The sequence below is a fragment of the Dermacentor variabilis genome, chromosome 10 (genome assembly GCF_050947875.1).
Source record: "Dermacentor variabilis isolate Ectoservices chromosome 10, ASM5094787v1, whole genome shotgun sequence".
Lineage (NCBI taxonomy): Eukaryota > Metazoa > Arthropoda > Arachnida > Ixodida > Ixodidae > Dermacentor > Dermacentor variabilis.
Genome location: NC_134577.1, coordinates 89,112,854 through 89,247,685, shown reverse-complemented (window position 1 = coordinate 89,247,685; position 134,832 = coordinate 89,112,854). Strand labels below are relative to the sequence as shown.

The 134,832-nt window shown below is 47.5% G+C and overlaps 1 long non-coding RNA gene across 1 annotated transcript; it reads left to right on the top strand.

The window, feature by feature from the left end:
- The first annotated feature begins 59,047 nt into the window (after positions 1-59,047).
- LOC142559658 (uncharacterized) lies at positions 59,048-105,546 on the top strand. Its single transcript, XR_012823188.1, has 4 exons — positions 59,048-59,145; positions 78,258-78,362; positions 85,341-85,440; positions 105,452-105,546. It is a non-coding gene; the product is annotated as an uncharacterized LOC142559658 (long non-coding RNA).
- Positions 105,547-134,832: the final 29,286 nt, after the last annotated feature.

Here is a 134,832-nt window from a genome sequence, read left to right as displayed (position 1 = left end):
TCGAAGAAACCTCTGGTATATCAAAACTTCACTGCGACCATGGGCACATGTATGTCCAAATGTTTACGCTGCTCCCCAGTAAGCGCTACAATTTTATGGTTTGCACCACAGTAAAGACTACAAATCATACCCAATACGGAAAAGTAGTTGCAACTCACTGAAAAGTTATTCGACATTACAAGTTAGAATATTTGCAGCGATATGGATGTAGTTTGTGAGCCCGAGCCGATCGTGTAAGCCAGGTAATAAAATAGTAGCGCTGGTTGATCCATATAGCGCCAAATAATCGCAATCCCCACGATATATCCGATAGCCTCTTTTGTTAGGTTGGATTCACTCATACATCTGTGCCGGGAGATCAAAAGGTCAAAGAACAACCATGTCGTTGTGTTAGAAGAGTTCAGAGTGCGGACCTTTGCGTATTGGTATTTGATTAGACGTCAGAAATTCCGTAAGTGAACTTTTATGAAACCAGAGAGAATATTTAACGACGACCATATTGTGAAGGTCAAATGATACCGTTTTTGAAAGGGCGTTCGATGTCGAACTTTCCTTTGCGCATTTTCCGGTACGTACACCCCTGCCTTGAATTTGACTTGCAAGCGGCATTTCAGCAGTGCTCACTGTTCAGAGGGCAATAGAAACCATCGCATTTACACGTACATTATAAGATGAAGCAGTGCCATTATCATTTGGCTAGGCCAAAGACAAATAAATCAACGTTATCTGGCGATGTAAAACCTAAGCGCGATATAAACATGGCAACTGCACAAAGTACGTGTATCTTTATACCATTACATTGCATTCACATTATTGTAACACCACACAGCGTAATCTCACTGGACGCTTCAGTTTAAGGTTCTTTTCTGTTACCTAATAAAGAAACGACAAACTTAAGCTTAACTTATGCGGTGGAAGGCCCCAACATAAAGAACTGTCGGCCGACTTCCTAACTCTTTCTAAATGGTAACAAAATTGATAAGGTCCCGAGTGCTGGAAACCCTTCAGCATGTCATGTGTACATTCGACCATACCTGATAAGACAGGGAGCCAATATAAATAAACATATACCAAAATTAATTCCAAGAGTGCGCCTATAAAAATGAGCTAGGTTCCAGAAATGGTAATAACATTGAAAGTACTGCAAGTTGTTGAAAACCTATGTTTAGCATACCACGTGTACTTTCTACAATACTCGACAAAAAACAGAGAGAGAACAGGGGCGAAATACAAATAAACACATATCAAAATTTATTCCAAAAAGTTTACTATAAAGATGAGATCTGATTCAGAAAGGGTAATATTTTAGGAAATACCGCAGGTTGTTAAAAAGTGACGTTTAGCAAGCACTATGTATATTTTATAATATCTATAAACACAGGGAGCGAATGCAAATAAACATAATCCAAAAGTTATTGCAAAAGTGCAACATTAAACACGAGTTATGATTCAGAAATCATTACCGTAGTTACAGTAGGTGTTAGCAATATATAACCAATATATAAGTGCAAGATCCAAAATCCCCAAATAAGCTAAAAGAACATGATTATGAAGCTGCTCAAAATTTCCAATTAAATAATAGCATAGTGGCTCCGAGTGACACGATGCCGTCTCATTTCTTTTCCTAAATGCATTCCCCACCATTTTGCCAGCAACAACACCTAAGGCATTCAATTAGCACTTTGCTTTTCAGTATACAATCTCTACGAGTTCTAAATACTCTGCTTCGTGTGACAGAAAACCATATTTCTCTTTTACCCGCCAAGTTTGCTTAGTGCGTATAGTGTTGGGCTGCAAAGCTATGGATCTCATCACGGCCACGGTGGCCGCATTTCGATGAGGCCGAAAAGCGAAAGCGCCGGAGTACATACCTTAAGGTGCACGTTAAAAAACCCTAGTTTTCCAAGTTTCGAGAGTCCACCACTAATGTGTGCTTCATTATCAGACCTTAGTTTTAGAATGTAAAACCCTACAATTTAACTTGAATGAACATTTCTTCTTTGACGCACCAATTTTGAAAAGGGCAATTATCATCGTCCACGACTAAAACCTGCTTGCCCTAGCTTGGATCAAACTTCTACGCAGCACATACCAATATTGAGATCAAATTCCGGTTTGCGTTATCTACAGATAACACTTTCGCATGCTAAACACATATGACATAATATAATGATATTATACCTAATGAAGAAAATAAAGTTCGAGTTCAAGTATAACCTCCATGATTACATGGCGCTCGGTATTTTGCATTTCTCCGAGCGTTATATTTTTCTTACCAAAGTATTCGGTTTTTATGGCTATGGTATTGCTGCTCACGCTCTATTATTAGTGAAGAGTTAACGTAAAATTGACATCAGCTCACTTTTAATACTGACCTCTCCCGTCAGTTGTCTCGTATTGTCATAGTGTTCTGAAGGGATCAGTACTGGGCTGCCCATTGTTTATAACGACATCAATTACTTTGCTTCTGTCGATTTCACTCTACATTGCTTCCAGACGGGACACAAGGGAAGAACTACGCAATCTGCGCTCTCTGTATGTGGTTCTTGCCTTGTTTCCTGTCTTGAAGCGCTGCTTTTTCTGTTATAATGAACCAACTAGCACTCAGTCATCATTGGAACCGATAGTTTTTCCCATTTGTTATGATTCACGTCTGAACAATGAGAGATAAAAAGAGACATACCAACTTGAATTTAATGCTTCAGATGAGAGCTTGCCTAATTGGCTGCCAGTGGCTCGCAGGTTTTATTACAATATACGCACTATGTTATACAATACTAATATATGCTATAAATACTGTAATGTATCGTATGGGCTAATTGGATGGTGCCGGATGGTTAGTGTCATGAAAGAGAGTGCAAGACAAACGAGCAGCGAAGAGCTCATCTTACGGCATTCCACTTTTTCTTATTGCACTTCCATAGTGCAGCGTGACAGCTGCTCCAGGTGAAGACGAAGCTCTGCGAGCAAATAACGCAGCCCGACGGCTACGAACTCGACCCCGGTAGGCGCAATAGGAGGGGAAATGGTTAAATTCATGCGGACCAACAACATAGATAGATAGATAGATAGATAGATAGATAGATAGATAGATAGATAGATAGATAGATAGATAGATAGATAGATAGATAGATAGATAGATAGATAGATAGATAGAAAGATAGATAGATAGATAGATAGATAGATACATAGATAGATAGATACATAGATAGATACATACATAGATAGATAGATAGATAGATAGATAGATAGATAGATAGATAGATAGATAGATAGATAGATAGATAGATAGATAGATAGATAGATAGATAGATAACAGAATGTGCGTGAAATACTCAAAGAATGCCAGCGCAATACGATTCGCCAGAACTCATCTCACGATAGTTGTCGACAATAAGGCGTTTAACATTAAATCCATACCGTAACACAAGGTATTGCCACCTTCGAAACGAGTAATAGAGTGCTTTAGAATAGACGGCCTAAACATGTTGCACTATTGTGACACCAGCATGGCACCAACATTTTGCACCAGCATGAGTGAGACGCAAAATGCGTTTGGGTTTTGCGTCAGGGACGGTACTTCGCTGCTTTAGGAGCAGCCCCAAAAGCGGCCCCAAATGTTTTGCGTCAGCAAAAATGGCAGCACGCATCGAAACGACGGCTCTAAAAAAATTAAATTATGGGGTTTTACGTGCCGAAACCACGATCTGATTATGAGGCACGCCGTAGTGGGGGACTCCGGAAATTTAGACCACCTGAGGTTCTTTAACGTGCACCTAAATCTAAGTACACGGGTGTTTTCGCATTTCGCCCCCAGCGAAATGCGAAATGCGCCCCCAGCGAAATGGCCGCCGTGGCCGGGATTCGATCCCGCGACCTCGTGCTTAGCAGCCCAACACCATAGCCACTAAGCAACCGCGGCGGGTGACGGCTCCAACGTAGCGCCAAACTATGCTCGGTCCATGGTTACGCGTGAAGTTTGTAATCTAGTAGAACTAATGGGGCTATGGCTTCCTCGCATCTAGAGTGCCCAATGAAGATTGATTCATTAGACCGAGCTGATTCCGAAATCGATTGTAGATTTCAAAAGCATACCAGGTGTTTCGCAAGAACACGTGGCTTACCGGAAGATCAGGAACATGTAGGTAAAAAAATTTCGTTTGCTACAGACCAACACCTACGTACACGGAATAATCATGCACGGACTGTATCCTACGCAGTACTCGAACACATGCCCCCATTGCGACGTTCCGGACACCCTGCAACACATGGTCCAGGATTGCCCACTGCGTGACACATCCGCAGACCCTACCTCAGAAGCTCCAAAAGACGACTCCAAAGAAAGCCTGCCCCATAGAAGCACGAAAAGAGCGCCCCAACTCACCGCAGATCCCTACGACAACTGAAACGTGGGAGGCCAAGCTTTCCTCTGATGACCTGGATGACCAACGCAGTCTCGTCGCCCGGGCCAAGGAGCAGCCCAAGCCAGAGGGTTCTTGGAATAAGGAATCCTCCCACCTAGGGTGAACCGGGTCCTGACACGGTTTACCGTTTCGGAAAATAAAAGTTTAGTTCTTTCTCTCTCTGCACTGCCACTGAGATGGGCACATAGTAAAGATAATTAACTAGAACCGATACGGAAAGGTGGTCGCATTTCGTTGAGAATGAATTTCACTTTAAAAGTTAGAATATTTGCAAGGATGTTGATGTGGTATGTAAAGGCGAAGCGATCGCGCAAGCAAGGCAATCGAATGTGAGTGTGGGCTGATCTACACAGTGCCACCTCATTACAGTGCCCTGGATATACACTATTGATTTCGCTTCTGTACCTCTTTCTCCCACTTGGCTTCGCTCATAGGTCTGTGCCGCGGCGAGCATAAGGACAAAGATAAACTGTGTCATTGGTTTAGAAGAGTTTACTGTGTGAACATTTGCTTAGTGCCGCTTGTTTATACGTGAGAAGTTGCATAAGCTTAGTTTAGTGTGACCTGAAGGAATATTTACCAAAGACCATATTGCGTAGTTCACATTATTGTTTTACTAAAAGGGCATTCGACGTCACCCGTTACGGTTAGCATAAGGATATAACCTGCAATATGACCTGCAGCGGCATTTCAGCAGCGCCTCATCGTTCATAGGGCCATGGAAGACATCGCATGTACATGTATAGTAAAATATGAAGTAGCCGCACTATCTGGCTTGGGCAAGGATTGATAAGTTCAATGCTATCTCGTGCTTTCCTTCTACGTAAGCTATGTAAAAAGCATGCGCGGTATCACCATAGCAACTACTGAACGTTCATGGCATCTACAAACCGTTACCTACCATTTATATTATTGTAACATCACAAAGCATGTGTGATGTTACAATGGCGTGTAATTTATGAAAAATAATTTGTAGAAGCCGGAACTGGAATTTAGCGCACTCTTGCAAGTACATCATGTCATGATAATCTTATGTATATTGATCACTGAAACGGCTGCGGGAACATCAGTACTATATCTTTTAAAGATTTTTTTTTTTCATTTTGTCAAGTACCTATAGTTTTTGAGACGTGCTTGAAATTATTAAACACTGTTTTATTGATTGTAAAGATGCCATTTTATTCTTGGATATCCTCAATAAAAATTTGAAAAAAATATTTGGATTGAATTCGAACAGTATCCGATATGTTGATGTTTCATGGGACGACGTACCGTACGATATATTTTACTACCAGGCCTGAATAGCTTATGGAAAACAAACATGCAATACCGAAATGCAAAAAGAAGAATTTCCTAAAGATCGCATTTCGCTCCAATGATTCCGCCCTGAAAGAACATTTACGATCAAAAAGAACGTCAGCCGGATTGGTATTAACTTTTGATTAGGTGTTTACTGGTGTCTAGGTGTCATACCGGCAAGACTTGATGTTTTGATTAGGTGTTTAACTTCTTTCAAGTTTTTTGTTGTGATAGAAGATGTTGCTTTGTATGACGTTTATTTTTTTCTATGTACGGGGTCCACATATCTGCGATCGCTTATGACCACCTGTTGCTCATATTATTGTTAATAGCTCAAGTACATACATCATTTCATTTGTTGCAGTTAAAACTATGTCCAAAAATAAAGGTCTGACGTGGCTCAGTGGTAGAGAAGCTTACCCCCACGCAGCGGGCCCGGGTTCGATACCAGCGGGAACTATCGTTTTTTTTTTCATTTTTGGCGAGAGGTACTACGACTCGTGTAGTGGGAGGTATAAGTATCTTCATGCAATAATAAAAATTGGCTCTCGGGACAGAGACATTCGCCCGAGTATCAAACAAAGCTCTGACAGGGACGCTGTCCACGTGGACTTCAGGAACGTTCCGGTGGGCACATCAGGGCAGCGGAGGATTTTCGGTAAAGGTTGACAGTGCAGTTTCAGCTGCAGAAATTTCGCAGTCTAGTTTTTCAGCGAAAAGCGACGGCTAAATGACGGCGAAGAGTGGCGGCGAGTCGGTGAACGAGATGGACGGCGATGTAGCGGGGGCGACTGGGCATAGCGGGTACCTTCCTCAGGGACATTGGGTATTGAAGATTCGGTGCTTGGCGCATAGCAGCTAGCATTACGCAACGGATCAGAGTAAGTATCAAATGGGCTAGGGGACTGAGAGGCAGTAGGAAGCGTTCTGACCAGGTCGGCTGCAGGGAAAACAAATAGGTTTATTATCAGCGGTATCCATTCCTGTGGGTTTCCGGAAGGGTGAAGGTTGTACGGTCTGCGACAAAGTTTGTCCGAGGAGACTAAGGTGGCGTCAGGAGTGTTTCTGATGCAGACAGTAGAGCAGAAGCCAAGGTTCGCAAATTCCTGGCGAACAACGGTCTAGTTCAAGCAAACCGCCGGGGTCGAGGGGTCGGATACCGTGGGTTCATAACAAGCCCTGATAGACCGCCTGGATTTCTCGGTGGACAATACGCGTCACGTCGTCAGATGTGTATGGCTGAAAACTAGTTGCTTCGCAGGACCACGTTGCAGCGGTATTCGGCAGACGCTCGAACTGAGGCGAGATGCACAGACATTTAGCTTTCTCTAGAGGATGGCACTCCTTGACGACACTGCCATGGTGGTCATGTTGCTGAAGACAAGCCGATAGATTGCGTCGTCCACAATACCCTTAAAATGTGGACAGTTTTGTCAGCCTCGGATATCTTGTGGTCAGCTTATAGACACAAGGCCAGCAAGTCCTGAATGTACAAGTACGGCGCAGTTGACGTCTGGGTACGTAACACCAGTTGCTCCTTGGAGGCAAGGCGTAGACCGAACGGGTTGTCGAAAAGATCACGGAGCTTCTGCTTGAACGTGTCCCAGCTGGTGAAGTCGTCCTCGCGGTTCCGAAACCAGACACGAGGGGTTACGCAGAGTTAAAATATGACGTTTGCCAGCACTATAGTTGGATCGCAGCCATTCTGTTTGCTGGCTCCCCCGTACATGCTGAGCCAGTCAGCCACATCAACCATTTTCGCTCCGGAAAAGGTCCCGGGATCGCGGGGCTATGCGAGGGTGAAAACGTGGATAGCGGACGCGGGCGTAGCTGGTGGCGACGTGTCATCACCAGGAGCAATGGCGGTAGATTTGAGGTGCCATCCGCTGCGAAGCTCAGTCGTCAGAAGTACCCAGCACCTTCACCAAACAACTGTCACATCAAAGGACAGTATATAAACTGTTTACGGGTATTTACGAGGGTAGAAAACACTGGTCAACATGGAAGCCAGTCAAAACAAGCAAGGCCAAACAAACAAACATCGTCATAAGATGAGCAGTTACCGCTTCAGGTTACGTCCCACTAAATCCAAGGGTCAACATCATTGTGTTCTAGTAACACGTAGCAATAGATCGATAGATAGATAGATAGATAGATAGATGGATAGATAGATAGATAGATAGATAGATAGATAGATAGATAGATAGATAGATAGATAGATAGATAGATAGATAGATAGATAGATAGATAGATAGATAGATAGATAGATAGATAGATATAGCCTCCTGAAAGTCTCTGAAGTGCCCACAGAATGAGTATGATTTCAAATATTGCAGTGTGTTTGTTTCCACAAGCCAATTATTCTTCCATTTTTTAGAATTACATGGCAGGCTGTGAAGTGCGGACGCACTTTGAAGGAAACGATTTATTAATGCGTAATCATTCTTTGGTGAGCTCCCCACTCCTGTCACGCGCAAAGTGTAATGTCTTGTATCTGCAAGTAAATGCGTAATTTGTAAAATTAACACATTTCGTGGTTCTGATTCTGTAAATTTAGATAATGGGTAGCTTTAGGTAATAAGCAACAAGTTAAAGTAAAAGAAAAATGATAAAAAGAGAAAATGAATGGGGAAGCTTATAGTAGGTGGGTCTATTGAAATTTGACTGACCCAAATAAAATTTCGTGGCGAACCAACTTAAACTTGTGGGTGGGTCAACTTGAAATGTAGGATGGGCCAACTTGGATTAGGGGGTAGGGCAACTTAAATTTCGTGGTGGGCCAACTTAAATTTGTGGGTAGGGCAACCTGAAATGTAGGGTGGGCCAACTTTAATTAGGGGGTAGGCCAACTTAAAATTTAGAGGTGGGCCCACCTAAAATTTTGACAAGGGCCAAAATAAATTTGGGGGAGGCCCAATTTGAAGTTTGAACGTGGGCCACTCGTGGGAAATTTGCGGGTGGGGCAAACTGAAGTCTGGGAATGGGCCAAGTGAAATTTGGGGGCACGCCAACCTAATTAAGGGGTGGGTCGACTTGAAAATTGAGGGGGTCCATCATCAATTTGGGGGTGGACCAAGGTGATATTGGGACGTGGGCCAACTGGATTTTGGGGGTGGGCAAACTTGAATTTTGAGGGTGGGGCAACACAAATTTGGGGATGGGCTTAATGAAAATCGGCAGGGGGGGGGGTTCGGGCAAAGTGATTTTGCGACTAGGCGAAATTGAAATCTGGGGTTGCGCCAACATGAAATTTTCGTGTGGGCGAACTTGAGATCTTGGGATGGCCTAATCACCCCATGAATGCTGCTGAGCGTCCTTCGAGTTATGAACAAATCGCGGGCAAGTGAGAGCGTTGAGGCACTTGGCGCGTTTTAATTGGGCGCAGTAAGAACGCAAGCGATCGCTTGCCTGGACAGGCAATACGCGCAAAATACAGGCTTGCTTGAGCAGCAGCGAGACTTAAATGGCTATCGTGGCGATGCGCTCTCACAGCACGTGCTGCTGCGAAAGCTGATGCCTCATTTGGGCCACTTTGCTCCATTGAGGCGCCTTCGTGTCTGACGCTCCGGCTCAATTCATACGATTACAGTGAAGAGGCCGGACGCAGCGAGAAAATCTGATAATTTTCCACTAAAGCTTAAGTATCCTTTGCCACCGGAACTGCCATAGTTATTGTTGATATTAGTTTTACGTACGTAGTCGAGGCTGTAAAGCCTTCGTCTAAGGCTGGTGTGCGAGGTTGCCAGTGTGCCGACTTCACTTTTACTTTTCTGGGCGTTGTCCCCGATTGAACAGGAGAAACCACGTTAGGCTTGGGATCGCTAGCCCGAGTATGTACGCCATTCGACCATAGGGAAAATTTCCCTTTATACGAATGTGACATCAAATGAAAGTCTTTCAGTTTATCAGATATGTTTTTGCCATCTTTCGAAGGCTTTATATTTTATATTCGAAGAAGATTCGTGACACGAAAATATGAACATGAACTGGCCCAGGTCTTATTATGTGCGTTAATATAGCGCTAAATGCGTGGACATTGAGTGTTCGTCAACAAGTATTCCCATCTCGAGAAATCGAAACCTGAGGCGGGTTTCATGTAGACGACAGTCAAGGTAAACGATGAGATGCCGTCATTTTCCGCGGACAAACACGTTCATTCTGATCATGTGGGGTTAAGTCAGTAACGGAGGACGCTGTTTCGAAATCCAAGAAAAAATAGGCTTATTTCATTTTTCGCAGTCAGTGACTAAAGCATTCACTCTTCTAAACGGCTCATCGCAGTTTGGGTCTGAAATCACTTAAAAGGCAATCGTTATACTTGGTCGAGATACTTGTAGTTCGCTAACTGCGAGCCCAAGCTTCGGGCGTTCAACTGGAATATATAAACATAGCGGAGGTGCTTGTATATGGAGACTGCTGGCGAGACGATTGTTGGCGAAACCATCGTTACTACCCTGAAGTTAAACAAGTTTCCAGCGGTTCTAGAGCAAGGATAGCCTCGACGTCAGAAATGCTTTTTAAGGGAAGAATTGGCATGAGCTTGATTGCTGCAAACATCATAGGAATCAGCATACATGATAGCCAAATTACATTGCTCCCATCTGACTGCTTTATTGTGTTAGGATTCTTTGGGTACTTTCACGCAAATTCCTGAGGCTATCTGTCTATATGTGTTTGTATGTTCATAGCTAACCATTGTACTGCCTACCTTACCCACTTCGTAGTCCGTGGCCGAATGTATAGCGCATCGCGCTGCTCCCATGAAGGAACAAGGTTAGAAACAAACCACCGGAACAACTTGGGTGATTCAGCATGTGACAATGTTTAGATACGTGCCTCTCTTCATCGAACCACATTCCCGCCGACATTGGTATTGTATAGTTGCCACTGTCCGAAGAAACACTTTGACACTGACATGGAGCACAGTGTATTTGCCGCTTCAACTGTCCTGGTCTTCAGCAAACTTTGTTTCCAACTTGGGCCCAATGCATGTGCCAGTACGTGTGTGCTGCTCTTCAATGAACGCCTTTCCCTCCAACTTCGGTAACTAGTTATGTGCCACTGGGAATTAAGGCACTCGAACCCACTACCTTTGGTAGGAATCTAATTTACGACCATTAGTGGGAGTCGACGCAGAATGTTTGGCGGAAGTCGAGCCCTCGTCCTTTTGGGGGGGGGGGGGGGTAGAACAAACGACGTTTGGTGTTAAGGCGCGTTAAGGTACAGTTAAAATGGCGTAAATTAATCGAACCATAAACCTTTGGCGGTAGTCGAACCCACGACCTATGGTGTTAATTAAGACACAGTTAAATAAGGTAAATATAATTAAGCAATGGTTAATTAAATCACTCGAATTAACGATTTGTTGGGAGTCAAATGCACGACGTTTCGTTGTGGCATAATGTTTAAGCATTGCGTGGAAGTCGCAATGCTTTCGCATTCATTTACGTAAGGACAAGTTAGAGCCCATTTAATGTTTCTGCTTCTTTTTTACTCTCTTTCTCAAGATGTCTCTTGTTTACCTTAAGTGCTGGACATTTAATGCTTCACGCACTGATCAAAGTGCTTCTGAAATGTGGACGTTAGCTGTGGGCCTCTCTAGTACCTTTGCATACCTTCGCATACAATTAGTGTGTCCCAATAGCATACCATCAGCAGCATAAATCGGCGTCATTTCGTTACGAATCTTTGTTTTCACTACCGTATCTTTTTGTCCCCAGGTAGCCAGCTCACACCTCAAATGGCGAGGCACAACCTTATTTCTTATAGTACTGACTTTCCGTTGTGTATTATTTTTGACGTGTTTCTAAACATCCGGTTGGCTGTGGGAATGTGTGCGAACGTTTACACCGATAAGGACTGTGGCGACTTTGTTGTGTACGTATTGCGGTTGCCACGAGGCATTACAGCGCAAGTCACTATAGTGAGGCACTATCACTTCATTCATCTGCGGCGTACGAAGCGCAGCGAGTGTTTCGATCCCAGGGGTTGTGCGACTCGACGCGATCAGGCGCATCACGCTCTCCTTACTTTTCTCAAAAAGCTAACTTATGTTCAAGTTTGTAGTCAACTTCTGTTTTCGGGTGACCGGATCTCAAACACTATTTATTCAATTTAGAGATTTTTCAACAGCGTGATCTACATGCAGTGACCGGTCCTGCTGTACGTGACCGGTCCTTTGTGTGTTCTACTTAATTGTTTGGTATATGTTACCTTACTCTTTCTTTCCATTCTCCTCGCGTTCTTCCTATATGGCGTTTCGGTGTTACCGTCTCCTACTTTCCGAAGAGTAGGCATGCGTTGTGCCCCTTCGGGTGGCAGTGGGCAGCCTGCTTCTCGCTTTCTCTTTTTTGACTAGTGTGTATGCTGGTAAGTTTTCTAAGCAAATTGTTACATAATAATAATAATAATAATAATAATAATAATAATAATAATAATAATAATAATAATAATAATAATAATAATAATAATAATAATAATATTTATACGGGGTGAAAATATACGCTGAAGGACGTCTACCCATTACCACGCATCGATCATGCTCTGGACTGTTTGCAGGTAGCCGAGTTCCTTTCTTCGCTGGATTTGCGGTCAGGCTATTGGCAGGTTTTGATAGCAGAGGCCGATCGCCTGAATACTGCCTTTGCTACACCAGACGGCTTGTATGAATTCACCGTCATGCCTTTCGTACTTTGCAACGCACCTGTTACGTTCGAGAGAATGACGGATAATGTTCTGTGTGGCCTCAAATGGAATATCTGTCTTTGCTATCTTGACGACATTGTGGTGATCGCCCCTGATTTCGCAACGCACCTGTTCCGCCTCCAGCACGTACTCATTTGCTTGAACAACGCCGGGTTGCAACTTAACCTTAAGAAGTGTCGATTTGCTGTTCGTCAGCTCACAATTTTAGGCCATGTCGTGTCAAAGGAGGGCATTCGCCTAGATCCCGAGAAGTTACGTGCTGTTACTGCGTTTCCGAAACCTGCCACTATGAAAGAGGTACGCAGTTTCATCGGCCTCTGCTCTTACTTCCGGCGATTCGTTCGAAACTTTGCATCAATTATATCGCCTCTCACGCAGCTCCTTGGTGGTGCTAGAGATCTCTCACCATGTTTTACCGAGGGTGACGACGCCTTCACAACCTTGCGCCGTCTTCTCACGACGCCACCCATTCTTCGCCATTTTGACCCTCAAGCGCCAACCGAAATCCATAACGATGCAAGTGGTGTAGGACTTGGTGCTGTGTTGGCACAGCGTCAACTTGGCCGCACAGAATACGTCGTCGCATACGCGAGTCGCACGTTAACCAAGGCGGAGACAAATTACAGCGTTACAGAAAAGTTGTGTTTGACCATTGTGTGGGCGCTTCGCAAGTTTCGCCCATATTTATACGGCCGATCTTTTCACGTAGTGACCGACCACCACTCACTATGTTGGCTGTGGACGCTCAAATACCCATCGGACCGCCTTGCCCACTGGACATTGCGAATCTAAGAATACGACATCCGCGTGGTTTACCATTCCGGGCGAAAGCACTCCGACGCTAACGCGCTATCCCGATCGCCGCTTCCCCCGAAGGCCAGTCACGACTCCTCCTGCGAGTGCACATTGTCCTCTCTGGACTTTGACACTGTCGCTGCTGCACAGCGTAATAATCCCTGGACTGCATCTCTGCTCGACCTTCTCTCGGATACGTCGAAAGTTCCGGCGTCACGTGTGCTTCGGCGCTAAGTTCCTCATTTTGCGATTCGAGACCAGCTACTGTATTGACGCAACTGTGCCCCAGAGGGACGCACCTGGTTACTCGCCATTCCGAGAATCTTGCCATCAGAGCTATTCTCCTCGTTCCACGTCGACCCTCAGTGTGGCCACGCGGGAGTTTTCAAGACCTACGAAAGACTTCGACACCACTATTACTGGCGGGACATGTACAATTTCGTTCGAAACTTTGTCCGCCCTTGTCACGAGTGCCAACGCCGCAAAGCGCCACCGCAAAACTCCGCCGGTGCACTCCGGCCTCTACAATGCCCATCCCGGCCCTTTGATCGCGTGAGCATAGATACCTACGGGCCACATCCGTTGACTCTTACCGGCAACAGGTGGATAATCGTTGCGGTAGACCACTTCACCCGTTAAGCAGAAACTGCTACTCTACCAAGTGCTACAGCGCAGGAGGTCGCCAATTTCATACTTCGCCGTTTTCTCCTTCGTCATGGAGGTCCACGTGAACATTTACGTGACAGAGACCTTGCCTTCTTATCCAAATTCATCGAACAACTGCTTGCTGATTACGCTATTGTTCATCGTAAATGCACTGCTTATGACCCGCAGACTAACGGTGCCATGGAATGCTTTAATCGAACCCTTGGTGACATGCTCACCATGTTTTTCTCACCTCATCACTCTAATTGGGACCTAGTTCTTTCCTTTGTCCCGTACGCCTACAACGCCGCGACTCCGGTCACTACCGGATTCCTACCCTTTTACCTTCTTTACGGCCGTCATCCTTCGCTCACAATCGATACCGTTCAGCCCTACCAGCCGCCTCCATCCGAATGCCTGCCTATCTCGGAAGCCGCCAGACACGCCGAAGAATGTGGCCAGCTGGCTCGGAGATTCACCTCGGACGACCAGAACCATCAAAAAGCCGTTCATGACATCCAGAACTGGACACCCATTCTTCTCCCGGGCGCCCTCGTCTCGTTGTTAGTGTGGCATACCGCACGACCGGGCTCGATTCAAAACTCCTTCCGATGTACGACGGGCCATACTGTGTTCTCGAGAGAACATCAGCCGTTATTTCACCTGGTTGAGCCGCTAACACCGCCGTCCGACATACGACGTCGTAACCACGAAGTGGTTCATGTTCAGCGCCTCAAGCCGTATCACCATTCTACCGTCCTTCCAGAAAACTAAGTCGCCAGGATGGCTCCTTTATTTACGCGGGGCCATTGTAAGGAATATAGTGAATATGAGCGCAGAGTAAGCAGCATCAGCAGCATCAAGCGCGCAGCAGAGGCCCGAGCTAGGGGACTGTGCTCGGTGCATCCTACAACCGGCGTTCGCTACGAACTTCAATAAATCTCATTTATAGTATTTACAATATGTACAGTTACTAGGGTGTAGCGCAGTGGCCAGGGTAACACCATCAACCGATCTCCGAGACATTTCCACCTCCTCTTCATCTCCCAACGCCAATTGGTCATCAGCGGCACAAACTCGTATGTGACATTAACCCCCGGCGACAGAAGCGTGGTCTCGCTGCTTCTTAGGGTATCGAATCAGTGCGCGTGTTATAGGGCTTGAGTCGCGAAGCGTGCAAGATATCACTTCTTTGTTGATAGAAGATGTCGAAGTCACAGGTGATATCTCATATGTAAGGCTGGTGACTTGGTGGTCCGACACCAAGTCACCACTTGGTGACTCGGTATGGACCGACATATCACGGCAGCAGTTTTTCGCAGAGGCCGACGCCATGGAGGGTAACCAAAGCAGGACAAGTGACCAAGGGCTGAAATAAGCGTCGTGACGACGACTGTCATAACGGTGCTTTTGGATAGTCAGAGCCGCCAGAAGACGGTCAAGGCCAATCTGACGCGCTATGGCCGCGCGAGCAATGGCGTCGTGAGCATAGAACGTGGTAGTGTTGGCATCAGAAGGGAGTAGCGAGTCAAGAGGCTGGAGTGGGTCACGGCAATGTAGTAGATAGAACGGAGAATAACCAGAAATGTCATGACGCGACGAATTGTATGCAAACGTCACGAAGGGTAAGGTGCAGCCCCAATCTCGGTGATCATCAGACACGTTCCTGGAGAAAATGTCCGTGAATGGACGGTTGAGACACTCGGTAAGTCCGTTTGTCTGTTGGTGATAAGCCGTCGTGAACTTGCGGGATACTGAGCAAGAGCAGAAGGTCGTGCGCAACCTTAGAAAGGAAACAGTGGCCTCTATCAGTGAGTAGCTGACGTGGGGCACTACGATATAGGATCACTTAATGGATGAGAAAATCAGCCACGTCAGTTGCGCAGCTCGTAGGGAGGGCCCATGTTATGGCATAGCGCGCGGTGTAGTCCGTCGCAACGGCCATCAGCTTGTTGCCGGAAGATTAAGTTACAAATAAGCCAAATGGAAGTGTGGGTCGATGCGGAACAATGGCTCACTGGGGATATCTGTAGGCTGAAGGTACCCGAAGGTAAACAATGAAGGCCTCTTGCACCGTTGGCAAAGTTCGCAGGTAGCGACGTAGCTTCGAACAGAGCGATATAGCTCAGGCCAGACATATCCCCTGTGCACACGGTCGTACGTACGTGAGGCACCAAAATGGCGAGCGGTGGGCACATCATGTAACTGCGAGAGAATTGTCGAGCGCAGATGCTGGGGAACGACGAGAAACAGTTGAGCACCATGTGCATTCATATTGCATTGGCATAAGGTCCCGTCCTGGAGGAAAACATACGCAGGGAAACGTCCTGTTCCTCCGAGGTAAGCCGTTCAATGATGGATCGCGAACATGGGTCACGACGCTGTTCGTCGGCGATAAATAATAAGTCCGAGATCGACAAAACGCAGGTATATGTATCCGTTTCGGTGCCTTCGGGTAGGTCGGCAGGATAGCGGCAGAGGCAGTCGGCGTCTTTATGTTGCGGGCCAGATTTGCAGGACATGGAAAACGTGTACTCGGTCAGGCGTAAAGCCCAGTGGCCAAGACGGCCTCTCGGGTGTCTAGAGAGAGAGAGCGATAAGTTTAATGATACGAAATTCAGAGAGACCGGCTTGAGGTATATTCCTCTAGCCAGCTACTCGGCGTTGGGGGAAGGGGCAGAGGGAAACAGGGAGCGAAGAAAGAGGCGCATGATGGGTGACGATGACGAGAGAAGCAGGCTGTAAAGCATATGGGAAGCAATTTGGCATGCTCAAAGCCTACAGTCCAGGACCATACTTTTTAAAAAGTTCACTAACGCCTGAATGGCCTTGAAACTCGATTGAGCGTCAGGCCAAGGGCTTAAAATAACGTTCTCCGATAATGGTAGGCTGTCGCGACGCGTAAGCTCATTGTTAAACTTTTCACGCTCTTCCACGTACTTTGCGCAATCCCACAGTGTATCGGCGTTTAAGCTCAAACACGGTCGCCCATGAGGTATTCCGCGTACGCCGTAGTGTCGGCTGTCCCTACCTTGTGGCTAATTCTGTTTCTTTGGCGGGCTACAGACAGGTGGTGACGTCAGCGTTCTCTTAGACGCTAATGTGTTGCAGCATGGCGTCACATTTCGTCGTCGGGTTTCTTCCGTAAACCAGATTTACCTTCGTGGCCTGCGTTGCTTCTTGCGCCACCGTGTTGCAACCGAAAGTTATGTAGGGATAGACCACATCTTTGATCTTGTCTTTGTCGTCAACGTGATCGATGGTATGTCGGCAATGTTCTCATTCAGGCCCTCTATAGTGCCGTCCATCTGCCGCTGATAGACAGTTGTCGTTTGATAACTTCTCTGGCTGTATCGCGGGATGGCTTGAGCTAGCTTGTCAGTAAGATCAGTTCCTCTGTCGGTGATCAACACTTATGGTGCACTATATCGTAGCAGGATGTTGCCAACGAAGACTTTCACCACTTGGGCTGCGGTACTGATGGATATGGCTTTCGCTTCGGCCTAGCGGGTAAAGTAAAGCAATTGGTAGCCACGACGGTCTACTTATTCTCGTATGTTCACGTCGAAAATGCATCCAACAAGTCCATTCCAACCAACTGCAATGGCCGGTAAGGTGGCTCGATTTTTTCCTCTCGTTCCTGCGTGGATAATTGTCGGCTGAACAAGATCATGAAGAAGCACGTATACCTGCTCCCATGTATAGTCGATGCATTGAACCGGCTTTGCAATGCTAACCCGCCGTGGTTGCTCAGTGGCTATGGTGTTGGGCTGCTGAGCACGAGGTCGCGGGATCGAATCCCGGCCACGGCGGCCGCATTTCGATGGGGGCGAAATGCGAAAGCACCCGTGTGCTTAGATTTAGGTGCACGTTAAAGAACCCCAGGTGGTCAAAATTTCCGGAGTCCTCCACTACGGCATGCCTCATAATCAGAAAGTGGTTTTGGCACGTAAAACCCCAAATATTATATATTATTGCAATGCTAATATTTCGCATCGATGGATTTCATGACTGGCTACTGGCAAATAGAAGTGGACGAGAGGGATCGCGAAAACACCGCCTTCATACTGCCGTGTGCCCTCTACGAGTTGAAGGTCATGCCATTCGGACTGTGTTCGGCCCCTGCAATGTTCAAGCGCCTGATGGACACGGTGTTCTCAGGGTTGAAGTTGCAGCCCTGTCTCTCTTCTAGGAGGTCGCCGTTGTCTTTGCCTGGAATTTCGTAGATCACTTTATTGGCTTGAGACAGTACTACTGACCACCGAATCATAAGGCCTCACTCTCAATCCTGAAAATGCCGCTTCCCTTACGATAAGCTTCTGTTCCTGGGCCAAGTCATGAGTAAATCCAGAGTCCGTCCTGATCCGCAGAAGACACCTGCCATCCCTGACTTGCCACAGAACGCCGACTAAAAGGGATTGTACAGATTCCTTGGCCTGTGTGGCTGTTGGAGGCACTTCGTGCAAGGCTTTTCAAGCTTCGCTGAGCCATTATCATCCCTCAGAAAATTCAACGTCGAGTTCAAGCGTGAAATTCCGCTGAGCTTAAACGATGCCTACCAGTTGGCACGAGTACTCGCCCACTTCGATGAAGACGCCAACACAAAAATCTACACCAACACTAGTAGCCTAGGCCTCTGCGCCGTACTTGTCCATTGGCAGCAGAGCAGAGGGTGGTCGAGAGCGCACCATACGCCCTTCTTCTTCTTCCTTGGGACGTTTCGCGGGCTCAGGTGGCGAGCACAGCACTTCGGCAATCGTCAAAATTTTATCTGCGGGTCAAGCGCGTCAGCTTTCACACATAACTCGGCGAACGTTCCCCCATATTCGCTGGTACCCGCGTACCTTTATGAATGTACTAAACAATACACGTCCCGCAGACGTGCAGAACCATCGATAGCATTCAAGAGATTTCCTAGACATGCACGAGACATGCAGGCGCCTCCTGAACCGAGCTGTAACGTTGAACAGTTCTTAGCCGGGGAAAAGGTGCTACCGGAGAAAGATCAATAAGTACACATGTCAATATAAAGGCAGTAGTTTAAAAAATGCGCAGTGAGGAAAAGCTATTGAGAATATCTCCCTCGCTGCATCGATTGCGTTGCCGATGCTGCTTGCACCTGGATCATCCATGCGTTCTTCAATTAAAAGCAATAAATTTATCTAAAAAAGATGCAGTGGTGGCGTAGTGGTAGAACACCCGCCTCGCGTGCAAGAGGTCCGTGGTCCGAATCCCGGTGCCGCGCTATTTTCCACCGCATTTAATAAAAGGAAAGATAAAACCGCATGTTGATAAAATTGCATAAACAGGCCTGGAGTGTGGCCTGATCCCGGTCACCAGAACCGGTAACACACTCCCTCACCAGAGCGGGATTGGCCACCTTGGTGCAGTACTTCGACACAACCCCCTATATGAACACAACAATCAAACCCCAGCCCTCAGTCCCCAGCAGCGAAGCAACTTACCACGGCGGCGGTGAGACATGCTACGCTGCAGAGGGTGCTAAGAATCCCTGGCTCCGGAGAGGCCGCCATTGGGATATGAACCTGGCAACGTCTAACTCTAGAACGTGATCTAGTGATGCGAGTCTATCAGTGCTATTGGAAGAATTAGAGGGCAGGAAATCAGATATAATAGGGCTCAGTGAAGTTAGGAGGCCAAAACATATACACGCATATACAGTGCTAAAAGCGGGCACGTCCGGTGCTACGTGGGCTTAGCGGACAGACGAGAACTAGGAGTCTGATTCCTGATTAATAAGAACAGAACTGGTAACATATAGGAATTCTATAGCATTAACGAGAGGGTGGCAGGTCTTGTTATGAAACTTAATAAGAGGTACAAAATGAAGGTTGTACGCCCCTACATCCAGTCATGATGAGCAGGAAGTCGAAAGCTTCTATGAAGACCTGGAATCGGAGATGGGTAAAGGCAAAAGAAAATACACTATACTGATGGGCGACTTCCATGCCAAGGTAGGCAAGAAGCAGGCTGGAGACAAGGCAGTGGGGGAATATGGCATAGGCACTAGGAATAGCAGGGGATAGTTATTAGTAGAGTTTGCAGAACAGAATAATATGCGGATAATGAATACCTTCTTCCGCAAGCGAGATAGCCGGAAGTGGACGTGGAGGAGCCCGAACGGCGAGTCTAGAAATGAAATAGACCTCATACTCTGCGCTAACCCTGGCATCACACAAGATGTGGACGTGCTCGGCAAGGTGCGCTGCAGTAACCACAGGATGGTAAGAACTGGAATTAGACTAGACCTGAGGAGAAAACTGAAGCAACTGGTACATAAGAAGTCGATCAATGAGTTAGCGGTAAGAGGGAAAATAGAGGAATTCCAGATCAAGCTACAGAACAGGTATTCGGCTTTAACTCAGGAGGAGGACCTTAGTATTGAAGCAATGAACGACAATGTTGTGGGCATCATTAAGGAGTGTGCAATAGAAGTCGGTGGTAACTCTGTTAGACAGGATACCAGTAAGCTATCGCAGGAGACAAAAGATTTGATCAAAAAACGCCAATATATGAAAGCCTCTAACCCTACAGCTAGAATAGAACTGGGAGAACTTTCGAAGTTAATCAACAAGCGTAAGACAGCTGACATAAGGAAGTATAATATGGATAGATTTGAACATGCTCTCAGAAACGAAAGGGTAAAATCAGTGAAGAGGAAATTAGGAATTGGCAAGAATCAGATGTATGCGTTAAGAGACAAAGCTGGCAGTATCATTACTAATATGAATGAGATAGTTCAAGTGGCTGAGGAGTTCTATAGAGATATATACAGTACCAGTGGCACCCACGACGATAATGCAAGAGATAATAGTCTGGAGGAATTCGAAATCCTACAGGTAACGCCGGAAGAACTAAAGAAAGCCTTGGGAGCTTTGCATAGGTGGAAGGCAGCTGGGGCGGATCAGGTAACAGCAGATTTGTTGAAGGATGGTGGGCAGATTGTTCTAGAGAAATTGGCCACCCTGTATACGCAATGCCTCATGACTTCGAGCGTACCGGAATCTTGGAGAAATGCTAACATAATCCTAATCCATAAGAAAGGGGACGCCAAAGACTTGAAAAATTATAGACCGATCAGTTTACTGTCCGTTGCCTACAAATAATTTACTAAGGTAATGGCAAATAGAATCAGGAACACCTTAGACTTCCGTCCACCAAACGACCAGGAAGGATTCCGTAAAGGATACTCAACAATAGACCATATTGACACTATCATTCAGGTGATAGAAAAATGTGTGGAATATAATCAACCTTTATATATAGCTTTCATTGATTACGAGAAAGCGTTTGATTCAGTCGAAACCTCTGCAGTCATGGAGGCATTGCGGAATCAGGGTGTAGATGAGCCATGTGTAAAGATACTGGAAGATATCTATAGCGGCTCCACAGAGCCACCGTAGTCCTCCACAAAGAAAGCAACAAAATCCCAATAAAGAAAGGTGTATGGCAGGGAGGTACGATCTCTCCAATGCTCTTCACAGCGTGTTTACAGGAGGTATTCAGAGACCTGGATTGGGAAGAATTGGGGATAAGAGTTAACGGAGAATACCTTAGTAACTTGCGATTCGCTGATGATATTACCTTGCTTAGTAACTCAGGGGACCAACTGCAATGCATGCTCACTGTCCTGGAGAGGCAAAGCCGAAGGGTGGGTCTAAAAATTAATCTGTAGAAAAATAATGTAGTGTTTAACAGTCTCGGAAGAGAACAGCAGTTTACAATAGGTAGTAAGGCACTGGAAGTGGTAAGGGAATACATCTACTTAGGACAGGTATTGGCTGCGGATCAAGATCATGAGACGGAAATATTCAGAAGAATAAGAATGGGCTGGGGTGCGTTTGGCAGGCATTTTCAGTTCATGAACAGCAGGTTGCCATTATCCCCCAAGAGAAAAGTTGATAACAACTGTGTCTTACCAGTACTCACGTACTGGGCAGAAACCTGGAGGCTTACGAAAAGGGTTCTACTTAAATTGAGGACGACGCAACGAGCTATGGAAAGAAGAATTATAGGTGTAACGTTAAGGGATAAGAAAAGAGCAGATATGGTGAGGGAACAAACGCGAGTTAATGATATCTTAGTTGAAATCAAGAAAAAGAAATCGGCATGGGCAGGACACGTAATGAGGAGGGAAGATAACGGATGGTCATTAAGAGTTACGGAAGGGATCCCAAGGTAAGGGAAGCGTAGCAGAGGTCGGCAGAAAGTTAGGTGGGCGGATGAGATTAAGAAGTTTGCAGGGACAACATGGCCACAATCAGTACATGACCGGGGTAGTTGCAGAAGTATGAGGGAGGCCTTAGCCTTGCAGTGGGCATAACCAGGCTGATGATGATGATGATGATGATGATGATTATGATAATGAAACTTATCTAAACGCATGACCAGATGAATATGCGCGCTTCAAAATAGTCAAGAGGCATTACTTGTGGCAATTTTAGCCTCGTATAAGGCTATTACGTTATTATTAGGTTAAAGGTCCTGCTTTGGGGGTCATATATACGGGTTATCCTGTATGAAGTAATTCGTGAGATGGTGGTAAGATGTAAGGTGCTTGGTTGAGCGAACTTTATTTATTTTGTGAATTAGGGACAGACTAGCGATGCGACGGTGGCAGGAAGGAGGGCCAGACGTGCTGATGCCTTTATAAGGATACAGACACGTGTAGTAATTTTTTTTTGCTCTGATCGTGTAGAAATCCGTGCTGCGGGGACAAGTTTTGAAGCCTGCGGCTTGCTCGGTTGTACGAGGCGACGTTGGCGCCGTCTTTCGTCTTCGGGCTTGGATCGCGGTTTTTCGGGGGCGTTCGGTGCGTGAAGGGACCCAGAACCTGTCACGTATAGAGGTGACGATGAAGAAAGTCGCAAAAGTTTGGGTGACGAAACTAGTGTTTTATTGGGCGAACATGTGCCTTCAAAAACAGGTTAAACTCTAGGGACTACGATAGCGGCAAACACAGTGGGCGATCGGCGAAATTCATAGTTGCCGGTTAATCGTGTCTGCTTTTATACGTGAGTCATCGAAGTTTTCAGAGCAATCGGTGCTGCCCACGTCTCTTCCAGAAAGTATCGCGTCGCGTATACGGTCAGATTACACAAGCTCTGGTGACAACAGACAATGCATATAACCATCCATAACGTTCTAGTAAGTTACGATCAGACAGGCGCGTCTTGCGCTTCTGTATAACTTCAAGTTGTTGGTGGGGTGTAATAAACACCGCCTAAATAGCACAAGGCCTGTTCATTACATGTTCACTACAGGCCTAGAATTTTTATTGCCAAGACTGGCGTGGCGAAAGCGGTGACGTCAAAGTCACTGTTGCCTACTAGGGAGCATCCCCATTAGATTCTATGGCAGTCGTGCCCCTAGCATGCCATCAAGGTTCGTAGTGACAAGGTCTTGTGTTAGGTAGGTGGTGTTGGTGAAATGCAGGCCCCGAGAAAAGAATTACGAAGTACACACGCCAGTATTCTTATGCTGTATGAATAGGATGAGACGATTTCACGTCATCTGTAGTGCATTTGTAGGAGAAATTTTATTAGGGTTCCAAATTGCTGACGCATATTCAAGTTTAAGGCGAATTAGAGACTTGTATGCAGTGGCTTTAGCAGGAGTAGGAAAGTTTTGTAAATGAGTTCTGTGGAAAACTTCGGTTTGCCACTAGATGAGATAACGTTAGACAGATTCGGGAGCCAACTAAGATCTTGAGAGTTAGTGACACCTAGATATTTGAGGTAATTAACTGTCGGAATGCGAGTGTTACCAATTGCGTAATGAAAAAGAGAGGATTACGAGAACGAGCGAAGGACATTGCTTTACATTTAGTGGGATTTAGAACCTTTAGCCAATGATCGTCGCGCTTAACGATAATATTTACGCTGCTCTTTAGTGCTACCTGGTCATTAGTGTTAGTTATTGATTGGGAAATAACACAATCGTCTTCAACCATACTGAGCGTGCAAGAGACTTGCAATGATTCATTAATGTATATGAGAAACGATAGGGGGGCCCAGTATGGAGTCCTAGGGGACGCTTCAGAATACGTGAACAAGGTTATAGGCAGTTTTATTTGTGCACACAAAGTGTGAGCGGTTATTAAGCAATTATTCAACCAGTCGTAAAAGAGCTGGATGCAAGCTTCAATGAGAAACATTTAATAGGACGCGTTGACAGAGTACTTTTTCAAACTTTTAGAAAAGTTAAGCAAGATTGATTCATTCAGTTTGTCAGTATCTAAGATTAAGTGTTGGTCATGAACGAAAAGACGGAACTGAATTTACTAGATAGTCCCTTGCAAAAACAATGCCGTGATGCATGAAAAAAGCAATTGCAATTTAGGAAGTTCATTATATGAGCGCAAATGATGTGTGTGGGGAGTGCTTGAAGCCAGCTTCACCTTCCGCCGCGGGTCGGCCCGGTAGTCCACCATTGTCACGTGGTAGTAGAAGTAGCCAAGCAAACAGTACAAATAGCCAATGAGTGTTGGTGTACGCAGCTACTCGGAAACTCCTCAGTCAGTGAGGTACGACAAATTGAAGAGCACCCACTGCGAACTACATTTGGATGACACACGGGGTGAGGGACGTGCACGTTTAAGGTGATAGCAGCGGTAGCTGGCGATGTCTGCACGCAGCTGTGTCGCCGACGCATCAGCAGCCGCTGCCGCCGCCGCCAATTCCTTGACCGCATTCTTGTCGAAGCTCTCGCTGGCGTTCGGAACACTCGGGACGAGCGGATTCCGTCTTAATAAACGGCGCACCGCACAGAAACACCTGCCCATCACCTCTCCTCCTCGCGCCAAGCCAGGCCTCTCATTGGTCGCCTACTCCTCCGCCTCTTCCTCCTTTACCGTGGCTTCTCTTTTTCGGTAGAGAGCACCTTCTTAGGTCTGCCCATCCTATCGTCGGATCGGACATTGACCCCGCTTTCGCACGCCGTGTCTCTCAAATAGGAGTGCACGTCCATGTCAGAGCAGAGGTGATCGGTTGGCATAGCCAATCTTTCGCGGAGTGCCTCCTTACCCAAACACCTGCGTTCCTGGCTGTTTTCTGTCTGTGTCTCGCCTAGCGTTTACTCCTTTTCACCGCCCTTTGCATAGCTGCTTTGAGCGGTCGCCCGGCACGGCTGAAACTGAAGCTCAAACAGCTCCCCTGTTAAAAAGAGCGCATACGTTGGCGAAGAGCTGTCAGATATGCTTGCTCAGCTTGATTGTAACGGTGCCGCGAGTCGGCATATGGCTTTAACTCCAGAACGAAAGAGCTATTTTCTTTTGTTCTTAAGGTTTTCAAAGTTTCGGTGAAGCATGGTGTGTAGCTGTTAGTAGGAACAGAGAGTAGGAAGAAACAGGTGTGATACGGTTATCTGCTAAAGAATTCATTATATTCTGAAATAATAACCAGTTGGTCGTGCCTAGACAAATTTCCAAATGTGGACTTGTATCATTGAGAAAATTTCTGCAGTTTGTCGTTTATAACAGAGTAGTTACGTTTCTCGTAATGGCGTCTTTTTTTTTCTTGTGTGAATGGTGCACAGGCGGTTTGAAGGAGAATGGGGTGTGAATTATTTTGCGGCCATTCAATTTATAAACGTGAGTAATGAATGATAAATATTCGCTGTGCGTATTTAGCATAAAATCAAGAGTGTCCGCTCTATCTTGCATGGCACTGGTTAGTTCATTTATCAAATGTGCCATATTATGGTTAAGACAGAAATCAAGAAATTGGGCTGTCTCCGAGTTACCTGTAGCTGACTGTGTACAATGAATGCTGAGGTAAATAAAGTCACCGAAGTGCACGATACGCGCATTACGATTCCTCTGGGTTAGTTCAGTCAGAATACTGGTACGTTTCCCGAAGAAATCAGGATTATGGTTAGGCGGTCTATATCGTTTTCCAAGAATAATTAGTTGGGAACCTAAACGGCAGAGAAGCCAGAGAATTCCAAGGTCAAATTACATAATAACTGGTAAGCGGGACTGGTTATTGTTTACGGCGATTAGAACGCTACCTCTTCTTGCAGCGTGGCTGCCCTTTCGAATGATATCAAATTTAGGTAAGTCATTCAAAATTTCGGCATGAGAAATGTCCCGGGTAAGCCACGTTTCCGTTAGTACGACTACATTGCTTTCTGATGCTGATAGGAAATACGACACCATTGGAGGTTTCGGAATATAGCTGCACATGTTGATAGAGATAACTGAAAGTGAGAAGGTGGTATGGGGCGCGGGAGTGGGTTCACAATGTGAGAGACAGCTGTGATGAGGTAACCATGAGTGTTTTTGTACACTTTGTGAAGCTACATTAAAGAAGAAACGTTGTGACTCGATGTGCAGTGTTTTGTATCTTATTGAACAGGACATAGACTTGCTTTATGTAAATGCGTTGAGCTATTTACCCAGGAGAAAATCTTCTCCCAATACTGTAAGGTTTTTTTTTTCAGTCTATGAGCGTTAGTAACCATCGCCGCTTTCGTCGCAAAAGCACAAAATCCGACAATGATAGGAAAATTTCGCCCAGGGCTATGGCGACCCAAGCGACGTACTTTCTCTTTCTTTTGAGTCAAGTGTTATGTTTAGGCGTGTGGAGCAAAGTTTAATTATTGTTTCTTCAGGGTAAGAACGCGATTCTGGTTAAGAATCGGGCATTGCATAAAATATTAGGTGCTCCTCCTGGAACGATTCTCGGCCTCTTAAACACGGCTATCTAGATTAGACTAAGGACACAAACTTTCGGTGCTATCGGTGTCTACGGCTGCAACCATGTGTCCCAAGTGTCCACTATGCTTCGACAGATATCATATGAGTGGCCAGGTTGATGATGATATTATTTTTGATGACAAGATGTGCCTTAAAGTCTTTCATTTCTGCAATTACTCTGCACTGAGCGGCCTTTACCTTGCGCAACTCGGCAACCATAGTCGGATCGTCTGGCCCAGGATTCGACTCGATATTTCCCGCGATTAGCAGCAAGCACTGCATGACCGCACCTACAATTACAACTAGCAAACAAACGCTGTGGGCTCGGCAGCTCTAGCTTTCCTAACTGACCACTGTCGTTTGTGTCAGTGCTATTGATCTGATGTATAAGTAGAAAAGACACAACTTCTTCGTTTTCTTTTAATCCTGCCGTAGCAGCATTTGGATAGATATCTGCAATGTCACGTTGAACATGAGAATTCTTCAAAGATTTGGCGTTTCTTGGTCTGCTGGAAGGGGGTACAATGGGTTGCTCTTATTTTCTGAGTATATAGCCTGCAGATGTTTGACGAAGTAAACTGTTAGGAGTTTAGCGCCACCCTGTATCCTCTTTCCTTCTGTCATGCTGAGTTTCGCTAATTCAAGACAACGTTTGTGAACATCAACTCGCCCGAACTGCTCCCCACTTTATATTCGTTTAGGTAATTTCACTTTGGTGGGGTTTTAAAGGTGAAGGCCCATAATTGCAATGACTCCGTAAACAAGAATCGTTGATAAGAAAAATGTTCCCTCAATGCTCACGCTGTCGGCCCTTGAAAATCCGAGTGAGGGAGTGTGATTTTCGTGCCGGACCGTACCCACATCCGCAGCAGGTCTCCAAGGTCAACAGCCTCTAGTCGATAGACCAATGTAGGTAAGGGAAGTCGGCAAAACGGATCCGTAACCTTGGGAAAAGGATTGGCTCTGAGGGCTGAGCCGGTCGGGCTGGGGTCCAGAAGCAGGAACGGCACTGAAGACGGCCAGCCAATGAAGTAGAGCGATTACAAAATTATTTTCCCCATTGAGCATTAGGCGCAAAGCATGTTGGGAGCCAATCATAGGGTATCAGCGCATCACAGCTTTTCTAGTGGAATATTTTGTTTCTGCCAGAGCATCAGCAAAGGTGGAATATTATGCCATGTAATGATTGCACTGACTAGTACAGTACGAGAATGAACGCACAATCGCAAGTGCGCACGAAGCAATAGCCTGGCGAGCAGCATCTAACATTATTCACAGTAAATTATATGTCACAGTTCAAACGTTAAAGGTGATTTTCATTCAACTTGTTCACCTGAGCACTTGTGTACGGATGAGCTGGAGAGTGGAGAAGGTCACTCATAGCAGCTGGCGCCGTGTCTTCGCTTTCCAGGTGCTCTCTGGTGGCACGACGCTTGACTGCCTGAGAGGTGCAACCCCCATCTGGATTCGATAGATTGGGCGCGCGGCTTAGTGATAGCTTTGCGAAGTACTTAGGGGTTCCCGCCGTGGTTGGTGGCCCTGAAGGCGGGTATCAAGATCATTGCGAAAATGAACCTATGTCAATTAACTCTGTAAAAAACTGCATTCTGAATAATTGAAAAATGTTTGAATCATTTATATGCCTACCCAAGAACAAATTCCTGCGTCCGTCACGTGAGACGAATACAATGGCTTATACCCACGTAAGGAAAAGGCTACACCCACTCGGCAAAGTGCATCGGATAGAGCATACATTCATTGAAATCGCCCATACTACACTCAGGACAGCATACGCCTCAATGCAGAAAGATATCAAGTATCCTAGCTGTTCAATAAAGGATTGTATCCCCCCTATCAGCAATTGTGGTGGTTATTTTACAAAAGCTTCGCTGTACATCCAATATGATAAGGAGCGATACAAGTGGATAAGAGTCGAAGCATGTTCAATAAAGTTGATAATGACCGATAAGGGTTGATAGGGGTTAATCCTGTTAAGTTCAAGTTTTAAGCGATGATAATGATCCAAGCCTGCATGGAGATGAGCAAGTTGCAGAATGTTTATGCCTGCTTAAACAACTTAGCAATGATCATTGTTGCTGGAGGATGTGTGCCTCATCCTAATAATTACAATTTTCAACAATGCAGTGGCCTTGAGCTCATGCAATTTTTCATGTAAGCCCACAGTTATAAAGACGCTACAACGCACAGAGATATTCTGAAGGGAAGGAGACAAGATGGACTTCTACAACATTACCATGCTTCATAAAGCAGTATAAAGCGAGACATAAATAGCTTTGTTCTGGCAATGAAACCATGTTCTGTGGTTATACGTGCCAAAACAGCAAACTGATTATGAGGCATGCTGTGACGTAGGAATGAGGATTAAGTATGACCATCTAGGATTCTTCACTGTGCATGTCCGCAATGAAATGCGGTCGCCACGGCCGGCATTGAACCTTTGAGGTCGAGCTCAGCAGCACCGTTCCATTGACACTTGGTTACCGCGTCTGACAGACCTAGACCCTAACGCTTCCCAAGTATGTGCGCCAATTTTAAAAGGTCTGCCTTCGACTTTTTTAAGTTATGATGTTCGCTTTTCGATGTCGCTGAAATTAGTGCGCCTGTTAAATGACGAGAGAAGAAAGTAAAAAAGAACACTATTTTCTCATGTGAGATCGTGTACTTTGTGATTTCCGAACAGCTTACTGGAATAATTGTATTTTTTGACGTAAGCATTTCTGGCGATGAAACAATGTTTTTCAGTGTAATGCTGTGTTCTCTTCCAGCAGCAGCAGAACTGACAGGTGTGTGTTATGTGGACCCACACTGCAGTGAAGACGATACAAAAAGATTTTTGTGTTTAATACACAAAGGTCGTCCAAGCCAAGCCTCGTACAAGTGTGGCATGTGCCCTTCCAGCTCAAATATTATTATGCACGTTGCACACTTACATTTAGAACATGGGGGAGATATTGGCTAAAATAGGCCCATGTAATATATGGCAACACACAACAGAAAGAAAAAAAAACCGCGAGAAAACTATTTTAGATCACTCTGGCTTGAAATCTGTGACAGTGACTTTTGCGAATGCTCGAACGTCGAGCAGCGCAGTAAAAGCGGTGGTGTTGCATTCAGTAAAAAGCTTACAGTGCTATGTCCATCAATGTGGAGTGCACGTTTTTTTGCGTCTTTTTTTTTGTTGAAACAGTTTCGGAAAAGCCCTGAAGACGTTCTCTCTAATTACGTCACTGCAGATGAATTACTTCAACAAGCGGGCATCACTACAAAGATCACCAGATAAGTTCGCGAGCTTGTTAAACTGGTCTCTTTAATCTATTGTTTAGTGACAAAACGCCGCAGCAGACGTTTACATTGAAAACATTAAGGAACTGGTGGTGCAAGTCGTGTTCCGTCTTCTACTCTGCAAACTACAATCTGAATGGGAAGAACTGCTGTAAAATTACTAAATCAATTTGTTTGCATTATGCACGCTCTACTGCGCACCGCAATTCGTGGTGCAACTCCTGTGCGACGCATGAGGGCGTGTAAAGAAAGCTGCCGTCGCTCTTCCCTCTTTGCACAACCTAATGCCTCCTTCTGCCTTGCGTAGCTCTCATTTCAACGAATATATATTCAGGAGCAGGGGCAAAGATGGACTGCTCTCGCATGATATATCGAAGTTTCCCTGCCATGCCCATTGGGCATCGTTAGCCCGGTATCGATGGTTTGAAACGCCGCTTTCGAGATCTTTCGCGCCCCTTACGGACACACTGCCCTTTCGGACGTCATGGCGGATGCCTATAAATTTGTTTGCTAAGCTGTTCAATTTTAACGCGATAGCGTTAAGGAGCTCGTGTCGCAGAAAAGCCGGTGTCGTCGGCGTCGGCGTCCGCGGCGTTGGCCGTGAGCGATAAATCGCGGCAGGCACTTCATAAATAAAAAGCAACTTCCAAGATGGGCTGGGTGGGAATCGAACCAGGGTCTCCGGAGTGTGAGACGGAGACGTTACCACTGAGCCACGAGTTCGATGCTTCAAAGCGGTACAAAAGCGCCTCTAGTGAACGCGGTGTTGCCTTAGAAACTAGCTGTTTCTAAGGCTCAGGCGTGCGTCGCTTGCTCAGGCGCACATTTCGTTGTCGCGCCGAACGCTGCGTTGCTCGACGCTCACCGCGTCCGATGCGGGGCGCGTAGTCGCTGCGCCGTAGCCCATTGTCTTACACCCCTTGGCGGGTCGACGGGAACGCTGTAGCGTTCCACTCTTTAAGGCGAAGCTTAAGCGTCCTCCAATTTTTAACGCGATAGCGTTAAGGAGCTCGTGTCGCAGAAAAGGCGGTGTCGTCGGCGTCGGTGTCGGTGTCGGCGTCCGCGGCGTTGGCCGTGAGCGATAAATCACGGCAGGCACTTCATAAATAAAAAGCAACTTCCAAGATGGGCTGGGTGGGAATCGAACCAGGGTCTCCGGAGTGTGAGACGGAGACGTTACCACTGAGCCACGAGTTCGGTGCTTCAAAGCTGTACAAAAGCGCCTCTAGTGAACGCGGTGTTGCCTTAGAAACGAGCTGTTTCCAAGGCTCAGGCGTGCGTCGCTTGCTCAGGCGCACATTTCGTTGTCGCGCCGAACGCTGCGTTGCTCGACGCTCACCGCGTCCGATACGGGGCGCGTAGTCGCTGCGCCGTAGCCCATTGTCTTACACCCCTTGGCGGGTCGACGGGAACGCTGTCGCATTCCACTCTTGAAGGCGAAGCTTAAGCGTCCTCCAATTTTTTTTTCCTGCAAGTCGGTGAATTTTGAACGCGCTCCAACGTTTCGCGATCGTCAAAGTAGAAACAAAAAATGGCCGCCTCTGTAAGCGGTGCGCGCGCTTCGAAATGTCGCAGATCATGCGTTCCTGCCGCGCCTGCGGCTGATTTTTTCGATGGATTGAGATGCTGCCTTTTCGTCCGACTTTAACTAAGAGCGAAGACGACGGAAACCAGCGCGGAACATATTCGGCCGCAGGCCGAAAAGCCCAAGTTTAGTGCTTGCAGTTAATGTTTTGCATTGGAATACATTCTGAATGAAAAAGTTTCATTTTGTTGAAGATATAGCATATTAGACGTGTACATTTTGCATGCGTTCTATTTTCTGTTTCACTTTTACTCAGTGGATACAAGTGTGCCTCTACAGATATTGTTCAGTTTTATCCCACAATCTTGATTCTGGGAAGTTATATCTACTTGTTGACATAAATCTCATTATTAAAATATTTATGCCCGAAAAGTACACTGATTCTGTTACTTTCTATGTATTACATCAAATATTGAGTGAAGTGGTTGCGTCAGAAAAAAGACTGCGTAAACTACAGATCCTTTTTTCCCTTCTGGTAAAGAAATATGCAATTTATGTGCAGTGACGTATTCGAAGTTAATAACCTGTAGGTTGTTTTTTACAAATGTGCCTAAATTAAAAATACGCACTTTATTTCCCACCGTTAAGCCTGACTTCTTTTCTATATTTCGCTTTCCTCCTAGCTAAATTACGCTCGCTTACTTCTCTTAGGAGCTCAGTTTAGTGGAGGCAAGGAATACATACTTCCACAGCTTGAAAATGGAGAGTCGATCCATAACTTCGTTTAGCGCAAAACAACGCACACAAGAAAAGGCGCCAGGACAAGGCGCTACTCTCAACTGACATCATTTTATTGCGTCACTCCTTTATAGACAGCAGAAACTAGAGGAACATGCGCAGTGGGCACCGTGTGCAGGAACCACCAACATCAGATCACAAGAGCGCACTCATGCGACAGTATCTAAAAAATCATATTCAGCACTGTACAAGTTTAAAGAAGGCACACTAATGCACTGTGACCCTAATGACTGCATGAAGAATGCTTGCGGTAACTCTCGGGCGGTCGTATCGCGGCTCTTCTTCAAAATCGTTGACCACGAAACATGGGTTTGCATTTGCATATCTTACAATGTTGAGCCAAATGGGAACCTGTGCCTATTGGTATGGATCGCTCATGCTCTCTAAGGCGCTCGTTAACACACCGGCCTGACTGCCCTACATACACTTTGCCACATGACAACGGAATCCTATAAACCACACCAACACTGCAATCTACAAACTTCGCGTGGTTCTTTTCACAATCTGGTTTATTATTTGTTTTTGAAATACGGCTGCACAACAATGACAGTTTCTGAGGAGCAGAAAATACTATCGGAATTTGGTATCTAGGCAACGAACAGGGCTGTGCAGCAACTTGCTTGTTCGCAAATGCGGCGGTGGTATCAGCAGCACCGCCGCGGTGAGACTGTGAAGCCGAATGGTGGCGCCGAAGTTGGTCGTCAGTGTTGCGAGCCGTCGTCAGCTTCTCCAGTGCAAAGTTAGGGCGGTTGACTGTTTCCTCCAGGCATGACAGTCGGCCTCCTGGTCTGAGGCTCTCGCAGCAGCGATAGGTAGCCGGGCCACAGACGAGCAGTCGAACAACATTGCGCCACCAAATTCGGTGCCAAAGGCACAGCGCGGATCGGACAGTTTTGGGGCGCGGCAAACAGACTCCAATCTCTTGGGCACGCCAGCATCGTTGCACCGAGTGCAAGTCATAGCGAAGGATGAATGACGTTCATACAAACCCAGTTCCTGTCGGACGCTGAATCACACGACGGCTTTGCAAGTGTGTTATTTTATTGTCCTTGCTGGTTCTTGTCGTAGTGTTTATGGTGAGCAATTTTTTGCGACGTCTCTCCGCGAGTGTTTCTACAATTGCATACTTTTAAAGGTTTTCCACATTACGTGCGTTCACACAAGCTTGCGTAGAACATTTTATCCGCCTCCCCACCTTATTCGCCCCGTCCTATGCATCCTTGTCACCGTCGAACCATGTAGCGAATTTCCGCACCCCAACGCGAGCAAATTAGATGCGTTTCTCTTTGCGCGAGTCGCGACCTTTTACGGCTTGTCTACAGCCGACGCCGCCACCGCAAACCAGAAACTGTTCATGCACAGATTGTTTCTGACAGAGGGAAGAGGGAAGGGATAGTGTGCGTGTTAGACCCATGCGTGATGGCGACACTATCGTCCGCATATACTTATGGCTACGCTAGCAACGAAGGAGCAAAGCGTTCAGTTTTACGTATTTCGCGTAGAGTAAACCGTTTGGCAGTAACCTAGCCCCTCAGCCTTCCCTTCTTCTTTTCTGCTTCTTATAAATGCCATAAATTACTGCTACTGCTGCTGCTACCACAACTACCATATTACTACAAAGCGGAAAGAAGACGGAAAATCTGTGAAAAATGGCGCAAGACTTATGCAAGTCAAATAGCGTCAGTTTTTAAAGCGAAGCTTTCTTTGCCTCACCATTCTACTTTCCGACTACTGCTTCTGCTGTTGCCGCTGTCTGGCTCACTGTGTCGTGGGGTCCTTCAGAGCGCGTGTATACATGTCAGGAGCGCGGTGGAAAGTGAAGGAGAGGCAAGCAACTAGTTTGGACCTTTGCACCGTGTCTAATGTTCACAATGACCTCTCAAGCACACAAAAATGCCAAACGTAAATGTTGACGTCGAACGCACTCTTGGTAACATTATTTCACCTTCACAATATGGCCGTCGGTACATTCACTTCGTCGTTTCCTAGGAGAACACTTACGGAATTTCTGACGTGCAAGGAAGTTCACACTCTAAACTCTTCTAAAATTGCAGCACACATGTTCTTCAACTTTTTCTTCGCAGCAGCACAGATTTATGAGCAAAGCCAACCCAGCGAAAGAAGCGGAAAAGTGACATCAATAGGGCATATAGTGGGGACTGTAACGTCTCGGTGCTGCGTAGATCAAGCTATGCTCGTATTTGATTGCCTCGCTTACACAATTGGCTCGCGCTTGCAAACCACATTCACTTCCGTGACAATATGTTAACGTTTATTTTAGAATCCTTTCTCAGCGAGTTGAAACCACTTTTTGTCATCGCGTGTGATCTGTAGCGTTTACTGCGGTGCAACCACTGAAATTGTGGCCTTCACTCTGGTGCAACGTAAACATTTGGACATATATGTGCCCCTGATACCAGTAATGTTCCACCATATCAGGTGTTTCTAAGAAGACGAAGTAATTTGAATTAATTTCAAGTAATTTGAAGTAATTTTGAAACACTGGCTACGGCAGATAGCTCAATTCTAGTGCTTTAGCTGGCCTACTCCAAGAGGCGAACATCACTTTTTTTTTTCACAAACACACGCGCACACACGATATGGTTGCGTTCTCTAATGAAGCGTCCGTTTCCGTCGCGCGATCCATGACAGAGCACCAGGTCGTTCCCGGTCCCGAGCAAATAAAGGCAAGCTATGCCAGATTTTAGCTCACGCAGTTTACGATAACCCTATGCTCCGCAACACTCTATGCTGCTAATCTGGCTCGCAATAGAATTGGGGAGGTTCACAAAAAAAACAACAAAAAAAAGAATGCACATGTTCACGTGACGCCCAGCTACGCCAATAGCTGCGTGACGAAACCACGCAGAAAGCCGGCTGCAGCTGTGTTTAGCCAACAAGGATGACGCATATGCGTCGCTGTCGTCTCACTTTAAGTTCATCGGCACGGTATGACGTACGCCAGGCGAGGTCGTACGTCGAACATCAAATTCCTATGGCAGTTCCTCTGTTGTAAGCAGAATTAGCTCCTGTGTTCCGTTCTTCATATAGGGCTGCCTTCGGGTTCAACTTTTTCCAATAATGCCACCTCTCCCCTATTTTTTTAAACGTTATGGGTCATTTTCACTCGCGTCATCGATAGCCGTCATGTTCCGATGCTAGCAAGGGAAGAAGTTGAACAATTAGCCAGAAAAGCGGCAGTATGAGAAAAAAATAAAGCAACATAAATCGTAGCCTGACATTTAGTAAGCAAGGTTCCGCCAACTTTCTTGCTGCGTTTTCATCGAAACGTTAGATATATTAAGCAGTCTGTTGCCTCGAATGTTACATTCGCAGAGGGAAGTTTGACGACGCTTTGAACGACAGGACCAGAAGAGGTCAGGTGAGTTCAGGCCTTGATAGCTGAGAAAATTGCCTCCTTTACATTTAACAGTGCTCTCACAAGTGTTTTAGCCCTATTGTGATGCTCCTCTGATAGCATATGTTGTATATTTTGCCACCTACATGTAGTGCAACCTTCAAGACCAAAAGAAAAACCAGACGGAATGATGTTCGGTAAGTGTCGCTAGGTGCAAGCAGTTTTACAACATTTTTAACAAATATTTCTATCTTATATGTCCATCCTGACTGGCAAGGGCATCCCTCCAGCAGGGCGGTGAAATCGATATGCATGCTTATACACGAAGGAGAAGTGCTCAGTTGTAGTGCAGCAGCCGGAAAAATAACTTGTTGCTCTAAACGATATGTATCAAATATCATTATGGTGCCACGATGATTGTACATGAAGTTATAGAATCGTATTGTTACAGAGAGAAAATATGTGTATTTACAATATAGACAGTTACAATGTTGTAGCTCAGTAGCCAGGCTACTACCATCTATCGATCGTCGAGACACTTCACCGTCCTCTTTACCTCCCAAGGACCTTTAGTCCACAGCGGCACAAACTCGAACGTGGCATTACGCCCCGGTGCACAAGCATCGTCTCGATGCTTCTTAAGGCGATGAATCAGTGTGCGAGTTATAGGGCTTTAGTCGCGAAACGCACGATATCAGTTCTTGGTGGGATAGAAGACGTCAAAGTCACGGGTGGTATCTGATATGTGGCGCTGGTGACTTGGCGAAAAAATTGATATGGCCCGACGTATTGCGGCAGCAGTTTTTCGCAAAGGCCGACCCGACGGGAGGGTAAGCAAGGCAGGACAAGTGACCCAGGGCTGAAATGAACGTCCAGACGACGTCTCTCATAACGGTGCTTTTGGATAGTCTGGAACGCCACAGGACGGTCACCAGCAACGCGACGTGCTGTGACCGCGCGAACAATAGCGTAGTGAGCATAGAACTTGGTAGAGGTGGCATCGGAAGCGAGCAGTGAGTCTAGCGGGAGGAGTTGGTCACGGCCATATGGTAGATAGATCGGAGAATAACCAATCGTATCGGAATGCGACAAATCGCATGCAAACGTCACGAAATGCAAGGTGCAATCCCAATCCAAGTGATCACACGCGCACATCGAGAACATGCCCGTGAGTGTACGGTTGAGACGCTAAGTAAGTCCGTTTGTCTGTGGGTTGTTAGCCGTAATGAAGTTGTGGGACGTGGAGCAAGAGCGAAGAAGGTCGTCGACAACCGTGAAAGAAAATGGCAGCCTCTATCAGTCAGTAGCTGACGTGGGGCACCATGATGTAGGATCACTTCATCGAGGAGCAAATCAGCCGTATCAGTTGCGCTGCTCGTAGGGATGGCCCGCATTATGGCATAACGCGTGGTACATTCCGTCGCAACGGCAACCCACTTGTTGACCGAGGATGATGTTGGAAATGGGCCAAAGAGGTACAGGCTGACGCGGAAAATGGCTGACTGGTTATATCTATAGGCTTAAGGTGTCCAACGGGACACAAGGGAGGCTATTTGCTGTGTTGGCAATGCTCGCAGGCAGCGACCTAGCTTCAAACAGAGCAACAGAGTCCTGCAGGTTAGTTGCCTTTCTAAATTACCTTGTCGTAGCTTCAGATCAGATGATCCATTCGCTATCGGGATTCCGTGCCCTGAAGCCGTCTTATTGCCTTTTTGGTCCTTGCTGCTTCTTCTTTGTGGGGATGTTGAAAGCAACCCTGGCCCCGATAATCTTGCAGAAGTCCTGAAAACGATGAAGGACTTGAATGAGCGCACAAAGAGAACTGAATCAGCGCAAAAAACAATATTGGAAACAGTAGCTGAAGTAAAGCAACAGCAGCAGTCTGTTTCAGAAGCGATGTCCGAAATAAAGGACAGACTAGCGAAAGTCGAAACCCAAACTTCTGTTTTCGCGCAGTGCCAAAAAGATATGAAAGAGTTGCATGCCACGGTAGAGCGCCTCAAAAAAGACACGAGTGCGTTTCACTCACGTCTTGATGACGCAGAAGATCAATCTCGCAGAAATAATCTGATCTTTTATGGTATCCAGGACACCGCAGACGAAACTTCATCAGAATCAGAAAATAAGATACTAAACCTGCTGACTAATACATTGAAGGTTAACATAACTGGTTCTGACATATGCCGGGCGCACAGGATTGGTCGTTTTGATTCAGCGAAAACTCGAACATTAATAACTAAATTTGAAACCTATAAAACCAGGGAGCTAGTCTCTTCAAAGCGAGGTTTGTTAAAAAACACGGACACAGCAATGAGTGAAGATTTCTGCCAAGCAACTCGTAACATAAGGAAAAAATTAATAGAATATGGGAAATCGAAAAGCAAGTTTTTCAAACTAAGATATAAAAAACTAGTGTTGGATGGGAAATGCTACGCATATGACGAAGCCAGTGAAAGTATTTATGAAATGCGCAGAACGCATACACCTGGTACCACTCTTCGTTCTGGCCGTAAGTTACAGCCAAGTTAGTGCCACCCGAGGGGAGGTGTCTTAAAAGATTGCGGGTGTTCAGTTCTTTTTAGTAACATTCGTAGTTTTTTCCTAAGAAAGACGAATTATGGGCTGTTATTAAGGACTGTAATGCTGACAACATTGTACTCACAGAAACATGGTTAAATAGTAAAATAACAAACCCCGAACTGTTTCAGTGCGAGAACCAATACGTTGTTTACCGAAGTGACCGAACTGGTAGAATTGGTGGTGGCGTTCTGCTCGCCGTTAAAGAATGTATTAATTGTTTTTGTGACCATTGATACCAATTTAGAGCTAATTTGGTGCTGTATAACTATTAGTATTTAAAAAATAATACTAGGTCTGTGCTACCGATCCCCATCAAGCGACTCATCCTTTTGCGATGACTTATATGATTGTTTATCTAAGATTACCATGCGTTTCCCCGTAACTGAAATTATACTCTTAGGCGATTTTAATTTCCCTAACATTGTCTGGTCACATGTCAATGCCTTTTCTAACCCTTCGTCGGCCGAGGCCAATCGGTTCCTTTCCATTTGCTCTGACTTCGGCTTATCGCAGATCGTCAGACTTCCAACACGTATAGCACAAAACACATCTTCACTCCTGGACCTCATTCTAACGTCATCGCCCGATAACTTTTCTGCGGTTACACACATGTCCAGACTGAGCGATCATGACATCTTGCATTTTACACTTACAACAACACAACAAAAAACATACCGACAGCGGAAAAAGTTCCGAGATTATAAAAAAGCTAACTATCAAGCCATCAACAGAGAACTATGCATATTTCTAGACACTTTTCTACCACTTTATCTGCAACGCTCCGTAGAAACTAACTGGTCTATTTCAAAAATAAAATAAGTGAGCTTATCACCAAACACGTACCCCTTCGATCCGTCTATGCTAACAATAAAGCACCGTGGTACAGCACATATCTTAATCGGTTATCGAACAGGAACAAACGTTTATTCCGTACAGCGAAACATTCCTCAAAACAGACACATTGCCTAGCATATAAACACGCAGCAATTTCATATATTAAAGCCCTAAGGTCAGCCAAATTTTCATTCCTTAATTGTACACTTCCAAATTTATTGAAGACTAATCCAAAGCGCTTCTGGGAAGCCATACGAGGAAACAACCATAAAACTGGAATATCATTGCTAACAACTTCTGGGGACCCAGTACCTGACCTATTGTGTTCTACTGTGCTTAACAATACCTTCACTCAGTCATTCTCATCACCTCAGACCCCTGATCCGATGCCCGAGATAAAATCAACTAACTTCCATTTCATGGATCCCATCGTTTTCGACTCAACTGGTATCAAGGCCCATAGCACAAAACTTAAAACCTAAAGCATCGTGTGGAGTAGATGAAATTAACACTATATTCTTACAAAACACAGCGGAATACTGTTCAATCCTACTAGAATGCATTTACTCACAATCTTACAACTCTGGCACCTTACCGTATGATAGGAAAATTGGCAAAGTAATCCCCATTCACAAAACCGGACCAACCCATGATCCACGGAACTATAGACCTATTTCACTTACATCTGTACCATGCAAAGTTATGGAGCATATAATATAGACCCATCTGGTTAATTTTCTTGAAAATAGCAACTTCTTCACAGTTATGCAGCATGGATTCCGTAAAAACTTCTCCTGTGACACTCAGCTTATCCTCTTCACTAATGCCCTACATGCCAATTTAGATTCTGGTTTTTTAACAGATTGTATATTTCTCGACTTCTCTAAAGCGTTTGACAAAGTGAACCATGCATTGCTTTTTCATCAATTAGGCGTTCTAAACATAGACCCCTCCATAATTAATTGGATTCGCGCGTTTCTGACATCACGTGTTCAATTTGTAACCACTAATGACGCTAACTCACCTTTAGCCCCAGTTGACTCCTGCGTCCCGCAAGGGTCTGTGCTCGGTCCTTTATTATTCCTAATTTATATTAATGACTTGCCCACTCACGTTTCCTCGAACATTTGTCTATTTGTGGATGACTGCGTCTTGTATCGTAAAATAACTAATTCTTCAGATATTCTACTAATTCAGGAGGATCTCAATGACATAAATGAGTGGTGCCGTACGCGGCGCATGGAATTAAACATTAGAAAGTGTAAGACTATGAGGATTTCTCGTACTAATGTCATCTGCCCCACCTATACGCTAAGTAACATCCCAATAGAACGTGTAACGTCATATCGATACTTGGGGGTTCACATTGCCAGCAATCTATCCTGGAAAACTCACATTGATCACATAACATCTAAGGCCACTCGTACACTGGGATACTTTCATCGAAAATTTTCTCAAGCACCATCATCACTAAAACTCTTATTGTACATAACTTACATTCGTCCACAACTAGAGTACGCGTCATCAGTATGGGACCCTGGCCATGACACCCTCACACAGTCTCTAGAGGCAATACAGAATCGATCAGCCCGTTTCATTCTCACCAACTACCAAAGAACTGCGAGTGTCACTAACATGAAAGCTCTCCTTCACCTCCCGCTGTTATTAATCCGTAGAAAACTATCTCGCATATGTCTTTTCCATAAAATTTACTACCACAACACATATTTACGTTCTATCTTTGTCCAACCACCACCATACATTTCATCTCGCATAGACCACCACCAAAAGGTAACCATTCCGCACTGCAACACCGTCGGCTTTTCATATTCATTTCTCCCCCAAACGAGCAAGCATAATTGACAAGCATAATTGACACCAATAACTTTAAAAGCACACTTCAAAGCTTCATGTTATAAATTATTGTTGCGTTTGCTTGTTCTGTATAATAACTGCTTTTATGCCATTGTTTGACATTATGGTTTGTATTTTTATATCGTATGTTCTTTCCGTTCTTTATTTTGTTACGCCATGTATTTCTGCCACGCTTACAAGTTTCTATTTACCCTTCTTATTTTGTATACGATGTTTTTTGCCATGTTGTTTGCCTTCCTTCCTTTTTTTGTGATTTGCCTCTGTATTTACTTACTTCGCCCCTCCCCTCTGCAATGTACAACCGTACCTTGAGGGTATGATAAATAAATAAATAAATAAATAAATAAATAACTATAGCTCAGATCAGAAAAATCGCCTGCGCACACGGTCGTACATATAGGAGACGCCCAAATTACCCGCGGTTGGCACATCTTGTAACTGCGAGAGAAATGTCGAGAGCAGATGCTTGGGAACGACGTGAAGCAGTTCAGCACTATGTGGATGCATATTGCGTTGGTATAAGGTCACGTCCTGGAGAACAAACATATGGAGGGAAACGTCCTGTTTCTCCGAGGTAAAGCATTCGATGACGGATCGCGAATACAGGTCATGACGTTGCTCGTCGGCGATGCGTGAGAAGTCGGAGATCAGCAAAACGCAGGTATCTGTATCGGTTTCGGTGCCATCGGTAGGGTCCAGAGGATAACGGGAGAGGCAGCCGGCGTCTTTATGTAGCCTCCCAGATTTGTAGGACATGGAAAAGGTGTACTCTTGCAGGTGTAACTCCCAGTGGCCAAGACGGCCTGTCGGGTTTCGTAGGGCGGATAGCCAACATAAAGCATGATGATCTGTCACGACGGTGAACTGCCGGCCGAACAGGTGAGTACGGAAGCTAACAATGGACAAAGCAAAGGCTAAGCATTCCCGTTCTGTTGTGGAGTAGCTGCGCTCTGGTACTGAAAGTAGACGGCGAGAACACGCGAACATGCCATTGTTGTGCCGTTGTCGTTGGGACGAGATAGCACTAATGCTATGGCCGCTGGCACCAGTGCGAACTTCTGTGTAGGCATCCGGATCAAAAGGACCCAACATGGGTGTATTGACAAGGCGACTGATAAGCGTTTGAAATGCTGTAGCCTGGTCGGGTCCCCAACGAAAAGTGGTGTTCTTCTTGAAGTGGTCTGTTAGAGGATGAGTGATTTCGGCAAAGTTCTGGATAAGTCCGCGAAAATTGGAACACAGCCCTAGAAAACTTCGGACATCGGTAAGACGAGGAAGTGGAAACTCACCAACAGCTACAACTTTATCAGGAATAGGCTGGATGCCAGCCGCGTCAACCAAGTGGCAAAGTTCTCGTATTTGGCGGTGGCCGAAATGGCATTTTGCCGAATTGAGTTGTAGGCCAGCTCGTCGAAAAACAGCAAGGATAGCTGAGAGTCGGTGGAGGTGGCTCTCAAATGTCGGTGAAAAAACAATGGCGTTATCAAAGCAGCAGAGGCATGTGCTCCATTTGAATCCGCGCAGAAGAGATTCAGTCATGTGTTCGAAGGTAGCAGGGGCGTTACACAGTCCGAAAGGCATCGGTTTATGCTGTTAGAGACAATCTTTGGTGACGAAAGCGGGTTTTGCGATCTCGCTCATCCACTGCGACTTGACAATACCAAGAGCTCAAATCAATCGACGAAAAATAACTGACACCGTAGTCAAGTGCGTCATGAATAAGCGGTAGTGGATACACGTCTTTTTTGGTAATCTTATGAGGTGGCGGTAATTGATAGAAAATATCCAAGTATTGTTCTTCTTTTTAATGAAAACGACAGGTGACGGCCTCGGACTGCAGGAACGCTCGATAATATCTATGGAGAGCATTTCGTCCACCTTCTTTTTGATCACCTAGCGTTCAGCCGCTGACCCACGGTACGGCCGCCGGTGTATAGGAGGAGCGCCACCAGTGCGGCTTGGATTGGTGACGACACGGGTTCGACCTAGCGGGCGATTGCCAAAATCAAAGATGTATTAATAGGACATCAGAATGCGGCGAAGGGCTTCGGCGTAAGCAGGTCGTAAATCAGAAATTATCATTGGTGTAAACTTGTCGTTGCGTGAAGTTGGAGGGGCAGAAGCTACAGCAGTGTCGAATCGTAGTTCGGGCGACAGAGCAGCTACACCACAGTCTACCAAACAGGACAGCTCAGGGACAGATAGACCCTCAGGAAACACTTGCAGACATGAACCAAAGTTCAGAAGAGGAAGCCACGCTTGATTGTTGCCAAGAGTTACAATAGAGTTTGGAAATGCTATTTGACGAGCCAGCAGGATGTCGCAAAGTGGGGACACAATGCAAGGGCCGTCTCAATGTTTTGGAGAAGGCGACATGAGGACGTACGAGGCAGTATCAGGTTGCAGTCGAACAAATTCACTAGAACGAAGGCGCGATTGTGGTCGTCAGTCGGGTCGGAAAGTCAGAAAGTCGATTCCAAGAATCAGTTCACGGGGACACTCGGCCAATAAAGTGAACAGCACTAACAGTGGACGGCCGGCAATGGTAACACGGATGGCACATTCCCATCACGGCTGTTGTACAGGCATTAGATACTCGGACGGCAGGCGACTCGGCAGGTGCCAGGACTTTACGGAGATGGCGACGAAGGTCTGATCTCGTAACCGAAACCTGAGCCCCAATATCGATGAGGGCTTGAACGGGTACATCATCCACAAAAAATCAACAAGGTTCGGTCGAGGAGCAGGGTTTGCATTCCGAGTCTTCAATGCAGCCTCACCTCCGGGGCTGCATTGCTTAGTTTCCCAAGATGCGGTGCGCATAGGACGGCGACGAGGGACGTCAAGGTGTAGGCGAATGGGACTAATGGCGTTGCGGTGAGGGCGAGCGCCTAGTGGTGTGTGCCGAGAGGGAAGGCCATCATGGTATGGTTCAGAGAGGGGCCACAGAGGCCGAGGGTCTCGGTCGAAGCGGCGATCAGCATATGAGCAAGGCGAGGTGTACCAGAGGCTACTACGGCACTGGCGGGAGATGTGACCGAACCAGGAGGCAGCAAAGCAAATTGGCCTGTCATCCGATCTTCGCCACTCATAGGGCTACTGGTATGGATTCTGGAACGACTGTAGAGGTGCAGCAGAGGCAATGACAGGAGCGGTGGGGGTGGTACGTGGGCGGAAGGCAGACTGGACGTCCGTGTGCGCAATTTCTTGGCAGAGAACAGCTTGAATGAGCAAGCTGGTCATGATGTCATGCGTATGGGGGCAGCGAGAACTTGGAGCCAACTTAATTAGTGTTCTCAAGGGGCATGTGGTCCATTTCAATCATGCGCTCTAATGCGCTCTAATGCGCTCTAATGCGCTCAATCATGCGCTCTAATGTAGCAGGGGCAATACACAGTCCGAAAGACATAACTTTAAGCTGGTAGGAACCATTGGGGTGACGAAGGCGGTCTTTTCGCGGATGATATGCGTTAAGCTTGGCCTTGTAGGCTGATGTGATGCCTGAGGGTCATTGCAGGAGGAAGTGGCAGCCGTATTAGAAAGTCGGTTGAAGCGTTGTACAATGCGTTTGCTCTTCGCTTGCTCAAAATTCCTGCCTTCCTTAGTGATGGACTCAACCGTTGAGTAGTTCCGGCAAAGCAGGAGGCTGAACGCATCGTCCGCGATGCCTTTCGAGATGTGTCCAACTTCATCGGCCTCCAGCATGTCCGCGTTCACTTTTCAGAGAGCCAGAACATTTTGAATATACGCGACGTACAATTCGGTTGATGTTTGAGCACGAAACGCTAGCTCTTGCTTGGCCTCCATTTGACGTCCCACATGCCTTCCGAAAAGATCGCGTAGCTTGTCCTTGCAAAAGTCCTAGCTTATAATCTCGGGTTCATGCGTCTTGAACCTTACCTTAGCGGCTCCTCCCAAGTAAAAGATCACGTTGTCGAGCAAATCTGTGACATTCCACTTGTTGTGCCTGCGGACGCGTTCATACGGCCTCAGAAAGCCTTCAACAACGACCTTGTAAGTGCGGATGAATATTCCAGGGCTCCGTAGCTGGTTTAGCACTACTTCCACTGGCGTCGGAGCGGCGGAGGCAGCGTCAGCAGCCATGTAACTTCCGCTACAAAGATCCAGGGCCGGCTTGTGGCGAGGGTATCCCGCATGTCCACCAAAATGTTACTGGAAGAAAATATATGTATTTACAGTATATACAGCTACAATGTTGTAGTTCAGTAGCCAGGGTACCACAATCTACCGATAGTTGAGACACTTGAGCCTCCTCTTCACCTCCCAACGTCCTTTTGTCCACTGCGGTGAAAACTCGTGTGTGACACTATCACTTGCGACATGGCAAAACTAGGGAAAATATATTTGGCATGCTGTATGAATTCTGTACAATAACATACACATCAATATAAGACAGAAAGGAACATTTTTGCTACGCTCTCGTTGATACCGGATGACAAAGTGTTAAATTTATGAATGTGGAAGCATTCTCGTACTTCTTGATCATGGCGCGATTTGAAACCCGATTGCATTATTGTTACACTGATATTGTCAAATGTATGACCCGGCAGTAGAACATGTTTGCATAATGGCAGGTGCGGCAAGCTGTTAACATGTGCTTTGTGGGTGTTGAATCACATACAAAAAGATGTTTGAGTGTGACCAATGTACTGTATATGACACGCTGAACATTCATGCAGAGAGATTATATTAGTGCTATCGCAAGTGAAGTTGCCGTTGATATTAACTGAAAAAGTTGATGCTGTGCTTCTAGGAGTCTTCTGTGAGCTCATTGTGTTCAAACTTTACAGCGGGGCTCATTTCAGGCATAACAAACAGCAGGAGGAATCGCTTTATTCTTTGAAGAGATTGGTAGGTCACGGAGATTCCTAGCGCCACGATAGACCACTCTTGGCGATTCGGTGAAAACGTTTTTAAGATGGCCGCTCTTTGTCCGGGAGGTATAATGCTTCCTGAGAATGTGCGACACGTTAAGAAAACATGCAGAGTGGTCGTGCTGGTGCATCCAGGGGATCCTGATACGTTCGGCGGTTCCGATAAAGCGGAAGTCGACGACAGGTTTGTGGAGCACGAGCATGTGAGAGCTAACAACCGATATAAACCTACCCAGATGTTGGCAGGCATACTATTTAGCTTCAGAGACGCTGCGACAGTATGCTTCGATAAACACGAAGCTGAGCTTGGGAGTTGAGATACCTCTAAAGTAAATCTACGTGACATGTATGGGAAGCCCGCTGGCCAAAGGTGCAAACAAAGGTGCTCGAATCCCGTGCGCTGACGTTTAGAAAATCTAATATCTCATACATAAAAGTCGTGTTATCGCTGTGCAGAAAGGCCGATGAAGAAATGCCGAAAGTGGACGAGGTTAGGAATATCTTGAAAGGGATTGGCATTGACGCCTTCAATCTTTAAATGCGTAAAGGTTTTATACTGTCAATGCGGCTATAAAAGAGTGCCAGTGTTTTAGGAGGCTATACGCCGGCGCAATGGACGTGTTTCCTCGGCTTCCCAAAACGTCGATAATTTTCTTTTGGAAGTCCACAGGGCAGTACGGCCCTTAGTTCCATCACATTGGCTTACTTAGATTGAACGCTGCGAAATTGAGGGTATGACCTCTGCTCAACTTCCCGCCGGGGACTTGAAATCGATTGCGATCGATTTGTCCACGCTATTGTAAAGCAGCAGGTCGCCTACACGAGCCTTCATACTGAATTGTTTGCAGCTCAACACAATGTTCTTGGCGTACGCTCTCATTCTTTCGAGAGCAGTCATTACGTAAATAATATCGCGACACTGCTGCGCGGAGTGCCGCTGACGATCCACCTCTATGCTTTAATTGCCACCGTATCGATCACGCCAACCGTTACTTCGCCACCGTCAGGTCCTCGCCGCCCCAAACGTCGTGCGCCCTTTACCGCAGTCTCGATAGAAGCGGCTTCCCACCTTTAACCCTTGTTTCTACAAGGATAAACAGTTGCTTTCCGTGGTCACGTGGTCACTACTCATGCTCATCTACAGACCATCGCCCGCTGTCCCCCTTTATTAGCTCTGCCCGTGCCTGCCAGGAAAACTAATCAGCGCATCACCCAAGATGTGGAGCTGCATTGACAACGTCCACCTCATATCCCGTTCTGACGCTGCCGACTACCCGGACCTTGTTAGCCGTTGAGGATCATGGAGACACTATTTGTGCTCTCGTAGACACCGTGTATTCGTCGCAGGTCTTCGTCGTTGTCTCCATAAAGTATTCACGCCTGCCGCCTCCCGCATCCTGCGAGTCACTGATGGTGAGACTACTACCGTTGTAGGGACGTGAAGCACCTGCGTCAGAATTGCGGCTCATCCTGCGTCCGCCCATTTTGCCGTCATTGAGAAGTGCCCCATGGCCTACACCCTAGTATTGGATCTTGTGCCCACTCACTCTTCCCTCGTTGATTGTGCTACTGGCATCTTCAGCTTGAGCTGCCGCATTTTCCCGATACTCCAGCAAAAATACCACCAGACTTATGATCTCTCCATCATCGTTCGCTGGACGCATCAAGCTGCTATATACATTACTTTGACGTCTTCACGATATTCGCGATCCCGACACCCTGCTTTCTCCTATTTTCAACGTTATCTTAGCCCAAGATATCGCACCTTCTAATACCATTGTTTCTATTGCTGACAATACAGTGGTCGCTACCGTTCTCAAAGTCAGCCTGTTGACTAAGGTAATACCTCTACGGATGTCGCTGGCCACTATTTCTGTGCTTCATCCCTACAGTACACAATTGCCTCTTTGGATGCAGATGTTTCGCTGCGTTTTTAAAGCGAAAGCTTTAGAGGCCGCGAACTTGCGATCTCGGCGTGGCGATGCTCCGAGAAGGCACATGACGTCACAACGCGCGCTTCGCCGCGGATATTTCTCTCTCTCTCGCTTCCTAGTCACTAATGCGCATGTGCCACTAGTAGCATCGTGCCGCAGGTGTTCCGCCGCTGTGCAGCGCCGCGCTTTTCCGCCGCCGCCATTTCGTATAACGTCACACCACATTTCTCGTCGTTGCGCTCGCCTCTGCTCGCTCCGCCAGCTGCGTCACATGCCTGATAACATGTCGGAGGATTGAAAAGGAGAGCTCGCGTTCGCAGCAACCACAGTTAAGGCGGCAGTTTGTACGGCGAGAATTCCCATCAGCGAAGGAGACCTGGAGTCGAAATCGTACCGAGATGAAGAGGAAACGAATCGCCTAGGAAAATGACGAACAGCGCACCGAACGACTGGCTAAACGCCTCAACATAGCTAGACAACCAGACTAACCTGGACTTGCAATCAAGATTAACCAAGGCTAACCATGCTATGCCTTAGCTTTCGCTACGTATATCCTGCCATAGCCGAGCTGAGCCACTGCCAATTTTTGACCCGTCAATTACTCTCCTTCTTCTCCCGGCGACTTTCACAAGCTGATCTGTTCATATATGACCCCGCGCAAACTAAATGCCTCTACGGCGTCATGGTGTCCTATTGGGACACCTTTATTTTTACGACCGCCCGCTAGGACAAACATGTGTCGTGATTCATCGAATCAACACTGCTGACGCCAATTCTGTACACCCACATTCCTATCACGTACCCTTTCGCGAAAGTCAAGTCAACAAGAACGACGACGACAAAATTAATAAAGAAGACGTCATCGTACCTTGATCTAGCCCGTTGGCCTTCCTTGACGTTCCCAGGAAAATGCAGTTTCGCCTGAAAGGCCAAATATCGATTGCAATAGCAAATTAGTAGACAGCTATACAAAGCAAGCCTAATGGTTTTATCGGCCGTGTAAACTTGAAAACATTCGCTTACTAACTGAATTAACAAGCACCTCGTGTTATTGCGCAAAAGCTAACGTGAACACATCACACCCGGAGCGCGCGGACACTCGCAGTCAATACACAAGTGTGAGAAAGCGCTCCCGAAGCAGCAGCGAACGAAGTCATCTTTCTGCTGTCTATCGCTTCAACGCAAGAGCGGCGCGAACGCAGGGTGCACAGATATCCCTTTCAGGATACGGCGTGCGGGACCATGCGCGGCCATGCAAATTAGAAATTTGTTGGCCGAGCCAAAGTAGCCCTGCTTGTCCCCTTTACTCGATATCTGGCGCATGAGATTGAGCCGCGATCGTCGGTCCCTCTGGCACCTAGTCGCAAAATGCGCAGTTGCTGCACCGGCACAACGCCTCCATCCCTCCCATCCCTCCACAGCCTTTCGCACGACGAAGACGGCGCGTTTGCTCTCCCCTTTCTTCGTGCGCACCAGACGGAACCGCGCTCGTCGGCTTTTCTCGAGTGCTTTCGCTTGCACTTACAGCATACGACGCGCGGCGATGGTGTTATCGGCTTTGGAATTTATGCGGAACATCGCTGCGACGGCGACGGTGGTGTCCATATAAATTCTATCGCATTAAAATAAAGACGGCAGTTGTGCTTCTGCGTGGATTATCGAAATCTGAGCAGATTAACTCATAACGTCATCTACCATCTGCCTCACATCGATGAGGCTCTCGACTACCTTCATGAAGCCCAGCATTTTTTGCCTACCGACCGGCTTTTGCCAGATTTCGGTCGACCCTATCGACCACGAAAAAAATCTGACTTTCTTAGTCTAGGTGGCTTGTACCAATTTCTGGTCATGTCGTTCGGACTGCGTAATGGCCCAGAGACTTTCGAATGTATGATATACTATCTACTGCAGGAATATAAGTTTTTGGGCAATCTATGCTATTTGGACGATACCTTTGACTACTGGCCAACGTTTTACGTCCACCTCATCCATTTATTGGCCGTTTGCGCAGACAAATGGAAGGGAGCTGAACTCAGCCAAGTGCCGTTTCGGGTGACGCCAAATAACTATGCTCGGTCACCTTGCCAGTGCTGCCGGTGTTCAACGACACCCCGACAAGGTGCGAGCAGTGCAATAATCTGCCTTGCCGGGCTCAGCCAAAGACGCCCGGAGTTTCATATGACGTCTTCGGCTGAGTACTGCTGCACCAAACATCTCGCCTTCATCAACAATGTCAATTTTATGTTCTGCGCGTATAATATTGACACGTGTTCTTGTTTATCTTTATCGGGTGACCGCGTTTCACTACCTAATAAATGTTATCGCTCAGCGCAGGACGCGCCTGCATGTATCGAAACTTTCTGGATCTTTATCAATGGTTCCGTCCGAGGTCTGTCACCGAATCTTGTGTAACCTGATTGCATGTATGCCTGACGCGAACAGTGTAGAACTTTGTGGAAGTCAGGGGGGTCCCAGTGATTACTCTGGAACATTCCCTCGATGACTGATGTATAAAAGTCGATGCGTTTGCCCGCTGATCAGATTTTGACTATCGCCGACTGTGTTCGCCGTTCTTTAAGTGTTGCCTGTTTTAGTGGGCACAGGTTCGTCCAATAAAAGTTAGTTTCGTCTTCCACAGTATTGCTAATGTGTTCTTTATACGTCACTACCAGGTGAAATCTGGTGGAGGTTGCTTACGTTCATGTACCGGGTGCCCCCGGCAAGCCGTGAGCCAAGGCCGGACCGCAAAAGAACTCCAACTTTATCCCGAGCCATCGAGCATGCCACCGTTTACAATAGCTTCCCCCGGAGGAGGGACTTCTACCTAAGAAGACCAAGAAGATTTTGGCCAAGACAACCACAATGCAATATCGTACTGCAAAAACCCTGAGAACCCACTATATTCCGTGGAGCTACGTCGGAGGATCCAAAATCCTGCTCGAAACATTTGCAAATATCTCAACATTCAGCAACCTGAGCTCTGAGGATTGGCTAGGACATGCGCACTTCTCCTTGGACGATGCCGCGAGGACTTGGTTCGAGAACCGGGAGTAAGCCTTACAACATGGGACCTCTTCTGCCCTAACTTCCTCAGGACGTTCACGAGCGTTGTTTGAAAAGAAAGGGCCGAAGTTCTGCTGGAAATCCGAAGGAAACTACGCGATGAGACCATCGCCAACTTCACGGAAGACATGACCTGTCTTTTCCGGCATGCCAACCCGGAAATGTCCGAAGAGACAGAAGTGCGTGTCTTGATTCGAGGCATAAAGCAATTACTTTTTGCCGGCCTGATCCAAAACCCACCGAAGACCGTAGGAGAGTTCCTGACAGAGGCAACGGTGATTTAGAAAACTCCAGAAATGCGCACTAGGCCATATAACCGCCAAGTACTCACACAGAAGTGCGCTATTCAAGCACTGGGCCCCGGTAATCTCCAAGAGACCACCAGTGCCATTTTGCGAGAACAACTGCGCAAGATGTTCCCTTCGTTGCAACCTCAGGTGTACTCAGTCAATGACATCGTCAAGGACGAACTTCGACAGTCACTGGGTGTTACCGAAGTGCAGCCCGAATCGTCGCTTACCATGCCGGAAGCGATGACCGTCGCCGACGTCGCCCGTCGTCCAGATCCCCCTCGGCGCCCGTTTCAGAGCACTGTAACGCCGTAATTCCGTTGTCCATCGCCGCCGCCGCCAGCACGGCCACCTGTCGCCTTGTGCAGCTACGCGAGCCAGACCGACATTTGGCGTGCCCCCAACCATCGCCCGCTTTGCTATCAATGCGGGGACGCCGGGAAGCCGTACATATCTACCGCCGATGCCCATACCGCGAAATGGGAGTACAACAGTTCGCAATCAACGATCCGCGCCCGCCGCAAGGTGAACGACCTGGCGATGTCGGCGACCACCTCGCCATTACTCAGTGGAGCTCTCAACAACCGTCCCGTTCGCCATCACGTGTCGTCGCAGCGCTGTCCACACACTGTCCCAGCACGGGGCCGCTTTGCGAGACCATACCCGGAAAACTAAAAGCAGCAACCGATGGTGGTGCGGTTGCGGTTCGTCCAACTGACGAAGATCCCGCGCGGCCGACGATGAAACCGAAAAAACGACCTCGACGACATAAGAACGACACGCCGCTGTCCCGACGAAGTCTAGAAGCAAAGAATACGACGACGAAACACGACCTCACGACGTCACGCACCAGCCACAGGTCAATGCGACCCAGCCGTGATCCAACGCCAAGACCTATCTATAACGCAAGACAAAAGCCGCCGACCTCGACGTGCTTCTCGAAGCCCACGCAGTCACCGTCTTAGCGGACACGGGGGCTGATTACTCAGTTATGAGTGGAGACATAGCCACCTAGTTGAAGAAAGTTAAGTCTGCATGGGAAGGCCCTTAAATTCGGACCGCTGGAGGACGTCTCATTATGCCGACTGGAATCTGCACGGCAACAATTACCGTTCATGACCGCACTTGCCCTACCTCCTTCGTTATCATCCAACAGCGTTTTCGAGACGTCATTCTCGGCATGGACTTGCTGAACCAACACGGCGCAGTCATGTGCTCGACTACTCTGCCAGAGCCCTTACCGAGGGGCGACGCGAGCACGTGATGCTATTAGGCCACAAGTGGACGGAATGTTGCGCGACGACATCACCTAGCCTTCGAAAACCCCGTGGGCATCTCCTGTATTCCTGGTGAAAAAAAGGTGGAACCCTACGTTTCTGCGTCGATTATCGTCAACTGAACAAGATCACGAAGAAGGACGTGTACCCCCTTTCACAGATTAACGTCCCATTGTATCAGCCCTGAAACGCTAAATACTTCTCGTCAGCTGACCTTAAGTCGCGCCACTGGCCAATAGAAGTTGCCATGAGATATCGCGAAACGACCGCCTACATCACACCAGACAGCCTCAACGAGTTCAAGGTCATGCCATTCGGACTGTGCTCGGCGACTGCAATGTTTCAGCGCATCATGGACACAGTGTTAGCAGGATTGAAGTGGCAGACGTGTCTTGTTTACTTCGATGACGTCGTTTTCCTCGCCTGAAATTTCGACGATCATCCTAGGCGGCTTGCGAGAGCCATGAAATCATCAGGGGTCACTCTGAAGCCGAAAAAGTCCCGCTTCATTTCCAAGCCACGTCATCAGCAAATGTGAAGTACACCCCGACCCGCAGAAGACAGCTGCCATCGCAAAGTTCCCACGGCCCATTGGCAAGAAGGCAGTGCGTAGATTCCTTCGCATATGGGCCTATTATAGGCGCTTCGTCAAGGTATTTTCACTCATCGCGGAGCCACTCACACATCTAAAGAAATGTGGTGTCGAGTTCAAGTGGAAAACGTCTCAGGCCGACACATGTCAAGAGCTCAAGCGACGCATGCAGTCGCTGCCCGTACTTGCACACTTCGACGAAGACGCCCACACCGAAATTCACACTGATGCCAGTAGCCTAGGCCTCAGGGCCGCCCAAGTCCAGAGGAAAGACGCACTTGAACGGGTGACATTTTAAGCTAGCCGGTCGCTGTCAAAAGCGAAACGCGATTATCTACGACTGAAAAGGAATGCCTCGCCATCATTTGGACTACAGCTAAATTACGTTCATACTTATATGGCAGGCCTTTCAAAGTCGCCAGCGACCATCATGCATTGTCTTGGCTAGCTAACTTAAAGCACCCTTCAGGACAGCTGGTGCGGTGGAGCCTCAAACTGCAAGAATATGACGTCACGGTAATCTACAAGTCCGGACGAAAATACTCTGACGCCAACAGCCTCTAACGCGCCCCCATCGATCCCCCGCCGAAAGACGGCGAGGACGACGATGCCTTCCTTAGAAAATAAGCGCGGAAGATTTCAGTAAACAGCAACGAGTAAACCCGGAGCTAAATGGCCTCATCGAGAATTTTGAGGGAACACCGACGTTGTCACCAGCTCATTTAAGGGTGGATTGTCTTCGTTCACGCTACGAAACAACCTGCTCGTGAAGAACTCACCAGTCCGTGTCAACTACCTTCTTGTTGTTCAGTCAGCGCTACGTCCAGAAGTACTGCGCGCCCTACATGATGATCCAATCGCTGGGCACCTCGGATTCTCCCGGACGCTGCCGAATATACAGGAAAGGTATTACTAGACGCCTCTGACCGGCGACGTCGCCCGTTACGTCAAGACATGCCGAGACAGTCAGTGACGCAAGACACCACTGACAAGGCCAGCAGGATTACTACAGCCGATCTAACCTCATTGCCGACCATTTCACCAGTTCGGGATGGATTTGTTGAGAGGGTTTGTGACATCAACATCCGGAAATGAGTGGATGATCGTGGTGACGGACTATCTCACCCACCTCGCTGAAACTAAATCTCCACCGAAAGGCAGCGCAGCCAAAGTGGCGAAATGTTTCGTGGAGAGCGGCCTGCTGAGAACGTCAGCAACATGGTGCGCCAGAAGTCCTCGTCACCGACAGTGGAACGGCCTTTACAGCAGAGCTCACACAAGGCATTCTGCAGCACAGCCAGACAAGCCACAGGAGGACAACTCCGTACCACCCGTAGACGAATGGTCTCACGGAGCGCCCGAACAAGACCCTCGCCGACACGGCAGCAATGTACGTCGACGTCGAGCACAACACGTGGGACTCGGTCCAGCCGTACGTAACCTTTGCTTATAAAAACGCGGGGCAAGAAACAACACATATCATGCTGTTCAAGGTGGTTTACGGCAGGAACCCGACGACGACTCTCGACACCATGCTACCGCACGGCACCAGCGAAGAGAATCTTGACGTCGCTACCTATCTCCAGCGCGCCGAGGAAGCCCGACAACTCTCCTGCCAATGGTTTAGGAACCAGTAGCCTACCGACAGCTGACACTACAACCTCCGACGACGCTACGTCTAGTACCAGCCTGGCGACCGTGTTCGGGTACAGGTTCATTCAGTAAAAGTTACTTGCGTGTTCCACAGTACCACTACTGTGTCACTACCACGTGACCATATCTGCTTTAGTGTTCAATGTCTTGTTTTAGTGATTACCACGGTTTTACTTGGGTTAATTTTAAGTTTATTTGATAGTCACGATCGTTGATGTCAGCTAATTACTCATTACATCTTTCTGCCAACCTATCTTAATTTTAGCCAGAGAGACAGGCTGGCGTCATTGGATTATAAGTTGCACTGTTATGTAAATGTTTAAAATGTCATTTATGTATTAAGGCGGTGAAAATGGGGTACCTCATATGCTTCCCTGCGGTACGGCTCTACTAATTGCACTGAAGATGAGTTATGGTTTACCAAGAAGATGCAATAATCTCTTCCTAGCAAATATGATTTATGTATAGCTAGGAGAGTGTCCCGAACACCATACATTTCTATCCCATGCAATTGTCCATTATGACTAAGGGAATCAAAAGGTTTAATGAAATCTATAAAGAAACCTGACCTATATAGCTTGCTCTCGATGTTTTCTAAAATGAAATGTTTATCCTTCAGAAAGCTAACTACGTTGACCTGCTTTTCCAGAAACCAAACTCGGAATCGCTGATAATATCAGTTTTATTAAAAAAAAGCGAAGTGAGCTCTGTCAACTCCGAATGTTTTCTGTTGCATTCACATGCCCCATCTGATTGCGCATATTTGCTCCGGTATATTGTTGTCCTTAGGCAACCAGCTCGACCCTCAAATACTAGGGTACTTCCTTTCTTTATTATCGCACACATTCTCATTTCTCCTTTTTGTTTTCTCATTCTTGTAAATTTCCATGGTCTCTTTTGTTTCCATTTGTTGCATACAATTCGCTGTTTCTTTTTCTCTCACTTTCTTTCTGATTCTTTCTGGTTGTCTTGCTGCACTTGCAATCGCCGTGTACTTGCTTGCAACTTTCTTGTCCTCTTGCTCCATTTGTTGTACACGCTTTTCAGTTACAGATGCTTGTGCACTTTTGCCGGCCTTTTATTTTGATCCATGTTCTTGAGTTTTGAAAAGCAATTTTGCTCTGCACTTCTCTGAATTCAAAAGAGACCCAACCCATTTCCTCCTGCACTGGCTGATTTGTGGCTTTGCGTCGGCTCCCAAATCCAACCGGCCCACAGATCTTTAGTTAACTTGCAAACCGGGCAATATACTAGTGCCTGATCTTACGCTCAGAATGGAATTCGGCAACGTTGTTGCTGGGACGATGCCTCTTTTCCAGATCCTACGCACTCCTTCCTATTTACTATGGCCTCAGAGCGCCATATGTATTATTATTGCTGCATTCTGCTTCCCTTTTACTTGCAGGTTAACGTCCTGGGTTAACAGTTAACAGGGAATTTGTTACATACAAGTTCTTCCACGCAGCTTTTCCACGTCTAAAATCTTGCTCCCAGTCAGAATTCCACCAAGGACGATATGATCCACCCTTAGTAGATTGTACAACAAATTGAGCTTTTTTGGATGATTGTTTTAGAACTCAACGCAAGCTCATTGCTTCATTATCCCTCTCCAAGCCCTCCTGAGCGTTTATTGCTGATTTTAACGCATTTTTTAATTTTTCATAATTATAGAAAGTGTGCACATGACTACCTAAACTAGTTTCCGGTTTAATCAGTTCAAAAATTATAGGGAAGTGATCATTGTTCGTTCCGGGATCAACAGTCTTCCAAGAGGTGGCAGAAATGCTGTCATCTCCATGTAAGAAAAGCATGTGCTCTCGAATTTAGGCAAGAGAAATGATTTAGTAAAAAACGACTCTATGAGCGTTATCCAAAGGTGTCATTTCGAAAACACTATGATACATGGTGAGAATTATCACACTAGTACGGTGTTCTTCGGATTGCAAGCAATAGATGTCTCGAGATAACGGGTATCTTGCACTCCAGTGAAGAAGTGCGTGTTAATTATAGACAAAAATGTGCAGCCAGGAAATATTAAGTCCAGTGGTAATATTTCAGATTCCGGTGACATTCCGGTATAGTACAGTAACTTTATGGCAGATTTTTATTGATACAAAAAAAACAAGACCAGCGCCTCGGGAAAGGCGATCTAACAAAAAACATCGTACATTTTTAGATGAAAAGCCTGAGTAGCAGCAAGCGAAGTTTCCTATAAAAGAATAATATCTGGAGAATATTTAGAAGTAAGATACCATAAACACGTTGCAGCGGAAGGTATGAAACGACAGTTCCACTTAATTACTGTGAAGCTTCCCATGGTGAATAAATCCGAGCAGCAGTGACTGCTTGTTCTAAAACGCACTCTTTTATGAAGTCCTTCTGAGTCGGAATTTCTCTCACGTACTTTCTGCCTTGTAGAGCTAGACTTTTTCTCTGTCGGTGACCTTGTTCGTTTAAGAGATCGGGGCTCCATATCTACATCTTTATTATCCATTGCATTTATATCGGAGACACAGCTGGGATCAACGTTCTCAGAAGTTGAAGGCTTTGATGAATTGTTATTAGTCAGCAGTTGAGCTGCCTATTGTTCAATGGGTAGATTTCGCGGTAGGCCTGACACCTGATGCTCGATGTTGCCCTTATTATTTAGTAGAAGCCAATGAGCTATGTCTAAGGACCTCACCGTAACAAGCCGGTCGGTGAGATTTGTCTCGATGTGCTCGATCGCTTTCTCCGACGCCTTTTCTACAGAAGCTGCCACAGCCTGAGATATTATTTTTGTATGCACATTGTTTGACGGGCTGTCATACCAGCATGCCCTTGAGTACTGCTCTGAATTTCTCCAGTGGCCTCCCGACGAGAGCATCGAGGTCTATCAATTACTTCACAAATTTGCATTTCCTGAGATTTTGCAGGGCAGTTAGGCTCATCTGCAGGATGAGTACCACTGCAAAGGCAGCAGCACTCCTTTTGGAACGAAAAGTCATTTGAATCGTTCTATAGAAATCCGGCATTGTGTGTTGGACCTGCAACCTTTTATGGAGTGCCCAAACCGCTAGGAATTTAGGCAATGAAGAACGCGTGGTGATAGAGGCTCAACTCAGTATATAAGCGGCCACGACTTTATTTCCGATGAGTTGTTCTTTCTAGCAAATGTAGGAATGACTGTTTCTGTGGACATGCACTTATTATCGACGACACGGTCGCAACTATACAAGAAATCACGGCTCGCTCTGAAAACATTTCCAAAACTTCTGTGGGACAGACTTTTGTCGACACCAGTGACTAGGCATTTGGTACATGCAAGGGGATGACGAATGAAATTGCTCACTTTGTATATTGCAAAAACGCCGCACTGCAGTAAGTCTTGAACACAAGCCTGGTCTGACGAAGAGAAAAAATGCCCCCTCAGCAGAACTGTCGAACCTCGGTGATTTCTTGAAAAGCGGCCGAGGCCAACCGGAGTTCGTTTTGAATAGCCTTGGAAAATCAGAGCGAGGCACAGAAGCCGACCAGGAGCAAGCCTCCTGGCCTGGCAATGAGAGAGACGTTGCAGATAATTCGGAAAAAAACTTTGGCAAGTTAGCAGATATTGAAGCAAAACGTCAAAAACAATTTGTTGAAGGAAAAAGGAAAAAAGCAAACTGCCAGCCACTTGACTACAATCGCCATTCCAAGGAGCCTCATGGGCCTAAAGAAGCGGAGAACCTGGTCTTCTCTTGTCCACAGATCATATCTGCGTCTGCAACTTCATCTTCCGCCACGGTTAGCACGAGCGCGAGCCACTCTTCTGTGGCGGGTGGCTCGGCATGGTGTTCTCGAACGCCCATTCCTTCCGCATTGGAATGGCCGACAGTCCTGCTTGCGACGACTGTGGCTGCGTAGAGACAGTCAAGCACGTCCTATGTGACTGTCCCCGCTGCGATGTGGCAAGTGCTGGCGGCAACACTAAAAAAACTGGACGATCGCCACTTCTCAGAGGACAACGCTCTCGGTCACAGGTCCAGATTGACTTCGGCAGTCAAGGCCTTGAGCTGCTCAAGTTCTTAAGGGCTGTGAATTGTGCGACAGACATTTGAAGTTAGCGTGTAGCACCGCGTTAAAGGGGGACATTTTCGCACTTAATTTCCATTTGTTTCTTCTTTCTCTTTCATTCCCTTTAGCCTTTTCGCCAGCACAGGGTAGCCGGCCGCTCTTACACTGGCTAATCACCCAGTCTTTCCTTTTCTTTTGTCTTTCTCTTTTTCTCCCTTTCTCTCTACGTGCTCGACATTTCTCTTTCCGTCTCTCCCCCACACCCGCTTTATCCTTTTCAATAGAGGAACTGCAAAATATCAGCGCTGAATAATAGGATTTGCAATGTGTTAAACTGCAAGATGTTTCAGCTTGGCATATTATTTGTCAGGGGGTGTTGATAATACCATGTAAGCAACGCGCGGATTAGCAGGCATTGGATGCAATGCGCAAGATTCTGCCTTCCTCTCATTTAGACTCCAATGCTTTTACACAGATATGGCTTTCACGTTACTGCTGTTGGCCTTTGTACCGTTTGTTGATGGCGGCAGGAGTTCATCTCCCGAGTGTAAGTACGCATGTAAAACATTTCTTACGTTCTTTTCTTGTTCGTGTTTCTTTTATCTTCTTGTGTTTTCATTTTCATATCTGTTCTCCTGTCCAAAAGTAGTGAGTAGCTGAGATGGGTAAAGCTACTGGGCACTGCATTACAAACCTCGCATGACTCAGAGAACCTTCTTGTTAATTAATAAAGTACGACTATTTCAGAAGGTTGGCTACTGATAAGCCCGCTATGTGAAACTAGTGACTAGCACACACACACAAACATTTGAAAAACCACAAAAGAGAACATTGTAAATTATAAAATAAAATATTACTTCAAATGTTTTCACTACAGCACAGAGCAAAGCTCCGTAATAGCTTTCTATGAACTATAACTCTAAACTATAATAACTATAATGTTAATATAAACTGTAACTGTAAACTTTAATTAGGTCCTATGAATTATATATAACGTGATATCCTGCAACGACGTTCATGAAATTTAAAACGAAATTGCCTGCAGTAGGTAGCACAGTATTTGTCCTTGAAGCGGACCACTCAAAGTGCTGGACATTACTTTCACGACAAATTGCACTGCGCGATCGAGTCATTCCGAAAAAATTCACTAATTAAATTTTGACTAAGTTACCTGACAGCACGCATTGCAATTTACCCATTGTAGTCATTTAGAGTTCGAGGCCTATCCACTAGCGAATCATTCTGTAGATGATACCTTTTTGAAGCCATGCCCCGTCAAGTTTGAGGTGAAAAATGCGTGTCAGTTTCACATTTTAAACAAAACGCACTATAGCAATGAAGCTCCAACTTCTCTGGACCGCCAGTGTATTTCTTCGCAGAGCTCAAGAATTATCTTAGAAACTAGCGTTATTATGAGATTTCGGTAAAATAGAACGGCCTTGTGAACCCTGCCGCTACAATTTGTTAGTTGCAATATGTGCCGTAAGGTAATTAGCTGGAAACTAAACCTATGAATTTTCCTTAATAACTCGATTATGCATTTCCATTATAGCGCAGATAATGTCCGCCCATTTGAGCTCTTCCGTTCAAGGATTGGGCTTGGGCTATTGGCCACGGGTGATATGCGAAAATTTCTGCTAAATCCTCCAAGAAACATGCGGTGTAAAGGTCTTGGCGTAAACTGTGAAGTTATTCGTGCATAAAAAGAGTCCATCTTATGCCATGCAGCGCGCACAATTCTCACATGGGCAGAAAATGTCCGATGCTACGATAAGGCCACAATGGCATTGGTGCGAGGCATTTTACGTATCTTAAACAGCACTATTCAGAAGAAAGTCACGACATCATGGACGTTACGAAAATACCGAAAGGCTGTTGTCGTGTGCTAACCCAGTTGAAAATGACAACAGAGGTTGTGTTCAGTACTACAGAAATTTCTGTTGTACAACAGGATTTTTCTGTAGTAACTAGAGATTCCTGATGGAGCGACAGACTTTTCTGATGTACAACAGACATTTCTTGTTGTGACTACAAAAGTGCACTCTGTCGTATGTCTGTTGTTACAACAGAAAGCTGAAGGTCTACAACAGATTTTTGTAGCACTACAGAAAAATTTGTCATCACTACAGGCACCCTATTGTCCCAACAGAAATGTTCCTGAAGTAACCCGAAAACCTTCGGTAGTGCTACAGAGAGCTGTTGAAATACTACAGAAACCTATTGTGGCAACAGGCCCCCAATTGTCACAACAGAAGTGTTCCTGAAGTAATGTGACCAACTTCTGTTGTACTACAGAAAAATGTTGTACGACAGAAACCTATCATTGCAACACGCCCCCAGTTGTCATAACAGAAGTGTTCCTAAAGTAATGGACAAACTTCTGTTGTGCTACAGAGAACTGTTCCACAACGGAAACCTATCGTCTCAACATGTACCCAATGATGACAACAGAAGTGCACTGAAATTGTGCGATGCGACAAGCTTCTGTAGTGCCCAGTTGAAAAATTCCTGTCGCAACTACAGAAATTCTGTTGTACGACAAAAGTTCTTGACATTTCTTAATTGCGAGACATTTCTGACGTTACGACAGAAATTCTAATGTCGCAACAGAAGCATTCTGTCGCGAAGGCCCATAGTTGTGAAGTCGCAACAGAAACGTTCCGTCGCGACAACAAGAGTTCTGAAGTCGAAACAACAGCTTTATATCCTGACAGCGACTCCGACGTTACGACACCAATTCTGACGTCGCAACAGAAACATTCGGTCGCGACGGCCAAGAGTTCCGAAGTCACAACAGAAGCGCTTTCCGTCGCGGCCCTTTAAAATTGTATGTCAGTTTCGCATCGCTGGTGTACACTGTACTTTTCTCTTGCGCGGTATTCAGTCGCGCTTCTCTGTAGCCGGCAATGCTGATGGCACCGACACCGGTATTAAAGTCGACGTGGCGAATAGTTATAATTGTGCCGTGACGACGCGGCACCAGCAACGCCCTACCGGCCTCCTCAAAATCGGCCGCTGATCAAAATCATACCATCTGCGGGAATGGCTGCTTATCCGTTTTTTTTCGGTAAGATGTGGCACACAGGCCTGTGGACTTACATGTGCTGTTACACTGACACATTAGTTAATTTCCCAGGAATATTTCACAAGCTTATGCGAAGCGGAAAAGAATATTTGGGTTGTTCCACAAAGTTGCGTGAAAAGCTGTCTCGCTCGGGTCTCATTAATCTGGTACAGTGCTGCCGCGAGAAGTCAGTGTGCTGTCAGAAAGAACTCTCATCCACGAATGTTCATGCAGCTATTTTGCATTGAACACACGAATTATATGCGCGCTCAAAAGTGTAAAGAACGAGAGACAACTGTCGAAACTAGCAGTAATAACCCTAACAGTCAACGTTGTCTATTTTTGAATTTCTTATTTAATATGGATATCGTACATCAAAATCGATGTTCTAGCACTCCACGATGTACCTGTCGATGGTACGAACACTCTTGCTCTTCTAAAGATGCGGCACTTGACGCGGAGGAGTGATAGCGGATCTTGGCTCTTAAAATGCAAATGTAAACATCAGCGCATCAGCGCGTCGTACTATTGACATGGCCGAAATGTACACCCGAAAGGCATGTCAGGGGTCGTGCAGTGGTAAGATGCCGGGCTCGGAATCGTGAGGTTGCAAGTTCAATCCTAGGCAGGGACGTTTCTTTTTAAATCTTTTTTTACTTCTATATTTTTCTTTTTTGTACTAACAAATTTACATAGCCTTAAGGAGGTCTCTGTCAAATTTTAATTAGATATTGATCAAGAACTACAGGACGTCACACTACAGACGACAGAACTACAGAAACGTCCCAAAATACGAAAGACTGTGAAAACTTCCTGTTGTGTTTTTCAACTGGGAAGGTGCGTTTATAAATATATAATATTTATTTTACTCACAGGTAAATTGCCACTGGAACGTACTTATCCTTTTTGGCAGGCACTCCAATCAGACAGAAAGTGGAGTATTGTTAAAGAAGGTGTTTGTGAATAGATGTGATGGACAATGTGCGCTTACAAGGCCGTCTAACCTAGTTTTCGAAATAGCGACAGAACTTTATTGACAGTCCAAATATAGCATGTCTAAGGGAATTTGGATTTGACGTTGAATATTTCATGCTTCATTTATCGGTACATAAGAGTGTGCGGGGTTATTACGCATATTGCAGAATATTACTAAATGTCTGTCAAATACGCTTTCAAGTTGGTGCGCTTTTCAGACTGTCGTGCATATCGAGATGACATTTGCTAGAAATGCCTAATTTGTCTTCGGAGAAACGCACTCAAATGTTCCAATGAAATTGCTGTTTTCACGCTTTTGGGGGCTCCTATACCTGCCAGCAGATGTTTGTGAACGGCGATCAGTCGTCCATTATTAGTTCTCTATGCTGAACCGAACTTCTTCAGAGCAGGTCCTTCCAGTCAACCGGACTTTTCCAGTCGGCACAAATGCTTCAAATCAGGGAACCTTCTTTTGTTGTGCTAAGTTATTTGCCTGCCTGTCAACGGAAGTGGTTAAATGTTGTCGACACGGAAGGAAAATTCTCTTTTGGGCAGCCAAGATCTTCTCCGGTGAATTCACACGGTGGTAGCGTATCTGGGATCCTATCTTGTAACCTTGTCAACCAAAGAAAAACAGTTAGTTAGGTGATGAATAGACGTCCTAGAAGCATAAAAATGACATCAAACGATACCACTCGGCAACATTAAGCAATGGTCAGACAATGGTGATATAGTAAAAAAAAATTGGACAACTGGCCGTCAATGGGGTGTGATGTAAGTGTCCCTGTCACAGTTACCGTCTGCCATGCTGCCACCAAGTGTCACCTGGCTTTAGCACCACACCTAGCACCAAATATTGCGACGCGCCCGAGTTCATGACGGAGATCTCCATTGGAGAAGTAGGGAGAAAATAAAACCACTGGCTAAGATAGTGTGGTCGCCGAGTATTCGAAGCTCTTACACTTGGACGAGCATGCCGAGCTGCAAGACTGAGGGACAGCGACTCGGGGAGGCGTTTACACAACGCTTCATTGCACACTTCTTGTGAGGCGAGCCTGGAGCAGCCGCTCAAGCAGCAAGCAGTCCTCAGAAATTCGCCGCTGATGCTGACCGTTGCGGCGCATGAAATACTAAGCACTCTTCGCGATGGCTTATAGCGGACGTGGGCTGCGATCTCATAGCGTGTCCGATGCTTATTGGTCACGTACGGTTTGGGCGCCTGCCCAACCACTGGTTGGCGTTTGCAGGTAGGACCGCGCCTTCATATTAACACCAGCCCTGCCACCGCCGCCTTTCCATCACAATACCTTCTTCGCCGTGCAAGAGAACAACAAATAATAATAATATTTGGGGTTTTACGTGCCAAAACCACTTTCTGATTATGAGGCACGCCGTAGTGGAGGACTCCGGAAATTTTGACTACCTGGGGTTCTTTAACGTGCACCTAAATCTAAGCACACGGGTGTAGAGAACAACAAAGCAAACGCGATTTCTTTCCAGGCATCGAGGGGGTGAGCACACGTGGGCAGGCATCGTTACACAGGTTATCTTGCTGTTTTTGTATACTGAAGTGAACGTTGAGCGTTTTCGGTAGTATCTACCAAAGGCGCATCAAGCCACAAGGGCCACGAATTTTCCGCGGCATGTGCCGTGTGCCGTCGGCACCCGACGAACCGGGAGCCAATCGGAGCTGTCATGTAAAAGAAAATGAGTCAGTCGACACTTTTAGACTTCATCTCCGCAAAAGCAGGTTCTGTCATTTCGTAGGCAGCTTCTTGCGTGTCAGTGCACCTGAGCAAAATAAAGGAAGCCACATTCGCAAACACTATAAAATGACGCCAAGCAAGACCGCGCACATAAGGTCACACGCATAAAATTTTATATTCAGCCTACGTGTAAGGACAGGAGTGGCGACTGAAACAGCCCACTGGAAACTTCGAGAAAAAGGTTATAAAACAAATATTTATGCTGCTCCATCATTGCTGCGTGTTTCTGTCACGACAAAGCCCCGCTGATTCCATCTGCGTTGTCATGCATGTTCACTTTGTTGTGCTTGATGATGAGTGCATGTGCTTGCAAAGTGAGTTTCCAACAAAGCAGTCAGTTATTTTCATTTGATGGTCACTGGAGCCACTACCTTGATCAGTGGCAACTGGCAATAAATCGCGGCGCAGTCAAATAAGAGCACCTGGTTAAGCCACACGCTGCGATTTCTTTCCTTTTGAATTGTTCTTCTACAGTTCTTCTCAAATTATAAATTTTTGATTGTTATAAAGCTCACATCACATCACATTACAGTACAACCAGCTGGAAACTTTTCATGCCAGGAAGTTACTGTAATGACACATGATCCCAATGAAGCCGTAATTACCAACCAAGATTACCAAGGCCGTAACCGAAAAAGCTACTTTTCAAGCCGTAGTACTCCTCAACATTACCAATGCTGTGCCAGAAGGATAAACCACTGAAGCCGTACTTATTTACCAATATTACAAACGCCGTACCACTAGAAGCTACAATATAAGCCCTAGCACATTGCCACACCGATATTGCTATACTACCAATGAAAAAATTTGAGCCGTAGTTATAGCGAGTTCGTCAATATATAACATCCAAGTTCAGCGTCGGAACCGTGAATGGCGCACGAGCCTTTTCACCTATCAGACATCGTGAATATAATGACGCCATAGTGAATTTGTAGGCTTCTCCTGCTCTACAGCCGCTTTTACGAATAACGGGAGAAATAAAATTATAAATGAATTATGAAAACCGTAAAGTAATGCAACATAAATATACAGAATGAAAGAAATAGTAACACCAGCGTTTGCTACCGGTGCTCGTGTGTGTGACTCCTTTCCTGCGGGGTTCTGCGGTATTCTCCAGTGTTGTAGCAATCTGTTAGGTAGTCCAATAAAGTGAAACTGATACGGTGAAGAGTTCATTAGAATAGAAGCATGTTAGTCATAATGATAAATGAAACATTTTTCGCTCTTGTATGGGCACCAAGAGCTGAAATTTTGTTGGTAAGCTTTCACCTTTTCTGTATAAGACCCCCGAATGGTTTTTCATGCAGTATGAATTGACAATGCATAAAGCATACATGGATTCCCAGGACAGTCTTTGCAAAAACAAGTAAAGAAGGTCAGTTTTCAGTCGTGGTCTACTTGATGAACTTGAACAGCCTGTTTTCAGGCTCCAGAGAAGCTGAAAATGAAAAGTAGGAAATCTCAATCAATACCTCAACACAACCAAAAATATTAAAAGGACTGACAAAGATCCATTGCTAATTGAAAGTAGCCATTTCCATGCTAGATCCCAGCGTCTTTGTGCGAGCTGCTTTTTCTCTTTTCATTTGTTGGCGTGCGCTCTCCTCTTCGCCTATGCCAACTAGGAAACAGGAATAAATATTAGATAGGGAGGTGACAAATTCAATTAAAACAACCATACAAAAAACTATTGTCGTAACTAACTTCTAACTCTAGGCTTATTCCGCATCATCTACTAAGACTCGCACGTAAGTAGAGGCCCTACCATTAACAAGACTTGCTCAGATACAGATCTCCGTTGCCACTCAACAATCTTGGCGGTCTTTACAATCATGCACATCTTGGTGGTCATGCCACTCACTATTCCCCACTGCAACGGAAATATTTGTAGCCGTGATGATATCCTCGCTTGAACAGCTTGTCAAACTATGTATTATTCAGGCTGAGCGAGAAGTTGCTACTTGGTGAAATGCAGTCCTCGAGAAAAGGATAAGTAAGTGCACATGTCAGCATGCTTATGTTGTATGAGCACGATGAGATGAACCTAGTAGCACGATTCTATACCATCTCTAGTACGTTTGTAAGGTACACTTGATTAGCCTTCCAAACTGCACCCGTGTATTCGAGTTTAGGGCGAATTAGTCAGTTTTGTGCAATGAGTTTGCCATGAGGAGAGTTTTTTAACTGAGGTCTGCGGAAACCTTCGTTTTGACCACTAGATGAGATGATTTTGGATTGATGGAGAGGCCAACGTTGCTAGACTAGCTTCAGTTTTAAAACTCGGCGCCGTTGCGCGGAACCGCCACCCGCCCGCGCCTTCGTGGCACTGCAGTCGCGCCCGGCTTCACTTCCTCACAAGCCGGCTACGTGGGTGGGCCGGACTAAGCACGCGGTGTAGCGTTGGTGTATTCTGTGGTTCGTTGTTGACAGCCAATTTCAGCAAGCATGTCATCCGTGGAACTGTAGCCTTCGCCGAGTTTCTTAAGGATATCAGCAGACGATACCGAGGTGCTGCGTCCCTGGCTGCATAAGCCGCTATCGGAACGATGTCAACAGTTCGGCGCACCATTTTTTCTCTGCTCTCATCACTGCGACGCTTCGCTCGACGTGAAACAGAGCGATTCCTCGTTCCGACCGGTAACTCTCTGCGAAATCAACGGCTCGCACTCGTGCGTGCACGCCCGCGTTCGTCGTCGTCTTCCAGAGCAGGCTGCGTGGCCGTTCACCTTTCCAGCGTAGAATTTCACTTCACTTCTCTCGTCGTAAAGGGGAGGCCGCTTTTACGGGGGTACGAGCCACTGTATAAGGAAGTATGAGCCACTCATGGTCTTACGTAACGGAAAGATGTAATTTTGAAGAAATTTAATTTCGAAGAATCACAAGCGGTAAATCGCAAGCGAAGGCTGCCAGCCACGCCTCCGAGCAAACTCGAGACATCGAACGCAAGCGACAACTGCGGGCATACCGTCAGTGACGTCGTTATCTCTCTCGCAGCCGATTGTGTGTGTAACCTCGTAACTGAGGAATACTTTAATGAACCCTCGGGATTAACCCAGTGATGAACACAGGTACCGCACGTTTCAGCTTCTCTGATTAAGCATGTTCACAAAATAAAAAATCCGACATCTTTCTTTTATTTTGTGGCTTGTGTGTACGAAGCCCGACCTCATCTTTCTTTTTGTAGCGCTTCTTTGGCGTGGTGAGAAGCTTCGGTGGGGATGAAGATCATCCTACAATTGTGCACTTTGGCCAGATATTCAGGCTCGTGAGCCTAAACTGCCTGAAACGTTAAGACGACAGGAAGAAACACACGATATTTAGAAACGTAGCTTCTGCGCTTAGCTGTATGCGTTTCTTCCTTTCGTGCAAGAAGGGTATTCTTTCAGTATTAACGAGCTGGCGCGATAAATCTTATTGCTGTAGGTGAATACCGCTTTCTCGTGGTATCACTAATTCAGACAAGGGAGAACGCCAGCGAGCTTGAAACACGCGCAAACTTTCGGTCCGCACGCGCTCAAGACTGTGACGAGGCGCCTGCAGTGGCGCCCGATGGAACAGCGTTGCCCTCTGGCGGCTGTCACAGAAGTGGCGACAGCGGCTGTAAGCGCGCGGGCGGGGAGTTTTACAACTGAAGCTAGTCTAGTAACGTTGGGAGAGGCCTACTAAGATCTTTAGAGGGAGTGACACCTAGAAATTTAAGGGAGTTAACTGTCTCTATTCGAGTGCTAGCAATTGTACACTGATAAAGAGAGGGTTAGGGAAACAAATAAAGGCTTTCATTTGGAAATCAGAACCAACGATTGCAGCAATTGAAGATATTATTCACCCTGCTCTGCAGTGCAACCTTGTTGTTAGCGTTAGTTGTTGATGGGTAAACAATACAATAGTCTGCAAGCATGCGCATTGTGCAAGAAACATCCAATGGCACGTCGTAATTTTATATGAGAAACGATAGGAGTCCGAGTATGGAGCCCTAGGGGACACCATAGGATACGGGAACAGAGATATAGGCAGTGTTATTGATGCACACAGGTGCACGTACTGTGAGCGGTTAGTAAGGAATAGGGAATTCTTCAATTATTCCGATGACAGCTGGATGCAAGCCTGAATAGGAAAATATTATTAGTAGGCGTTGATGCGGTACGGTGTCGAACAATTTGGCAAAGTCAAGAAAAATCGCGTTAGTCAATAGGTTAGCATCTAAGTTTAGGTGTTGGTCATGACGCAAAATAGCTAACTGGGTTTCACATGATAGTCACTTGGGAAAACCATGCTGTGAAGCATGCAGAAAGCTTTTGCAATCGAGGAAGCTCATTATATGGGTCTATAAGATATCCTCCATGATTTTATAGGGTATATTTGCTTTGGAGATATGACAGAATTTAAGCGGTGAAACGTGATAACCTGACTTGTAGGACGGAACGACCTTGCCCATTCTTCATTCATTTGATTGTGTTTGAAGTCAAAGGCTTTGGGAAAAATGAAGTTTAGAATGGGGTGCATATATGGTTGTTGGTTTTTAATAGTTTGGAGGTGACTTCATGAGCACCCACTGACGAAGACACATCCAATTTTTCAATAAGTGATGAGAGGCCGTCAGCTGAAAAATTTATCGCCGGCATTGCAGACATGCAGGAGCAGACAACACAGGTAGTGGGACTTTAGGTTCAGTCGTGAAAACTCATTAAAAGGTGGCATTAAAGGTATTACTGCACTCAGAGTCTGAAACAGTACCACCCTGATCATTACAAATATGTATAATGTGAGTACGCCGAGGGCTGATGATGTGTCAGAATAACGAGGATTATCAGTTATCATGCGGGGGACATCTGAGAGAAAAACAGGAAGCTTGTATTAGGGAACTGCTGCTACATACGCTAGCTTACCTTGGTAGTGAGTGTCCCGGATATCGGCAATTCGTTTTACTTTCCCACAACGAAGGCGCCATTTCTTTTTCTTCGCAAGTGTTTTCAAAGCTTTGGCAAACCAGGGTTTGTGGCTGATGGTAGGAATATAGATAAGTGAAATATGCTTATCGGCCAAAGGATTCATCTTGTTTCGAAATAATAACCAGTTGTCTTCAGGTTGATTTTCAAAAGCGGACTCGTATCTTCGATAAACTTTCTGACGTTCGTCGTTTAGAGCAGTCACCTTTATCGCAGAGGCGATATTTTTCATCTGCGACAGGCGCAAGGACGGTTTCAAGGAAAGTGTAGCATGAATTCCTCTATGGTCACTCTGTTCCTGAAAGTAAGTAATGAATTATAAATATCGGCGTCAATGGTTAGTATACGATAAGGCTTTTTCACTATCTCGCGTGACACGAATTTATTCTTCTATCAGTTACGTCATATTTTCGTCTAGACAGAAGTCAAGAAATTGGGCAGCCTGTCAATTGTCCCTAGATAACTGGGTAGTAATCCATTAAATTCTGGGGCATTTAGAGTATCCGAAAAGCAAGATACATGAACTAGGATGCATATTGGTTTGTTGACACAATATATTGTTATGCTTGCTGGAGAATCAAGATTAAGGTTAGAGAGTCTGTTGCATACATCCTGGAATAATTAGGGGGGACGGGAACAGCAGATTAGCTATAAAATTTCGACATCATATGCCATATTGACAGCGAAGCAGGACAGCTGTTTGCAGACAGCGATTAGAACAACCACCTCTGGCGCTGCACCTGCCTGTCGCAATATATCACGGTTAGGTGACTTATTCAAAACTTCGTCATCTCAAATACCGCTGAAAAGTCACGTTTCGGTTACTATGAGTACATTGATTTCGGACGTTGATACGAGATTCACACTTTGTGAAGCTTCATAATTAAAGAAGCGTTGTGACCCGATGTGCAGTTTTTTGTATCGGAGAGTGTAGGGCATAGACTTGCTTTTTGCAAATCCGGTGAGGTTATTAGCCCGGAAAAATTTCGTCGACACTAGAAAAAGTATCTTTCAGCTTATGAGCGTCAGTAAAGATAGCCTCTTTCGCGTTAAAGGCACCAAACATGACAATAATCGAATTACGCCCAGACTTATGCTGACCTAAACGATGAGCCTTTTTACTTCTTTTGAGTGAAGTGTTATGTTTACACTTTGGCAGCAAGGCTGAATTATTATTTGCTCAAGATGTGCACATTATTCTGATGAGCAAACGGAGATTCCATAAAATATGAGGTGTTCCGCAAAGAACGATTCTCAGCGTCGTTAAACGGCCATCTGCATTAGACACACGACACGCTGTTTCGGCGCTATCGGTCTGTACGGCTACAAGCTGCTATCATAAGTGTTCAATGTGCACGCAATGGGCTTAGACAGAAGCTATATGACTGGCCAGGCCAGCGATGACAATATTTGCTGTAACGAGATGTGCCTTAATGCTTCTAATTTCTGTACTTACGGTCGAGTGACGGGTGTCAAGCGTGCGCAGCTCAGCAAGAATTGTCGGATTGTGTGGCTGAGGATTCTGCTCGATATTTCTGACGATTTGCAGAAAGGAACGCAAGAGCACCCCGTACTCACAACAAGTGGCAACGAAGCGCTTAGCGCTCGGCAGCTAGCTTCACTGAGCTTCCCGCTGTGGTTTGTGTCGGTGATAGTGATAAGATGTATAAACAGAGACACGCCGCCTCTTCGTTTTCTTTTTGGCCTGGCGTAGCAGGATTTGAATGGATGGATGGAAAACTTTATTGGGTCCTGCAATGCTATGGGGTGACCTATATGAGGGCTAATTCCACGCCAGGTCCGGAAGACGGAGCTTGGCGACCGCGTCGTGGGCCTGCTGGGCTGCCCAAATCTGTTCAACCAGATCTGGGCTGCGAATGGCAGCCTCGAACCTGGTCTGGTCCTAAGTGTAATCGTCATTGGTGGTGGTTCAGTCGCATGGGCAGAGCATATGTTTGAGGTTAAGCCAGTCATCAAAGTTCGTGCACTGCCTAGGGGATTTGTTCCGCCATGTATTAGTGTAGGCGTTTGGGTGCGGGGTATGTATTGATTTGAAGTAGCCTCAAAGTGATTGTTTGTGGTCTCTTGAGCGGCGGATTAGGCGTGACAAATTTTCTTCGGCTGAGGTAGAAGTGTTTAGTGAGCTCGTTATATGAGAGTGGGGCGTCCCTATTCTCTCGGAGATGTGCCGGACCCGCGAGGGTGGCGCTGCGGAGGCTTAGATCTCGCGCGCTCTTACGGGCCATCTCGTTGAGATTAAGGCAGCCTTCTCGATGTTTCCCAGGTGTGCAGCGAACCAGCAAATTGAATGTAAAGAGATTTTGCTCTTTTGCAGGCCAGCTCACTGATGCTGCGAGATTACCCTTTTCTGAAAAGCTCTGACTGCACTTCGAGAGTCACTGTATATATGTGTCCTCCATGGATCCGTTAATGCCAGGGCGATGGCTAACTGCTCGGCAATCTCTGGGTTGTTTGTGATAACCGTGGCTGAGTTGACTGTTCCGCCCCTGTTGCTCAGGAGAGCTACCGTGAAAGCGTTTTTGGTTGTGTGTCTTGCTGCATGGACAAAACCAGCTCTTTGCTTTGCTTTGTGAATTTTGTGGCGAAGACTAGCGCCGCGGGCTAGTCGTCCTTCTCTCTTGTGGTCCGTATTGATATTGCGAGGTAGCGGTTTGACTTCGAAGTAATTACGCGTGTCTGTCGGGCTGTCTGTGTGTAGTGAAATGATTTTAGATTCGTCGAAGCCTAACTCCTGAAGCACTGCAGGGCACTACCTGGTACCGGCCAGCCTAGCCAACTGAGCTCTTTGCTGCTTCTCTGTGGTCTGCTCGAGTGTCTTATGTGTGCCAAGCTGTATTAGGCGTTCCGTGCTCATGCAGCTCGGGGCATCCAGTGCCTGTTTAGTGATCTTTCCAAGTTGGATATTTAGCTTTGCTTTTTCAGAGGGTTTCGATTTGTGCATCGCCACCACATATGTGAACTGGCATAAGGCGAAAGCATGTACGAGCCATTGTTAATAGTCCTCTTTGAGACCTTGTTGCCTATTGATGACTTTCTTGATTTGCCTCATGGCGTTGTCTGTCTTGGTGATAAATTTGTTCATCGCCTTCGTATTGGAGCCATTGGCCTCAATCATCATGCCTAGAATTCTCATTGAGTCTACTATGGCAATCAATGCTCCGCTTTTAGTGTGAAGTTTGATGTCCTGTCTTTTGTGTAGACCCAGCTCCTTGGTTTGGAGGTATAATTAGCGTATAAAGGAGACATTATGACTTCGTTGGGGAGCATTCGAGTCCCGTGGGCTCAACGCAATCTCCGATCGTATGAATAGTGCTTTATAACGTCGATTGAATGCGGCCGTCGCCTCCACCCGTACGCTCTATAGTTACATGATCAGCATAGATTGCATACTTGATGCCTTCGATGATGCTGAGCTCCTGCCTAAGACAATTAGGGCTAGGCTAAAGAGGGTAGGGGAGATGACGAACCCTTGTGATGTCCCCTTGTTGCCAAGCGTTAGCAGCTGCTACGTTAGTGCGCTAATCTTAAGGGTTGCTGCCCTGTCGCCAAGGAATGAGCTGACATATGCGTGTAATCTAGGGCCCAGGTTGATGTATTGAGGTATTGAGATGGTATTGAGAATGTATTCGTGTGACAAGTTATCGAAAGCCCGCTCGGGGGCGAGTCCTAGGATAGCTTTGAGGTCTCTGGAGTTTTCCATGATTTGATGCCTGATCAGCATCATAGCATCCTGCACGGAGAGGCCTGCCCGGAAATTATTCATAGCGTTTGGGTTCATCACCACTGTTTTCTAGGTGTTTGGTAAGGTGTTGAAAATGGCATGCTAGGCGGCGTCACTAACGCACGAGGTGAGTGAAATCGGTCTTAGATTATCTGTGCGGGGGTTTTGCCAGGCTTAGGTATGAGGATAGTTAGGGATTTTTTCCAATCGGGGAGGATGCTGCCTTGCTTCCAAATTCAGTTAATTTGTTATGAGGGGTATTTGATTGATTGTGTCTAGATTCTTAAGTGTTTTAATAATAATGCCATCTGGGCCAAGGGCTGATTTACTACTCAGGTTGTGAAGGGAAGTACGAATTTCCTGCACGTGAAACTCGCGATCCAGTTCCAGGTTAGCCACCCCCACATAGGTGGGGTATGAGCCGTTGCTGTTAGCGCCAGCGAGCGATAGATATTTGTTGCTCAGCGTGTTAATGAGGTCTGTGGGAGTGCAGTTCTTTAGCGCCAAGTGAATTGCCCTATCTACGGCGCGATGCTGGCTAGATTTGGTGCTAGTGCAGTCTAGAAAGTGTCTAAGCAGGTTCCAGCTGCCATTGTTTCGCATCTGCCCATCGGTGGCCTTGAAAACATCGTTCAACTTCTGCCTCGAAAGCTAAGAGCAGTATTCCCCTATTTGCTTGTTAAGCTCCTAAATCTTGTTTCTAAACCTGCGTTTATGACGCTGTCCCTCCCACCTGGATGCGAGTGACTGTTTGGCCTCGACCATGTGGGCTAGATGGCCGTCTACGCTGTCCATTGGCAGGTCTCTCTTTATTTATGAAGTGGCAGCTTTGATGTCACCGCTGAACTGTTTCGCCCATTGTTCTAGCATGGGTGTGGGTTGGTTTTTGAGCCCATTTTCTCTGATTTCCCTGAGCTTTGCCCAATCTACAAAACTGTGAACTTTAGGGACTCGTGTGGCTAACGGGAAGGTCAATTCGTTTATGCAGAGGTCACTGCGTAGATCCTCGAGGAGATTACGCCAGAGGAATTCGAAGGCATTCCTGATAAGGAACAGGTCAAGCGTCGTGTATGTAGAGGTGCCTGTTCTGGTAGGGAATTCCGGGTCTGTGGCGTTTTGCTATAGATGATTGCCCTTAGTTGTGTCATATTTGGAGTCCCTGATGCTGCAGGGAGCATTAAAGTCTCCCGCGACTACAAGCGGGTTATACCGTGCTTTGCTACATCCTTTTTTCAGGATTAGGTTGAATCTTTCTGTGTGAACTTACGAGCTGCTGTAAATGTTATGAACAAATAGGCTTTTAGTGGCGCGGTTCCTAGGAATTCTTTCGATCATGATATGTTCCTAGTACTACTGGACGATGAGCAAAACGTGAACAAGGTCAATGCAGGAGCCAACGTTTCGACAAGTGGGCTTGTCTTCTTCAAGGCGGGTTGAAGAAGCCAAGTTCACTTGTCGAAACGTTGGCTCCAGCATTCACCTTGTTCATGTTTTGTTCATCGTCTTCAATTTCCACCTCCCGCATTCCCCGTGTTTTCCCTAGTACAACTGGGTACGTTGAAGTCATATCGAATACGTAGTAGATTGCTATTGAGTAGCGAAGATATCGCGCTACGACCACAGGTTTCTGCAATGGGTCTATAGCCTGTGAGTGTAGGGTTCGCCACATTGATTTCCTGTGGAGAATCACATGTGGTGCATCACCTGTGGCACGAATATATCGCTGTGAGGCCGCTCTTTTTCGAGCATGTTTCCTAGAGTTCCATTGACACCTCTAAAAGCTTTAGAGTGATTGGCCATGTTGTTTAACGCGTGTGTCGTCAGGTGCCAAAGGTTGAACCTGACGTAGGCGGTTGGGGGCAATCTGTTTCGTGCCACTGTATTCTGATAAGCCGAGATTTCTGTGGATCGGGTGTTCGTTTCCATGGAGCGCACCCTTTGGCCTAGGGGAGTGCCTATGCCGCGGATGCGTTCCACTTGCTGTATTATATTCTTGTGACATTCCATGAGTGCGTTGAAGCTTTCAACTCATTTGTTTAATATATTTGTATTATTTGTGCTCGCTTTGGCTACCGTTGTGTGCTGTGAGGCCGAGCTCCCTTTTCTTTTAGCCGGGTTTCATGCTTGTTCGACTGCCGGATTTTTTTTTTGCCTGGTGGGGCAAGGGAAGCTCGAAGTTGCTTAATTTCATCCGTGAGACTAAGGACCAATTTGCTGAGTTTCAGGTTGTTGAGTATTGGTCTTTTGATTGTGTCGGAATTGTTATTAGGCTCTGACGGTTCCGCCGAACCTAGCTCTTTCGATCGTTGTGATTCAAGTCGCTGGACCCAGGTAGCTCCGGCTCCCTCATCCTGCTGGCCGCGACGTGGTCGTGTGGCCTGTCGGTCTGCCCCCGGACGTCGAACCGGGTCCTGGTCTCGTGCTTGCCCTTCTTGGGTCCTCGGGATCGGCTCCGGGGTCCCCTGGATTGGCTGCGTGTTCCTCCTCTATCTTACAGGGACTACGTTGCCCCTGCTTGGTAGAGACAGGTTGAGCTCAGGGAAATGTTGCCCGTTCAGCCTGAATGTGCTCTGTTGGATCCGTTTCATCGAGATTGGCGTCGCTCTCTTCTCGATTCTACGTTTGCTAACCACTTAGGGAAGGGAGAAGCGTTGCTTGCATTCCTTGACAGCCGCGATATGTTCCTTTCCGCATAAGGAGCATCATGGGTGCAGTTATGTGCTTCCATGGGATGTGGTTTTCGATAGACTGTGCAGATGGGCTCATCTGGTGAGGGGCAGACATCCACTCGATGTCCCAGTCTTCCGCAGGCATAGTAGTTGTCTATCTGCTTGTGGTATAGCGCGCGGCCTATGAGAGCATTGCCATATCTTATGTAGTTCGGAACTTCCTATCCGTCGAAAGCAATGACGACCGTATTGTTGTCTTTAATTCGTTTGGCTGCCAGGGCCAAAGGAATATGCGCTACGACAATGTTGCGGTTGAGTGCCTATTCGCTGTTGCTGAGAGGGATGCTTCTAATAACACCTTTACAGGTGCCGTGCGGTTCCTCCCTGTATGCGGCAACCTTATGGGTATGGTCATTGATGATAATGTCTATAATAGTGGCATACTTCCATGCATGTTCATCGCAGCTGTGTTCTGTCGAATGTTAGGGCATAATATATCATTCCTTCGCTTGGCCGTCTCAATGCAAGCTGACGTTGTTATTGCATCAGCCACCCGTGTGAAGCTCAATTTGGCAATATTAAGTCCTCCACGGATCCTGATCATGACCTTAATATCATCCGCAGGTAATGCAGGCCTTTTACTCAGTCTTACAACGCTTTTATTAAGGGTAGAAGCTTTGCCATTGCTTGCCTGTTGTAGCGGTGTCCCCGTAGCGGTAGTACCCTTGGTTGAACGCGCACCCTTGCTGGTCCTACTGGCTCTGGCCGCAATGATTTTCCAGCCGGAGATCTCCTTGCAATTCTCAGGGCCGATGTGTTCTCCTTTGACCAAAGATCTCAGGTCGCCGGAGTGGGGGAACGTGCTCGGGCCATCGCCGAAACGCTAGATGAGGGCCGCCTCCTGGTTAGACCTACCACCGTGGCTGAACTCATCGTATGTAATTGGTCGAAACGCCAATCACAGACGTCAGAATGGTGTCCTCTCGTAGAAAGTAACTTCAGAGATCAGGTCATCACAAAAGAAGGCACCAATTCACAAGATTTCCGTGAGAAAAGCGACGCAAATTTCGGAGGCGATGTGAGTGCGTCTTACCCGTCCGGCTCCTTTTTTTTCCGCAGAATTCGGAGAGACGTGTGCGATTTCACGCTGAATATCCTAATCAAGGAAAGACTTGTTGTTCATTAGTCGGTTCGCATGGAGTAAAATGAGGTGTTCCTATTTACTGAGTATTTTGGTTGGCGACGGGTTTACGAAACCTCCGTGAGAGCAGCGTTCGATTGCGCGCGTGGCTTCACGATATTTTGCGAGCACTTCAGGATTTCGGCGGTGGTTTGTGGCGCAGTAGGCGGACATAAGTCCGACTGGGGAAATGAGCCTGTACCAATTAACTCTGAAAATCTGTATTAGAGGCAATTCACAAGTTTTTAAATCAGTGAGCATTTATATCTCTACCCAACAAAATATTTGGCCGCCTGTCACGTAAAACGAATCCAATGGTTCACGCGTCCCAAACATTGGCTCATAACCACGTAAAGCAGAGGCTACAAAGGCCCAGCAAAGTGAAGAAAACAGTGCATTCGAACAAGGTCCCGAATAATCAATATAACATTGCATACCCCTCTCAGCAATTGCTGTGGTTGTGGTTTTGTAACAACTTTGCTTAACATCCATGTTAATAAGGATCGATAAGGGTAGATAAGAGTCGGATCAAGTTTCATAAGAGTGATAATGACCCGGGATTGCATGGAGCTAGCTACTGGCAGAATATCTTCGCGTGCTTCGACAACTTAGCAACGGTAATGGTTGCTGCAGGATGTGAGCCACTTCTGATTAAATACAATGTTCAACAATGGAGGAGGCTTCAGCTGATTCATTTTTTACGTAGGCTTACAGTTATGGCAAAGCTACAGCGTGCACAGACAAAGTGAAGCGGAGCAGACAAGATGCACTGCTGCAACTTTCACATGCTTCATAGGCCACCATTAAGCGAGATATAAATAATTATAATTGGCGGGAATACGTGCCGAAACCACAGTCTGATTATAAGCCATGATGTTACATAAAAATGCAGATTAAATATAACCATCTACGATTATTAATTGTCCTCTAAATCTAAATAGAGCACTTGAATTATATCTCCGTCGAAATGCAGTCGCCATTGCCGGGATCGAACCATTGAGGTCGCCCTCAGCAGCGTAGCTTCTCTGTCACTTGGTTACCGAGTCTGGTAGACGTAGACTTTACAGTTCACCAAGTATTTGGGACAATTTGAAGATATATGTTTTTGGCTATGTTAAGTTATGTTGCTCTGTTTTCAATATCACTGAAGTAAATGTGCCGGGTAAATCAGGAGACAGTAAAAAAAATATTTTCTCACGTGAGACTTTGTTTACATTGCAGATTTCCCAACAGCTTACTCGAATAATTGCATTTTGGACGTAAACACGTATGGCATTGAAACAATGTCTTTACGTGTAATGTTATGTTCTCTTCCAGTATCAGACGAGGAGAAACCGTTGTGCATGCATGATGGAACACGCAGCACACTCATATTTTGTTTGTTCTACAATAACAGAACTAATCTAAGGGGTCATAGTTGTGGTAAGTGTTCCCTTCAGTTCGAATATTCTTATGCCGCGTTGTTCACTTAGATTTAGAATATGAGGCAGATGTTGGCCCAAAAACTGTATGTATTCTATGGCAGTACACTATAAAAAGCAAAAAGAGGAGAAATAAGGATTTTAGATCACTGCTTGAAATCTGTCGCTGTGACTAGCGTGGATGCACAAACGTAGAGCAATGTAGTAAAAATGTTAATGTTGCATGCACGTAAAAGCTTATAGCGGTGTGTGTACCAATCTGCACTGCGCGTTATTTGTTTGTGATTCTTAAGTTTGAATGAATAAAAAAAATTAAACAAGTCTTTATGCCACATTACTTGTCTTCGTATGGATTACCACATCAGTTTGTAAACTTAGTGAACTAGTGAGCTAATGTACTTTTTAATGACAAACTCTCCCGCAAGGTTTTACAAGCATAAGTTCAAGAGAATGATTACACTTGTTTCGTTTCGTGTTTCCGTATTACCAGGTAATTGGAAGAACTTCTGTCAACTTATTCAATCAATTTACCTCAGTACAAGCGCGAATGCCCTGCGCTATTCGCGGTGCAAATCCTGTGCGACGAATTAGGCTGTCTTAAAAAGGTTCCCTCGCTCTTCCCTCTGTGCACAAGCTAATGCGGGCTGGTGCTTTGCGTAAATCCCTATTCAACGAATATCTTATCAGAAGCAGGGGCAGCGAGTGGCTGCTCCCTCTCGCAATATATTGATGTTTTCCGAACGCGCCTATTCCACATCGTTAACCGGCTATCGGTAGTTTGAAACGCCGCTTTCGAGACCTTGTCTGTCATTCACGGACACAGTGTGCTTTCGGACTTGAAGGAGAAAAAGTATATTTTTGCTTTCCATGCAGCACAATTTTCTTCCTATAAGGTCGTGGTTTTGAATGCCCTCCGCTGTTTCGAGATCTTCGAAGTAGCAAACAAAAATGAATGATTCCGGGAGCGGTGCGTGCTCTTGGGAAGATCGCAGATGCGGCGATTACCCTGCGTCTGCGGCTGATTTTATCGATGGATGAAGGAGCAGCGAATCTGAGAATGGTGCCTTTTCGTGGAACTTCGGCTCTGAGAGCAACGACCACCCAAACAATCTCGGAACATTGGGCTGCGCAGCCAGGCAAGCCAAGTTGTAGTGCAAAGTTTTCTATTGCATAACGCCGAGCTGAAGCGTGTGTTCGAACTCACGACGGGCGATATCCAGCTTCCATCCAGCAAACATTCATGACCGGGCGGTGACAGGTGGGTCGAGGGTAGGGATATGATCCAGCAAGTTGTGTTTCACAGGTAGCGCATCATTACGGGGCTTCGCGAATTGTGGGTACTCAGCAAGTATCTTGTACGTTGAAACCGGACGAAACTTACGGATGCAAGATGAAGAGGGGTTGGACTGCACGCCAAGTACATAAAGGGATGTGACGTCATCCTTTATGCTCCAATCGCGAACACTCACATTTAGGTTGAAAAGGCTGAAGATGCCCGCTGCTAGTATGACTAAGCTGACGTCTGCGATCCCAAGGCCGATGTGCGCAAACGCCCCAGTCCGATGTCTAGCGTTATTGACCGGAGCCTATACGACACGGTGGCGTGTACACTAACACTAACACAACAATATCTAAGCTTTCGCTGAAGCCACAATGAGATGAGACCAGGCTTCGCAACCTTCTCACGGCATCCAATGCGGAATAGTCATTCTCGGAGACAAAGCACTACATGGCGTGCAAACTCCCGAAATCTGCCTAAATTCACCAGGCTTGGTATGATCCAACATTTCGGACTAAAAAATTTGTGTCGCCCAAGCGAGCTTTCATGCTCATCGGTGTTCAAGAGAGTCACATCATCGTGTGAGAAAGGAGGAAACTTATAATACACTGAATTTCTGTAAATAATTGACAAGTGAAAAATGATGAGCCATGGCACTCTGTGGAGGCGGATGGCCAGTAAAGTTGTGTAGGACAAAAAGAAGAAGTTACACAGTATTTTGAACAATGGTACAAGCACATTTATTGTCTTGGTGGATGGTCATCATACAGAAATGTACGTACACACATTTATTTTTATGCATCCGTGTTCATCCCTGTTATAAATTCATTATACAGATTGGTGTTTCCATTTCACGATATAGTAGGGCAAAGAGCTTGAGACCGGAATTACCGCGCCGACTGGTAGTGGGCCAGTGCCGTCAGCGCCTTCGCAGAGGGAGAGGCAGTATGGGAATGGTAGCATGATGAGCAGCATCGGAGGCAGACATGGAAGAAGAAGACGAAGGCGCGAGCTACATATTGAAGCAAGGAAGTTGAGACCGTAATCACTGCTGCGACTGGCAGTGGGCCTGTGCCGTTTGCGCCTTTTTAGACGGAGGGGTAGTATGGGGGGGGGGGGAACGCTCACCTGATGAACAGCAACGTAGCCAGCTGTAAAAGAAGAAGAAGATGATGATGCAAAACTTTATTTATGCCTCTTTAAAGGGAAGGGGGCAGTGGAAAAGAGGGTGGGGGGAGGAACTACTTGAAGTAGGCCTCGTTTATCCTCTCAGCCCACTCCTGGATGTCCTCCTGAAGATCGGGCCTGGAGCTGCGAAAGGCAGCCTCCCACTGCTCCTCACTAGTTGTTAATTGCCTGAAGGAAGGGGGAAGGGGGTGCTTAGTGCCCCCACATCATGTGGGGGCACCCCCACATGATGTGGTTTAAGACTGCTTTGGGAGAGACACAGAATTTACAAGAGGGAGAAAGGTAAATGGCGGGATGAATGCGGTTGGGGAGGTAAGGGGACGGAAAGGTGCGAGTCTGCAGCTGTCGCCACCGAACTTCACTCCTCCGCGAGGATTTGCCCATGAGTGGCGGAAAGGTTCAGCGGTCTAATCGGTAGTGTGAGCAGATATCGTGGTAAGTAATAAGCCGATCCCGCGCTGTAAATGGCGCCTCATCCGTGGCGAGGTCCGACACATCTGATGCCTGAGCCCGGACTGTAAATGCTCGGGCACTGGCATGAGCAGCCTCGTTTCCGGCAAGGCCCGCATGCGCGGGAGTCCAGATTAATGCCACAGTTTGATGGAAAGGATGGGCCAAGTGGAGAGAAAGGGCTGGCTTAGAGACCCTACCCGCTCCGAAGTTATGTATGGCTGCTTTGGAGTCGCTAACGATAACTGATGAATTTGCGATTGTGAGGGCCAGGGTTATGGCCGCTTCCTCCGCCTCCTCCGAGGAAGAGCCAGGAATGAAGGCGGCCGCAGCGACCTGGCCGTGAGAGTTAATGACTGATATTGCGCAATGATTTCTTTTTACATATTCGGCGGCATCAGCATAGAGCACGTCTTTTTGAGGTGGAGAATTGTTTCTGGAGAGCCTTTGCTCGCTGCCTCCTGCGCTGTTTGTGGTGCAGAGGGTGCATGTCTTTAGGAAGTGGGGGGATGCAGAGGTTCTGGTGTATGTGATGTGGAATGGTGTATTTAGTCTTGATGATGGGTGCCGGAGTGATAGAAACAGCTTGTAGATGTGTCGACCTGTTGCGGTGTTAGAAAGTCTGGTATATTGGGATGTGGAGGTGGGCTTCTGTGAGTTCAGTAAGTGTGTTGAACGTTCCAGTAAGCATTAGCCTTTCAGTGGAGGTACGTATGGGGACCCCTAGAGCGAATTTATATATCTTGCGCAAAAGAGTGTCGATCTTACCTGATTATGATTTAAGGAAATGTAGATATGGTATTGCGAATGTAATCTTACTGATAACGAAGGCCTGGATCAAGCGGAGAAGTTCGGCCTCCTTTAGTCCGCCATGTTTATTGGAGACTCGCCCTAGAAGGCGCAGGGTGTGATCGACTGTGGTGTGCAGTGCGTGTAGGGTATATGTGTCGAGCCGGTTGCTTTGAATGTGTAAACCGATCACCCGGAGCCTGTCCACTCTAGTAACGGGGATGCGGTTTAGGATGACCTGTATACTAGACATGTGTTTTCCGGCCCCCCGGTGGGATGGCAGAAGAAGTAGCTCGGATTTTGAGGGGAGCATGTGAGATTCATAGCCCCGGCATGAGCCACGACGGCGTCTGCTACGGCGTGTAGAGTGTCTTGAATCTCTCCATCGGAGCCGCCAGTCGTCCAAAGAGTGATGTCATCGGCATAGAGTGAAAACTTGAGATCGGTAATAGACCGCAATGCTTGCGCCATCGGTATCATAGAAAGATTAAAAAGAAAAGGGGACAGCACTGAGCCTTGGGGCGTGCTGTAGCTACCTAAAGCGTAGGAAAGGGATTGCTCTGTGTCTATGTGTATTGTTGCGGTACGATTGGATAAGAAGGTACATATGTAGTCATATGTATTTCCGCCAACCCCAATGAGATTGAGCTCTCGGAGGATGGCGGAATGTGAAGCGTTATTACAGGCTCCGTGGAGGTCCAGACTGAGAATTGCTTGCGTATTTAGACTGCTATTGGGTGTAATGATGTCATGCTTGATTCGAAGCATGATATCTTGGCATGAGAGAGATTTTCGAAAACCTACCATTTCTGATGGATAAAAGTTGTTGTCATCCTTGTATTTACTGAGTCGGTTGAGGATGAAGTGTTCGGGTGTTTTACCTAGACAAGAGGTTAGTGATATAGGCCTGAGATTAGAAGTGTTGAGAGGTTTGTTTGGCTTTGGGATAAAAATTACCCTGCCATCTTTCCACGAACTAGGGAGGGTGCCAGTGTAAAAGCAATGATTGAAGTACGCCATGCTGGCTGTGACAGAGTTGTCGTCTAGATTTATTGTTAATAAGGTCCGGGCCTGGTGCTGACATTGTGCGAAGGGTGGCGAGGGCATGGCGAACCTCTGCTTCCTTGATAGCGGCGCAAAGTAGCTCGTTGGGTTCGCCACTATATTTTGGCATGTCATACTTCTGAGCGGGAGGCAGATGTTTATGGTGGAGGTCGTCGAAGAATCCATTGAGATTGTTTTTGTGTGCATGTAGCGGTTTGTTTATGCTATGGTTGTGGTGTGTGCGTGATGTGGTAGGGTCTAATAAGTGTCGCCAGAGTTGCCATGTGCGCTTGCTATTGAGGTTGTCATGCATGCTTTCACATACCTGGCCCCAATGCTGGCTGGCCATTTGTGTGGCGTACTCCTGGATCTGGAGGTCTAATTTGTCAATTTTGAGTCTTAGTTTTCGGTTGAACCGTTGCCTCTTCCACCGTTTGAGAAGAGACTGTTTGGCTTCCCACATGTGTAGAAGCTTGGAATTAACCGTATTGAGAGCGGTTTCGGGGGCAGAATGGTAGTGTGCGTCTGGACGTCTGAGTGTAGTTGCTGAACCCATTCTGAAGTGTCTTGAATGTTTGTGGTAGCTGATATCTGGCGGGCCTCTCGAAAATTGTCCCAATTGGTAAGGGTGAGGCGTTTGGGTGCAAAGGGTTTGTGTTTAAATTGTAGTGTGATGGTAATGATGTAATGGTCGCTACCGAGATTAAGTTGTGAGCTGTGCCATGTGACGTGTTGGATTCTGTGTGTAAGCGTCAGAACGGGGGAGGTGTCCTTAGCTACGCTGTTGCCTAGCCTGGTTGGTGCATCAATGTCGTTATGTAATGTGAGTCTGTGGTCTTGTATGTGGATCCATAGGGCTCTGCCCTTAGGAGTAGAAACGGAGTGACCCTACAAATGGTTGGGTGCGTTGAAATCTCCAAGAATTAGGAGGGGATTGTGGGTGGCAGCGGCAATAGCTTGAGCGAAAAGGGAGTCAAAGCGGTGATGTTTGTCTTGTGGATGACAATAGATATTGAAAATGTGGAGGCCAGATGCATTATTCTTGCGAGGAATAATTTCAAGAAAATCGTGCTCTATATCAACGCTGTCAAATTGGGAGTGATTGGCAGTGAGATGCTTTTCGGGCCGCGAGATTTTGTTGATCTGATGGACATTATAACCTGGGAAGCTGATTAGTCCGTGAGTTTCCTGGAGCGCAATGACAGCTGGGAGATTAGAAGAGGAGGCTAGAATGTGCTGGGGGTGTGCTTTCTTTTTTACAAACCCCTTACAGTTCCACTGTCACACTTCAAACTCGGAGCGTGTCGGGTTATTGGCCATTGTTAAGTGGAGCTGGTGGGGTGCAACTATGTTAAGTGCAACTATGTTAGGATGATTCGCGTTGACTCCAGCGATCCAACTTGTAGTTTGTTGGATGTGTGCTTGTACAAATTTAATAAATTTGTCGAGCTATTTATTCCTGGCTGTGTAATCTGTATTGATTTTTTTCAATTGCAGTGAGTATATTAAGGAATTTAGTCTCCAAAGCACTTAGCCTGTCGTTATAATTTTAGATTTTCTCGTCCAGGGTGTCCTCTGAGCGCGGAGTGCTCGGAGTTTTACGTTTGCTGGGGGGAGGGTGAAGCGGTTCCCGTTCAGTCGAGGAACTATTGTCCATGGGGCGGTGTTAAGAGGTTTCAGGTAGGGCTGATGGATGACGTGTCGAAAGGGTCGTGTTAGAGAGAGAGCTTCAGAGGTTGAAGTGGAGGTGTGACGAGAGTGGAGTTCTAGTTGAAGTCTTTTAATTTCGGCTTTTAGTATTGTATTTTCTTCAAGGAGGGATTCATTATTAGCAGTCTGGTTTCAGGAGCAGATGAAGGTGACAAACGCGTGGGCAGTAGCTTGAGTGCGTTCGCGCGGTACGCGAACGGTCATCAAAGAGGCAGCGGTGGTAGACGACGATGAGGAAGGTGCGACATGTGGCACGAGCTATTGCCGATGATTATAGCTTTTATTCACAGATTTGTTTACGGACACGAAAAATGCGTGTAATCTTACCGATAAAGAGCTTCGCTGCACAAGTAGCGTAAACGCCGCGAACAGCCTGTTCTTACTCTATATCCGCCATTAACGCAAGCACTAGTGTAACATTTGATTTGTGGATGTCTTATCAGAGTCGCTCTTACTTTGTGGTCAAAACTGGGTCTACGTGCGATCCAAGCTCTAATCTGTTTTTGTTTGTCGACGCAGGACATGCACTAAACAAACAAAGAAAAATAAGTACCAACCCTTCCCCTACAGGAAAACGATGGTGAGCGAAGCTTGTGCTGCGTGCATCTGACCGTCTCGGGTAAGCAACCCACAAGTAAAGGTGCCGGATTGCTTCGGCCTCAAAGTCCACCAGCTCGGTATCTCCTTGTTGCGATCGGATTACCTCAGCTGAGGCGGCTTTAACGACTCGATCGACGCGCCGAGTGCACGCCCTATCATAGGCGAATTCTCGCCGCCGCTCGTGGAACGCTGCCCGTTACTCAGGCAACGCACAACACGTGCCAGTCCCATCCGTTTTCCTAGACTGAACTGAACGGAAATGGAGCCTATTATAACTGAGACGCATGTGTCGAAAGGCCGTTAATTCTATCTGATGTCAGTACAACACATGACACGGCTCAGTGTGGTCACAACGCTTTTAAATTCAACAGCGCTAACGAAAGGATACGCGCGCATAGTCTGCGCACTGAACAGCGATGGAAGAGATAATCATGATAGGCACGTTTCATGCGATTACAACAAAGGTGCCGAAGCGCGCGAAGCCACTTCCTGCCCTTACCCTCCCCGTCTGAAGCGAAACGGCTGTGATTACGTTGCTCACGTGGCACGTACGAGCACGCGCCTATGCAGCTGGAGCCCATCCTAATGGGTGACCCTCCGGCGCCTGCGTAGCTGTCAAACCATCAAACCGACCTTTCTCGAAGCTGCATGATCTGGGGGCAAGTGGGTTTTTGCGTGACCATATCACCACCTAAACTTGTGAGCCAATACAAGCTTCACTTAAAAAATTCTTGGGTAATTACCGCGCTCAAAACGCGAAGAAAACTTGCGCCTATATATAAGTACTTCCATGCAAGCTCTAAACGAAACCCAAAATGCTGCGTATTTCTAAATACACGTGTGAGACACGCACCAGCAATATTCTAGCTTCTATCCACCCGAGATACGCTTTCAAGGAACGACATAAACACTCCCCCAGATTGTGCCGATAAATAGCGGCGCTTCCAAATAACACGTTTTATTTTAAATGAAACTTGCGAACACTTCGGAAAAGTGAAGTCGCACTCAAGCGCGCTACTAAAGGTCTACAGCAGATAACCTAGACATTACGTCACCAGCGTATTTCCCCAAAAAGGGCCCATGTGCTTAAAATAAGCACGACACATCGAGAAAACGAAGTATCAACGATTTAGGCTCGCGCAAACCATGTCTTTGAGAATATAGGAAAACTTCACAAACAAGCAATATAAACAAAACTCGAAACTTGTTTCTTCAAACGATCCTTGGTATCGGAGATCTCAAAACATTTAAGGAAACACTAAAAATAGAGAAGCAAAGTGTTCTTTCCACATAACTTGAACCGTCGCTATTCATTCCTGATAGCCTACGCTTGCATAACATTTCTAAGCCGTACTTGATGAGGGCACGGTCTGAAACTCTTCTTGTCAATACAAAGGCCACGTAGGCGAATGCCTTCGCTGCAGACCTCCGACACATTGCTTACTGGCAACATGCCTTCTAATCATCGCACTACGAATTCACTGACTTGTATGACCACTTCTCATCAAATTAAAGCCTCGCTCTCCTGTGCCATACATAGTGCAACTCAAATGTAAACGAACGAATGGGAATATAATTGCCTGTAGTTTTTGTCCTCCTTCCCGCCAGACGGTTCTTTATTTTCTTCGTCGTTCCGTTCATCTGAGGCTTTCTCACTGGAAACGTTCAAAGCGACAAACGCGCCTTTCCAGCACTTTCACGGCGTTCGTCGCAGGATATAGCGCTTATCACTTAGTTTGCCTGCGTCCTCTTCTCTCCCACATTTCTGACTGCGACGCCGCTTTCTCCGAGCAAACTTTCTGGTGCTCATTTCCGAGCCTTTCGCACGCATCGAGGCGCAGAGCTTCAAACATTTTGAGACAGTGCAGCCATTTTCTGGGAGCTATCAACAGCTGCAAAGCCCTATCTACATTGTGTAGCCAGCTGGAAACATCAAGTGGTGAACCTCTCTGCTTGTCACTCCGTGTTTTTCTTTGTTCCTACCTGTCTATGTTGTTCCCTGCGATGCCGCTTTTTCCTAGTCTGCTTTCTGGTTCTCATTTGCGAGCCTTTCGCGCGCATATCATTCTGACTGGACCTTTTCTGACCCATTGAACTCTACACTGGTGCTCTTGTCTAACGATTTGGTATTACTTAAAGCTTTTTTTTCTGCAAGGCCTACGTTCACGACACGCTCTCTTGATCACTGTGCCAAATCAATTAGAGCTGGCCTAGCCGCTTCTCTTGACCGTAATTGGCACCGCATCTCGTCGCGCTAAACCCGGTCCTCATAAACGGACCCGTCAATAAATAAGCCAAGCTCTGCGGATATGCAATCACTCATGAACGTGCATTTAAAGTTACTCGGATTAGCCTCTCTTTCTACCATCGGTAGAACCGTGCATGCTATTTCTTCCCACTTTCCGTTCGCACCTTCTACGGGTGCCTGACGTTTGTGCTGATTTGCCTGTTCCGTTCATGGAATCTTTTGCGTTGGAGCTGCGATTGCCTCTTCTAGCCAAATCATTCCGGTCTTTTCAAATCCTGCTCATGCGTTATTGCTTCCTGTTCCTCTTCTTTTATAGATAGGTTGCCGAAGTATTCAATACATTGCGGGTCACTGCGGCTTAGTAAATATTTATAGGAATATCAGTTTCCGACCCTTCATCTTCTACTTCTTCGTCCAACTCTTCACATAACCGCAACGAGGCAGCTCTTGTCAAACTCATTAGGTGCATGATCACTACTTTAAGCCTTGGCTCAGGCATTCTACAATACTTACTGCGTAACCCGCGCAAACTGCAATGAATTAAAGAAAATACGGGCGGTTCAATTATGTTTTCCAGGTGAATTCGAAGTCTGGCAAATATGGCAGAAACCGAACGCCTATCCACCGAAGTAGCACACAGTCCCCAAGTTTTATAGTAGCGTGCTCCCCTGTCCCACCCTTTCTTTCGTTCGTCTTGTTCGCGCTAGTAACTATGCCACATAGCTGTATCAACGCCAACTAGCCCAACGTTCTGCGTTAACTACCCTAAGTTCTCCTCTGCCGCAAAGAATCACGTCCGGGTTATCGACAATCCTTAGTCGCCTTTAATTCATTAGAGTTACCGTAGGTTTACACGTGCCGATTACTTCCATACAAGTATGGAGTCTTTCTTTAGTACCTGGTTCAGATCTATACTGAAAGCGGCTTTCTGCTGAGATGCGCGAAACCACAGTATCACAATAGGCAGTTGCATACGCTCTATCGGTCTTCAGTATGTCTAGGCTAAATGATCCGATGAATCGCAAGCGAAAACCACTCATTCGTCCTCTTCTGTGCAGTCATGATGCGCTGCGTTGATCAACTCGTTCGCGGAGCCGTTGTTGACGATTGCCGTTGGCTGCAGCTTCCATCCAACTACTGTCATCCTGTTGTAGCGGCTCGGGATAGCATTTAAAGCACAAGTCCTTTATACACAGAGATGAGTGCATCCAGGAACAGGAGCAAAATAAAACAAAAAATGCTCATTTTACATATTTACACTGGCTGTACCTTTGGAAGTGCACTCCGTCCAGGAGTGGGTTAAATATCTGAGTCACTGCATGTTTGAGCCAACATCAGGGCACCTCAAGACACGCTACCTGAACCAAAGGTGTCCGCTTTTGAAACCGTAGTCTTTCCTAGATGACTAGTGATGTGAAGTCAGCAATTCACGCACGCCACGAGCGCATGCGTCAATGCCTGAGTGACATGACGTCACGCCAGAGTTTACTACTTAAACAACTAATTCAATAAACGTGCGTTCATTGCTGTTCCTGCGTCCATTACTTCAGTGGCGACGAGGATTAACCCCCACGGCCAGGGTAAAGCATGGCGACGCAAGTCGGACGGCCTATTTTTGACGAAGGGGACGACAAGTGGGACGCATATCAGGTGCGATTAGAAGCTTTTTTCGAAGCCCACGAGATTGTCGATCCGAAGAAACGTCGGGCCTTACTTGTTGCCGCCCTTAGTACCAAGACTGTAGATCTCCTGGCCGGCCTTTGTGCGCCTAACAAAATTTAGGATCTCACGTACGAAGCAGCAGTTCAAAAACTGGCCGAGTACATTGCACCGAAAGGCAACGAGATAGCGGAGTCTTATCAGTTTTTCACAAGGAATCAGCGAGCGGACGAGTCGACAAGCGACTTCATTGTCGAGCTACGGAATATGGCTAATAGGTGCAATTTTGGCCAGGCGCTAGAGAGAATGCTGCGTGACAGGCTTGTCTGCGGTCTACGGGATGCTGGAGTGCGTCGTAATCTGCTAGCAAGGCACACGCTCACACTGCAGGAAGCAGAGGATGTGGCGCTAGCCGCTGAGATGGCTGCACGCAACGTACAACTGATGGGAGATGGGCCAATCAGAGAGGGCGTCCACGCAGTGCGAACGAAGCAAGAGCTGCAAAAGTTCTCCAGAAAACCACAGCCAGACAGGAACAATGAACAATGAACAATGAACAATGAAGTACAGATCGGCTGCCTTTGCTGCGGAAGCGACACCCACAAGACCGCCAAATGCAGGTTCCGCCGCGTTGAGTGTTTCTCTTGTCGGAAGAGGGGACACCTGGCTTCAATGTGCAATTCCAAGCCACGCCAAGAAAACGTAGCTCAATGTGAGGAACCATCCTCGGACAGCGAGGACTACGGACAGTTCCTGTTACACCTCCGTGAGTCGTCGACAGGACTGGTTCGGCCGATAGGGCGAACGTTACAGTGGAAAGGGGTGCCTGTGAAGATGCAAGTGGACACAGGGTCACCAGTGTCAATAGTGACATGGCCAACTTATGCCCAGCATCGCTACCGCTGACCCAGGCTCGAGAAGTCGTCGCTTCAACTGTGTTGCTTCCTAGGGAGACTACCAGTGAAAGGACAGCTGAAAGTTCCTGTCACCTACGATGGAAAAACCGCCAACGCGACGCTAGTAGTGCTCGGCTGCTCAGGCCCAAACCTGTGTGGGCGAGACATAATTCAAGCATTCCAGCTGACTGGAGGCCCAGTGCTCAACGTGGACGTCAACGACGGTAAGCCGCCAGCTGCTGACCAAATTGCCATTGCTGCTACGCTAAGGGCGGAATATGCCGATTCGTTTTCGCCAGGGCTCGGATTAATCAAGGGGCCTCCGGTTCATCTACAGTTACGCGAAGGAACCGTACCGCGATTCTGCAAGGCCCGTTCTATACCGTACGCACTACAAGAGCCTGTATGTGCAGAAATCGCAAATTTGGCTGACACGGGCATACTGACGCAGGTCGCCAGCGCCGAGTGGGCTGCGCCACTCGTTCCCGTCGTCAAGAAGGACGGCTCCATCCGCTTGTGTGGCGATTTTAGAACGACAGTCAACACAGCATGCCACACGGAACAGTATCCGCTGCCAAAGATAAGGGACATATTTGCGAAGCTCAGCGGAGGGGTATTCAGTACAATAGATTTGAAGGATGCATACAACCATCTACCAATAGATGACGCGACAAAGAAGCTGCTGGTACTAAACACGCCAAAAGGGTTGTACAGCTTCAACCGGCTGCCGTTTGGGGTGGCGTCGGCACCGGCAGTTTTTCAGAAGCGAATGGAAGCACTGTTGCAAGGGTTACCGGGTGTGCAAGTGTACTTAGACGATGTGGTGGTCGCCGAGAAAAGAGGAAATTGTGACACGTTGCGCAAAGTGTTCCAGCGGTTCAGGGAAGCCGGTGTTAAACTTCACCCGCACAAATGCAGATTCCGTCAGTCGGAGGTGGAATTCCTTGGTCACCGCATTAGCGCAAAAGGCCTAAGACCAAAGACGGAAAACATCGACGCGCTCTTACGAATGCCCCAACCTACGTGTGTAACGGAACTTCGCGCGCTACTGGGTCTCGTTACGTATTACAACGCATTCTTGGGGAAACTTGGCTACAGTGCTTGCGCCATTATATGCGCTATTAAGAAAGAACAGGCCTGGGCAATGGGAAGCTAAGCAAAAAAATGCATACGAGGCAGTGAAGCGGTTGATAAAGGAGGTGAAGATTTTGACCAGGCGCTAGAGAGAATGCCGCGTGACAGGCTTGTCAAAAAACTCTCAGAAAAATGCTCATGTTACATATTTACACTGGCTGTACCTTTGGAAGTGCACTCCGTCCAGGAGTGGGTTAAATATATGAGTCAATACATGATTGAGCCTACATCAGGGCACCTCAAGACACACTCACTGAACCAAAGGTGTCCGCTTTTGAAACAGTAGTCTTTCCTAGATGACTAGAATAGGAACTTTGATGACCGCGTCTGGGTCGATTTTAATCGTCGGCTCAGTCGCAAAATTCCTCCTCTGACGTCGAACCATTCTGCCCGACTCCGACTCCTATGTTGCACCCGTAAGACACAACCACGTGGCAATTTGGGAACCTGAAGTCGAGGCAGTTCCCACGGAAGTCCTCGACGTTGGCGCCTTGCATGAACTAGTGGGATCGCCGTGACAGTCCACTTGTGGCAACCCGTGAAACATTGCCTTAGCGGTTATTACCCCGTCTACAGAATTTTGCGGTCCTTGTTACTTTGGTCAGCTTCTTTCTTTACCGGGGGGAGGTGGGGTGTGGCGCCGGGCGGGCGCAATGAAGGGTCCGCTTCATTGGAAGCACCCATGGAATTCCGATCGCTGCTTTGAGACGCAACAACTAAAAGCACAGAAATAAAATTATGCAGATTCCACGCACTGTGGAAATCGATGTGAGCGAAACTAATTCTGTGTTTGCTTTGATTGACGATATTTAGTGGTGTTGCTGGCGGCGAATGTTTAATTTGTTCAACGACTGGTTATGGTGGCTAGAATTTATTGCTGACGTCAACGGGAGGCGAGCGCCTCTGCTTTGATTCATGTCTTGCGTAGATGGCGATGCTGTCCGTAATTGCGCTTGCAGGAGCTGCTGGCAGCATTCGGCAAACCTTGTGGACACGATACTCTTCCTTGCGACATAGCCCTCCTTGTAGAAAATAAGTCTGCCATCACTAGCTTCAACAACCGTGCAGTGACGAACTAGTTCACAAATACTAAGCAATTCACATGCTTCTGGTCGACTTGCAACGTTGAGAAGCTCATCAATTCTCATCTGGGAACTTGTCTCTTTTACATTGGAAGCATCAAGCTTAAGACTCCCGAAGGAACATTGATTTGTGATGGTCATTTTGCCATGTTTTGGAAGCTTTCCGTAAAAAAATTGCCGGGCCGTTGGGCTTTCAATACAGCCAGACATCTGCCGCACAATGCCAAAAAGTCTTTCTATGGGGTCCTGGCACAAATGGCTTGGCCTCATATAACGAAATCCCACCTCTGTCTTTAAACCCTGACGCAAGGGTAATATGCTTGAAAGAGCGACACGAAGGCCTTCAGCTGTGCTGTTGCTTTGGAACCCTTTTCATCAAGCTGTTTCTTCCCATGTGTCTAAGTAGGAGAAGCAGCTTCTGATCACTTTTTTGTGGTTCCCGCTGGGTCTTAGTGAATCTAAGATGCACCGGGATATCATGGCTTTGATCAAACATGTCATCATTTGCACAAAGCCAATTGTCGCCTCTACGCTTCCCAGTGGCCACGCGATTTCATCTCTATAGAGAAAGAGTCCTCTAAGCGCTTCATTGCTTAGTGGCGAAAACGCATAATTCACGCTCTGTTTTTCAAAACCAGAAGGATGAACAGCTTCCCTGCTTATGTTGGGCATTGTCTTGATGCACTTCATCACACTTTCGGGCAACGTCTATGTGATCAACAGTAGCATGCCCTTCTGAGGTTTTCAATATTGTTTGGACTAATCTGTTTCGCACATATTTTACCAGATGTGGGAAGTCTCATACGAAATACAGGGAACGAAGTGGTTCTGTAGGGTGCTGTCTTCTGCAGGCCGTTCGAAGACTCTAACTCCGGATGCACAAAGATGATGTGGTCCGAGGATCGAGGTGAGACGGGACGCAGTTGCTGAATGCAGTCCTGTAAGTATTGAAAGTACTGCTGCGGCTGGAGAGAGGGGACCGAAGGAAGGAACAAGTCTCCAGGAAGCCGCAGGGGTGCATGATAGACGACAACTACCAAAGTCGCGACGAAAGAGAGCGTAGGCTGAGAAGCGCCACAGGAAGGCGGTCGACCCAGTGTTCTCTATCCAGGCGCGCCGTGAGAGCAGTTTTGAACTGCCAGTGGAATCGTTCAATCATGCCGTTGGCACAGGGATGATATACAGTGGTGCGGCAGTGGTACGGCAGTCTTTAGCGCCAAGCAAGCGGTTGACGCAAGTGATTAGAGCGCAGTCGAATTGCCGGCAGTGGTAAGTGGTCATGATGCCTGGGCAGCCAAAAAGGGAAACCGATGCTGAAACGTAACGTTGGTGAGTGAGGTTTGGTGAGTTCGGGCACAAGCATTGCGCAGCCCACTAAATCGAGCCATTCCTCAAGTGAGGGAAGTGGGAGGGGCGTTTGTCTTTATTTTTGTTACTCCGCTATCGTCGGCATCATCTCACACATTGGCGTATGAGGACGCCTAAAATATCCTTATTATTTTCAGGATTTAACATGCGAATACTACGACCAAACTATGAGACACACGATTAAGGGGGGAAAAACTTTATCGTTACAATATCATTCGTCTGTTCTAGGTGTACTCTACAAGGATCTAGCCTTTGTAACAGTTTTAATAATTTTCTATAAATCACAGCAAGGTCGCCAGAGCGAAATAATTATTGCGATAACGTGTTAGACTATTAGGCTAAATATATGTCTCGTAGATTTAGGGGCAGCATAAGAAAGTACCAGTACTCACCTACGGGGCAGAAACCTGCAGGCTTACAAAGAGGGTTCTACTCAAATGGAGGACGGCGCAACGAGCTATGGAAAGAAGAATGATAGGTGTAACGTTAAGGGATAAGAAAAGAGCAGATTGGGTGAGGGAACAAACGTGAGTTAATGACATCTTAGTTGAAATCAAGAAAAGGAAATGGGGGCGGGCATGGGCAGGACATGTAATGAGGAGGGAAGATAACCGATGGTCATCAAGGGCTACGGACTGGATTCCAAGGGAAGGGAAGCGTAGCAGGGGGCGGCAGAAAGTTAGGTGGGCGGATGAGATTAAGAAGTTTGCAGGGACAACATGGCCACAATTAGTACATGACCGGGGTAGTTGGAGAAGTATGGGAGAGGCCTTTGCCCTGCAGTGGGCGTAACCAGGCTGATGATGATGATGATGATGATGATAAGAAAGAAAAAAGGTTAAGAGTGGCCACTCCCATACACCCCAGCGGCCCAATCGACCCTAGTGCGCCTGACGGTTGATGAGAGCAACTGGCCTGCACTTCCTGTTTCGGTTTCGCTGTCGCGAAATTTGGATTACCCCGCGTAACCCCACGTTGGGCTGCAGCGGAAGCTTGTCATTTCAGACCACTTTTCATTACCCAAATGGCATCGCTTTTATTTGTCGTTTTAATTTAGCAATTGCCTATTTTGTCTAGTTCAATATTTGGTGTGAATTGAGGTCGTGACGCAATTTTCATTTCGATTAAGTTATAACAGATGGACATAGAGGTAATCAAAATTCACTACGGCTTTATCCATCACGCTTGTCTTCTGTGTTTTGGTACAAGCGCTCATATGTATCAAAGAGACAGAATTTCCGCAATGTTTTTATTCTAAGGCAAGACAGGCTTCTTCTGGGTTCTGCCGTTGTCAAAGCACCACGACACACAGCAGTAGCTGCCGTAGCGTGGACCGCCGGAAGGCATGGCATCAGCACGGTCTGAAAATGTCAATAAGTGCGCGCTTCGTTAATTACCAAAAACATATGCCAATACCGATGCACCAAAAGAATTGCCAAAACCGGTACACAATAGAAAACCAGCGACACATCCTGAACTCTGACCCTTATAACTCAGACTTACAAGGATAAATGTTGAGACCCCGTACAGGGGTGTTCAGAAGTTCCCAGGCCGCCATCCGATGTAATCCCATGGCATCGCGGCCTGTGAACTTTTGGACACCCCTGTACGTACTCCGTACAAGGAGTACATTGGTAGGCAAGATAGCAGTTCACATAAGCGTGATAAAGATACATTCGAAACGTCCAAATACGAGGCCCTTGTCCGAATGCGCGCCACGCCACGCCTACGCGACAATACGTTGTGCAACGTCTTCCGGCACGAAAAAATCCAAAAGACACCTTCCGCCACAGTAGGTGTCTTGGATAAAAGAAGCAATACGGGGTAGGATTCCTAATTCATAAGGGCATAGTGGGCAACATTGACGAATTTTACGGCATTATTGAGAGGGTAGCTGTAGTCGTAATCTAGCTTAATAAGAGGGACAGCTTAAAGGAAGTACACGCCTTAACTCCAACATCTAGTCACAATGATGAGGAAGTAGATTAGTTTTATGAAGATGTTGCATTAGCGATGAGAAAACTGCAAACTCAGCATAATATAGTAACGGGGCGACTTCAATGCAAATATGGGGAAAAGGCAGGCTGGGGAACAAGCAATTGACAACTACGGTGTCTATTCTAGGAACGCTATAGGACAGATGCTGGTAGAATTCGCAGAAAGGAATAAGGTTCGAATAATGAACACCTTTTCAAGAAGCGCAGCAACAGAAAGTGGACCTGGAAAAGCCATAATGGTGAAACGAGGAAAGAAATAGACTTCGTAGATTCTGCTGGTTCCAGCATAGTGTAGGATGTAGAAGTGATAGGTAAGGTAAAGTGCAGTGATCATAGGTTAGTGAGGGCTAGGATTTCCCTCAATTTGAAAAGAGAACGAGCGAAATTGTTCTAGAAGAACCAGCTCAACCTTGAGGCAGTAGGGGTAAAAGCAGACAAATTCAAGCTGGTATTTGCGAACAAATATTCACCCTTCGAGGAGAGAGATGATGATGACATAGAGCTAATGAATAAAACCGTAACTATGTTGGCTTCAGAGGCAGCAATTGAAGTGGGAGGCCACGCACCAAAGCAACCAGTTCGCGAGCTCTCCCAAGTAACAAAGGGCCTAAGATAGAAACGGCAAAAAATGAAAGTGTTCAACCTAAGAGATAAGATAGAATTTGCGGAACTGTCAAAACTAATCAACAAGGAGAAGTGACATTCGAAACTATAACGTGAGAAAGACGGAAACAGCCCTAAAAATGGACGCAGCCTGAAATCAGTGAGAAAGAATCTTGGCATAGGACAAACCAAGATGTATGCACTATCTCTAAGATATAGTAAAAGCAGCGGATAATTCTAAACTGACCAGTACAGTACCCAGATGCGTCAGGATACCTCAATTACAAACAGTAATGAACAGAATACACAAACCCCATCCTATAACTAGCAATGAGGTCATAAGGGCTCTGAATGACATGAAAGGAGGAAGAGCTGCAGGTAAAGATGGAGTAACAGTCGATTTAATCAAAGACGGAGGAGACATAACGTTTACAAAACTGGCGACTCTTCATACGAAGTGTCTATCGACTGCGCCAAGAAACTGGAAGAATGCAAACATTACACTAATCCACAAAACGGGAGACGTTATAGAATTGAAAAGTTATGGGCCCATTAGCTTACTTCCTGTATTATATAAAATATTTTCCAAAATAGACTCCAATAGAATAAGGCAACACTGCACTTTTGTAAGCCAAGTAAACAGGCTTGCTTCAGGAAGGGATACTCTACAATGGATCCCATCGATGTCATTTATCGCCAATCAAGAAATCCGCAAAGTACAATAAGCCTCTCTATGCGACTTGCATAGATTACAAAAAAGGCATATCATACAGTAGAGATACCAACAGTGATAGCGGCATTACAGAATCGAGGAGTACAGACCGCTTACGTCAATACCTTGGAAAATATCTACAGATGTTCTACAGCTACCTTAATTCAACAAAAGAAAAGCAGGAAGATACCTACAAAGAAGTGGGTCCGACAGGGAGACACAATCTCTTCAATGTACTCACTGCTTGCTTGGAAGAAGTGTTCAAGCTATTAAACTGGGAAGGCTTAGGAGTAAAGGCCGACGGCGAATTTTCAGCAACTTTGGGTTTGCCGATGACATTGTTGTATTCAGCAGCAACGCAGACGAGTTAGAACAAACGATTGAGCACCTTAACACAGAGAGTGCAAGAGTGGGATTGAAAAATACTATGCACAAGACAAAGATAACGATAAATAGCCGGGCAAAGAAACTAGAGTTCAGGATCGCCAATCGGCCTCTAGAGTCTACGAGGTTGTATGTATACGTAGGTCAATTAATCACAGGGAACCCTGAACATAAAAAAGAAATTCAAAAAAGAATATGAATGGGTCGGAGCGCATACGACAGACGTTGCCAGCTCCTGACTGGAAGCTTACCATTATAATTGAAAAGGAAGATGTACAATCAGTGCATTTTACTAGTGCTGACCCATGGGGCAGAGACTAGTAGATGGACAAAGAACCTTAAGAATAGGTTAAGGATCGCGCAATGAGCGATGGCACGCCGATTGCTAGACATAACGTTAAGAGACAGAAAGAGAGCGGTTGGAATCAGAGAGCAAACGGTTATAGACGATAATTCATATTGACATCAAGAGAGAGAAATGGAGCTAGGCAGGACATGTAATGCGCAGGTTAGATAACCCTTGGACCACTTGAGTTACAGAATTGGTAGCAAGAGAAGGGAAACGCTATCTAGAACGACAGAAGACTAGGTGGAGCGATGAAATTAGGCAATTCGCAGTCGCTAGTTGGAATCGGTTGGAGCAGGACCGGGATCGTCCTGCAGTGGACATAAAACAGAATGATGATGTTGATTATGATGATGATGACTTGGAAACGTTCTGCAAACTACATGATTTGACCCACGTTTCAATAGAAACTTTCATCCCCTCCCTCATCCTATGTACTCTAGTCTTCGTTGAGCCATTTAGCACAAGCTGTACCGCAATGGCAGCAAACTATCTGTGTTTTTGCGTACGTTGTGCCCATTGCCGGCTTGTAGACATACGTAGTATGCACCTTACCCAGCCGACGGAATCCAAATGCTGTTCGTGTGCGAATTCTTGCTGACAGAAGGTGCACGGAAGGGTAGTATACGTGTTGGACAGCTGCCATGATGGCGACGCTATGGTCCAGAAATACTTATTGCTACACTAGCTACGAAGCACGAAACTGTTCTGTTTTGCGTGTCCGAGAATTCAGTGAAGAGCCTGACAGTATCAGTGCCTGCGAGTTTTCCCCTCTTGTTTTCTGCGTCTGATGAATTCCATAAACTACTACTGCTGCTGCTGCTGCTACTACAATTGCCATATTACTACATAATGGAACGAAGATGCAAAATCTGGAAAATGGGCGCAAGGCACATGTTAATAAAATATCGTGAATTTTTGCCTTCTGAAATTCATAGAAATAGAGAGCAGAGAATAAGGCATAGAAAACACATGGTTTTTTATGGCGAAATATCCGGCTAAAGCTTTGGTTACACTTCTCTTGGAATGAGTACTACACACAGCAGTGACAGGTTACGACCCCACATGGATACGGAGTCGTGCTTGCCCGAAGAGTCATCGTGTAGTCATTAGTGCTCAGGGCATTGCAAGACGAAGATAATATCGACGAGTTGGATATACTAGAGATATATAAAATCAAGTTTGTTACATATGAAACGCGGAATGTCTCATTTATTCCATCACGCATCTCTAGCCTCCAGCAGATGTGGCGTTATCGTTTTATATTTTAATAATTGTCATTTAGGCTTCATTGATTTTTGAGTATTAAGCAACTACCAATAAATTTCTTGATAATGCCGGTGACAAACGTGCTGATTTCTGACACCTCTAACAAGGCTTGCTGTTTATTTGGTCCTCCTGTTTTTTTCTTCTTTTCAGTGCAGGTACTGGGTGCGTATGTTGCATATATATTTTTTGTTTTGTTTTAGTCCTTGGAACGCGAGTAGTGTGCTTAGTCCTAAGTTTCTATTTCTTTATTTGTGGTTCTTAACGTCCCAAAAAGTTAGAGTGCATACCGCCAACTGTCGTAGTTGAGGTATCTAGAATAACTTTCGTCACCTGCAAAACGAAATTTTTTGCGTGTCAGCGCATCCTAATGCGACGGCCATGGTTGGAAATGGAGCCCCCGTCCCTGTGCTCACATATACCATACACATACCCATACCCTCACATACCCGGGGTATCCAAACATCGGTGATAACAGGAGAGTAACTTGGTTTGAGGAGTGTGACATGCATAACGTGCGTGGCCGACTTTGTCAACCTCCGGCATTTCCTCGTCAACTTTCCGGCGAAGAGCGAGGACACCTTGTATGTACGAGACATGCGATTCAGTAAAAGACTGAACTCCGGTAGCAAGTTCTTTTCTAGCAGCCAGCTGCCGACCGGTGGGATTTCAAAAGAGGTCGTTGAGCTTCTCATTGAAAGCATCCCGGCTAGAGATCTCGTACTCATTTGTCTGGAACCAGACACGAGGAGTTCAGTTCCAGTAGAATATGACATTCGCTAGCATAATGGTAGGATTGCAGCGGTTGTTCTGGCTAAACGACACATACAGGCTGAGCCAGTAGTCAATGTCGACGTTATCTTGGCCGGAGAATATGCCAGGAAGGTGGGTATTCGTAACCGTAACGTACGTTCTTGTCGGGGTCGCAGGAGTAGAAGGAGACAATGTGTCCTCACCTGGAGCCACGGCGGAAAGCAGGACGGTGTGGCCGCTGCGGACCTCCGTGGCGTGGACAGGGAACCGCACCCTGCACCAAAATGTTACGCGAACGAAGGATTAATAAATGGAGACTATTTACAAAGTATATGTACAAAAGATAACTGCAGCGGTGGCCAGTTGAGCCAATAGCTCGAAAGACAGAGAGCGTTCGTCGTCGTCGGGGCGCCCGCGTGCATCGTCCATAAGAAACACGCAATATTCATGTATCAATAGGTTCAATACGTCAGAGACGGATATGCGCAAGGTGAGCTACGGGAGAGAATATTGACTTGCTATCCGATGAGTCCCACTAGAGAGTTTCGGCAGCAATCTTTTTTCTTCTGCGCTCGTCTTGCATGCAGTAAAAGCTTTCGCGCATGATGAACTACAACATTGTTTTCACTTCAGATTATCTTGAAACCGCAGTTTTCTGTTTCTTTTTAGTCTCTAAGGGTAGCATTCCTGCCGCGAATGCGAACTTTTCAAGAAGCCAACATCTGTACAAGAACACCGTGCTATGGGAGCGATTTCATGTTGATTCTCCCTGTAACGTAGTTGCTCTCCGCTAATACAATATTTCGTAATATAGTGCCTCCGTAAGTTTTCCGGTTGCATGAGAGGCTGTAGTTGATTTGTCGTTGGTATACTAAAATTCCATAAAAGTTGCTTGTCCTCGTGAAAACCGGTCGTGGCAACTTTTATGCTAATTATCAGAAAAGTGCTTTCGCACCCCGGCGACTTCAGAATGAAGCCAGACATGACGTGTTCCAAGAGGTGCTCACAATGGACACGTCAGTAGAATAATCTGCAATTCATTATACCGTCAGGGCCAAAGGCAGTATTTAGAAAAGGGGTCATTGCAAGCGCCTAAAAATATATATACAAAAAAGCAACAATTTGAAAATAATATATATATATGTACCTAATTATTTTTGGTTGTCCTGGTAGAGGGGCGGTAATAACATTATTTCGAATTATATACACATGCCATTGGTTAATAATGTAACATACAAGGTCTCATTGGCCTATATTAGTTAAAACTGCTGGAGATCGTTGGTTTTATGAAAGGATGCAACCCGTTTGGGAAGATGGTCATAGTGAGAGGTAGGGCGTCCCCAAAAGGGCCGAGGAACAGATTTAGTGTGACGTTATTCAAGGCCAACCCTAAAAAGGTGATAACTCGAGGTTGAACCTACAGTGATTGAGATATGCGCTGGCTGAGCTGAGTGACGTGATGATAATGTGAAAAAATGGTAAACTGGAAATTTCGCAAAAATTTCACTCTGGACAAATGCAATATAAACACCTAATAGCGTCGTGTGCACAAGTTTGATACAATAAATATGTGGTGCAACTATAGACTTAATGGATACCCAGATTATCCATCAACTTCAGAAAAAATTCAGGAGTAAAGCGAGGCTCGGCATCTGTTGAAAGAATTTCCTGTAACCTACGGGAGACAAGAAATTTGAATCCATGAAAATGAGTGGCGTTGCAGTCAACTTTCTACAGACGTTTACCATCAAGTGAGGCGGCTTCTCTGAACGCGCTACAGAAAAATGACGCTAGCGACTGCTTTCTTAAATTAACAGACATTTAGAACTAACATGCAAAATTATAAATTGCCATTTTTACTAAAGTTATGGTGTTAACATATTTCAGAATACAATACCCATGGTGATCGCGTACTATACGAGTCTTACTGGAGCGGAAGGCGGACACGGGATTGTAAAAGATCCGACTTTAACCATAGTATTTGTGCCTGCAGTAAGTGTGCTCATTCTGGCTTCTCAAATATAGGGCGTTCTCTTTAAATCTCCCTGTTACATCATAAAAATTATCAGAACATAAGCGCGTACCTTAACAACATATTTTTGAAGTTCTTGCTGTTTCTCCTTAAAGGGTTCCTTTACTTCATGCGTTATACTTATCGCGGCATTTTTGCTGCAGGGGACTTATATTTGAAAAAAAGACACCTCGGAATCAGATAAAATTTTTACCTCAGCTGTCGGCAACATTATCGAAACGGTGAAATAGTGCTTGCCATATTGTATTTCGATTGAAGTTACACATGTTTGTTTTTATGGTAGGATTGTACACATCCTATGCTTTCTCGCGAATGGTTTCAAGGAAGTTTTCAGTAGGGAAATCCCTGCTGAAATCCCCTCCGAATGGAATCTCCCCATACCCGAGCCAAGCTATACCAGATTGGACTAGCCACGCGTCCGTTTTGTGAGGGCTTGTAAGACTTCAATTGATGTTGTATGCTATTTGTCAGGATGTCCTGGATTTGTTAAATATTGCAACTTTTTTTTTTGACCAACTCCAGCGCATAGGCTATCCAAATTATTGTGTGAATGCATGGTGTTTCCAAGTAGGCTCCGAATATTTGAGAAGCAGGTGTTCCGACTCTCGTGGCAGTATTTAAATGTAGAGTTCGCGAATGGTTGGTAATTAGGGACAGATTAATTGCTCGGCTCTGAGTCAGGGGATGAGCGACCTGGCGTTGCATGGTGCACAGAATGAATCACCGGCTGCTGACTTGTGTGATAGTCTGGCTCGCTGTGCAACTCATTTTGTTTATCAGCATCAGCAGTTTGTTTCTCAACAGTGACGCACTTTTCGTAAAGGAGGCACTCGGGTGGAGCAGTTACCGGCATGTCGTACAAGCATTTACTCACGTACAGCACACAACATCCTCCTCCTCTTCTTTGTGCTTGCGGAAACGCTGTGCTTGTTTAGCGACTTGTTGCAAACCAAAGAAACATGGGGAACGATAGCGCCAAGCTATTCCATTAAGATGCCATTTAGTTCGCGAGAAGTAAAATATACGAAAACTTCGTTGCGAACGTGGGCGTGGACACGCGACTTCTTGGGCAGTCAAGCCAAGTGATCTTCTCTTTTGTAGCAGTTCCTCTTTGTTTATAACGCGACAGCGTAAGAGGCCACGTGTCAAAGAAAATAGGGTATCGAACGTCGTCCCAGAAAAAAATTTTGGAGCCATTCATACCCAAGCACTCATGTGGCGCAATAAAATGACTTAACTAATTGAATTTCTCAAGCTTAAACATGTGAAAGAATCGTCAAGTGCGACTTACACGTAACCTACATACGTGAAGGCTTATGATTGTAATTTAGCCTGGCGAGAACACATAATTCTGTTACGTGAAAAGCCAAAGAAACCCTTTTCCAACGTTTCTACAATGCTTAGAACAGCCACGGCGTCCGCCACTTAAGCGCGCCGGTGCGAGTATCTCAAGGGCCATGGAGCAGCGCGCCCGATTCCTCGAAACACCTCCAGATGGCGTTCACCTCCGCCGCATGGCGACCCGCGCAATAGGCCGCGTCTTACCAGGTAGCCTGCTTCGAAGAATCGAAGAGCGCTGAGCGCCGTGAAGCGGAATGTCTGGAACAACCTTCAATTCTTGCCGCTTATAAGTAGTTCGAGAATGGCTTCGGAAATGACATTCATCCTGCAGCTTGCGAGCTGTGGGCTAGATTTAGGTCCTAGATGAACCTTCGCTATCAATAGCCTAGTATCAATACTAATTGGTCGATTTCTGAAATAAATAAAGTTTAGATAAAGAAGGAAAAAAAATTAATATGGCCACACTAACTTTCAAACAGAGTCTTCTGACAGCTACACAGCGGTTCTTCACCTGGAGGATTGGAATAGCGAACCGAAAAAAAGGACAGGAATAGAGGATTGCAAAGGTGATGTGTATAAAAAGGGGAATATTCACGTGATATATACAGTGCAGAACGGGTGCTAGAATAAACCGAATGGGTTTGACTCGGCCGTGTCGGAGTTGGGCCCAAGCTAAACCTTCCTTTTGGGCAAAAGCCCTAGATGGGTCGTTGCGTTGTCTGATATCTAAAAAACGTGGCTTCAAGTCCAGCTCACCTGTGGGCCATCCAGAACGCCGGGGAAGCCGCCCGTATTTAAAGACTCGAGGCCGCCTCTTAAGCTGATTTGGTCATGGCCCCACACCGCCCAAATCGGCGGACATATTCAATAAAGCTTTCACTCACTCTAGTGGAGTGGTACAAAAAAATGGCTGTGGCTTAGCTAAGGTTAAGCCCTGGATGCGAAGCATACTAGCCTTTATTTTAGTTGTTGAACCACTGTTTAGCCTGGTGAACTGCTGTTGCTTGGCTATATTTGGTTCGGCTAGACGAAGAAACAACTCATGCGTTACTCTGCTTCGCCTTCAAGAGTGGAACGCGACAGCGTTCCCGTCGACCCGCCAATGGACTACGGCGCAGCGACTACGCGCCCCGCATTGGACGCGGTGAGCGTCGAGCAACGCAGCGTTCGGCGCGGCAACGAAATGTGCGCCTGAGCATTATTATAGGAGGCGTTGGCCTGAGCAAGCGACGCACGCCTGAGCCTTAGAAACAGCTCGTTTCTAAGGCAACACCGCATTCACTGGAGGCGCTTTTGTACTGCTTTGAAGCATCGTACTCGTGGCTCAGTGGTAGCGTCTCCGTCTCACACTCCGGAGACCCTGGTTCGATTCCCACCCAGCCCATCTTGCAAGAGTTGAGCCAAAGCCACCTAGAAACAAGCGCAGCTGCTTATATACCACCGCGACGCCGCGAGCGACGGCGCGAGTTGGAACCCCATTTCTCCTCTGTCTTGACGTCACGGTGTCACGTGGTCAGCCTTGAAGGCGACGCCGCGAGCGACGGCGCGAGTTGGAGTCCCGTTTCTCCTCTGTCGTGAGGTCACGGTGTCACGTGGTCAGCCTTGAAGGCGACGCCGCGAGCGATGGCGCGAGTTGGAGCCCCGTTTCTTCTCTGTCGTGACGTCACGGTGTCACGTGGTATTGAAGGCGACACCGCCGCGCCTGAGGAGCTGGGTTGAGCTCTAGTAATATGCTTCGCATAAAATATCATCAGCACCAAGGGATCATTCCCCCGAAAGCAAGCAAACAACGCAATGGCTCAAGCGTAATTAAGGCGAAAGCTACAACACATAGCAAAGTGAAGCGAACGGTGCTTACATTCATTAAAATTAGCCATACAACACACCAAACCATATACGTTTAAATAAAGAACAAGCTCAAAACAAGCATGTGAACGATCAGTGATGCATTGCGCACGCCTCTTGTAAACTAGCATATAACATTCATTAATGTGTCTAGTAGCCTTAACACATTCAATGTAAGATTGTTTCCACTTCATAATGGTCAGTATAAAAAAAGCCAACGATTAGTACAGGTGACCACACTGGTAAGCCGTCAGGCGATTTGCTCTACGTTGAATGGGGAGAAATTGCGGTATTGCTATACCTTCTTTTTTTAAACAATATTTTTTGCTCGAACTGATGCACGAATCCTGCTCTTTTCTTACAGCGCCGTGGTTATAGGAGAGCTTGGATGTTTACAACACCATGCATTTTAAATCGTGATGGAAGTAGATGGAGAGAAAATAAAGGATTGTAAAAGTGCGTCTGTGTAAAAGCATTTGTTCTCTACAAATACATTGAAGTTATTCACTGATGATATAGAATAATTGGCTCCTGCAATATATATTGCAAGAAACATAACCCATTGTATTAGACGCAGCCAGCAATATGAAAACAGTGGCTTAATTTTGACTCTATGGCACAACATAATTCAAGTAATACAGAAACGAATTATATGCAGCTGTGTTGCCCCACACCACTGCCGTGAACACAGAAACAACTTAGGAAAAAAAATTCTTCCTTAGTTCACTATATTCGCAATTTTAACAACAGAGAGAGAGAGAGAGAGAAAATAATGCAGAGAAAGACAGGCAGGTTAACCAGAGGTAGTTCCGGTTGGCTACCCTGCGCAGGGGGAAGGGTTAAGGGGGATAAAATAGAAACAGATTGGAAGGTGGAGATAGAAAGAAAGAGAGGCAAGTACGAACAAAGCGCGTACACTGCAAAGCGGTAGGGGGCGGCATTCTTAGACTCTGTTGTGAAGCCCCGCAGACCGCAGGAACCTTAATAACGCGAGTAATGCCTTCAACACGGATGTTCTTTCGCATCACTGGCCTAAAGCTTTTAGTTCTGATAGAGGACGATTGTACAACTGGTCCAGCACTCTGCACATCACTTGTCTCGGAGCACTATATCGCGGGCAGACAGAGACAATTTGTGCGAGCGTCTCGTTAATGTTGCATGTGTTGCACATGGGGCAGTTGACCATTCCAATGAGGAGAGCATATGAGTTCGTAAAGTCAACGCCTAGCCACAGACGGTAGAGCATGGTCTGATCGTGTCGTGGTAACCCACGCGGGAGGTGCATCCGTATTTCCGCAGACAACGAACGCCACCGACACATGGGGAAAAATTGGAGTCCCACAGGGGCAAAGCCCAATCACGGGACATCAATCGCAGCATAGCCGCAGCGTCTGTTCGCGAAAGCGGAATCAAGACTCGTTGACCACTTTCATGCGCAAATCGGGCGGCTTTGTTGGCATGGTCATTCTCGCTGATGTTACAATGTCATGGAAGCTACTGAAAGATTGTGTTGTGTCCTTTGGCATGGCTTTGATGACATATGTGCCGAATTTTTGAGGTCAGTTGTTCATTGCGTCCGTGCGCATTGGGTTTCGTATGCACTGAAGGGCTGCTTTGCAGTCACTAAAGACTGTCCATTGTTGCGCTGGCTTCTGCTTAATGAAATCAAGTGCAGTGCGGTGCACCGCGAGCTCTGCACCCGTCGATGTGGTCACACATGAATTCTTAATTTGATTTCTACAGGTTTTGCCGGGATGATGACTGCAGCAGCAGAGCTGTTGAGTTTTACTGATTCATCTGTGAATACATGTTGCCGGAGTCGGTGCACGTTGTGAATGTGCTCCAAGGTGTTCTGTTTCAAAGCTTACAATGGCGCTCCAGCTTTCTTTCTGGTTCCTGGAATCGTCAGTTGCACTTGCGGCTGGTGCAGAGACCACGATGGATCAGATAATCGTGTAGCGGGCGTAAATTCTGATGGCAAGTAGGACTGATGTCTTACAATTGTTTTGGCAAATGTTGAAAGTGGCCTGTTTGCTGGCAAGCAAGCAAGATGGTGGGAGAGAATCCGAGCCAGGTGTCGAATGTGTGGTCTCAGGACATCTGTATCAGTGTACACTGTCAAAGGAGTGTCTCTGGCTATGGCCACTGTAGCAACCAATCATGTAGTTTTGGGGAGATTGAGACAAGACCTGAGTCCTTGGGCTTGCCCGCCCTAGAGTTTGCGTATATTTGTTGTGCAAGGATATTCTAGTACAGGTAAGCTGGGGGGTACCGCGGGAAGCCCAAATAAAGTGCTTTATAAAGCTGCAATATTGACGGTACTGTTGCGCCATAGGATTTCCCGCCGAAAAACGCAAGAAGGACCACAATGGCGGCCAAACGCTTTGTCATGTACGAGATTCGAGGGCTCCAAGACAAGTCTCTATCAATGATGATGCCAAGAAATCGGTGCCTCCGTCTATATTGTATAATTTGGTCATTAATCGGCAAAGTATACGGGGTCATCGTTTTGCGAATAAAAGCAACGAGGGCACATTTCTCAGCGGTAAGCTCCAGGCCTTGTCTTCTTAGTTACGTTGACACAGTCATTGAGGCTTCCTGAAGTCATGCACGGATTTGTACACGTGTAACGCCTGAAGCCCTTATGCAAATGGCGTCTGCATATACGGAGAGCTGAACGGTTTGCGGTAACGAATCATCGAGACCAATGAGCACCAGGTTGAAAAGGGTAGGGCTGAGTTCTCCGCCTTGTGGTACGTCAGGAATGGTATAGCAGTTTTAACAAAAGGTAAACTATTGGCAGCGAGAGCAAACTGCACCTTCCTCTATGAATAAACAAGCATTTTGTTGCACGCGGACAGACGAACGAGAACGGGCTTCACTCAATCAGTGCAAGCTTTCGTAATTACAGAGCTGGTATGATGAGCGTCGACAACAAAGGGTGAAGGTTTCGTTCTTCCGGTGGCTTCACATTTTACCTGTGCCACGGCTAGTAAACCCATGAATCAGTTTGAGGTTAGGTTGTTGGCCGTGCTGTTTTATGTGGCCCAGTTTAGGGGACTACAGCAAAGCGCAGGAAGAGTTAACATGCTGCTGTATCGGCCGATAGCCGGAAACGAAGGACGCAGGTGGGTTCCGCGAAGAGGAGACGCGGGAAACGCGCACGCGTTGAAAGAAATCGGATGAGTGGCTGCGCCGTAGAAGAGGCACTAATCTGCAACCTAGCTCCGAACAAAAAGGGAGACGGTCCGAACTGAAGGGGAGCGAACGGGGAGATAGGCGTGAAGACAAAAAGCAGGGGTGCTTGAGGTGACCCGCCACCGCTAATGCTCATGCGCTTCTCACATGTCCCGTCTACCGTCTCGGTCACGGAAATTGGGTGACGCGACTCTGCCCAGCCGGTTCAATTGAGTCTCAATGTTTGGCATTCGCGTGCGCCTTCTGAGAATGCTTGTGAACACGGGCCTAGCTTTACCAACAGTTAGTCGGCTACGACCGATAGATGCTTCTGTGTGCGATCGCCGTCGGGTCCTAATTATGGTGCTTGGATTTCAAGCGAACCGGCCCACAGCTGCACGGGGGACAGAGTTTTCTCAGTACTGGCAGGGCAGCCCACAGTACTGTAGGCATGCAGTCATTCTCGCGGATTGCGTGGCAGCTACTTTCAGTAGAAAAGGGGAGGACATCAAGGACCAATACTTGGAGCCTAACGTAGGGGCGAGGGAGACCACACTTGTCTTTGAGGCCTCCTATGCCTTGGCGTGTTTTTAAAGTGTGCCGCTATGTCCACCTGTGCCGTGTGCGACACGAAGGCGGTTGGGCTGTTGCTTGCAATGATTTTAACGCATATGTGTGATTGGCGGGTGTGCGACTCCTTTGTGCAAATGAGGGTTTAAAAAGTGATGTTTTGCTTGTGTAGGGGAGAGGGGAGTTCAGGGCTTGGACTCGGACAGACGCCTCGGCGGTTGAATAAAGCGTCACTTTATCGGACAACGGCTGTCCCCTCGCGCTGCCACCGTGCACAAGAATCATCGATGGGTGCCGACTTCGGACATGGAACACCTTCGCTCCATAACAACTGTTTGAGCTACCAGAGGATAAAGGAAAAGGAAATACTCTGGCGCAGTCGACCCTGGAATCGGACAGCCCGCAGCGAGGAAGGCGCTTTGATCCGGTGAAGCTGACCCCGCACTCACAGCAACTTGGACCTGCTGGTACGCTGTGAGAAGCAGTGTTTGCATCCCGAACGAGCCTGCCAGACAACATTTGCGAGACAGGAGCTGAGCGGTAGGAAAGCTGCAGCGAGTCAAGGAACGAGGGCAGAGCCTAAGGAATTCGTTGAGTGACGAAGGCCGTGCTGTGGTGTTCTGCATTAGGAGCAACACATCAAGGAATGTCGACGCGGCTGAGCAAGGCAACTCCAGGTGTTGTCCGGTGGAGCATTTGGAACACCGTCTGAGAGACAAGAGTGACGCAGCTGACAGCAGCACACGCGACGCATCACGAAAGGTGAGGCACATTTTGTGCTCTCACAAGGTACCTTCCACTGAATGCACTTGCGTTCAGGCACACTCTGGGAGATGGCAGATTCAGACAGAAACTCGATGGAAGGTGTCAGTGTGAATGAATCTTGTTGCACCCGCGAATTGACGCTTGAGGTAGAGGCGTTAAAGCTCAAGCGGGAGGTGGAGAACATGAGTCGTCGCGTGCCTCGTCAGAGCAACCGGAGAACAGGAATCAGCGCACCAGAATGGCACGATGCGCGAAAGAGTTGAATGTAGTCCTTGTCCCCATTCGCACTATCGAGTCAATGATTCCCGCCTGGTTCAAGTACGTGGACGCTCTTTTTGCGGCATTTATAGTACCTGAGAAAATACAGAGCACCATTATATTAGCTTTCCTAAATGACAAGATGCGAACCTTCGTTGCCAATCAATTGGAGGCTGGTGTAATACGTTACTCAGACGCAAAATCTAGAGTGTTGAAGTAACTGCGGATGACTCCAAGTGGGTACCGTAGAATGTTTATGCAAATCAAAAGGGAAGCAGACGAGTCTTGGGGCCAAGTTGCGTCATGCCTGGAGAAAATGTTCACGTACTACCTCAGAAGTAGAGAGGTGGTGTCATTTCTGCGTGTGGAGGAATTGCTGATAGCTGATAGGCTAAAGCAGTTAATACCAAGTGATCTCCTCTCACTGATCACACAGCAGGAAGTAAGAGCCTGGTTGAAAGCCAAAGACATAGCAGAGTTAGCCGCGAGTTCCGAAATAAGCAGGGGCATTAGCAGGCAAGGCAATTACCGAAATACTGCGCCAGCAAATTATAATTATAGGCCGCAAACTAAAGAAGCCGTTGGGTTGAGCTTCAGCCCTAATTCTGTGGTTTGTTTTGAGTGTGGACAAAGGGGTCACTTTAAAAGAGATTGTGACTCTTCACATGACACCACTGCCAAGAAAGCTGAAGTTTCTCGCGTAGCTCCCCAGAATGAGAGGTTAGTTAAGAGCCTGCTACACCACCGCGACACACCACCTTTGGGAACAACCCACTGACGGTTGACCCGAAAATTGAGATTTTAGTGGGATCAAACGCTGCGTCGCGCGCATTGATTCAGGTACAGATATCACGGTGATAAGAGCAAATGATGTGTCGGCTGAGATTTTGGGTCAGAGAAGCGGCAGAATAAAGCTAACTGCTGCTTTGAGACAGGATATCACCTTGCACCTAATATATGTACCTTTCGGTATTCCGTGCTCGTCGGGGAGCTGTACTCAGCGTGCACCATCGCTTTGCGCGGTAACTAAGAAGTTACGGCGCAAATAATACCAGCGCGCCAGTTTTACTCACTCTGAAAGATTACGAATGCCTTCGTCACTGCCGGCAAGAGCTACTAAATGATCACAGGGAAAAACTAGATGGGAAACAGTGCACCCAGAAGGTGGTCCCAAAGTCGCACCGAGCCAAAGCGTTAGCGCGCAACAGTCCTTCCAGTGGTCACTTCTCAGAAAAAAAAATTGAAAAGCGCATTAAGGGGGCCTCCTTCTCGCTATCATTGACGTCTGATCTGAAGCGCCATTGTCAGAGTTGTCATGGGTGTCAGGTTAACGCAGGTAAGCTGAAAACTTATTGGGTGCCCATAACCTCCCTGAACAGACCGCAGACCCCTTTTGAGGTAACTAACCTTGACTGCATAGACTCCCTTGAGCCAGCTTCATCACGGGTTCATAAATATGCTTTAAGTGTAGTGGATCGTTGTATTCGATCGGCGGAAGTGATTCCACTGCAAGCTTTAACAGCCAAGGCAACATGTGAAGCTTTAATAGACGTGTTGAGTAGCTGCGGAACGCCAGAACTGATATGTAGCGACGAAGGCAGAAATTTCACCGCTAAATTAACCACGGAGCTGAACAATGGGTAGATTATGTATCAAGATGAGTTTCGTGACGCCTGACCACCCACAGAGTAACGGTATTTTTAAACGCTGGAACGGTACTTTCAAAGGTATGCTGCGTCACGTAATCGGAATGTACGGAAGAGATTGGGACCGCTACGTGCCTTGGTTGCTGTGGCCATATCGCAAAGTGCCCCATGACATCACTGGGAAGTCACCATTCGAACTAATATATGGTCGCCCACCACACGGGCCCCTCAGCATTCTTCGTAAATCGTGGACGGGTGAGTGGACCCCTCCGATAGGGCTTAACAAAGCAGCAGTGGTGTATCTAAAGTAGCTCCAAGAACAGATGAGTAAGGCTTCAAATGTTGTAAATTAGCGTAGCAGCGAAATTCGGAAACTTTTTACACGCAGATATAACCTGCGCTCCAGCTGGAAAGAGTTTTCGGCAGGGGATGCGGTCCTGCTCATTAAATGTGAGGGCAGCATCAAACTGCAACCGAAGTCGCAAGGACCTGTAGTAGTGAAAGAAAGAACGCGGTGCGACAGTTACGTTGTAATAGATACTGCGGATGCTGGGAGGCTGATCCATGCTAATAAGCTTCGACAATATTACGCTCGAGCTAGTAATGTGGGTGTGGTATTCGATGCCGATGCAGAGTTTGGGAACATCGAGGGGACACCGCACATTGCCAAGTCATGTGGCCAAATTCCTGTAGCTGCACAGACATTTGACCCAAATCTTTGCCTGAGACAAGAGCTCAGGATGATTCTGGATGCGTATAGAGAGGTGATGTCGGACAGGCCTGGCGGAAGTAAGTTTGATGAGCACAAAATTATATTATCACCGGGTACTAAGCAGACACGACCACATATGTGTATGATAGCAATAGCCTGGAGCGCGGAAGTTAAAAAGCAAGTGCAGGAGTTGCTGGCGTAGACTTTATCTACTCAGTAAAGAACTGGTTTGCCCATCCTGTGGTGTGAGCGGCCCAACAGGACGGATCCGTCAGAATATGTGTAGATTGCAGGAGTATAAACACCATCACAGAACCTGACCAATTTCACATGGTAAATGTGACCGAGCTATATTACTCTATAGCCAGAGAAAAGCCCATATCGCTTTTAGATATGACTGGCTGATATTGGCAAGTACCACATACAAAGAATTGGAAAAGCTGACAGCGCTCGCAACAACTTGCGACTTGCATGCGTTGATGGCTATGCCTTACGCACTATGCAATTCTGCGGCAACATTCCAGGCGAATAGTCAACGAGTTACTCAGCAATCATCGTCAGTATGCTTGTACATACATTGACGACATAGCCACATTTTATGAGACATGGAAAGACCACATGCATCACTTGGGGGCACTATTGTGAGCAATTCAGACTCCAGGCTTCATGGTAGACGGTACAATGCAAATTTGCCCAGCCGTAGGTAAAGTATCCCGGACAAGTAGTGGGATCATGTGTACATGCTTGAGACACTGATAAGGTACGCACTATCCAGCAGCTGATACAGCCTAAAACAAAACGTGAACTAAGGATTGTCCTCGGGCTTCTCAATTACTATCGAGACTATGTGCCTATTCAAGACTCGTCTTGACGCAGACATGGCTGCCAAACAAAAGGGCTCTCAACAAACTGCCGTTGAACTTAGAGGCGCAGGTTGCGTTTGACTCAGTGAAGAAGGCCCTCGTGTCAATTCCTGTGTTGACAGCACCAGACACCGGCAAAGGTTCTTGTTTGGCCATGGATGCAGTGGAAATGGCAGTTGGCGTTTGAGTCTCCCAAGAAGTAGGTGAAATCGAGCGAACAGTTGCATTTCTTAGCAAGAAGTTGAGCCCGTAACAACAAAATTGGTCCACAATTGAGCGGGAGGCGTATGCAGTTGTGTGAGCGCCAGAGTTTTTGGTTACATGGCTATTCGGCACAAAGATCAAAACAATCACTGAAAATTATCCACTGACTTTCCTGACTTGCGGGGCTCCCTCCAGAGCTAGGTTGACGCGTTGGGCATTGACGATCCCAAAGTACGACACAGAAATTGTTCACATCAAAGGTGCGCTGAACAAGGCTGCTACGAACACTTTGCCGGCTACATCCGATGGATGCGTTTGGGTACGCCCACATCGGGATTCCATTATAACGTTTGGATTTCAAGCCAACCGGTCGACAGCTGCATGGGGGGAGCGAGTTTTATCAGTACTAGTAAGGTAGCCCACTGGCCGGCAGACATGCCGTGAATAAGCCGTGGTTTCGTGGAAAAATTCTGGCAGCTCGCGTGGTGGCCACTTGCAGAGAAACGGGGAGGACATCAAGGCCGATACTAGGAGCCTAGCGTAGGGGAGAGGGGATGTAACGTGTCTTTGTGCATATCTATCCCCTGGTGCATTGTAACATTTGCGACTGTTTCCCCCAAAGCCGTGTGCTGCACGAAGGTTATTGTGCTATTGGTCTAGAGGTCGCCAGTTCTGTGATAAGGTGGCGCTACAATCTGAAAGGACCTTGTATATAAGGCGCTTTGGGGAGTGTGAATAAACATTGTTTTGGTTTTCGCCTTGCCGGCTCCTGTGGAGAACATGGTGGCAGAAGTAGGTCCCGCCGTTAACGCTGATGTGTTTGACACTGAATCCACCACCGCCGAGACCACCGAACGAAAAGTGCACATCGTTCACGCTGGTGTATCTGCTCTGCGCCCACTGGAGAACTTGTCGTTTTCATACCAGGGAGAATGGCCAACGTGGATTTCGACGTTAAATAATTACGCTCTCGTGGCCCCTCCACAGTGCCAGGGACGAGGCCCAGGTGCTGACATTTCTTTACTGTATGGGACCGCAACCCAGGATCATTCGTTTGTCCATGGCGGGGTCAAACCAGAAGCGCTTTCTTTCACTGCTGTCAAAGAAAAGTTGAATGCGCACTTCGTGCATCCAGTAAATGAGATATACGAAAGTCGTCGTTTCCACTGCCGTACTCAGCACCCAAGCGAATCTGTGGATGACTTTTTTTCGGTATTACGCAGCCTGGTACGCTGTCGCTATAACATCCCGCTCGTCGAGGACCACCTTGTTCGCGGCAGATTCATGGTAGGCATGCGTGACGAGAAACTATCTGATAAATTGCACCGATGCACAAAATTTACCGCTGAGAAAGCACTGTGCCAAGCCCGCATACACTATGGTGTAGAAAAAGAACCGTTATCACGCTCTAGATTGACTATGGATGACGCTCTTGCCGAAACGCTAAATAATGACTCGGCGTGGCGAAAGGATACGCCCCCTCTTTTGCCATGTTTCCGCGACCAGTCCGAGAACCCGGCTTGGTTACCTTGTGGCTTTTGTGGACGACAGCGTCACTTTCGGAAAGAATGCCCAGCCAGAAAATTAGTTTGCCACTACTGTAGAAACCTTGGACATTTTGCCAAAATGTGCGTGAAGAAGAACGCAAACGAGCGGCTGGGTTCCGTCGAAATTCACAACGTGGATTCAAGACTAGCTAAGTACATAGACAACGTATTAGTGAACGGGCAGCCGGCGCCTTGATAGATAGACTCAAGACAGCAAGATAGACTCAAGACAGCAGCCTTACAGTGGTGTGATAAGTCCACAGTGCAGACCTTGTGCGTGATTGAACGTCAGCGCACTTACCTGCTTGGGCTCGCTGCAATTGAAGCTCTTTGTGTTGTTCACTTCCTTGATTCTGCCGCGTGCGCTCATTCCCCCCAGCCGAGATTGTCCAAGGGTCGGGAAAATTTTTACAAGCCCAATATCCCATTCGCGGTAGACCGGGCGCTGGTCCATTTTTCCTGAGGGCCCCAAGGCGGATTCCAATTTCGTTTAACGACGTCTTCAAGAAAGACCTACACGACTAAGAGTCGTAGGACGTCATAAGGTAGGTAGAAACTCCAACTAAGTGGTGCTTCGGGCTTGTAGTCGTGCTCAAATCTTCGGGCGGCTACATCATCTGCGTCGAGCTGACGAAGCTGAATGAAGTCATCGATAGGAAGCGCTTAATTTTGCCGACGGTGGAACAGATCCTCAGCCAGTTGAGTGGAGCGCGAGTGTTCTCCAAGTTGCATGCGTGGTCTAGCTTCCATCCGGTGAACCTTAACGCTGACAGCCAGGAACTCACGACATTATAATGCTGTTCGGCCGGCACTGTTACAAGAGGCTCCCTTTTGGTATACCCGCGGCTCCAGAGTGTTTCCAGCAGTTCATGTCGACGGTTTTTAAGCGCTTTCCTGGAGTCTTGAACCTGACTGATGGCATTCTAATCTTCAGGAAAGATCGTCAATTGCACGACGACCGTTTGGCTGCAGTCCTAGCTCGCCTGAGGAGGATCGTGTCAACCTTAACGAAAAGAAGTGTGCGTTTCGGGTCAGCTCGGTCAAGTTCCTTGGAGCTGTGATTGGGTCGGACTGGATCTTCCAAGACCCGAACAAGGTGAAGGATGTCAGAGGTCTGCTGCCACCGACCAACGTCAGCGGAGTAAGACGATTGCTGGGAATGACCAATCACGTCGCACGGTTCATACCTCACTAATCCGACGTTATGGAGTCCATTCGTTCCCTCCTAAAGAAGAACAGCACCTGGACTTGGGGTCCCAGTCAAGAAAAGGCCTTCTCACGCCTCAAGTTGCTTTTGAGCTCCGACACGTGCATGGAAAATTACGATTCTTGCTACCACACTGTAGTAACCGCGGTCTACAGCTCCTACAGCTCCTACGGTCTGGGAGCTGTACTGCTGCAGGACCAGCCTGAAGGTACTCGACGGGCTGTAGCGTATGCTTCAAGGGTGCTTACTCCGACGGAAGGCAGTTATAGTCAAACAGAGAAGGAAGGCCTTGCGGTGACTTGGGACATTTCACGGTACGACCAGTTCCTCTGCGGCCCAAGCTTCGAGGTAGAGACAGATCACCTTCCTCTGGTCAGCCTTTTGAGTAACAAGGACCTAGAACTCGTGCCGCCTCAAATGCAACGAATGCGGATAAAACTGATGCGATGTCATTACGTAGTGAAATGTGTGCCTGGAAAGCACTTAGCTACGGCGGACACTTTGTCACGAGATCCCTCTGATTTGCCAACTACTCGCATGGCAGACACCCTTGAGTTATTTTTCAGTGAAGTGTTCAAGGATTTACCGCCTCTTGTAGCAAGACGTCTAGAAGATGTCAGCATACACGAAGCCCAAGATAGAGTCTGCTGTGCGTCCATGACGAATTGCACGATAGGATGGCCAGACAAAAACAAGGTGCCGCTGGAGGTCCCACTATTTTGGAAGGAGACAGACAGATTATGCATATACGACGGCATCCTTCTGCAGCAACGACGACTTGTCATTCCTTGAGCCTTGCGCCAGGGCATTTTAGCCGATTACACGAAGGGCATCAAGGAGCGCGCCGCTGCCTTTGGTGGCCTACCTGTAAGATCCATGTTGAGCATATGGTGACCCAATGTGCCATATGCGCGAGACTCGAGTTCAGCGTTCTGAGCCTATGTTGTCCATGGCGACACCCGAAAGACAATGGCAACTCCTTGGAATCGATCTGTTTCAACTTAGAGGGCGCGATTACGTCCTGATTGGTTATTATTCCAGGTTTCCTGAAGTAGTCTCCGTGGGTTCCGCCACGGCGCCAGCACTCATCTCGGCGATCAAGTGCTGTATTGACCGTTTTGGCAAACCAGATATCGTCCGGACCAAGAGCGGACTGCAGTTTGTGTCGAACGAGATCGCCGAGTTTGCGCATTCATACGGTTTTTCTCACAAGACCAGCAGAGCGAGGTACACCCAGCGCAATGGAGACGCTGAGTGCATGTTGCGCACAGTGAAAGACTTGCTCTTCAAAGCTCCTGACCTCTACCATGCCTTACTGTCGTACCGTGACCTGCCCTGTCCCAACGGCATCCCCTGTTCAAGCCCTGATTGGAAGGAAATTACACGCTTGTCTCCCGAAACTACCGGAACAACTGGTGCCGTTGTTAGCATGTCACCCGAGTTTCAGAAAATGACTTGTGTAACAAGGCATGGCAAGCGACGAACTACAATCGCCATCATAATTCAAGCCAATTGGCCCATAGAGTCCTAGAGATTATATATGGGTCACTGACACACGCTGCAATGGTGAAGTACTCCCGCAGGCTTAGCGTCGGCTTTCCTACCTTGTTCAGAGCCCCACAGGCGTCCTTCAGCGTAATCGTCGACCCCTGGTACTTCTATCATCGGAAGCGACCCCAGCGGAACTGGCAGCTTCTCCGCCTGTCCCTCCCAAGATCACACAGCCTGCAGCACCTCAAGAAGATCCAACGCAGACAGAACTAACGCCACAGCAAACGGTGACACAGACTTGCAGCGGTCGTATAGTGAGACCATCGCGACAGTTGGACACTTTGGGCGCAGTCCCACAAGAGGTGAAAAGGAGGGATGTAGAGGTCGCCACTTGTGCATATAAGGTGGCGCTATAATATAAAAGGACCTTTTATATAAGGGGCTTTGGGGAGTGGGAATAAACATCGTTTTGGTTTCCGCCTTGCGGGTAGTGCGCCTCGTGCTTCGGCTCCTGTGCAGAACAATTCGTTGTAATGGTTTGAACTCACATGCGTGATTGGCTGGTTTGTGACTCTTTTGTGGCGCTGAAGGTTTAAAAAGTCATGTTTTCGTTTTGTGGGAAAGAGCGGAGTTGCAGGCTTGGACTCGGGCAGACGCCTCGGCGTTTGAATAACGCATCTCTTTACCGACAACAGCCCTATCTTCGCGCTGCCACCGTGCATTCGAATCATCGAGGGGCGCTGACTTCGGACTTTAAACATCTTCCCTCCCTAATTAGTGCTGAAGTTACTAGAGGATAAAGGGAAAGGAAATTAACTGACAATTTGCCAAAAGCCCATAATTTTGTACACGCTACTAATTTTTCTGCTTGGAATCGAAGGTGTTTTTTTCAGTTATAAACGTATATATTGTCACACATGGTAATGTGTGAAGAAGAGGACTAAGATGGTGGCCTGAGGGACGACGAGGAAGAGTAGTTTTTTATCGCTTCTCTACGCTTGTTGGCTCAGCCATTAAAAGACATCTGTAAATAGACGCCCGCTTCTTCCTTCCCGTAACATCATTGGTGGAGGTGCGCGGTAATCACTTGCGCAAGACGGAGCTCCGCAGCGGACGTAACCTGGCCACCATGTCATACGAAGGAGAGAGTTCAACCACGGCCCCGTCGTTGCCTCCGACGGTCATCCTGACCCAGCCTCGCGACCTTGGCATGTTTTCCGGGATCGACAACGTTGACGTTGATGACTGGTTGCAGAATTACGAACGGGTCAGCGAACACAACAGGTGGGATACCACGCTTATGCTGGCCAATATAATATTCTTCTTCAAGAAAACAGCACGGGTCTGGTTCGAAACACACGAAGAAGAGATCAGGAGTTGGGCCAGTGCAAGGAGAAGCTTAGAGATTTGTTCGGCAAGCCTGTCGGCCGCCAACATGCTGCGAAGGACCTTGGGACCCGTGTGCAGACGTCCACTGAATCTTACGTTGCGTATATACAGGACGTCCTCGCCCTTTGCCGCCAAGTGGATAACAATATGGCAGAGGCAGACAAGGTCAGCCATGTTTTAAAAGGCATCGCGGACGACGCGTTTACCCTGCTTGTTTACAAGAACCTAACAATGGTCAATGTGATCATTAACGATTGTCGCCGCTTTCAAGACGCGAAGAGTCGCTGCATAGTTCAACAGTTTACGTGTCTACATAATACCGCAGCTTCATCGACGTGCGAAGATATTTGTCCACCGCGTGAGCCCACCTCCTGCGAGAACGTCGTACGTATCGTTCGGCGAGAAATCAAAGTAGCGTCTACTGCCACGCCAGTGACGCAGAGCTTTGACGTTTCCAGGCCGCTTGTGTCTCTCATTCAGTAGGTAATTCGCAAAGATCTTGCCAATGTGGGTCTTCCGTGCATATGCTCCGCTAACCATCCTGACTTTGCTTCGAGTGCTGCCTCTGCCCCTGTTCACCGGTGCCAATACGGTCCATATCCGGGCTATCGCAACCCGGCCGAATGGCGCACACATGACGATAGACCAATCTTCGTTTACTGTGGACGTGTAGGACACATCTCTCGCCACTGTAGAAGTTCCTGGCCAGCCCACTCTCGACCAAGCTTTCCCGCCTACCGCCGCTCCCCACTGAATCCTCGCCCGCCATAACTCTTTATCGAGGTTGAAGACGCTCCTGATAACGCTCGAGCCACCGTGACGAGCCGCTCGCCATCGCCACATAGTCGCCGCTCGCGTTCGCCCCAGCATCGTCGCTCTCCATCCCCAGCTTACCGTCGCCGCTCTCCGACGGGAAACTAACTGGGGCAGCTCCTGGAGGTGACGCTGCTCTAGAACCCCGGCCTGAAATTCTTCTGTTGACCCTGTCTACTAATCGGAACCTTCTGGACGTAGACATGGATGGTTTTCCCGTTACAGCACTCATCGACACTGGAGCCCAAATTTCCATCATGAGTGCGGAGCTTCGAACGCGCTTGAAGAAAGTACTGACTCCTGCTCCGACTCGACTGCTCCAGGTCGCTGACGGTGAAACTTCGGTTGAGCTTGGAATGTGCACTGCCCGTGTCAGTGTCGCCGGTGGCCACACGTCCGTTTTGTTTAGTGTGCTATAACGTTACCCTCACAATGTGATCCTCGGACTCGACTTTCTGGCCGCCCATTCTGCTCTGATTGACTGTTGCGCCGGCGTTGTACAACTTGACCTTACCCCTACCTGTTCCCGTTGACCTTCCTGGTCAAGCTCCAACTCAGCATTGTTCCGCGGGTTTATACGCCTGCCATCTCTTGCAGCAACCTGCCTCCCTATCTTAGCCTGCCCACATGTGCCTGACGGAGGCTGTGCCCTTACTCCCGCGAATTCAGTCCTGCTTTCTCATAATGTCTCCTTTCCGCACACCACCGCTTCTGTTGCGGACAATCAGACATGTCTTCCCATCCTAAATTTCGGACAGTGCCCACAAGTGCTTCCTCGAGGCATGTCTCTTGCCACATTGTCACCGACGCACGAGTGCCACATTTGCGCTCTATCTGTTGTGCCGTCTTCGACCAATGCTCATTCTGCGCCTTCTACATCAGCCTCGACCTACGACTTTACAAACATGATTGCACCGCACCTCTCAAACCAACAAGCCGCAGAGCTCCGTGGCCTCCTCGAGTCCTACTCCAACATTTTCGTCCTGAACGATCGCCCTTTGTGTCAAACTACGGTCCTACAGCATCGTATAAATACCGGCGATGCAGCACCCGTTCACCGACGCCCATACTGGGTGTCGCCTTCTGAGCGACACGTTATCCAGAGCGAGGTTGACAAGATGCTTGCCAAAAGGATTATTGAACCCTCCTCCAGCCCGTGGGCGTCCCCTGTTGTTCTCGTCAAAAAGAAGGATAACAGCTGTCCATTCTGCGTTGACAATTGTCATCTAAACACGATCACCAAGAAAGATGTATATCCACTTCCTCGTATTGACGATGCTCTGGATTGTCTCCACGGTCGGTGTCCCTTATTTTTCATCCATAGACCTTCGCTCTGGATATTAGCACATTGCCGTGGATGAAAAGGACCATGAAAGACCGCATTATTACCTTAATATTGTCGAGCGCCGTACCTGCAAACCGGAGATGATCGATACAACCCACGCTCGACGGTCCACTGATTGCAGTTTCGATGACACTGATAGCAACGGGTCGGCACCGCGCCCGTAAAGTTGGCTTCGCAGCGGCGCATTTGATGATTTGACGTCATTTTCGCACCACGTGATAGCGCTCGGCGAATAGCGGTACGAGCGGCACCGGAAAAGTTATGCGCAACTCCGCTCCCTGGGGGACCATATGCAGGAACACTACCCCGCCTAGACTGGAAGTCAAAACCGGACGGTTGACAGGCTATGGCATCCTAGCTGCGTCAAGGTTATTGTTATATGCACATTACAGTCGACCGTTTCATACGCTGGCCGGAGTCTGTTCCCGATTATGACATCACCGCTGACACTGTTTCCCGCCCTGTCATTTCTGCGTGGGTATCTCGCTGTTGTCCTCGCACCGGGACATCAGACCGTGGACGCCAATTTGCGTCCTCTCCATTTGCTTGCCTTTCGGCGCCACACATTGCCGTACCACTGCGTATTACCCTGTGCCAACGGCATGGTGGAACGCCTTCACCGACAACTGAAGGCCGCCCTGGCCACCCCAAAACTCCTAAATAAGAAGTAACGACTTCCGCTGAACTATGCCGCATTCTTTTTCGCCTGCCACGCCTCCGGAGCGTCGACCCTCTCCTATTGGTCAAAGCGCCGTGGTCACGCGCTAGCGCGCGCTTTTGTGGTCCGTATAAGATGCCGGAGCCCTCCCGGTTATCGAAAACGTGCACCGGTTGGTTTCTGGCAGCAAAGTTTTGGCGGGTAGCGTTTCGATAGCGCAGGCCCCATTTTTGTTTTGCGGCGTTGCCTAGCCTATGGTGTGGTTATGGGTGCAACTACCGAGGAGGCTAGGGGAAAATAATTTTCGTTATTCCATACGGAAGAAGCAACGCGGCTCGCCGAAAGATATGGCTACAGAGGATCGGCCTGGGAAACATAAAATGCCCGGGACCCGCACCTTTGCCAAGAATGTGGCCGTTCACCAGAAAACACTTTTATTTTTCGGACGATTTCGTGAAAAGCGCGAGTGTCTACAGCCTTTCTTCGCGCTAATAACGTACGGCATTGTTGTAGTTGGAAACGTTCAGTGGCTGCTACGAAAACCGTGCTTCATATTGTTACGTAGGAAGACGCAGATGAAAAGCTATATACAAGGATATTTACAAGGTAATACGCTGCACTTGGCCAAGAGGCAACAGCGCACGCTAGCCTCTAATCGTCTTCGTCATCTTCTCACTACTCGCCTCTTCGTCGTTGGAAATATTGTTCCGTAGCACTACCCCCGGCGGCAAAAGCGCCGTCCTGGAGCGATTAAAGGCCGGACTCGGAAGCAGTGTAGTAGGCCTTCAGCCTACTGACGTGTACGAAATCCCTAGATGCCAGAGTAAATGACGAGGTAGAGCTCATAGGAGCAATTTCGTACGTCACAGGGGTCACCTGGCGCAGCGCGGGGTTGGGACCTGTGTATCGCGAAAGGAGCTTTTCTGAAAGTTCGACGTGACGAGAGGGCGATCACAGGAGCACGAGCGCACCAGGTGAAAACTGTACGTCACGGTGACGGGCGTTGTACTGACGCTGCTGAGTGGTTTGCGAGTCCGTCGATCGAGCACGGGCAAGCTGGCGTGCATAGTCGGCGAGGGCGATGGCGTCGCGCGCATACTCGCCTGTTGAGATCGCAGCAGGAGCAAGTGCCGTATCTAGGGGCAAGGTCGGTTCGCAACCGCACAATAGATAAAATGGTGAAAATCCGGCGGTGTTGTGCCGAGAAGAATTGTATGTAAATGTGACGTAAGGAAGGGCAATGTCGCAGTCGTGGTGGTCCTTGGAAACGTACTTGGACAGCATATCGGTAAGAGTACGGTTTTACCGCTCTATAAGGCCATTGTTTTGAGGATGGTATGAGGTAGTCAGGTTGTGTTGAATGAAGCAGGAACGCACAATGTCGGCGATAACTTTAGAGAGGAAGTTACGACCACGGTCAGTAAGCAGCTGTCGCGGGCGCCATGAAGTAAGATAATGTCACGCAAGAGAAATTCCGCGACGTCAGTGGCGCAACTGGTAGGGAGAGCCCGCGTGATAGCATATCGGGTGCCGTAATCAGTTGCGACGGCTACCCATGGGTTCCCAGAGGATGATGTGGGAAAGGGACTGAGGAGGTCTAATCCTACCATTAAGAACGGTTCCACAGGGATGTTGATCGGCTGGAGATGACCGGCAGGTAGTACCTGAGGTGTTTCCGACGCTGGCAGGGATCACAGGCAGCAACATACCAGGCCAATAGAAGCGCTAGCGGACGCGGTCGTACGTGCGGGTTACCCCAAGATGTCATGCAGTGGGTGCGTCATGCATCTCAAAGAGCACAGTCTGTCGTAGATGTTTTGGTAAGACAAGAACAAGATCAGATCCGTCAGGCAAGACGTTCCTTCGGTACAGAATGCCACCCTGGAGGACATATCGGCGAAAGGATGCGTCGCAGCAATAGGTCTCGGTATTGCTCATCGGCGATGTTAGCGAAGGCAGACAAAGAGAAAATGCCGTTTGTGGTACTACTGTCAGCGTCGTCAGGCTCGTCTACCGAGTAGCGAGACAGGCACTCAGCGTCCTTGTGTAGTCGGCCAGATTTGTAGGCGACAGTGTGCGAATATTCCTGGAGGCGTAAGGCCCGGCGACCAAGTCTTCCTGTAGTATCTTTCAGTGAGCATAACCAGTAAAGTGCGTGATTGTCCGTGACAACGAAAAAGGGCCGGCCATATAAGTATGGGCGGAGCTTCTCAACCGCCCAAACTAGGGCCACACACTCACGCTCAGTGATGGAATAGTTGCGCTCCGAGGGTGAGAGGAGCCTGCTGGCTTAAGCGATAACCAAGTCGTTGTGGCGCTAGCGTTGTGCCAGTACAGCGCCAATTCTGTGACCGCTGGCATCAGTACGGACTTCGGTAGGCGCAGAAGGATCGAAATGGGCCGGAACAGGAGGCGTTGTGAGAAGGTCGATTACATGCGTGAATGCAGAAGCCTCGTTATCACCCCACTGGAAAGGGGCGTCTTTCTTCAAAAGCTTGGTTAGTGGTCGTGCTATGGCCACGAAATTTTTCATGAAACGGCAGAAGTACGAACAATGGCCGATGAAGCTGCGCCCATCCTTGACACACTTTGGAACAGGGAAGTCCGTAACAGCATGGATCATGCCTGGGTCCGGTTGCACTCCGTTCGCGTCAACGAGATGCCCAAGGACGGTAATCTCGCGATGGCCGAATTGGCACTTCGATGCGTTCAGTTGCAGACCGGCTCAAAGAAAAACGTCAAGGACTGCCGAGTGGCGCTCGAGGTGCGTAGCGAACGTTGGGGAGAATACTATAACGCTGTCCAAGTAGCACAGGCAAGTGGACCATTTGAAACCGTGAAGAAGGGAGTCCATCATGCGTTCAAACATGGCAGGAGCGTTACGTGGACCGAACTGCATCACTTTGGATTGATAAAGACCGTCGGGTGTTAAAAAAGCAGTCTTCTCGCTGTCGAGATCGTCCACGGCAATCGGCCAGTAGCCGGAGCGAAGGTCAATACAGGAGAAGTAGCGAGCACCGTGGAGGACGTCAAGGGCGTCATCAATCCGAGGTAGGGGACACACGTCCTTTTTGGCAACCCTGTTAAGGTGCCGATAATCCACGCAAAAGCGCCACGAGCCATCCTTTTTAAGAGTACAACAGGTGACGCCCATGGACTACATGATGGTTCTATAATGTTTTGGCAAGCATTTTGCGAACTTCTGCGTGAATAACTTGGCGCTCAGCCGGTGACACTCGATACGGGGGGCTAGGAATAGGAGGAGCATCGCCGGTAATTATGCGATGTTTAACAGCTTTAGTTTGGGCTAAAGGACGATAGAGAGAGAGAGAGAGAGTGAACTTTTATGAGCACCAGCAGTTCAGTCGGCTGGGTCTAGGCCTCCCACGATGGCACGTCGAGGTCTTGCCTCTTCGCCGCTACGTAGGCCTGCTGGGTCGCCCAGAGTTGGTCGTCGAGATGGGAGCTGCGCAGGGCGGCGTGCCATCTCGACGAGAGAGTCACGGGATTAAGGTCTGGGTATTGACGTTTGCACTCCCATAGCATGTGGGGGAGTGTTGCCGATTCAGTTTGACAGACCTTGCACGTCTGGCTCGGGTAGATGTCGGGGTATATAGTGTGATAGCGTGTGAGGGAGGGGTATGTATTCATCTGTAGCAGGCGAAGGGTGGTTGCCTGCCAAAGGGCGATAGTTAAAATAAAAAAAAATATCGTGGTAGGAAAACAGAACGCGGTACAGCTCATGAGCGTGCTCGGACGGGATGTCGGGCGCAATCATTTTCTGTGAGTACGCGATGGTACAAGTTGCCGACTGCGATGGTAGAGAAGGATCGGCTGAATTGTCGTCTACTGCAATAGATGCTATTGAGTGATCCTCAAATGAGCAAAGCAGGGCCAGAGACAATCCGCGTGGCCGCACTCGTGTCGTCAAGCCAAAATGACCACTGGCACGCAGACGCACTTCGCCGTAATAGATAAAACGGTATGATGTACTGTGATCCCGTGTGTAAGTAGGACGCCTTGCATAGGAGCCGCCATATAGTGACCGTCGGGCACTGGTGGGGATGGCACTAAGTCAACGTAAGTCAGCGCCGAAGGTGGCAAGCAAATGAAGTCGACGGAACTGAGGCGACTGGCGTGCGGTTCAGCGGGATGCAGAACAGGCAGGTCAAGGCGGAGAGTACTAGCGGAACAATCGATGAGACAAGAATGTGCGGAGAGGAAGTCTAAGCCGAGGATGATGTCGTGGGGACAGTGGGCGATGACTGTGAATAGCACGATTGTAGAGCGATCGACGAAGGAGACGCGGGCGGCACACATACCAATTACGGGGGCTGTTCCGCCATCGGCGACACGGACAACAGGCGTCGTGGCGGGCGTGATTATTTTCTTCAGGCGGTTACGAAGGTCAGCGCTCATTACCGACAAATGCTCCCCAGTGTCTGTAAGAGCAGATATAGAAACACCGTCGACATGCACGTCAAGAAGGTTCAGATAAGTGGGCAACGTCAGTAGAGGATTTGGCGGTGTAGGTAGCAAAGCAGCGCCACCTCGAGGCACTACATCGTCTCGATTTGCGGCTGGGAGCGGGGTCCGAAGGGAGTCGGCGAAAAGGAGCGACAGGGCTGGTGAGAGCGAGATTGTCGTCGTTGGGGCGAAGGCGAACGAGAATAGGGGCGGTTCGGCGATGGAGAATCAGTGACGGCATTATCGGAGCGTGCGGCATAGGGCCACCTGAGGGGCGAGAGTAGGCAGTATAAGCAGACCGGGTCAGTGAAGTCCAACGATTGCGATAGAGCCGAGAAATGTGACCGATTCGACGGCAGTGAAAACAAATGGGCTTGTCGTCTGCAGAGCGCCATTTAGATGGGTAGCGGAAACGTGGTGGGTAAGAAGATGCGGGAGGAGCGGAATCGAAGAAGCCGGCTGGGTGTGAGGGCGATGGGCCGAGTACATAGTGTCAAGACCCATGTTTTCGAATTCCTGGTGGACAACTGCCTGGATCAGGGAAACCGTGACTGCAGGTGCGTTGGTGGGGCTGGAGTCGAAGGCAGACGGATAGGCGGCCTCGATCTCATGCCAGACTATCCTGGTAATATCGCCAGTGTTCTTGGGACGGGGAGTGTCGGCACAGGAAGATGTCGCTGTGGCGTCGAGCAGACGGGCAAACTGCTGGTCGATACGTCGGCTTTTAGCGAGTTCCAGGCATCGGCACTCCTTTATAATTGCATCCACCGTAGCCACGTTGTTTAATGCGAGCAAGTTGAAGGCGTAATCGGCAATGCCTTTGAGGATGTAGGAAACCTTGTCTGACTCCGCCATGTGTGCGTCAACTTTGCGGCACTGAGCCAAGACGTCCTCAATGTATGGTGACATAGGGCTTTGTTGACGTCTGCCGACGGCCGGAAAGCGCCTTCTGCGCGGCAAATTGTTGACCGTTGGGGTTGCCGAACAAGTCTCGGAGCTTTTGCTTAAGTGAGTCCTAACTGGTGAGCTCATTTTCTTGCGTCCGAAACGAAACTCGAGGTGCGCCACTTAGGTAAAAGACTACGTTGGCGAGCATGATAGTAGGATCCCACCGGTTATCGCGGCTGACGTGTTCGTACAGGCTGATCCAGTCCTCGACGTCTTCCCCACCTTTGCCGGAGAATTCGCCAGGATCACGGGGAGCGGGGAGAGTGATGTAGGTTGTCGAAGTGGCAGCAGGTGTCGGAGGCGGCTCAGTCGACTTGTCATCGCCGGGAGCCATGAAGGAAGGCTCGACGTACCGTCCAATGCGAAGCTACATGACGAAATACAGGGAACGTCCACCTCCACCAGGTATGTTACGTAGGAAGACGCAGATTAAAAGGTATAGACAAGTATATTTACAAGGTAATACGCCGCACTTGAACGTGAGGCAACAGCCGTCGTCGTCTTCCCACTGCTCGCCTCTTCGTCATTTGAAATACTGTTCCGTAGTAATATTGCCTGAACTTCACCGTTCACACTTCGGGTTCGGCAGGCTTCATTATGGTGTTGCGCACATTTCTTGGCGAACTGATGTCGTTGTAGTTGTAACCGTTGCTGGGCTCAGACACGTATGTTGCGCTACATATCTTCGTTCGACCAGCCGTTTAGTTACGCGTATTGCACACTCAAGTGATGTGCATTGCTGTACACATTGACACGTGTACACTCTTCATTTATCGGGAGACACGTTTCAACGCTCAACAAAGATTATCGCACAGCGCAGGACGGGCCTGCATGCATCGGAAGTTTCTGGAATGTCATAGATGCTTCCATTCACAGTCTGTGGCCGAACCTAGCGTGATCTGATCGCATGTGTGCGCGATGCGAATAATGTACAACGTTGTGGAAAGCACGCGGGTTCCAGCGATTACTCTGGAACATTCGACGACTGATGTATAAAAGGCGGCGCCCTTGACCCGCTGATCAGATTTTCGACGATCGTCGACTGTGTTCGCCGCTATCATTGTGCTTTACGTGTAACCTGTCCTTCTGGTCACAGGTTCGCCCAATAAAAGTTAGTTTGTCTTTAACACTATTGCTACTGTATTATTTAACGCCACTACTACGTGATATATGGTGGAGGAGCTTTTCGTCCATGTACCGGACGCCCCCGGCAAGCCGTGATCCAAGCCCGGACCGCAAAGAGAGCACCAACGTAGTCCCGGACTATCCATCAAGCCGCAGTCTACAAGAGCTGCCCCCGGAGCACGGGCTTCTACCTGAGAAGACCAAGAAGAATGTGACCAAGACAACCACAATGGCAGCCCCAGTTTCACCAATCGTACTTCAACAACCCTACCTTCCGTGGAGCTACGTTGGAGGATCCGGAAACCTGGCTCGAATCCTTCGAGAGATCTCGACCTTCAACGACTGGACCTCTGAGGATAAGCTACGACATGTGTACTTCTCCTTGGAAGATGCCGCGAGTACTTGGTTTGAAAACCGGGAGTCCATCCTTGCAACATGGGACCTGTTCCGCAATAACTTCCTGAGGGCGTTGACAAGTGTTGTCCGAAAAGATAGGGCCGAAGTTCTGCTGGAAACCCGAGGCGAACTACCCAATGAGACTATCGCCAACGCCACAGAAAAGGTACGGCAGCAGAGCTCGCAGCGCTCTTTACTGCCCTTCATCACATTGGTGATGAGCGGCCACACAAGTGGACGATATTCTGCGATTCGAAGGCGGCACTGCAGTCGCTACTGTCAGCTTTACGACACGGACCGCATGAACAACTAATATTCAATATTACAGAGACGTTACACAATACAAGTGATGCAGGCCATGAAATAACCTTCCAGTGGCTTCCAAGTCACTGCCGGATTATCGGCAATGTACGGGCGGATCAAGCTGCTCGCTCAGCCCATACTGAGGAGCACCACGTCCCAATTTCTCTTTCTAGAACTGACGCAGCACGGAAGCTCCGCCTACTTGCTCGGTAGTGCACCGCGTCGCAATGGAATGAGCTACATTTAAGAAATACGTGACTGTACTCACTTGATCCCACATTAAGTCTTCGAGCGCCATCACAGCTTCGCCGTAGAGACGCCACGCTTCTATATCGACTTTGGTTGGGCGTTGCCTTTACCAAAGCCTCTACATTCCGCATAGGGATGTCGACGCCGCAGCGTGTGACCACTGCGGCCAGGAAGAATCAATTGACCACATTTTGTGCGCCTGTCCGCAGTACAGTTCACAGAGGGAATACCTTCGCCTCGAATTTGACCAGCTGGACGACCAACTGCTATCAGAAAAAAAAAACAATTTTACACCGTTGAAAGGACCCACCGTCACCGAAGATGGCCGTGCAAACACTATTGCGCTTTTTGCGATCTACCAGCCTGTGTGAACGACTTTAACTGTGCGTGCCTTCGTGTGTGCGTATTTTTTTGTTACGTTTTCCTATATGTCCTCATTATAACCCCAATCTCCCATACCCGGTGTAGGGTAGCAAAGCGGCAACCGATACCTGGTTGACCTCTCTGTTTTCCTCTTTATCTCTCTCTCTCTCTCACACACACAGAAGAGACGACCTCTCTTTTCCGGCACGCCGACCCGGAAATGTCCGAAGAGAAAAAACTTCGCTTCTTGATGAGAGGTGTAAAGCAAGAACTTTTCGCCGGACTATCCGAAACCCACCGAATACCGTAGCTGAGTTGCTGACAGAGGCTACGACACTGAGTAAAATTTAGAAATGCGCACTAGACAATATAACCGCCAAAGGCTCACGCCTCCGTTCGCCATCCAACACTGGGCTCCGGTGATCGCCAAGAGACCATCAGTGTCATTGTGCGCGAAGAACTGCGGAAGGTCTTGCCTTCGTCGCAGCCTCAAGTAGCATCGATCGCTGCAATCGTGAAAGTTGAGGTTCAGCGATCGCTTGGAGTTCCTAAAGTGCAACGTTAATTACCGCAGCCCCAGTCAGAAGCCATGACCTACGCGACGGTTGCACGCCGTCAAGGTCCCCCTCGGCGACCCCGCCAGGGCCCCGTAACGCCGCCATTCCGTCGTCCACCGCCACCGCCGCCAGCACGACCACCCGTCGCTCAGCGCACCTACGCGCGGAAGACGCACATTTGGCGCGCCCCCGACCACCGCCCATTCTGCTACGACTGCGGCGAAGCCGGCCATGTGTACCGCCGATGCCCATACCGCGACCTGGGATTGCGAGGCTTCGCCGTCAACGCACCGCGTCCAAGGGAAGGTGAACGTCCTCCTGACATCGCCGACTGCCTCGCCGCTACTCAGAGGTGCCCTCGATGAACTTCCCGTTCGCCGTCACCAGACCGCTACCTGTCCCCGCAGCGCCGTTCATACACTGGCCCAGCCCTGGGTTGATCCGTGAGCCCATATCCGCAAAATGAAAAGCAGCAATCGATGGAGCTGCGGTTGCTATTCGTTGAACTAACGAAGATCCTCCGCCGTCTACGAAGACTACGAAGAGACTACCTCGACGACATAACAACGACGCGCCGCCGTCCCGACGAAGACTGGAAGCAAAGAATAAGCCGACGAAAGAACACCTGACGACGCCACGTACCAGCCACAGGTCAACACGACGCAGCCGTGATCCGATGTCAAGGCCTAACTGTAACACAAGACAAAGAACCACCGATCTCGACGAGCTTCTTGACGGCCACGCAGTCACACTGGATCCGATTTCTCCGTCATGAGTGGACCCATCACCGCCCGGTTGCAGAAAGTTAAGACTGCATGGGAAGGCCCGCAAATTCGAACCGCTGGAGGACACATCATCACGCCGACGGGAATATGCACGGCAAGAATTACCATTCATGAGCGGACTTACCCTGACACCTTCGTTATCCTGCAACAGTGTTCACGAGACGTTATTCTCGGCATCGACTTCCTGAACCAACAGGGCGGAATCATCGACCGGAAGTCGAAGTCAATAACGCTGTCTGCAGATCAAGCGATACCGCCGGAGATCCCTCGTTGTCACCACGCCTTGAGTGTGCTCGAAGATCAAGTGGGCATCCCGACTCGCTCCAGCATTGTTATTTCGGTCGGCACAGAAACGCCCGCTCACGTGGAAGGCGTCATCGAAGGCGACCAATGTCTACTGCTCGACCGTGAAATTTGCGTCGAAAGAGGGATCTCTCGACTGGACGGAGGAAATCCGAAAGTGTTGCTGACAAACATCAGCCAGGAGTTAAAGCACATCAACAAGGACGCGACGATCGCATACCTTGAGGAAATTCTGGAAACCAGCAAAGAATTTACCCTCTCGGATTCTGCCGCATCTACTCCGACGACCGTAGTTCTCGAGCCAGACTTCGACATAAATCCAAGTCTCCACGTGATTAAGCAGCAACAGCTCAGAAGTCTGCTTCGAACATACAAAGAGTGCTTTTCGACGTCATCAAGGATTCGGCAAACACCAGTCGGAAAGCATCGCATAATAACCGAAGAGTGCGCTCGACCACTCTGCCAGAGCCCTTACCAAGTTTCGACTCCAGAACGTGAAGCTATAAGACAAACAAGTACCCGTGTACACGCGTCGCTTACGATGAGTTTCTGTTTCTAGGCCACGTCATCAGCAAATGTGGAGTCGGCCCCGACCCGCTGACGACAGCTGCCATCGCAATGTTGCCGCACCCATTCCGACAAGAAGGCAGCGCGCAGATTCCTTGGCATCTGTGCCTACTATTGGCGCTTTCTCAAGGACTTTTCACGCATCGCAGAGCCGCTATCACATCTAACCAAATGTGATGTCGAGTTCAAGTGGGAAACGCCGAGGGCCGACGCATTTCAAGAACTCAAATGACGCATGCAGTCGCCGCCGGTACTTGCACATTTCGACGTGGACGCCGATACCTCAATCCACACTGACGCCAGTAGCCTAGGCCTCAGTGCCATCCTAGTCCAGAGGAAAGACGGACTTGAACGGGTGATATCTTATGCTAGCCGGTCGCTGTAAAAAGCGGAAGGCAATTATTTTACGACTGAAAAGGAATGGCTCTCCGTCATTTGGGCTACAGCAAAATTCCGCCCTTACCTCTATGGCTGGCTATTCATAGACGTCAGCGACCATCCCGCGATGTGTTCGCTAGCTAACTTAAAGGACTCTTCAGCACGGCTGGCCCGGTGGATCCTCAGACTGCAAGAATATGACGTCACCGTGATCTACATGTCCGGACGAAAACACTCTGACGCGGACTACCTATCACGCGCCCCCATCGATCCCCCGCCGCAAGACGACAAGGACGACGACGCCTTCCTTGGAATAATAAGCGCGGAAGACTTCACTAAACAGCAACGAGCAGGCATGGAGCTAAAAGGCCTCGTCGAGTATTTGAAAGGGAACACCGAAGTTGTCCCAAAAGCATCTAAGCGCGGATCGTCTTCGTTCACGCTACAAATCAACCTGCTCGTGAAGAACAACTTCTAACCAGTGCGTGCCAGCTACCTTCTTGTTGTTCCGTTAGCGCTGCGTCCAGAAGTATTGCATGCCCTGCATGACGATTCAACCGCCGCGCACCTCGGATTCTCCCAGACGCTGTCGAGGATACAGGAAAGGTATTACTGGCCACGTCTGACTGCCGACGTCACCCGTTACGTCAAGACATGCCAAGACTGTCAGCGACGCAACACACCACCAACAAGGCTAGCAGGATTACTACAGCTATTGAACCTCCCTCCCGACCGTTTCAGCAGATTCGGATGGATTTGTTGGGACCGTTTCCGACGTCAACGTCTGGAAATAAGTGGATCGTTGTGGCGACGGACTATCTCACCCGCTTCGCTGAAACTAAATCTCTACCGAAAGGAAGCGCATCCGAGGTGGCAAAATTTTTCGTCGAAAACATCCTGCTGCGACATGGTGCCCCAGAAGCCCTCATCATCGACAGAGGAGCGGCCTTTATAGCAGAGCTCACCCAAGCCATTCTGAAATACAGCCAGACAAGCCACAGGAGGACAACTGCTTACCACCCGCAGATGAATGGTCTCACGGAGCGCCTGAACAAAACCCTCGCCGACATGCTAGCAATGCACGTCGACGTCGAGCACAAGACGTGGGACGCGGTACTACCCTACGTTACTTTTGCTTACAACACAGGGCACGCCGTTTCAACTGGTTTACGGCAGGAATCCGTTTACGCCATGCTGCCGCACTTCTGCGACGAAGAGAATCTTCACGTCGCTACCTATCTCCAGCACGCCAAAGAAGTCCGACAATTCGCCCGCCTGCGCATCAAGAACGAGCAGCGTACCGACAGCCGATACCACAACCTCCGACGACGCTTCGTCAAGTACCAGCCCGGGGAGCGTGTTTGGGTTTGGACCTCGATATGCCAACGAGGACTGAGTGAGAAACTATTATGACGCTATTTTGGACCCTACAAGGTCATTCGACGTATTGGCGCACTGGACTATGAGGTCGTGCCAGAAGGCATTTAGCATTCACTGTGGCGCCACGCACGATCTGAAGTGATCCACATAGTGCGTCTTAAACCATTTTACGAATGCTGACGAACTTACTTATTTTTGTTTTTCTCTTTGCTACGGGTGTTTTTCTTTATTACTTTAGTTTGCAGCATCGGGTCGATGCTTTTTCAGAGGGGGTATTGACACGTGTACTTGTTTGTCTTTATCGGGTGACACGTTTCACCGCCTAACAAATGTTATCGCACAGCGCAGGACGCGGCTGCATGTATCGGAAGTTTCTGCAATGTTATCGATGCTTCCATCCACTGTCTGCGACCGAACCTTGTGTAATGTGATCGCATGCGTGCGCGACGCAATCAATATAGAACTTTGTGGAAGGCACGCGGGTCCCAGCGATTACTCTCGAACATTCGACGACTGATGTAAGAAAGCCGACGCGCTTCACCCGCTGGTCATTTTCGACGATCGCCGACTGTGTTCGCCGCTATCGTTGTGCTTTACGTGCAGCCTGTCTATGTGGGCACATGTTCGCCCAATAAAAACTAATTGGTCTTTCACAGTATTGCTACTGTATTGTTTAACGTTACTACCACGTGGCAATATTTTTGTTTGTTTGATTTGGACTCCGCTGAAGAACTCGAAGCTAAAGCAGTGGTTCTCATCTTTTTAGCCCCGGCTGTTCGTGCTACTGGCAGTGCAGGTATAGCTTTTATGTTACACGCATCGGTGCGTGTATATGCGTTTGTGGGGCTGCTACCAAAGTCGGCAGGTACTGTGGCTAAGCACAGTAACTGGCTGCGTTTAGAATAATATATTTAATATAATTTCGGCTGTGTTTAGCGGATGATCCGCTAAACACAACCGAAATTAAATTGGGTCAGAAAGATGCCGTGAAAATCTAAGCTGGTTGAAACATTTTTAACGTGGATAAGTCAGGTAAATCAAACCTCTAATGAAGAGGCTAGCAATGACCAAGACCATTTTAACGTTTGACGTTGATAAAATTGTTCCTATTTAGGTAACAGTTCTTATTTTTGTAATTATTTGTGAAATGTCACTGTGTATATTTTCTTCCGTGACTTGTATTTTTTCTCAAGAAGTTGTGCCATACGAAACCTTAGTTTATTCATCTTAGGATTACTTCCCCGAAGAGAAATTTGAAAGCCAAACCTTTCGAAATTAT